The sequence below is a fragment of the Telmatherina bonti genome, assembly GCF_933228915.1.
Source record: "Telmatherina bonti genome assembly, chromosome: 1".
Taxonomy (NCBI): Eukaryota; Metazoa; Chordata; class Actinopteri; order Atheriniformes; family Telmatherinidae; genus Telmatherina; species Telmatherina bonti.
Genome location: NC_136619.1, coordinates 4,098,246 through 4,222,437, shown reverse-complemented (window position 1 = coordinate 4,222,437; position 124,192 = coordinate 4,098,246). Strand labels below are relative to the sequence as shown.

At 49.5% G+C, this 124,192-nt stretch overlaps 7 protein-coding genes across 7 annotated transcripts in view; 3 read left to right on the top strand and 4 right to left on the bottom strand.

Annotated features, from left to right (window-relative positions):
* Nucleotides 1–3,852: 3,852 nt before the first annotated feature.
* On the top strand, nt 3,853–5,372 carry LOC306758113 (hatching enzyme 1.2-like; the record flags this gene model as incomplete). The annotated part of the gene is made up of 7 exons (XM_079243323.1): nt 3,853–3,930; nt 4,159–4,204; nt 4,285–4,440; nt 4,526–4,646; nt 4,723–4,901; nt 5,084–5,165; nt 5,234–5,372. The coding sequence occupies 7 exons, from the start codon at nt 3,853–3,855 to the stop codon at nt 5,370–5,372; spliced, it is 801 nt and encodes a 266-aa protein (XP_079099449.1).
* A 781-nt stretch (nt 5,373–6,153) lies between these two features.
* Nucleotides 6,154–17,458, top strand: mtch2 (mitochondrial carrier homolog 2). Its single transcript, XM_079242195.1, has 13 exons — nt 6,154–6,266; nt 9,710–9,794; nt 10,383–10,489; nt 10,707–10,733; nt 12,360–12,416; nt 13,102–13,159; nt 13,292–13,343; nt 13,410–13,469; nt 15,163–15,256; nt 15,523–15,570; nt 15,652–15,719; nt 15,792–15,867; nt 17,026–17,458. The coding sequence occupies exons 1-13, from the start codon at nt 6,180–6,182 to the stop codon at nt 17,110–17,112; spliced, it is 906 nt and encodes a 301-aa protein (XP_079098321.1). The 5' UTR covers nt 6,154–6,179; the 3' UTR covers nt 17,113–17,458.
* Nucleotides 17,459–18,001: 543 nt separating this feature from the next.
* znf414 (zinc finger protein 414) lies at nt 18,002–21,057 on the bottom strand. The gene is made up of 5 exons (XM_079238151.1): nt 20,938–21,057; nt 20,553–20,669; nt 19,579–19,684; nt 18,984–19,507; nt 18,002–18,633 (listed from the first exon to the last, which is right to left on the bottom strand). The coding sequence occupies exons 1-5, from the start codon at nt 20,984–20,986 to the stop codon at nt 18,479–18,481; spliced, it is 951 nt and encodes a 316-aa protein (XP_079094277.1). The 5' UTR covers nt 20,987–21,057; the 3' UTR covers nt 18,002–18,478.
* A 1,427-nt stretch (nt 21,058–22,484) lies between these two features.
* ankdd1a (ankyrin repeat and death domain containing 1A) lies at nt 22,485–41,928 on the bottom strand. The gene is made up of 15 exons (XM_079245431.1): nt 41,832–41,928; nt 41,477–41,580; nt 41,265–41,363; nt 36,775–36,873; nt 36,602–36,706; nt 36,401–36,499; nt 34,930–35,028; nt 33,139–33,237; nt 32,957–33,055; nt 32,372–32,470; nt 32,194–32,292; nt 31,650–31,745; nt 30,338–30,539; nt 23,935–24,066; nt 22,485–23,865 (listed from the first exon to the last, which is right to left on the bottom strand). The coding sequence occupies exons 1-15, from the start codon at nt 41,863–41,865 to the stop codon at nt 23,804–23,806; spliced, it is 1,527 nt and encodes a 508-aa protein (XP_079101557.1). The 5' UTR covers nt 41,866–41,928; the 3' UTR covers nt 22,485–23,803.
* A 5,232-nt stretch (nt 41,929–47,160) lies between these two features.
* On the bottom strand, nt 47,161–88,271 carry plekho2 (pleckstrin homology domain containing, family O member 2). The gene is made up of 7 exons (XM_079248459.1): nt 88,096–88,271; nt 57,592–57,741; nt 57,371–57,493; nt 53,149–53,253; nt 52,978–53,076; nt 49,842–50,165; nt 47,161–49,764 (listed from the first exon to the last, which is right to left on the bottom strand). The coding sequence occupies exons 1-7, from the start codon at nt 88,102–88,104 to the stop codon at nt 48,556–48,558; spliced, it is 2,019 nt and encodes a 672-aa protein (XP_079104585.1). The 5' UTR covers nt 88,105–88,271; the 3' UTR covers nt 47,161–48,555.
* An 8,623-nt stretch (nt 88,272–96,894) lies between these two features.
* Nucleotides 96,895–99,749, top strand: rwdd3 (RWD domain containing 3). Its single transcript, XM_079241508.1, has 5 exons — nt 96,895–97,063; nt 97,604–97,836; nt 97,915–98,127; nt 98,792–98,910; nt 99,012–99,749. The coding sequence occupies exons 1-5, from the start codon at nt 96,979–96,981 to the stop codon at nt 99,121–99,123; spliced, it is 762 nt and encodes a 253-aa protein (XP_079097634.1). The 5' UTR covers nt 96,895–96,978; the 3' UTR covers nt 99,124–99,749.
* Nucleotides 99,750–116,886: 17,137 nt separating this feature from the next.
* Nucleotides 116,887–124,192, bottom strand: part of bnc1 (basonuclin zinc finger protein 1) — a gene marked incomplete at its 3' end in the record, with an annotated part of 21,807 nt that continues 14,501 nt past the window's right edge. The window contains exons 4-5 of the mRNA XM_079243313.1: nt 119,429–121,476; nt 116,887–117,694 (exon numbers count right to left, since the gene is read on the bottom strand). Of these exons, the coding sequence (XP_079099439.1) occupies nt 116,887–117,694; nt 119,429–121,476 (2,856 nt within the window). The remainder of the gene's footprint in view (nt 117,695–119,428; nt 121,477–124,192) is intronic.

Sequence of the window (124,192 nt, the reverse complement as noted above, 5' to 3'; positions counted from 1 at the left end):
ATTTGCCATCCTGTTCGGTTCGTAGTCTCATGCCACCTGTTCAGCCTCTGATATTCCCCTGCCTGCCTTACGATGTTAGCAACCTCTAATATCCTCCTGCCGGATGGTGGAGAGGGATTTCCATCTTCTTAGTGGAGAAGAAACGGCGGCTGCTTCATCCTCGTCCTCTACTTCTGCTTCTCCGTTCTCTTCTTATGGAACACTTGTGTATTGGATCCATATGCAAGATCAGTTTTTATAGAGCTCTATGTGTGCACATATTTATATTTTTTTGCTGGCCAGCAACTGCTTGACTTTCTGCTTGAAAGCAACTTACCTTTAAGATGGACAGCTGAACAATTTTTTTTGTTTGTTTGTTGTTTATGAGTTGAAAAAAGGACTCAACCTTTAACTGTGTTCACATGTGAATGACAGGACAAACTGTTTACTGCATTTAGTTATATAAGTGAAGCACACATCCACTAACCTGTGTGACTAGAAGGCAACAATCAGTTCTTTGAACCCTAGTGTTGAGATCATATTGCTCTACAAAAAGAAAAGAGAATGTCTTGGTAGCAGTTGGTGTGGAATAAACAGGACCGAGACGGATCCGTGTAGAACTTGCTGGCAGCCTTTATTACAACTCCCATACAACAGTGTTGTTCTCCCCCAGCCCTGTTGAGGGCGCTCCAGGATATAGCATGGCCAAAGCCACATAACAGAGAACTGCTCGAGTCCAGTAGAATTTTTATAGTTGGACGGGATTGTAAATAAATTCCCTCTATTGCCATGTACTGCTTCATAATTTTGTTCCTGGTTAAGAGGTATTCTGGTTACATTAGCATGTGTTAAAGTAGTTCTAATGGGATGTTTAGCATTGCTAGCAGCTGTTAGCACGCGTAAAAATTCTACATCTGGAGGTCAGAAGTTAGAACTCAAATGGCGTCATGACCGAGTTGAGTGTTCATGCTGACAATGTCGGAAAACCAACATTAGCATCATATCTTTTATTTAGTGTTTTGGACATAAACGCATTTTGTAAACTTAATCTATGTGTAGAAGTTACAAAGCACTGCCATCCTAACCGCTTAGTCCGATGGAGGGTCGCAGGAAGCTGGAGCCTGTCCCAGCAGGCTTTGGGCAGAAGGCAGGGTACATCCTGGACAACTCGCCAATCCATCGCAGTACAAAGCACTACCTTAAAATATCATTCATGTACATTTTAAACAAGTATATTCATACCTGTGTGTTGGCTCTATTAGAGCTTTCATTTCCTGTTGCTCCTTTCTGCTTTTTATTTGTAGCTCCTGCTCTTCAAAGGCATGCTTCTCCTTTAACGACGCCATGCGAGCAAGAAGTACAGCCTTTTCTTCTTTTGTGACAATTCTATCTCCTAGCTGTACGTATTGTAATCTTTTATATAATACCTACTGAACCAGATTAATAGCACACCTCTCTTTATAATAATACAAGTTAGAGACCAGGATGGAGTTCTGTTTCCCGTCAAACGTCTTCATTAGATCCATAAAAACACAACCTGCATATTGGTTTTTATCTTCTACGGCTGTAATTTATTCTACTTTTGGTCTGAAACCCAAACTGACTTTCACACAGCAAGTTTTTCTATTCAGGAAGTTTCTCACATTTCTTGGAAAACATTTTCTCAAGTAGTTATGAAAGCTGTGAATGATGACATCATTAAATTCACGTCGGTCACCTGGTTTGGAAGGACCTTTACTGTTTTCATCCTATGTGGGAAAGCACCAGAAACATATGTAAATGTACATAGCAAAGGTTTAATTAGACTATTTTTAATAACTATATCTATCACTATCAACTGATTTGTTAATCTTCATATTTATTACAATATTTCTATGTTTCATTTTCACTCACTCCTCCTAAAAACATGGTCTGCAGTACTTTCCTCCTCTTCCTAAACCTTCCGTATGCTAAAAATGAACTAAGTTAATTGGCCACTTTGAGTCTTTTGCTTTCTGATGTTCATTAGTAAAATAACCAAACACATCTTTCGGCTCCACATTATTACCTGTAACACCATTCAGAATTTTCCACGTACTTTTGATATTATTATCATTTTCCTTTAGTATTTCACTGTAATAATCTGCTTTTTTCATTAATTGTCAGCTTGTTTTTATACAACATATTGCTAAAGTCTCTGAACCAATTTGTTTTTCCTTTTGCACATATTTTGTAAAGAGGAGAGGGAGCATCCAGCTTGTTATCAGCCTGCATCTCTGATGGGATGGGGTTGCATTAGTGCCGATGGCGTGGGCAGCTTCCACATCTGGGAAGCTCCATCAATGCTGAAACATCTGCTCCCATCCAGACAACGTCTCTTTCAGGGAAGACCTTCCACCATGCTGGACCACATCCTGATGGTGGAACAGGAGAACTGGTCCAGCAGGACCACATCCTGATGGTGGAACAGGAGAACTGGTCCAGTAGGACCACGCTGAACCACATCCTGATGGTGGAACAGGAGAACTGGTCCAGCAGGACCACGCTGGACCACATCCTGATGGTGGAACAGGAGAACTGGTCCAGCAAGACCACATCCTGATGGTGGAACAGGAGAACTGGTCCAGCAGGACCACATCCTGATGGTGGAACAGGAGAACTGGTCCAGCAGGACCACATCCTGATGGTGGAACAGGAGAACTGGTCCAGCAGGACCACGCTGAACCACATCCTGATGGTGGAACAGGAGAACTGGTCCAGCAGGACCACGCTGGACCACATCCTGATGGTGGAACAGGAGAACTGGTCCAGCAGGACCACGCTGGACCACATCCTGATGGTGGAACAGGAGAACTGGTCCAGCAGGACCACGCTGGACCACATCCTGATGGTGGAACAGGAGAACTGGTCCAGCAAGACCACGCTGGACCACATCCTGATGGTGGAACAGGAGAACTGGTCCAGCAGGACCACGCTGAACCACATCCTGATGGTGGAACAGGAGAACTGGTCCAGCAGGACCACGCTGGACCACATCCTGATGGTGGAACAGGAGAACTGGTCTGCTGCAGTCCAGACCTTTCACCAGTACAAACATGTGGAGCATCATGGAGGCAGAAACCAGTAGAGCAACTGGAGTCCTGCATCAGACCAGGATGAGACGACATTCCTCTCCTGAAACTCCAGCAGCTGCTCTCCTCACTCACCAGATGTTTACAGACAGATGTCAGAAGAAGAAAGGGTGCTAACGATGCGAAACATCACTCACTTTTTGGATGCATTTGTAATTTATTTTTCTTTGACATAAAGTTGTGAAGCAGTTTGTCATCATTTGGAGCTGCAGTCTGTGCTGAAGAGCTGTGTTCTTGTGATGGGACTGAAGGTGGGCTATGAAGAGGTTTTAGATGATCTCATTTCATTTCTTTCCTGTTTTTGCTTTTAGTAACGATGTACAGCGCGTTGTGTGACGTTTCATTTTTGGTTTTACCGGAAACAGAGGCAGAGGAAGCAGCAGCTTTGCTGCTTCATGGTAGCTGAGCTGCACCTATAATTCTTTCCACGTTCCAACTCAACAAGTGTCCACTTCCCACCCTCTGCACTGATACGGAGATCTGAAACGCCGCGTTTAGGCAGGGTGCGACTGATAAGCCTGCAGTTTTGTTGATTCTCTGCTTTTTCTTGCTTCTATGACCTGTATTTGGACGGACTCGGCATATAAAAGCCCCCTGCGGGAGTCCAGCCTGCATTGATCCTCACAGGGTCCAAGGTGAGTTCTGCTGCAGCTGTTTTCAGCGTAAAGACCTACTCGGACGTCTGCACCTGGATGCAGTGAGGCGGGAGGACTTGCTCCTGTGCTCTGATTGGATAATACTCTATCCTACAGGTTTTACTGGGATGGCTCGCTGGTCTGTGTCCAGGTTGTCTGCGTTGGCTGTCCTGCTGCTGTCCGCCTGCTGCTGGGCTGACACTCAGGTAGGACCATGGAAAGCCTCTCGTGTCTAACACCTTCCAGCTACTTTATTGCTCACTTGGCTGCTTTCGTTAACGGTTGTTTTCTCCTCTGATCTGCCCCTGAAGCTGCCGGCAGGTATGACGTTGCTTCTGCTCAGCGTTTTACACACATCAGCTGTGACTGGTGTGTTGGGCTGTAAAGTGAAACTGTCTTGTTTCTGATGTCTCCCAGCAGAGGACAGCGCTGAGGATCTGTCTGTCTCTGAACTTCTGGAGAGAGCCAACAGAAATCTGAGTGAGTCCAGCTGCTGCCGTCCCACCGTGGACCCGTTTCATCCTTCACTGAAGCTGAAGTTTCTCTGTGATGTGTTTCAGTCCGTTCTGAGGACGATCCCATCCTGACCGAAGGAGACGTCGCCATCGACAGCGAGGCCGAGAGAAACGCTGACCCCTGCACCAGCCGGGGTTGCATGTGGGGCAAATGGACTGATGGGAAGGTCTACCTTCCTTATTACATCACCAACCAATTCTGTGAGTGTCACACTGAGGCTGGAGAGACTAAATATCCCCAAACACAGTCGTCTCTGATGGACTGAGTCTGCTGTCATTCCGCCAGCCTCCAGAGAGAAGGCCATCATCACCCGCGGCCTGGAGTCCTTTTCCTCCTTCTCCTGCATCCGCTTCAGGCCCAGCAGAAGCAGCGACCGCGACTGGCTGAGCATCGAGTCCCAGAACGGGTACCGGTCTGACATGAATGAGCAGCTTCAGATGAAAACTGTCGCTAAACGTCACTTTGTCTCCGCTACCGTCCAGCTGCTACTCCTACGTTGGCCGTCGTGGTGGTAAGCAGGTGGTGTCTCTGGCCAGGAGTGGATGTCTTTACCACGGCACCGTCCAGCACGAGCTGCTCCACGCTCTGGGCTTCAACCACGAGCAGACCCGCTCGGACAGAGACAGCCACATTCGAGTCCTGCTGCAGAACGTCCAGTCTGGTAGGGGAGCGATGTGCATGTGATCTATAAAACCACAGAAAAGGTTGAGTCTCCTTCCTCAGTTTCTGGACGTCTCCTGCCATCTGGTGGGACCTGAACCTGAAATCAGGCTGCAGGTGGATCCCGACTGATCAGAGGAAACTTCTGCATTTAAACAAACTCTGTCCTCTCTTCTCTCTCAGGAATGGAGCACAACTTCAGGAAGATCGACACCCTCAACCAGGGCACCTCCTACGATTACAACTCTGTCATGCAGTATCACAAGTAAGACGAACTCTCCCAGCTGTGTATGTTTTACGCCTGGCTGGGACCAACGACTCTGTCCTGTGTAGGTATGCTTTCTCCAAGAACAACCAGCCCACCATGCTCCCCATCCCTAATCCCAACGTCTCCTTTGGAAATGCTAAGGAGATGAGCCGCAACGACATCGACAGGCTCAACAGACTCTACAAGTGCTGTGAGTCCACATGAGCTGGTTGTGAGTTTCCGGTCCAGCAAAGCTTGATGACCCTTTGTCAAAGCTGATTCACTGCTCTGCTCTGTCACAGAGGATCCTGTCCAGATGAGCTGGAAGACGGATCAGAGAGAAGGCTGAATGTGCAGCAGATCTGACCCAACCACCTTTGTCCATCGCGGACCAGGACTAGAGGAAACCTCGATCCAGACCCTGCTGTATTTCAGATCCGTGTCTTGTCTTTGTTCTGATAAATAAAATCTGTCTTCCAGGCACAGAAGCGCTTTGTCTGTTTGTGTCCATGATTCATTCCTGTCAAAGAATAAGATGGGAAGACGTACAAACGATAGGCTAAGGTTTTTCTCAAAGTGACTCATAGTTTCTTAAACAACAAAACTCTGCGGAACTGCGTCTTTTCTCCCCTCTTTTAAATATGTAGCTTATTTTTAGTGGATTTATTAGAACAACAACCTCAGGAATGCTAAACATTCATTTTTTATTGTTAAAACATTTTAAAATGAATTCCATTATTGTTTCATTTACTTCATATCTTATTTGGAAATTTCATAATGATAAAACCTGTGACACGACTCCAATATTAATATTATTATTATTATTATTATTATTATTATTAATAATAATAATAATAATAATAATAATAATAATAATAATAATAATAATTTAACAGTTTATCTTTTTGGGAGTGTCCTGCCACCTGCCGCCACCAGGGGGCGGTACCGTTTAAACAGAGTTAAATTTGGCCGCTTTTATCTGGCAGCTCCAGAAGAAAGAGGACAGCTTCCTGTCTCCCTGTCTCTCTGAAGATGGCGGACACGTGTGGTCAGGTGCTGCTGGGATCGGGACTTACTGTCCTGTCTCACCCTCTCATGTACATCAAGGTCCTGATCCAGGTAAGGGGATGGCGCGCGCCGGCCTCCGGACGCGGTGATGGTCCTGCAGCGGCTGCAGACCCAGCCTGGGGGGGGAACAGGGTCCAGCTGGTGGCCTGGGGGGAAAACTGTCAGATATTCATGGAAACTAAGTTTCTGTTTGGGTTTCTGGTCAGAAATGTAGCTTCCAGTTTTCCAGCTTCCAGATTTCAGGACCAAACGTCTCCTGGGAATGTCTGGAGAAGGGCTGCAGGTTCCTCTCATGTCCCGGTGACCTTCTGTCCCACAGCGCCGTGGAGACGGGGTTTAAACCCGGTTCCTGGAGGCGTTTAAACCCGGTTCCTGGAGGCGTTTAAACCCGGTTCCTGACGGGGTTTAAACCCGGTTCCTGACGGGGTTTAAACCCGGTTCCTGGAGGCTTTCAAACCCGGTTCCTGACGGGGTTTAAACCCGGTTCCTGGAGGCTTTTAAACCCGGTTCCTGGAGGCTTTTAAACCCGGTTCCTGGAGGCTTTTAAACCCGGTTCCTGACGGGGTTTAAACCCGGTTCCTGGAGGCTTTTAAACCCGGTTCCTGGAGGCTTTTAAACCCGGTTCCTGACGGGGTTTAAACCCGGTTCCTGGAGGCTTTTAAACCCGGTTCCTGACGGGGTTTAAACCCGGTTCCTGACGGGGTTTAAACCCGGTTCCTGGAGGGGTTTAAACCCGGTTCCAGAAGGCTTTTAAACCCGGTTCCTGGAGGCTTTTAAACCCGGTTCCTGACGGGGTTTAAACCCGGTTCCTGACGGGGTTTAAACCCGGTTCCTGGAGGCGTTTAAACCCGGTTCCTGGAGGCGTTTAAACCCGGTTCCTGGAGGCGTTTAAACCCGGTTCCTGGAGGCTTTTAAACCCGGTTCCTGGAGGCTTTTAAACCCGGTTCCTGACGGGGTTTAAACCCGGTTCCTGGAGGCTTTTAAACCCGGTTCCTGGAGGCTTTTAAACCCGGTTCCTGGAGGCTTTTAAACCCGGTTCCTGACGGGGTTTAAACCCGGTTCCTGGAGGCTTTTAAACCCGGTTCCAGAAGGCGTTTAAACTGCTAACTGCTTCTTTAAACTGATGTTTACATCAGAAATCACCTTTAAAACCCTCATGTCTGACAGATTCACACTGTTTAAAGTCTATAGCAATAAAATGCTTTAAAGTTCAGGTTGGACTTCGGGTTTCAGTGATTTAATCATGTAGTCATGATTCAGAACGACTCAACAGCCAGGATCCAGGTCCCGATTCTGTTCCATTGGGCCAGTTCTATTGGGCCAGTTCTATTGGACCAGTTCCACTGGACCAGTTCCACTGGGCCAGTTCCATTGGGCCAGTTCCATTGGGCCAGTTCCACTGGACCAGTTCCACTGGACCAGTTCCACTGGACCAGTTCTATTGGGCCAGTTCTATTGGGCCAGTTCCACTGGACCAGTTCCATTGGGCCAGTTCCATTGGGCCAGTTCCATTGGGCCAGTTCCACTGGACCAGTTCTATTGGACCAGTACCTTAGCAACCCTTACCTGAGCAGCTAGCCTGAACGGCTGTCATCAGGCCGACTGTCTAACTATTAAAAAAGAGATAAAGTGTGTTGACAGACGAACAGGTGGACAGGCGGACAGACAGGTGGACGAGTGGACAGGCGGACAGACAGGTGGACGAGTGGACAAGCGGACAGACAGGTGGACGAGTGGACAGGCGGACAGACAGGTGGACGAGTGGACAGGCGGACAGACAGGTGGACGAGTGGACAGGCGGACAGACAGGTGGACGAGTGGACAGGCGGACAGACAGGCGGACGAGTGGACAGGCGGACAGTGTGTTGGAAAATTGTTATGAGTTTGATTTGTATTAGATATTAGACATATATACATTGATTTGTTGTATTTTGTAGTCCATGTAGATAAAGTTCAGACATTGTACTCATTGTGAACTGCTTTCTTTAACTCATGTATGACCTCTCAATGGAATGCGCTGGTAATGTTAGAGGCAGGAAGAGTTTCCTGCAGCGCATCTGTTTTTGTCAACTGCTTGGTTGACCAGTTGTCTAAAGGTTAGAGGTTAAAGGTAATAAAGTAATATAGTAAGTGATTGATGCTTAGTGAGTTCAGTTTAGTCTTAAATAAGAGATAATGATTGTTTCATATGGTCTGCCTAGCCACAGAGGAGGAGTTTCGGAACTATATAAGCTGCCGACTTTCTTTACTTCTCAGAGATCTCTCCATGTATGACTTACATGTATCATTTGTGTGAATAAACTAACAAAGGCAGTTTGACTCAGCATCGTTGTTTCTCATCCACAAAGATTTTTCCAGCACAACAGACAGGTGGACGAGTGGACAGGCGGACAGGTGGACAGATAGGTGGACAGGTGGACAGATAGGTGGACAGGTGGACAGATAGGTGGACAGGCGGACAGGTGGACAGATAGGTGGATGAGTGGACAGGCGGACAGACAGGTGGACAGGCGGACAGACAGGTGGACAGATAGGTGGATGAGTGGACAGGCGGACAGGTGGACAGATAGGTGGACAGGCGGACAGACAGGTGGACAGATAGGTGGATGAGTGGACAGGCGGACAGACAGGTGGACGAGTGGACAGGCGGACAAGTGGACAGATAGGTGGACAGGTGGACAGATAGGCGGACAGGTGGACAGGCGGACAGGTGGACAGACAGGTGGACGAGTGGACAGGCGGACAAGTGGACAGATAGGTGGACAGGCGGACAGACAGGTGGATGAGTGGACAGGCGGACAGACAGGTGGACGAGTGGACAGGCGGACAGACAGGTGGACAGACAGGTGGACAGATAGGTGGACAGGCGGACAGACAGGTGGACAGGCGGACAGACAGGTGGACAGATAGGTGGATGAGTGGACAGGCGGACAGACAGGTGGACAGGCGGACAGACAGGTGGACAGATAGGTGGATGAGTGGACAGGCGGACAGACAGGTGGACGAGTGGACAGGCGGACAGACAGGTGGACGAGTGGACAGGCGGACAGGTGGACAGATAGGTGGACAGGCGGACAGGTGGACAGATAGGTGGACAGGCGGACAGGTGGACAGATAGGTGGATGAGTGGACAGGCGGACAGACAGGTGGATGAGTGGACAGGCGGACGAGTGGACAGGCGGACAGGTGGACAGGCGGACAGACAGGTGGATGAGTGGACAGGCGGACAGACAGGTGGACGAGTGGACAGGCGGACAGGTGGACAGATAGGTGGACAGGCGGACAGACAGGTGGACGAGTGGACAGGCGGACAGGTGGACAGATAGGTGGACAGGCGGACAGACAGGTGGATAGGTGGACAGACGGACAGGTGGACAGACAGGTGGACGGGGCCAACATGTCAGCTGGTCGCTGTGTGGACATGAAGACTCTGAGGACGCAGGTTTGTTGACATGCCGTCTGTCGTGCTGCTGATGTGAATGTCCTGTCTTCAGGTGGGACACGAGCCGCTCCCCCCCAGCCTGGGCCGCAACCTGTTCGGCAGACAGGTCCACCAGCTGCCCGGCTTTTTTGCTTATGGTGAGTCTGACCCTGCTGTCACCGTGGAGACGGGCGTTTCCAGACTCCAGCTTTTCGTTGGGTTCGTCAGGAGAGCCAGAATGTTGTAAAACAGGTTTCATTAAAGGTTCTTTAGTGATTTAATCAGATTTAAACCACACCTGGCTGCAGGTGTGGTTTTTACTCGTCTAAAGACCCGTTAAAGTTCTGAGGAATGAAGCTCTCCATGCTCAGCTTGGGGTTCACAATGTTGGGTGATCCTGCTCGTCTTGCTGTGGGACTCCGGTGCTGCTGCAGAATGAAGTCTATCTTTTAGCTTTCATGTGATTTCTGCTGCACCGTGACAGACGTTAATCTGTGGACCTGTCCTTAGACGGTTTGCAGGTTTAGACCAATCAGACCACACGTTTCTCCTTCCATCTGCAGGGAAGGCCAAAACATTTCTGCGTGTTTATTTTCCTTAACTTGAACATAGAGAGGTCGCAGCTATTCAGGCCCCATCGTACAGAGACTCCTTCATAAATACCAATCTCTCCACAGCTTAAAAGTTTCCCTACATGTGAATTATTTTAGTTTTTTTAAGGAAAGTGTGTTTCCTTCCTTCTACAGCAAAACACATCATAAAGGTGGATGGAAAAGCCGGTCTCCTGAAAGGTCTGGTCCCGAGGCTCTGCGCCAGCTCCATCGGCACCGTCGTGCACAGCAAAGTTGTGCAGGTAGGCTGGATGACAGCAGGGACATCTGTTGCAGTCAGACCCACGGCTGAAGTATATTCTGTAACCTTGGATTCTTTGGCATATTCACGTGTTTTTCTTTAATGAGTAGCTGCAGCAGTCGGATGTCAGGTTGAACGGATTTCATGGCGTCCGCTCTGTCCGGCTGGAAGTCTGACCACATGCTGTTTCTAGTCACGTTTCCTCTCCTGTCTTACAGAAATGTCAGGAACGTGGTGCATCTCAGGTAAGACATCCAGATGTTCCGTCCCACTCAAACCTTTTCTGCTGACTGGTGAAGAATAAAGTTTGGGTGGAATCTGACGAGAATAAAAAACTGAGCTTGTGGTCCAGATCTTCCCCCGAGGTTCAGATTGAGGCCAGAAGTCGGACGTTGTGTGGGACTGAATACCGCCGTCATTAGAGACAGAAAATGGATCTTAATGTGAGTCAGAACCGGGCAAAAGCTCGTGTGAAAGCTGCAGAACTCACGCCGTCGCAGCGTAGCAGGAAGTCCTCATTCATCCTGCAGACGAAACTTTTCAGTCCCGGTTCTGGTTCTGGTTCTGGTTCGCTGGGAGCAAGAAAATACGGAAAAACACAGGAAGAAGTTGGACTGGAGCTTCCTCTGGGTTCTGGTCCCGACCCGTGGTCAGGCTGGAGGTCCGGCTCGGGGTTCAGGCCAGCCCAGGAGTCGGTCCGTCCGTTCGGCCCGGCCCGGGAGTCGGTCCGTCCGTTCGGCCCGGCCCGGGAGTCGGTCCGTTCGGGCCGGCCAGGCCGGCCCAGGAGTCGGTCCGTTCCGGCCGGCCCAGGAGTCGGTCCGTTCGGGCCGGCCCAGGAGTCGGTCGGTCCGGCCCGGCCCAGGGGTCGGTCCGTTCGGGCCGGCCCAGGAGTCGGTCGGCCCGGCCCGGCCCAGGGGTCGGTCCGTTCGGGCCGGCCCAGGAGTCGGTCGGCCCGGCCCGGCCCAGGGGTCGGTCCGTTCGGGCCGGCCCAGGAGTCGGTCGGTCCGGCCCGGCCCAGGGGTCGGTCCGTTCGGGCCGGCCAGGCCGGCCCAGGAGTCGGTCCGTTCCGGCCGGCCCAGGAGTCGGTCCGTTCGGGCCGGCCCAGGAGTCGGTCCGTTCGGGCCGGCCCAGGAGTCGGTCGGTCCGGCCCGGCCCAGGGGTCGGTCTGTTCGGGCCGGCCCAGGAGTCGGTCCGTTCCGGCCGGCCCAGGAGTCGGTCCGTCCGTTCGGCCCGGCCCGGGAGTCGGTCCGTCCGTTCGGCCCGGCCCGGGAGTCGGTCCGTTCGGGCCGGCCAGGCCGGCCCAGGAGTCGGTCCGTTCCGGCCGGCCCAGGAGTCGGTCCGTTCCGGCCGGCCCAGGAGTCGGTCGGCCCGGCCCGGCCCGGCCCAGGGGTCGGTCCGTTCGGGCCGGCCCAGGAGTCGGTCCGTTCGGGCCGGCCCAGGAGTCGGTCGGTCCGGCCCGGCCCAGGAGTCGGTCCGTTCGGGCCGGCCCAGGAGTCGGTCCGTTCCGGCCCGGCCCAGGGGTCGGTCCGTTCGGGCCGGCCCAGGGGTCGGTCCGTTCGGGCCGGCCCAGGGGTCGGTCGGTCCGGCCCGGCCCAGGGGTCGGTCCGTTCGGGCCGGCCCAGGGGTCGGTCCGTTCGGGCCGGCCCAGGGGTCGGTCGGTCCGGCCCGGCCCAGGGGTCGGTCCGTTCGGGCCGGCCCAGGAGTCGGTCGGTCCGGCCCGGCCCAGGGGTCGGTCGGTCCGGCCCGGCCCAGGGGTCGGTCCGTTCGGGCCGGCCCAGGGGTCGGTCCGTTCGGGCCGGCACCGGCCCGGTCTACAGAGGAAGGACTGTAACCGGTGTGTAATCGGATGTTTTCTCTGATCTGTGGTCCAGATCCGGAGCGGCCACCAGAAGGCTGCGGACGGCACCCTGCAGCACGTCGTCAGCGAGGTAAGACGCCGTTCCTCCGACACGCTTTCTGTAACTCGCCATATGAAGGTCGGATCCAACGGACTTTGTTAGAACAGATTCCGCGTTAAAACGCCGTTTTCCCTTCATGGTGGCGGGAAGCTTCTCCATTCATTCTGCCTTCTTATTGGACAGTCCGCTTTGTGGTTATAACCCGAGTTTCTGCACACAGATTATTATATTATTATTATTATTATTATTATTAATAATATTATTTTATATGTAAACACTTTTATTTTATTCCTATTTTTTTACTTCATTTTTATTTGATCTCTGTTTTTATGCTGAGGCAATGAATCCATGCGTTCGCTTCACTGAACATGGAGGTTGGTGTTCCTGCTGCGCCGTGGAATCGGTGTGAATGTGTCCAGATATTCCTTCCTCTCCGCGCGTAGCAGGAACCAGCCGTTGTTCCGGAACGTTTCCGGCATCGCAGCTCTCTCCGCTTGTTTCTGACGTTGGACTAAAGAGAGAAGCTGCCGGAACACCTGAAGGAGGCAGGAATGGTTTTATTCAGAAACGGAGAGACGAGTCGAAGCGAACGGAAGCGTCTGAAAGTCCCGGTGCAGCTTTTCTTCCTGAAAGTGGCTTTAAATGAAAACGCAGACGGGAGTGACGCCACTAAGTCTGACGTTTCAGACCTGATCCTTCTGCTCAACATCCTCAGACCTCCAGAGAGATGATCGCTCGCTCCTGCGCCACCATCGTCACACATCCGTTCCACGGTGAGTCTTCAGCGGATCGGAAGTTCTCTCTCTGTGTGTGTGTGTGTGTGTGTGTGTGTGTGTGTGTGTGTGTGTGTGTGTGTGTGTGTGTGTGTGTGTGTGTGTGTGTGTAACCTTGCCTCCTGTCTCCAGTGATCACTCTGCGGTGTATGGTCCAGTTCATCGGCAGGGAAACGAAGTACAGGTTAGTTTTTCCTCTTTTCTCCTCTGATGTGACTGAAGAGTGACTGACAGGTGTCTCCGTCCTCAGCGGCGTGCTGGAGTCCCTCGTCACCGTCTACAGGGAGGACGGCGTCCTCGGCTTCTTCGCGTGAGTACTTTCTCTTCTCGAGACCAGCTCTGGACCAGCGGTCCGTCACGGGACCAGCGGTCCGTCTCGGGGACCAGCGGTCCGTCTCGGGGACCAGCGGTCCATCTCGGGGACCAGCGGTCCGTCACGGGACCAGCGGTCCGTCTCGGGGACCGGCGCCAGCGGTCCGTCTCGGGGACCGGCGCCAGCGGTCCGTCACGGCACCAGCGGTCCGTCTCGGGCACCAGCGGTCCGTCTCGGGCACCAGCGGTCCGTCTCGGGGACCGGCACCAGCGGTCCGTCACGGCACCAGCGGTCCGTCTCGGGCACCAGCGGTCCGTCACGGCACCAGCGGTCCGTCTCGGGCACCAGCGGTCCGTCTCGGGCACCAGCGGTCCGTCTCGGGGACCGGCGCCAGCGGTCCGTCACGGCACCAGCGGTCCGTCTCGGGCACCAGCGGTCCGTCTCGGGCACCAGCGGTCCGTCTCGGGGACCGGCACCAGCGGTCCGTCACGGCACCAGCGGTCCGTCACGGCACCGGCGGTCCGTCACGGCACCGGCGGTCCGTCTCGGGCACCGGCGGTCCGTCACGGCACCAGCGGTCCGTCACGGCACCAGCGGTCCGTCTCGGGCACCAGCGGTCCGTCTCGGGCACCAGCGGTCCGTCTCGGGCACCAGCGGTCCGTCTCGGGGACCAGCGGTCCGTCACGGCACCAGCGGTCCGTCACGGCACCAGCGGTCCGTCTCGGGCACCAGCGGTCCGTCTCGGGCACCAGCGGTCCGTCTCGGGCACCAGCGGTCCGTCTCGGGCACCAGCGGTCCGTCTCGGGCACCAGCGGTCCGTCTCGGGGACCAGCGCCAGCGGTCCGTCTCGGGGACCAGCGGTCCGTCTCGGGGACCAGCGGTCCGTCTCGGGGACCAGCGGTCCGTCTCGGGGACCAGCGGTCCGTCACGGGGACCAGCGGTCCGTCTCGGGGACCAGCGGTCCGTCTCGGGGACCAGCGGTAGACCAGCGGTCCGTCTCGGGGACCAGCGGTCCGTCTCGGGGACCAGCGGTCCGTCACGGGGACCAGCGGTCCGTCTCGGGGACCAGCGGTAGACCAGCGGTCCGTCTCGGGGACCAGCGGTCCGTCACGGGGACCAGCGGTCCGTCTCGGGGACCAGCGGTCCGTCACGGGGACCAGCGGTCCGTCTCGGGGACCAGCGGTAGACCAGCGGTCCGTCACGGCACCAGCGGTCCGTCTCGGGCACCAGCGGTCCGTCTCGGGCACCAGCGGTCCGTCACGGGGACCAGCGGTCCGTCTCGGGGACCAGCGGTAGACCAGCGGTCCGTCACGGGGACCAGCGGTCCGTCACGGGGACCAGCGGTCCGTCTCGGGGACCAGCGGTAGACCAGCGGTCCGTCTCGGGGACCAGCGGTCCGTCTCGGGACCAGCGGTCCGTCTCGGGGACCAGCGGTAGACCAGCGGTCCGTCTCGGGACCAGCGGTCCGTCTCGGGGACCAGCGGTAGACCAGCGGTCCGTCTCGGGGACCAGCGGTCCGTCTCGGGACCAGCGGTCCGTCTCGGGGACCAGCGGTCCGTCTCGGGGACCAGCGGTCCGTCTCTGGTCCAGACTACCCCCGCCCTGCCTCATGCGTTTAGACTGAACCCAGACGTATGTTTAGCAGATGTTTCCAGATGTTTCTATGGTAACGATGACTTTCCCTCCCCAGCGGTTTAATTCCTCGCCTTCTGGGTGACATCTTGTCTCTGTGGATTTGCAACCTGCTGGCTCACGTCATCAACACCTACGCCATCGATGACGCGGTAAGTCGCCTCTTCTTCAGCTCTGGCAGAGGAATAGTGATTAGAAGGGGCGGAGCCGTCTGGATTAGAAGGGGCGGAGCTGTCTGGATTAGAAGGGGCGGAGCCGTCTGGATTAGAAGGGGCGGAGCCGTCTGGATTAGAAGGGGCGGAGCTGTCTGGATTAGAAGGGGCGGAGCCGTCTGGATTAAAACGTATGGTTGTGACGTGAATCATGGCGACTCGGCGTGGCGTCTATCCGTCTGACTGGATGCCGTTTCTCTCTGCAGATGAGTCACACGGGGGAAATAAAGAACTGCTCTCAGGCCGTGACGGGGGTGAGTCTGACGGACACCGGCGTAGCCTCACGGCGCCTTTACCTGTCTTCTCATCATGTTCTTCTTCTGCTCTTCCTCCAGTTCTTCGCCAGTATGCTCACCTACCCCTTTGTTCTGGTGTCCAATCTCATGGCCGTCAATAACTGCGGGTGAGCGTCCATTTTATCTGCAGTTGTGACGTCTTTCCTGTCGCCAGGAGACTCATGTTTCTGTCCCACCAGGCTCGCCGGGGGCCTGCCGCCATATGCAGCTGTATATCCAACCTGGGTGCACTGCTGGAGGCATCTAAGCAGAGAGGTAACCGAACCCCCCCCCCCCCACTCCCCCCCCCCCGAGGTCAGGCACTCTAACTCTGAGATGGTCATGTGACCCTCCAGCTGGTCTACGAAGGTTTTCCAGCGTTTCTATCCATCCAGGAGGTTTACAATCCAGACACAACATATAGTGTTTATTCAGAGACTCTAGATGGTAAATCCACCATTATTTATCACATCTTCATCACCATCACCACCATGTTGCTAAGAGACCTCTATTTCCACCTGGACATGATGATGAAGACACTTCCTGTCAGACTTTCCACCAATCAGAGAGCTTAAACTGACGGTAACGTCCAATCAGGAGCAGCCAAAGATCAACAAGTGATGAGAAAAGCAGGAAAATAATGATCCTCTATGGCTGGAATAAAGCCAAGAAGACGTTTGGGATGCAGCTGAGGTGGAGGTGCTGCAGTGAGGACAGCAGGTAGATAGTAGCAGGAAGAAGTGTGGAAACATGGAAACTGTGAGGTGGAGGTGCTGCAGTGAGGACAGCAGGTAGATAGTAGCAGGAAGACGTGTGGAAACATGGAAACTGTGTGAGGTGGAGGTGCTGCAGTGAGGACAGCAGGTAGATAGTAGCAGGAAGACGTGTGGAAACATGGAAACTGTGAGCTGGAGGTGCTGCAGTGAGGACAGCAGGTAGATAGTAGCAGGAAGACGTTTGGAAACATGGAAACAGTGTGAGGTGGAGGTGCTGCAGTGAGGACAGCAGGTAGATAGTAGCAGGAAGACGTGTGGAAACATGGAAACTGTGAGGTGGAGGTGCTGCAGTGAGGACAGCAGGTAGATAGTAGCAGGAAGACGTGTGGAAACATGGAAACAGTGTGAGGTGGAGGTGCTGCAGTGAGGACAGCAGGGTCTGCAGGCTGACAAGCATCACAAGCTTCGGCTTTAGATCAGTGAGGTGAAAGTCTGTCCTCGATGGCCCCAGCCCTGCAGGATTTCCATGTATCCCTGCTCCAACACACCTGGCTTCCAGTAATTGGATCCAACAGCCACTGAAGTTGACTGATGTATTAGTCAGGTGTGTTGCAGCAGGGAGACATGGAGAGCTGGGGCCGTCGTTGCTGGACGCTCCTGCTTTAGAACATAAAACAGAGTGAAACGTGGTGGTGGTTAACCTGCGTCTCTCTTTCAGGGCAACATGAGCAGAGGCAACAGCTTGTTTTTCCGGAAGCTTCCAGCGGGGAAGATGTACGCCATGGACCAGAAGAGATTTTCTTAAAGCTGGAGCAGAGCTGAACGTAGCTGTGATAATGAAACAGAACCGTGTGCGTGGCTTGATCCGGGGCTGGAAAGCTGGAGCGGATCGTTTTGTATGCACCTGTTTACAACGCAGCCCGCCTGGCCTCATGTTTCCACTTACTTTCAGCTGCTCCTCAAAGTCATCCAAACCTTGACTAACGTAGTAATTCTTTTAACGACCTGCGGGTTCGGCCGCAACTCGTACACGCATCGTGTCTTTTCTAACCTGACATGTTGAGATGGCGTCTGTCTGCATGTGGTAGCGTCTAATGATTCCTGTGTGATTGATCTGGGTGTCATGTTTGTCTTGTATGTTGGTGAAATCACCCTGCGGGGGGGTGGGGGGGTAATTTAATGAAAGCAAGGAAGGAGCTTGTTGGAGGACGTGTGGATGTACAGAACCTGATTAAAAACCGGCAGCGCTTCTATTAACTGATTGAACCAAATAAAAACACATTTTTCCACCTGGTCTCTCTTGTTCAGACGGTTTGTGTGAGATCGGATGTGAAACCGGTTCTGGTTCTCCTGATCCGTACTGTGTTTTAATTATGAAAACCTGTAAATGATCCGGAATGTTTCCTTCCTAAAGACTGAATCTCCTCTGAAGGACTTTCTTCCACATTCTGCCCTCCGCTTCTTTCTTCTCTGATCTGTTGGGGTGACTTCAGTCCACACGGAGACAAGTAGCTGAAACTTATCACCGTGGCAACAAAGACGAGGCATTTATCCATCTGCAGACTTTTATTTCAATAAAAAAACAAGTTTGAAATAATATCGTTAGAAAACATGAAACACCAAAACAAACAGAATCAACTGAACTGGGTTTGTTTCTCAGAGCCCCCCCCCCCCCGGCCAGGAGAAAACCTTCCATCCACGCAGACTTCTGCTTGGTTTATGTAACACCGGTCGTCCACGTGCAGCCGTGCACATCGACACTCTGCTCAGACATCTTTAGGAATCGTGTGCGACGCATAAATCTGCATTTGGAGTGACGAATCAGAGGAAAACTTCTTGGTTTGTGGGACAAGACCCGAATCATCTCTACCATCAGAAACACTTCACACCAAAATGGTAAAACTTGCTGAGCTGCCACGGTGGTGACGTTACCATAAACACACACACACACACACAGTTCTGCTCAGATCTATTGATGACCATCGATTCATCACGACACGCAAATCCGTCGTCTCTCGGGGAACATCAGAGTGAATAAAAGTAGGGACAAACGGCGAAGCACGTGCACGCTTGTATTTCCTTCCCATCATGCAGCAGCACGTCTTCCCCTCCGCCCGCCGAGGTTAGGCTTCTGGAACGACGTGTTTACGCTGGTCTGCTCTGGCCGAGCGCTACGAGCCGCCGCCTTCTGCAGCCTTGTTGCCGCTGTGGTGACTCTTGATGTGCTGCGTCATCCCTTTGCGGTTCGTTACCGTGTGTCCACACTGGACGCAGGTGTAGCGTCCTCTGGTGTGCTCCCAAAGGACACGCCTGTTGCACGCCATGCCTAGCACACAAAGGACACAGGTTGGCCTCAGAGAGAAGACAGAAAGCTTCAGCAGCGTTTCCACGTGTTGCTACGGACGTCTGCTGCCGACTCAGACCGTCTGGAACAGGGTGTCGAACTCCAGTCCTCCAGGCCCGGTATCCTGCAGGTTTTGTTGTTTCCCTGCTCCAACACACCTGACTCAAATCAAATGGATCCATCAGCTTGTTGTCAACCTGTTCATTTATTCTGGTCAGATGTATCGGAGTGTGGAGACAAACTCCTGCAGGACGCCGACCCTTGAGGAGTTTCACACCTCTGGAACGTCAACGACTTTTCAACAAGCAAGATCAAACCTCAGCGAAACTCACCTTGATTCTTCTTCCAGACGGCTGAAGACCCTGGAGGAGAGGAGGTCGCGGATCCCGGAGCAGGGGGGGCGGCCTCGGAACACCTGGTCTGCGTCTGGAACTGCCTCTGGACGTCAGGAACATCAGGAAATGCTTTTATAGCAGCGGGTGCATCAGCAGTTTCCATCCTGAGCAGAGGCTGAGCGGCTGCTCTGGAGAGCTGTGGAGGGGAGGGCTCCAGGACAGGCAACATGGGGGGGGCAAGGACAGGGGGCTCTGAGGAGCCTGGCTGTGGAACAGCACCAGGAAGGGATCCATTTGTGTTTGCAATCTGAAATGGGACCTGCTGGGGTGAAGACACAGATTCCAGCTGTGGGGGGGCCTGGTCCACAGACTTGGGGTTGGTTTTTGAGGTGTTAGGGGTTGTAAGGATGGGGGGTGTTGCTTCAGCTGCTTTTGGTTTGCCTCGTGGCACTTTGGAGCAGGTATGAAGGTGTCCCAGCAGGTTCCGGTAGGACCGCAGCTTGGTACGGCAGCTCTCACACCTGCAGAAACAGAAGCAACGCTTTGTGACGCGAAGAAACTGGGAGCGAAAACATGGGACAGGACTACTTACTGGAAGTAGATGTTTGGTTTGTGGTGCTGCCTCGTGTGCTCCATTAGCTTCTGCATGTTAGGGAAGGAACCGCTGCAGCCGCTGGTGGAACACCTCAACACTTTACCTGAAAGGAAGACGCAGTTCTCTGGTCAGATTCGTCCATCAGAGCACCAGAACGACAGCAAAGCTTCCTGCAACAACACATCTCTGTCCGAGTCTTAAACTGTTTGGGTGAAGAAGCAAAGGAAGACATTGAAACGGAGTCAGTGTGGAAATGATGGTTTCTCTTCGATTAAAGTGTCACTCATTCAACTGAAAAATCACCAGTTGGACCAGTGAGAAATCACCAGTTGGACCAGTGAGAAATCACCAGTTGGACCAGTGAGAAATCACCAGTTGGACCAGTGAGAAATTACCAGTTGGACCAGTGAGAAATTACCAGTTGGACCAGTGAGAAATCACCAGTTGGACCAGTGAGAAATCACCAGTTGGACCAGTGAGAAATTACCAGTTGGACCAGTGAGAAATCACCAGTTGGACCAGTGAGAAATCACCAGTTGGACCAGTGAGAAATCACCAGTTGGACCAGTGAGAAATCACCAGTTGGACCAGTGAGAAATCACCATTTGGACCAGTGAGAAATCACCAGTTGGACCAGTGAGAAATCACCATTTGGACCAGTGAGAAATCACCATTTGGACCAGTGAGAAATCACCAGTTGGACCAGTGAGAAATTACCAGTTGGACCAGTGAGAAATCACCAGTTGGACCAGTGAGAAATCACCATTTGGACCAGTGAGAAATCACCAGTTGGACCAGTGAGAAATTACCAGTTGGACCAGTAAATGGACAAACAGGTCAATAACCGGCTGCTGGGACGAAGTGAAGTGAATATTTATCTCTCCGGGCCTCCAGGGAGTAAATATGGAGCAACACTTCGCATCCCTGCTCCGTGTGAAGACAAAGGTTCCGCATGAGACCACCGGACCCACCGGGCAGGGACTCAGCTGGGATCTCATGGTCCTTCACGTGGCTCTGCAGGGCGCTGGTCTCCGTGTAGACCCGCTTACAGCCGTACATCGGACACGGGATCCGCTGGATCCCTGAAACTGGGAATAATAAAAAAAACAGTTGAACCAATATAACAGAATTATTGGCCTAACAGATTAATATAACAGAATTATTGGCCTAACAGATTAATTTAACAGAATTATTATAACAGATTAATTTAACGAGGTTAATAATTAATATAAGTAATAATTAATAATAACTCTCCTGGAGCTACTTGCTATGCTAGCATGCTAAGTGACTAGCTCGCTCCGGAATTCAACAGGAAAACTGTGCGCCATTTTGTGATTTTAAAGCACAATTGCAAACCTCCATTTCCATTTTCGGGTGTTTGTAGGACGGTGGTGCCCGCAGACATGGCTGTAGACCCGGTCCAGTTCTCAGAAACGACAATAGTGGACGCGCGAAACCGGACTGGCAGAAACGGACTACAGTACCCACAAGCCCCCGCGGTTTGCCAAGAACTTCCGGGTCGGTCTGTTCAGTCAGTTGATCCTCCAGAGTCACAAAAACATTTTACATTTGTTTTCTGACTTCAAAAGGCAGAAATCTGCTTTGTCAAGGTTTAATGTTTCTCTAGACTTCCTTTGTGCTGCCGAATCTCTTCATGTTGATAACGACACTCTTTAAAAGGTTGATAAAATACTCTTGGACTTTTTCACTAAGTTAAAAACGAGGCTGAAGTTCGCTTCCGAGGACGTTGCCCACCCCTGTCATAAACAAAGCCTAAAGGTCACAAACAAACATGAATGTTGCTTGATTTGTATTCAATACCTGATCGATACGATGATCGGTGCAGAGACGAAATGGTTAAACGTTGGATTCTGATTGGTCTGAAATAGTTTCACAGGTAACCGTGGCAACAGTTCTCTGCTCCTTTCAGTCCAACAGGCAGCTCATCCAGCAGGTTTACAGCATGAACATGTTGGGTTTCAGCTTCATTCAGATTGTTGCTGGAACTAAAAGGTCCCGGCCGTGACCTCCACCCCCCCCATGGGGTAATTCTACACGGCATGGTGGCAGAACATCCAGATGTGGTGAACATCAGTCTGAAGCACAGATCTGTTGTCATGATGGATTCCATTGATCCCAGAAACATGAGGCTACAGCAGAAAAGAAAAGACTCGTCTTCGCTACTCGGCTTTTACACTTCAGGACAAACACAAGCTTTCTGTCGGCTCTGGGAGTGTGCAAAACACACACAGTGTAAAGTGTGTGAAACGGAGCATCACTGCCTTCACACACACACAGGAAGATCCTCAGCATCAGCCAGCAGCTGATCAGTGTTTTTTGATCCTCTCTAGAAGTCGTGTTGGTAGTGGGTTTGCAGCTTTCAGGTGTGGAATGGAGGTGTGTGTGTGTTCTGTTCCCACACGCAGGACATCCAGTTCATCTCAATCTCATTAACAGGAGCATATTTCACATTATTCTGCCTTGACACATACAAAACAAGTGATAGACTGAGGAAAATAAATCTTTCCACAATAATCTCTCATCACCAGAGATGTGCAGGAGCAGGGCGTAGCGAGGTCATGTGACTTTACCCACACAGGCAACCGTTACTTCATATGAAAAACACAGATCTCCACCTTACATTTTATCATTAAGATTCTGTGAACCAGTAAAAACCATTCTGCGTTACACCCAGCAGTACTGGGATGCATAAATACAGGACAGGGTTTATAAAAAGTATAAATAAATCCTAAACACAGGTAGAAATATGACGTTAGTAAAGATTTTTTATTCGTTTTTACTTCATGCAAAAATAATCTTTATTTTAAAGCGACACCAGTAACTTTATTTATGTCTCATCTGCAGCTCATGTGGCCCGAAACAAGCAACGCTCGCATGTACTTCTCATATTTACATTCAGAACATTTTCATCACAGCTGAAGAGATAAAAATGGCTCAACATTTCTGTCCTCCACAGAATCTGGGTCAATGTTCTCTGTTTGGAGCATGTCTCTGTCTCCAGGCCCCCAGTCAGTAAAACACTCGTCATGTCCATAAAAACATGGGAGAAATGAAAGAAACTTCCCCCTGAATGATATTTAATCTGCCATTTTTACCAGATAATCACCAAACCAAAGAGGTGGAAAATCGTTCAGAAATCCGTCCAAACGTGGCGAGTCTGCTGGACAACGTCTCGGAGCTTCAGGAAGAGAAACGACTCTACGGACGTTCAGGCAGGAAAAAGCCATCCAGATGTTGGAGGGAGGAGCATCTAGAAACATTTTATCGTCATCAACATGAAGATGTCTGTATTCACCTCATCCTCACGCCGGCCGGAGTAGAGTCCTGGGAGCTTCAGGGCTCTGTGTTGTGTCCCAGCTCTGCCCTGGACTGGTTTTCCTAGGCGGGAACCTCCGATGGGGTTTCTGGGATCTGTTGCCTACTAACTAATCCAGAGTGGAGGTCGTGGTCCAGACTCCCCTCCAGACAACTTTTCAACCTTCTCCTGGTGCATCGTGAGCTTCTCCTGCTCCCTCCTTCCAGGTGTTGCTGTCTGCAGTTTGTTGAACACTAACCCTAACCACCCCCCCAAACTCAGTACAGATGTTCCTGCAAACGTCTCCATGCTGCATGCAGGCCTCAGCTTCCTGCTGGCATGTGTAGACGTTCTTCCTCATGTTCTGGGTCTTCCCCGGACAGCACGTCCAGCCTGAGCCATGTGTCTTCTGAGACTTTACCTCTAATGAATGGGATCGGTACAGATCTTTGAACTAGTTAAGCTGGAAACGTCGTGATCTTCATCTTTACAAACCGTCAGAGCGAAACAGATTCCCAGATCCTGAGGGAAGTCCGTCCCCAGAGAGGACACGAGAGACGCTATAAAAACCCTGAGAACAACCAGAGGAACGGTGGACATGCTGGTGGACGTGTTGGGACATGTGCTCGTGTCTCAGTCGTAGTCGTGTTTGATGCAGCGGTGCAGGGTTGCTAAGCAACAGGGAGTTGATCACCAGCAGACTTTTCAGAACGAGACATGAATAAAACTGATAGAAGGGACCAAGAACTGGCCTGCAGAGGTTCGGGAGTCTGCGTGGAACCAAGCTGCTGAACCGTAAAGCCTGCAGCCCCCCCCCCCCCTCCAGGTAAAAGTCTGGGTACCTGCAGCTAAACCGACTTCTCCACACTGAACGGCGGCATCCGGGCTCGACTCCCACGTCCTGGCTCACATGGCCGAGCACATTTTGGGCGCGCTGGGTTCTGTGTTTGCCTTCTGCCGGATGCTCTCTGGGAAAACAGAAGACATCAGTCCATCCACCATCCCCCCCCCACAGTCACAAACACCTCCAGATTTACCTGCCAGGTCCGTCCGGGAGATTTCCACCAGCCCCTCGTACAGACCTTTGACGGGGTTCTCCCCTGCCGTCGCCACTCCGTGAAGCCAGATCAGCAGCATGCGGTGACCATGCTCCTTGAAGCTCTTCATACCTGCAAGTTCAGGCCAGATGTGACGCATCGTCTCAGTCGCAGATAAACGGATTGTTTGCTGCCGCTAAGGCGGCTCCAGACCTGAATATTTACATCAGACGGTCACATCAACCCAGGTCAGTGTAGCCCTGCTTTAACAGATCTTGTTGCTGTTCAGCGTTTAGAAGCAAATGAACTTCTTTCCAAACACCAACATGGTGCTGGTGACCCTGCACGGCTCCTCTTCATCTAACAGACCGGATCATAACTCAAAGAGCTGAATCTCTAAAAGACGGATTTTCAGCAGCTGTTCGGTAAATCTGATGGAATCAGGAACAAGAGACGAAACTTCTGGAACGATCCGGAAGAATATTTGAACAAATCCGGATCCCCGCCTGCTTCCAGGAACGTTTGAACAGATTCTTCACTATGGGGAAGTAGTGACCATTCTGCCATCAGAACTTCCAGCTCCACAACAATCCCCACAAACATGAGCAAAAAGAAGAATTCTGTGGGCTTGGTCGAGGTCTGCGCTGTCGGAACGCCTTCCTCCCTCCTCCCTGCTGGTCAGAACGCCTTCCTCCTCCCTGCAGGTCAGAAGGTCTTCCTCCTCCCTGCAGGTCAGAACGTCTTCCTCCTCCCTGCAGGTCAGAACGTCTTCCTCCTCCCTGCAGGTCAGAACGTCTTCCTCCTCCCTGCAGGTCAGAACGTCTTCCTCCTCCCTGCAGGTCAGAACGTCTTCCTCCTCCCTGCAGGTCAGAACGTCTTCCTCCTCCCTGCAGGTCAGAACGTCTTCCTCCTCCCTGCAGGTCAGAACGCCTTCCTCCTCCCTGCAGGTCAGAACGTCTTCCTCCTCCCTGCAGGTCAGAAGGTCTTCCTCCTCCCTGCAGACCAGAACGTCTTCCTCCTCCCTGCAGGTCAGAAGGCCTTCCTCCTCCCTGCAGGTCAGAAGGCCTTCCTCCTCCCTGCAGGTCAGAACGTCTTCCTCCTCCCTGCAGGTCAGAACGTCTTCCTCCTCCCTGCAGGTCAGAACGTCTTCCTCCTCCCTGCAGGTCAGAACGTCTTCCTCCTCCCTGCAGGTCAGAAGGCCTTCCTCCTCCCTGCAGGTCAGAACGTCTTCCTCCTCCCTGCAGACCAGAACGTCTTCCTCCTCCCTGCAGGTCAGAAGGTCTTCCTCCTCCCTGCAGGTCAGAAGGCCTTCCTCCTCCCTGCAGGTCAGAACGCCTTCCTCCTCCCTGCAGGTCAGAACGTCTTCCTCCTCCCTGCAGGTCAGAACGCCTTCCTCCTCCCTGCAGGTCAGAAGGCCTTCCTCCTCCCTGCAGGTCAGAACGCCTTCCTCCTCCCTGCAGGTCAGAACGTCTTCCTCCTCCCTGCAGGTCAGAAGGCCTTCCTCCTCCCTGCAGGTCAGAAGGCCTTCCTCCTCCCTGCAGGTCAGAACGCCTTCCTCCTCCCTGCAGGTCAGAACGTCTTCCTCCTCCCTGCAGGTCAGAACGCCTTCCTCCTCCCTGCAGGTCAGAACGCCTTCCTCCTCCCTGCAGACCAGAACGTCTTCCTCCTCCCTGCAGGTCAGAACGCCTTCCTCCTCCCTGCAGGTCAGAACGTCTTCCTCCTCCCTGCAGGTCAGAACGCCTTCCTCCTCCCTGCAGGTCAGAACGCCTTCCTCCTCCCTGCAGGTCAGAACGTCTTCCTCCTCCCTGCAGGTCAGAAGGCCTTCCTCCTCCCTGCAGGTCAGAACGTCTTCCTCCTCCCTGCAGGTCAGAAGGCCTTCCTCCTCCCTGCAGGTCAGAAGGCCTTCCTCCTCCCTGCAGGTCAGAACGTCTTCCTCCTCCCTGCAGGTCAGAAGGCCTTCCTCCTCCCTGCAGGTCAGAAGGCCTTCCTCCTCCCTGCAGGTCAGAAGGCCTTCCTCCTCCCTGCAGGTCAGAACGTCTTCCTCCTCCCTGCAGGTCAGAACGTCTTCCTCCTCCCTGCAGACCAGAACGTCTTCCTCCTCCCTGCAGGTCAGAAGGTCTTCCTCCTCCCTGCAGGTCAGAACGCCTTCCTCCTCCCTGCAGGTCAGAAGGTCTTCCTCCTCCCTGCAGGTCAGAAGGTCTTCCTCCTCCCTGCAGGTCAGAACGTCTTCCTCCTCCCTGCAGACCAGAACGTCTTCCTCCTCCCTGCAGGTCAGAAGGCCTTCCTCCTCCCTGCAGGTCAGAAGGCCTTCCTCCTCCCTGCAGGTCAGAAGGCCTTCCTCCTCCCTGCAGGTCAGAACGCCTTCCTCCTCCCTGCAGGTCAGAACGCCTTCCTCCTCCCTGCAGGTCAGAACGTCTTCCTCCTCCCTGCAGACCAGAACGTCTTCCTCCTCCCTGCAGACCAGAACGTCTTCCTCCTCCCTGCAGACCAGAACGTCTTCCTCCTCCCTGCAGGTCAGAACGCCTTCCTCCTCCCTGCAGACCAGAACGTCTTCCTCCTCCCTGCAGGTCAGAAGGCCTTCCTCCTCCCTGCAGGTCAGAACGCCTTCCTCCTCCCTGCAGGTCAGAACGCCTTCCTCCTCCCTGCAGGTCAGAACGCCTTCCTCCTCCCTGCAGGTCAGAACGCCTTCCTCCTCCCTGCAGGTCAGAACGTCTTCCTCCTCCCTGCAGACCAGAACGTCTTCCTCCTCCCTGCAGGTCAGAACGCCTTCCTCCTCCCTGCAGGTCAGAACGCCTTCATGCAGACGGCAGTTTGTTTGTGTGGAAGCGACTCCAACATGGCGTCGCGAGGAGTTCCGCACGGCTCAGGTTTGGGAACATCAACACCATTATTTATAGTGTAGTGTTTCTATGAGACAAATGATGCAAATTGCGAGGGTGGACGGTCCACTGGCTGTTTTCTCTACTTGTGCTGCCCAAAGTGAAATCCAATATTGCAGTATATAATAATAACTAGAGGAGGTCTTGTTCTGGAGGCTGATGGCTGCTGGCAGGAATGATCTTCTGTATCTTTCAGTCTTACATCGGACCTGAAGAAGCCTCTCACTGAACACACTTTGTTGTTTCATCACTGTGTTGTGGAGAGGGTGTGAAGAATCCTCCATCATCTTCATCAGCTTGTGCAGCATTCTTCTTTGGACAATCAGCTCCAGCGGCTCCAGAGTTACTCCAAGCACAGAAGCAGCTTTCTGGATCAGTTTGTTGATTCTCTTCAAGTCTCTGGTTCTGATGCTACTACCCCAGCAGATGCTGCAAAGCTGACTGCACTCTCCACAACAGACTTATAGAAGATATGCAACATCTTGGTGCAGACGTTAAACCATCTCAGCTTCCTTAAGAAGTACAGTCTGCTCTGACCTTTCTTGTAGATGTAGTCAGTGTTGCATTTCCAGTCCAGTTTGTTGTCCAGCTGAACTCCAAGATACTTGTATTCCTCCACCACCTCCTCTCCCAGGATGGAAACAGTGCTTTGTTTATTCTTCTTCCTCCTGAAGTCAACAATCATCTCTTTTGTTTTGCTGCTATTTAATATGAGATGATTGTCACCGCACCATTTAACAAACTGACTGACCAGTTCTCTGTACTCTGCTTCTTGTCCATCCCTGATACACCCCACAACTGCAGAGTCATCAGAGTATTTCTGCAGATGACAGGACTCAGAGTTGTACTGGAAGTCTGAGGTGTACAGAGTGAAGAGGAATGGCCAGAGTACAGTTCCTTGTGGTGCACCAGTGCTGCTGACCTCCATCTCAGACACACAACCTTTCAGTCTCACAAACTGTGGTCTGTTTGTGAGGTAGTCATAGATCCAGGTGGTTGTGGAGGTATCCACCTGGAATTTATGGAGCTTCTCACATAACAAAGCAGGCTGAATGGTATTAAAAGCACTGAGAAATGAAAGAACATGACCCTCAGAGTGCTGCCTGAATGGTCCAGATGAGAGTGTGCTCTCTGGAGCAGGTATATGATGGCATCTTCAACCCCAAGTCCATTACGATATGCAAACTGGAATGGGTCCTGAAAGGTGTTTACTTGCTTGTTGAGGTGAGCCAGTAAGAGTCTCTCCAGGACTTTCATGATGTGAGATGTCAGGGCAACTGGTCTGTAGTCACTTGGTTCAGCTGGTTGTGTTTTTTTAGGCACTGGAACAAGGCAGGAGGTTTTCCACAGCACTGGGACTCTATTTTGTCTCAGACTGGTGTTGAAAAGGTGCTGGAGAATCGGACATAGTTGTTCTGAGCAGGTCTTGAGAACTCTGGGACTGACACCATCTGGACCTGCAGCCTTGTTCTGGTTCAGTTTCTCAAGTTGCTTCTTAACCTGATTGCAGGAGACAAACAAGGTGGAGGTCTCAGGATGTCCTGATGTGGAGGGAGATGAAGCTGTGTTCTGGTCCATGACTGAGCTGCAGGGTGACAGATTGGAGGCGTGACAGGAAAGCAGTGGGCTTATGGAGGGTGTGTGGTCTGTTGGGCTGGAGGTAGGGGGTGAACTGAACCTGTTGAAGAATATGTTCAGCTCAGTAGCTCTGTCCAGACCTCCATCAGGCTGGTCCCCCTTTAACTTGAAGCCGGTGATCTTCTTCATTCCAGACCACACATCCCTCAGGTTATTCTGCTGGAGCTGACTTTCTAACTTCTTCCTGTAGTCCTCCTTGCACTTCTTAGTTTGGGTTTTAAGTTGTTTTTGTGTTGCCCTCAATAACTCCCTGTCTCCATCCCTGAAGGCTTTCTTTTTGATGTTCAGCAGCTTTTTCAGCTCACTGGTGATCCAGGGTTTGTTATTGGGGAAGCACCTCACTGTTCTTGTTGGGACGATGCTGTCCACACAGAAGTTTATGTAATCTGTCACACACTCAGTCATGGCGTTGATGTCGTCTCCATGAGGTTCACAGAGGACGTTCCAGTCTGTAGCCTCAAAGCCTCCTCTAAGAGCATCTTCAGCTTCAGCAGACCAGATTTTGATAGTCTTTGTGATGACTGGTTGCTGCTGAACGATGGGCTTGTAGGTGGAGGTGAGAAGAACCAGATTATGGTCAGATCTTCCTAAAGGAGGCAGGGCAGAACAACTGGATCCATTATTCATATTTGCATAAAATAAGTCCAACATCTTATTTTCTCTGGTGGAGCAGCTGACAAACTGCTGGAATGTTGGTAGAGTTGCAGAGAGGGAGACGTTGTTGAAGTCTCCGGAGATCACCATGAATGAGTTTGGATGCTGTGTTTGTAGCCGAGCAACGACGGAGCTGATGACATCACAGGCTGTGTCTGGTGCGGTACCAGGTATTATATAAACCGCTACCAGAATAACACAGGTAAACTCTCTGGGTAAATAATATGGACGGAAGCTCACAGCTAACAGTTCCATGTCCCTTGTGCATATCTTCTCCTTGACAGTAACATGTCCAGGATGACACCAACGCTGGTTAACCAGCACTGCAATTCCACCACCCTTTAGCTTTCCGCTGTGTTGTCTACTGCGGTCTGCACGGACCGTTTTAAAGCCCGGTACAGACACATTACAGTCAGGGATGTGTTCATGCAGCCATGTCTCGGTGAAGCCCATAATACTGCACTCTCTGTATTCTTTCTGAGACCTTGTTAGCATCTCGAGCTCGTCCGTTTTGTTAGCTAGCGATCTCACATTACCCATGACGACGGTCGGGAGAAATGGTTTAAATCTCCATCACTTTCTTCGCTCTCTGACTCCCGCTCTGCATCCTCTCCTCTTTCTTTTCAATTCCATCGGGATTTGATGTGTTGTTTCGCTGATAATCCTGATTTGGGAGAGGTTAATCAGTTGATCCCGATTGTAAACAAGTCTTTCGTTGCCATGGAGACTCATCATAACAAGCCTTGAAAGAGCAAAAATATGCAGAAAAAAATCCTCCTTGCAGCACACCCTCCGAACCGGCATGAAATCCTCAGGAAAAAATACATAATTTGAGGGAATATCTATGTGAGAAGACTTTGTACTTTAAAAAAAAAAAATGAAGATAGCAAGTCAGAGCTACTACAATCTTCTGCCAACAGATGGCGCAATCTAGAATATCAAAAGCATCGTTTTATAATGTGAAAGAAATTATTTTAGGAAGCAGTTGTTAAAATGTGCAGCAGCTTAATGCCTCCCCCCTCCTGTAAATGATGACAGACCAGACCAATGTGAAATTAAAATGACAAATAAGGAAACTGTGCTACTTTATGTACACCTAGTAAAGGTGTCCTGAAAGGCTGGGATGGGTGTTCAGCTGCAGACCCGGACAAACGAAGAGAAGAAGGGGGTTTCTGTAACCAGACTGGACCCAGTACACAACTGGACCAGATGGAACTGGAAGCTCTGCTCACCTGTCCACTGTTGTTCTATAGCTCGGATGTGAGCGTTGCTGAAGCCCCAGTGCTGAGCCAGGATCTTCCACTCCCCACGGCACAGGTGCTTGGTGGCCAGGCTCCACAGGACAGAGCGGAGGTGCTGGGTCTCTGGCTGGTGGTCCTGTTTAAAGCTCAGAGGTCGTCCCGCCCAGCAGTCCTGCTCGCTGCCCACTTGCTCCTGAATCCAAAAAGGAAACGCCTCTTAAAAACAAAGCAAAACTACTATGTTCTACATTCTGTATACGTGGATCTTTCCCTCCCTATGAAAGAGGTCAAAACATCGACACGTCAATCTGAACAACCACTCCTCAGCAACAGCTTCTCAACCTTTACCATGTGGATCTCCCTCTCTTCTAATGTCCAACGCCAACTCCAGGAAAAGTCCGTGTAAAATGCAAATATAAACCAGATGCAGTGACCGATGAATGTCCTCAGTAGCAGGAAACCAACGAGTCAGATGAGGAAACATTTTAACATCTGATGGAAAATATGGATCTGATGCTTTAACACATCTGTAAACAGCTGGAACAGGAGCAACTAAAGTAATGGGTACAAATCCGCAACATCTGGAGGAGCATTTACCAGCTTCACCAGCAACAGGTCAGAAACATGACTACGTATGAAAGGAGCTCTCAGACTGAAAGAGCTTCACCAGTCGGAGACAAACTGGTTCTGAACATTCAGAAAATGTTCCTCAGACTCTGGAGATCCATCATTTCCAGTGAAGAATATCCTCTACAGATTCAGATCAGAATGAATCTCTGTATGCCCAGGACAGGGCTGAATGCTGGTGATCTTCTGCACTGAAAGCCGACATGAAACTGGAAACCAGTGCATGGACTCAGGAAGCTTCCAGAAACCAGTGTGAACCCAGTTCATGCAGGTTTAAGCTCCATCATATGTGAAGAGGATCCAGAAACACGCCGTCTTCTCTGGGCCAAAGCTCATTTAAAATGTTCTGAGTGGAAACCTGGATGAAGATGTGGAATAGTTTGTGGACAGCATGGACGGCGTGTCCTGCAGACTAAAGAGGAGAGGGAGCATCCAGCTTGTTATCAGCCTGCATCTCTGATGGGATGGGGTTGCATTAGTGCCGATGGCGTGGGCAGCTTCCACATCTGGGAAGGTCCATCAGCGCGGGACATGGAGGTTTTACAGCAACATCTGCTGCTATTGGAGTGCAGGATGGAACATTTTACCCTGTTCCATCAAACATGTTAAATTAAACGCGTTATTCTACTGAAAGCAGCTGATTGTTCCAGAGGAGTCTCTTTACGTCCACACTCACCTTCTCCCATTTATAAAAGCGGTCGGCTTTGATGATCATGTCAACCAGGATCACGTGGTTACCCCTCGCCGCCACCTCCAGACACGTTTTCCCCTGCTGGTTACGAAAGTGAAAGATGACATCACAACTGATCATGTGACTCTTTTTCCACTTTGTTTTCTTTCATTTTTTAACTCAAAACGAGCTTGGAGTCTCATAACTGCTGGAAAACAAGATGCAGTCGGTAACAGCCCAACACCCCGGAGAGCAGACAGGTCTGGTCCCAATCCAGGATACTTAATCCAGGCTTACTGGCCAGTCTCCTCAGGGCCAGATGTGGTCCAGATGTCAGCTGTTGGGCTGGATGTGGTTTTACAGACGGTAGGAAGTCTTCCTTAAGGTGAAGTTTTCTTTGTTGGCTACATGTGGTGGTCATGAGACTGAGTCTTGGCTAGACACATTTACTCAACATGATAAGCCTGGGCCAGACCCGGGCCACATCCGCGCCACATCCGGGCCAAACATTCCAGCTCTCTGGGATGCTCAGAGTGGAGGTGTGAGGTACCTTGTCTGTCAGGTTGAGGTTAACACCGGAGATGAGCATCATCTCAGCCAGGTCCTGCAGGCCGTGCTCTGCTGCGATGTGCAGCGCCGTCTGCAGCCTCTGTCATCCACAACATACAGCGACCTGTCAATCATTCATCGTCTGGGTTCAGCCTTCATGTTGGGGGGTTGGTACTCACACTGTCGGGGACGTCCAGGTCACACTCAGCATCTATGAGGCGCCGGACGACCTCCGAGTGGTTGTTGGACACGGCGGAGTGGAGTGCTGTGACGTGTTGCTGTTAAAACACACATGTATGACGGCTTCCATGCTTCTGTTTTTCCCAAACAAATATTAACTTTACCCCTCATTGCTTTCACTTATTTATAATTATATAAAAATAATCATAACTAAAGGAAAAAAATCAGAAATGAATTTTTAATTCCTTCCTTGTCTTTCTCGGTGCGGCCCAGCATGAAGACGTGCAAAACGGTGGACGCTGCGCCAAAATTTATTTAAATTTTTATGGGTTTTTTTATTTGAATCCAAATCTGTTGTAGTATTTATTTATTTCTATTTATTTATGGTTATTTAAGCCTTGAACTTTATTTTATTCCAGGCTCTTTCTTTACGACTTCCTGTGTTTGGTTTGTTTAGGTGGAGCTGTAAATAAATGTTAGCATTAAGGGGTGAAGTTTCCGCTGCGTATGTTTTCCAGCCTGACAAGGGAATATTTAAGTCTTTACATTTCAGGGAAGTGAGAGGAAAAAAAGATGTAACTTACATTATCTACAGCATCTATGCTGATGCCTGCATTCAGCAGCAAGCCGGCCTCTTTGTCAAAGCCACGCTGGGCCACATAATGTAGAGCGTTCATGTTCCTCTGCACATGCAGGAAAACACATCGGAAGCTTCAAATAAATGAGAATAAAAGCGTCTCCAAGCAGCTGAGGTGAGCAGACATACATTGGTTCGTGCATTGACGTCACAGCCAGATTCCAGCAGCAGTTTGACACATTCATAGTGACCTCCATCTGCAGCCATGTGCAGAGCTGTCAGCCCATCCTGAAACAGAACAAGTCCACGTCAGCCACCAGGAAGCACCAAGTAAACTTTCTTCACCCAGCAGGATACGTTCCTCAAACAGGAAACAGAAGACAGAACTTCTCTGATTCAATATCATCTAATTCATCAAATCAACTACCCAACGTCCACGGAAGCCTCTCTTGCATGTCGCCTGCTGCTTCTCATTGACAGGAATTTTTCTGGGTTGGACTCCAGGGAGCTTCTCATCCCCTGCCAAGCCAGACCCAGTAGTGAAGCACGGTGAGGGCAACATCATGATATGCACAAGGCTGCTTCTCATCAGCAGCCATGAGGACAGAATCCAAAGAAGGATGAAAGCAGCTGAATGAAAACAGTTCAGCATCACTAAGCCCTGAAACCAACAACCAAGATGATCCTGCAGAAGCGTCGGCAGCAGCCTGACACATTAATCTTTTATTCTCAACCTTTAAAACTCCTAAACAAGCTTTGTGTTCAGTGTAAATGTATACAATATGCAACACAATACTATACAGTACTATAGAAGCTAAAGCTTTAACCCCAGTCCGCATCTAGACATGATGTTTCCATGCAGACGTGATGTTTAAATGCAGACGTGATATTTTCATCATGTCTGTCAGATTCTGAGGCTAAAATGATGTAAAATGAATGTATGAATAGATAAAGAGCATCCAGAAGAAAAAACAATGGATTTATTACTAACAGAACTAGAAAAAACACACAAGATTTTTTTTCTCAAGTCTTGGATTTCAGGAAAAAATATTGGCAAATAAAACAAACACAACAGAAACTATTTACTTATTTCACTTATTGCTACAAAATATTCAGACAGTTTTTGCTAAATGGGACTTGAGCTTTCAGACAGGTTCATGTTAACACACACTGCTGTATCACAAAACCAGGAATTCGTTCACGTTAAAGAAAAAGAAGTGGGCCGAGTACAGAGCCCTGTGGGACACCTGAAAATCTGTAAACTGCATTTAGTTTAAAACCTATCTCCATTAAAATAAACACAGAACAGAATATAATTCCACATTTTACACATTTTCCTCATTCCCACTTCTTCCTGCTACTATCTACCTGCTATCTTCACTAAAGCACCTCCACCTCAGCTGCATACCAAAGGTCTTCCTGGCTTTATTACAGCCATAGAGGATCATTATTTTCCTGCTTTTCTCATCACTTGTTGATCTTTGGCTGCTCCTGATTGGACGTTACCGTCAGTTTAAGCGCTCTGATTTGTGGAAAGTCTGACAGGAAGTGTCTTCATCATCATGTCCAGGTGAAAATAGAGGTCTCTTAGCAACATGGTAGTGATGGTGATGAAGATGTGATAAATAATGGTGGATTTACCATCTAGAGTCTCTGAGCATACACTACATCAGGGCTATGTAACTTGGTCCCAGGTGTTACTGTATAAGCCAAGCTCATTCCCTTCTTAGCTCAAACTATTCATAATATGGGGGGTTCCATACACTGGTCTCCTGAAGATACAGCACTCCCATCCTGAGTCTCCTCAACCGGCTCACTACTTTGCCACCTCAGATGTCCATTCCACATCCTTCTTCCTTCAACCTCTTTAAATCAGTTAGCTAACACAACTGTAGTGTGGCGCTTGCTAGTAAATCTGCAGGTAAAACTGAGAAACTGAAACAAGCTCTAGATGTGTACAGACATGATCCAGATACTTACTATGTTCCTACCATCTATATCGACTCCAGTCTCCATGATCTTCTGCAGGATCTCCGTATGTCCTCCTTTTGCTGCGAGATGCATGGCAGTGTTTTCATCCTGTAATAACAACACATCCAGACATGACAGACATCTTCAGCTGCCTCCTCACACAGTTGTAGGGGTGTGAGGGGAATTTAGCCAGGTGAGACCACATGCTTTCATCTACCAGGAAAGAAGCCACCATCATCAGAGAAACTGTTCTGATTGATCTTCCATTAAAATCAGTTTGTTCAGGAGTTTATTGAGGAAAACACACAATTACAGAAGTTGTTACCACCACTGCCTAAAACAAAGAAGGACAAAACCTGGTTCTCTAGCCCGCGTTGGGCGCGTTTTATTTAGTTTTTAATATCTTGAACATAAGATTTCTAGTAAAATATTCATCGAGCTACCCAGCATGTTGCTCGACATCACTTCTCCCTGTGGTCCACGGGATGGTTTGTCTGCTTTCACACTGTCAGAAAACCGAACCACACTTCGTGAGATCATCCAACCTGCTCGGTACAGTGTGATTCTGTCAGCTTTTACAGTTTTCAGCTTCAGACTACGAGTTTGTAGGTTTGAGTCTCCTCAAATTTAAAGAGGAATATAATCTTATGTTTCATTTTACTGCTGGAAAAGTAACGGATAAAACTGGAGGAGCATCTACTAGTTTAGCTAGTGACAGGCCAGTAACATGACTGGGTATAAATGAAGCATTTCAGAGAGGCAGAGTTGAGCACTACCCTGGAACTACTTCTTACACATGCTAACAGCTGCTAACAATGCTAAACACCTCCCTGGAACTACTTTTTACACATGCTAACAGCTGCTAACAATGTTAAACACCACCCTGGAACTACTTTTTACACATGCCAACAGCTGCTAACAATGCTAAACATCATATTAGAACTACTTTTTACACATGCTAACAGCTGCTAACAATGCTAAACATCATATTAGAACTACTTTTTACACATGCTAACAGCTGCTAACAATGCTAAACATCATATTAGAACTACTTTTTACACATGCTAACAGCTGCTAACAATGCTAAACACCACCCTAGAATTACTTTTTACACATGCTAACAGCTGCTAACAATGCTAAACACCTCCCTGGAACTACTTTTTACACATGCTAACAGCTGCTAACAATGCTAAACACCACTCTGGAACTACTTTTTATACATGCTAACAGCTGCTAACAATGCTAAACACCACTCTGGAACTACGTTTTATACGTGTTGGTCCTTGTTTGCTTCTTGGGAAATGAGCTGCTCACCTCAGTCTGAAAACTGTAAAAGGTAAATATTTAATCTCCTGGAAGCAGCAGAATAAATAAATCTAACATCTTTACCTGTCAAACTATCTGACACGTCTGTTAGCTTTGATAGCAGTGTTGATCTGATATGCATCAGTGTCTTGGTGTGTGTGTGTTACAGCAATACCTCATCCTTCAAACCATGTGTGCAACCAAGACCAATGAGGAATTCCACCACTTGGAGCTGTCCATGTTCAGCAGCCAGGTGCAGGGCTGTCTTCCCCGACTGCTTGGAGACATGTCAGCAGGACTCATACATGTGCAAAGACGCAAATTCTCATTCTGATGGAAAAACTAAAGTTTGGATTTTTCAGATTGCATTTGTCACCTTGTCAACTGTGTCCAGACAGGTGTCCTCCAGGTCCTCCATGATGAACTCCAGAACTCGGATGTGGCCTCTCTGAGCAGCACAATGCAGCATACTCAAACCATCCTGACAGAGACGGACGGTGAGCTTTGTCTGATAAAAACCTCAGTGTGATGAGACAAAGAGGCTCTTACTTTGTTCTCACAGCTCAGCTTGGCTCCAGAGGAAACCAGGATCTGCAGGATCTTCAGGTGGCCAAACCAGGAAGCCAGAAGCAGAGCATTCATGCCAAACTGTGGATAAATATTTACAGCAAAAAAGGCGGTTAGAGAGAAGCCACGTTGGCAGCAGAACATCCTGGTTCGCCTCAGACGTGTCACGTGACCTGCTTGTATCAACATCCGTCTGACTCTACCTTCACCTGAGCTCACATCTCCGCAACGTCTCTGCTGAGCTGAAACTTTATGTTTTACATGCAAACACAGCAGATTCATCCTCCTTTCAGTTTCCCATGAACCACATGCTTCTTATGTTTATCATTAGGCTGGCAGGTTTTATTCTCCACGTTAAGAACCAAAACAACCCCTTCTGTGTGCACCCAGATCATCCCTCACTTTCATCTCCAAGCACACACTCATTTTAATAAACCCACTTGTATTCTCAGAATTTCTGAATTAATCTGTGTCTGGCAGATTCCTGAAGTTATCCAATCAGAACTCCCTCTCAGCACATTTTTCCTGGGAAAATAATCCCGACTGATTGATCCGGTTGTGAGTGGTTTTGTGTTGGTAATGCTTTAATCAGCATATTGCTTAGTGTTTTTATTGTTTAATTAATTAATTAATTAATTCTTTAAATGAGCAAATTTATTATTACCCCTATGATGACGACCAACCTGGGCATGAATGTTCCCTTGCCCGGACGCGGGTTACCGGGACCCCCCTCTGGAGCCAGGCCTGGAGGCGGGGTACGAGAGCCAGCGTCTGGTGGCCGGGCCTTCGCCCATGGGGCCCGGTCGGGCTCAGCCCGAAAGGGTTACATGGGCCCCGCCTCCCATGGGCTCACCATCTGCGGGAGGAGCCGTAGGGGTCGGGTGCAATGTGAGCTGGGCGGCAGCAAGGGGCGGGGACCCTGGCGGTCCGATCCCCGGCTGCAGAAGCTGGCTCTAGGGACGTGGAACGTCACCTCTCTGGTGGGGAAGGAGCCTGAGCTGGTGCGCGAGGTTGAGCGGTTCCGACTAGATATAGTTGGACTCACCTCGACGCATGGCTTGGGCTCTGGAACCAGTACCCTCGAGAGGGGCTGGACCTTCTTCCACTCTGGAGTTGCTCATGGTGAGAGGCGCCGAGCTGGTGTGGGCATTCTCATCAGCCCCCAGCTTGGTGCCTGCACGTTGGGGTTTACCCCGGTGGATGAAAGGGTAGTTTCCCTCCGCCTCCGGGTGGGGGGACGGGTCCTGACTGTTGTCTGTGCTTATGCGCCGAACAGCAGTTCAGAGTACCCACCCTTTCTGGAGTCCTTGGAGGGAGTGCTGGAGGGTGCTCCTTCTGGGGACTCCATTGTTCTGCTGGGGGACTTCAATGCTCACGTGGGCAATGACAGTGAGACCTGGAGGGGAGTGATTGGGAGGCATGGTCCCCCCCCTCTGAACCCAAATGGTGTTTTGTTATTGGACTTCTGTGCTCGTCATGGATTGTCTATAACGAACACCATGTTCCAGCATAAGAGTGTCCATATGTACACCTGGCATCAGGATTCCCTGGGCCGCAGTTCAATGATCGACTTTGTAGTCGTATCGTCGGACCTGCGGCCACATGCCTTGGACACTCGGGTGAAGAGGGGGGCGGAGCTGTCAACTGATCACCACCTGGTGGTGAGTTGGCTCAGATGGTGGGGGAGGAAGCCGGTCAGAGCTGGCAGGCCCAAACGTGTTGTGAGGGTCTGCTGGGAACGTCTGGCTGAGTCCCCTGTCAGAGCGAGCTTCAACTCCCACCTTCAGCAGAGCTTCGAACATGTCCCGGGTGAGGCGGGGGACATTGAGTCCGAATGGGCTGTGTTCCGTGCCTCTATTGCTGAGGCGGCCGGCCGGAGCTGTGGCTGTAAGGTAGTTGGTGCCTGTCGTGGCGGTAATCCCAGGACTCGTTGGTGGACACCAGCAGTGAGGGATGCCGTCAAGCTGAACAAGGAGTCCTATCGGGCCTTCTTGGCCTGTGGGACTCTGGAGGCAGCTGATGGGTACCGGCGGGCTAAGCGGCATGCGGCTTCGGCCGTTGCCGAGGCAAAAACTCGGGCATGGGAGGAGTTCGGCGAGGCCATGGAGAAAGACTTCCGGACGGCTTCAAGGAGATCCTGGTCCACCATCCAGCGGCTAAGGAGGGGGACGCAGTGCTCCATCAATACTGTGTACAGTGGAGATGGGGTGCTGCTGACCTCAACTCGGGACGTTGTGGGTCGGTGGAGGGAATACTTCGAAGACCTCCTCAATCCTACCAACACGTCTTCCCATGAGGGAGCAGAGCTGGTGGACTCAGGGGTGGACTCTCCTATCTCTGGGGCTGAAGTCGCTGAGGTGGTTAAAAAGCTCCTTGGCGGCAAGGCTCCGGGGGTGGATGAGATCCGCCCGGAGTTCCTTAAGGCTCTGGATGCTATGGGGCTGTCCTGGCTGACACGCCTCTGCAGCATCGCGTGGACATCGGGGGCAGTACCGCTGGATTGGCAGACTGGGGTGGTGGTCCCCCTTTTTAAGAAGGGGGACCGGAGGGTGTGTTCCAATTACAGGGGAATCACACTCCTCAGCCTCCCTGGTAAGGTCTATTCAGGGGTCCTGGAGAGGAGGGTCCGCCGGATAGTCGAATCCCGGATTGAGGAGGAGCAGTGTGGTTTTCGTCCTGGTCGCGGAACAGTGGACCAGCTCTATACCCTCTCTGGGGTCCTGGGGGGGGCATGGGAGTTTGCCCAACCAGTCTACATGTGCTTTGTGGACCTGGAGAAGGCATTCGACCGTGTCCCCCGGGGGCTCCTGTGGGGGGTACTCCGGGAGTATGGGGTACCGGACCCCCTTGTACGAGCTGTCCGGTCCCTGTACGACAGGTGTCAGAGCTTGGTCCGCATTGCCGGTAGTAAGTCGGATTCGTTTCCGGCGAGGGTTGGACTCCGCCAAGGCTGCCCTTTATCACCGATTCTGTTCATAACTTATATGGACAGAATTTCTAGGCGCAGCCGAGGGGTTGAGGGGATCCGACTTGGTGGCCTCAGGATTGGGTCCCTCCTTTTTGCGGATGACGTGGTCCTGTTGGCTTCATCTGGTCGTGATCTCCAGCTCTCGCTTGAGCGATTCGCGGCCGAGTGTGAAGCGGCTGGGATGAGAATCAGCACCTCAAAATCTGAGACCATGGTCCTCAGCCGGAATAGGGTGGATTGCCCTCTCCGGGTCGGGAGTCAGGTCCTGCCTCAAGTGGAGGAGTTTAAATATCTCGGGGTCTTGTTCACGAGTGAGGGAAGGATGGAGCGTGAGATCGACAGACGGATCGGTGCGGCGTCTGCAGTAATGCGGGCTCTGCGCCGGTCTGTCGTGGTGAAGAAGGAGCTGAGCCAGAAGGCGAAGCTCTCGATTTATCAGTCGATCTACGTTCCTACCCTCACCTATGGTCATGAGCTGTGGGTCGTGACCGAAAGAACGAGATCTCGCATACAGGCGGCTGAAATGAGTTTCCTCCGCAGGGTGGCCGGGCTCTCCCTTAGAGATAGGGTGAGGAGCTCAGTCATCCGGGAGGGGCTCAGAGTAGAGCCGCTGCTCCTTCGCATCGAGAGGAACCAGTTGAGGTGGCTCAGACATCTGGTCAGGATGCCTCCTGGACCTCCCTGGTGAGGTGTTCCAGGCACGTCCCTCTGGGAGGAGACCCCGGGGAAGACCCAGGACACACTGGAGGGATTATATCTCCCGGCTGGCCTGGGAACGCCTCGGGATCCCCCCCGCAGAGTTGGCAAATGTGGCTGGGGAGAGGGAAGTCTGGGCTTCCCTGCTTAGGCTGCTGCCCCCGCGACCCGACACCGGATAAGCGGCAGAAGATGGATGGATGGATGGATAATTAATTCTTTAAATGAGCAAATTTATTATTAAAATTTATAGCTTCTTTTCATTTGTTTCTGTTTTTCCTTCACTGGATGGAGCTGGAAGGTTTTATTTATACCTGCCAAACTTAACAGGATGTTCATTGAAAACCCTGATAATCAGATTTATACCAGAATGTGGTAAAATCATCAGTGGAGTTAAAAGTTACAAACATGTCTATAGATTTACAGGATTTACTGTAAACATCATGGAAGCGTAGATCCATCATGCTTCAGGCTGCTGGCAATGTGACCGTGTTCTGTGGACAATATCTGACATTTAAATATTAAATATAGCCTACAATATCAGCTGATGGACACCATGCCAATAATGTCTGCGTGGGGAGATCCTGAGTAGCTTCTGACATTCTCTTCATGGATGTGCAGCAACTGTGTGATGCTTCATGTCAGTAAAACGTCTCTGAGGAACCTCTCCACCTTGTTCTACCTCTGACAGCCAGAATGAACAGGAGACCCGACCCGGTTGTAGATGTCCGGATCAGGAGGACGACCCGGAACTGGAGGGGGTCCCGATCAGATGGACGGAGGGTCTGAATATGAGAAAAGTTCGTACCGTGTCTTTGTCATCCACGTCCCGGTCGTGTTCCAGGAGGAGCCTCAGAGCCGGTTCGTGTCCAGCTCCGGCAGCCCAGTGCAGCGCCTTGCGCCCCAGCTGCACGCACACACACACACACACACACACACACACACACACACAGGCGCGAGCAGGTCATCCCGAGCCATGAAACTGCAGACAGACTGGCAGCAGAAACTGGTTCAGCCTACCTTGTTCTTGGCCTGGACGTTCACCCCCCTCCTGACGAGTTCCTGCATTCTGCCCGTGTCATTTCGTTTCACGGCATCGTGGAAATCCTTCTCAGACCACAACACTGCGTGGAAAAATCACAGGACAAGTCTGCAGACACCGGGATGAACCCGACCCCACGGCGGGGGGTTAAGCCTCTCGGTGTCCTCAGACAGACACACAACATGGTGGAAGTTACAGAACTTCTCTTTAATGGCTGCTTCTCATCTTATCTCTGCTGACTACAACGACAACTGCTAAAGACAGATGGAGCAGGCAAACCCAGAGGCTGTCCGTGGACATCCAGGCTGCGGGACAGAGGAAGATGTTACTTACAGATGTCCTCCTCAGACACCAGGTCGTCCTCCATGTCTCTTCTCTCCCCCTGGCTCTCTCATCACACCTCCGATGCTTCTCTTTTACAGACATGAAGAGAAACTCTTGTAAAATTAAACACACGCCAAACCGACAGCGTTTCCTGTCTGCGCCTTCACAATAAAAGCACTCATCCAAGACTCATCCAAACTTTACTCTGAAAACTCTCCAGTAGACCCACCCTCCTTCACCAGAACCACCTCCAGTACCGGGGGTCCTCTTCCCAGAACCACCTTCTTGTAGTTGCAGTCGATCCAAGTATCACTGTGTCAATATCGAGGCCAGTATCGGTATCGTTCCATTCCAGCATGATGTTTTTCTTGCAGACGATTGACGGTGAAATAAATTGAGAACCAACCAGTCATAAGTTCTCATCATGATGAGAATCTTCCGGTCCACCTCATCACCATGAGAATCTCCCGTTCCACCTCATCATGATGAGAATCTCCCATTCCACCTCATCATGATGAGAATCTCCCGTTCCACCTCATCATGATGAGAATCTCCCGTTCCACCTCATCATGATGAGAATCTCCCATTCCACCTCATCACCATGAGAATCTCCCGTTCCATCTCATCATGATGAGAATCTCCCATTCCACCTCATCATGATGAGAATCTCCCGTTCCACCTCATCATGATGAGAATCCCCCGTTCCACCTCATCACCATGAGAATCTCCTGTTCCACCTCATCATGATGAGAATCTCCCGTTCCACCTCATCATGATGAGAATCTCCTGTTCCACCTCATCATGATGAGAATCTCCCGTTCCACCACATCACCATGAGAATCTCCCGTTCCACCTCATCATGATGAGAATCTCCCGTTCCACCTCATCACCATGAGAATCTCCCGTTCCACCTCATCATGATGAGAAGCTCCCGTTCCACCTCATCACCATGAGAATCTCCCGTTCCACCTCATCATGATGAGAATCTCCCTTTCCACCACATCACCATGAGAATCTCCCGTTCCACCTCATCATGATGAGAAGCTCCCGTTCCACCTCATCACCATGAGAATCTCCCATTCCACCTCATGATGAGAATCTCCCGTTCCACCTCATCATGATGAGAATCTCCCGTTCCACCTCATCATGATGAGAATCTCCCGTTCCACCTCATCATGATGAGAAGCTCCCGTTCCACCTCATCACCATGAGAATCTCCCGTTCCACCTCATCATGATGAGAAGCTCCCGTTCCACCTCATCATGATGAGAATCTCCCGTTCCACCTCATCATGATGAGAATCTCCCGTTCCACCACATCACCATGAGAATCTCCCGTTCCACCTCATCATGATGAGAAGCTCCCGTTCCACCTCATCACCATGAGAATCTCCCGTTCCACCTCATCATGATGAGAATCTCCCGTTCCACCTCATCATGATGAGAAGCTCCCGTTCCACCTCATCATGATGAGAAGCTCCCGTTCCACCTCATCACCATGAGAATCTCCCATTCCACCTCATGATGAGAATCTCCCGTTCCACCTCATCATGATGAGAATCTCCCGTTCCACCTCATCATGATGAGAATCTCCCGTTCCACCTCATCATGATGAGAAGCTCCCGTTCCACCTCATCACCATGAGAATCTCCCATTCCACCTCATGATGAGAATCTCCCGTTCCACCTCATCATGATGAGAATCTCCCGTTCCACCTCATCATGATGAGAAGCTCCCGTTCCACCTCATCATGATGAGAATCTCCCTTTCCACCACATCACCATGAGAATCTCCCGTTCCACCTCATCATGATGAGAATCTCCTGTTCCACCACATCATCATGAGAATCTCCCGTTCCACTTCATCATGATGAGAATCTCCCGTTCCACCTCATCATGATGAGAATCTCCCGTTCCACCTCATCATGATGAGAATCTCCCGTTCCACCTCATCACCATGACAATCTCTTATCCACCACATCATCATGAGAATCTCCCGTTCCACTTCATCATGATGAGAATCTCCCGTTCCACCTCATCATGATGAGAATCTCCCGTTCCACCTCATCATGATGAGAATCTCCCGTTCCACCTCATCATGATGAGAATCTCCCGTTCCACCTCATCATGATGAGAATCCCCCGTTCCACCTCATCATGATGAGAATCTCCCGTTCCACCTCATCACCATGAGAATCCGTTCCACTTCATCATGATGAGAATCTCCCGTTCCTCCTCATCACCATGAGAATCCGTTCCACCTCATCACCATGAGAATCCGTTCCACCTCATCACCATGAGAATCCGTTCTACCTCATCATGATGAGAATCCGTTCCACCTCATCACCATGAGAATCCGTTCCACCTCATCATGATGAGAATCCCCGTTCCACCACATCATGATGAGAATCCCCCGTTCCACCTCATCATGATGAGAATCTCCCGTTCCACCTCATCACCATGAGAATCCGTTCCACTTCATCATGATGAGAATCTCCCGTTCCTCCTCATCACCATGAGAATCCGTTCCACCTCATCACCATGAGAATCCGTTCCACCTCATCACCATGAGAATCCGTTCTACCTCATCATGATGAGAATCCGTTCCACCTCATCACCATGAGAATCCGTTCCACCTCATCATGATGAGAATCCCCCGTTCCACCACATCATGATGAGAATCCCCCGTTCCACCTCATCACCATGAGAATCTCCCATTCCACCACATCATCATGAGAATCTCCCGTTCCACTTCATCATGATGAGAATCTCCCGTTCCACCTCATCATGATGAGAATCTCCCGTTCCACCTCATCATGATGAGAATCTCCCATTCCACCTCATCACCATGACAATCTCTTATCCACCACATCATCATGAGAATCTCCCGTTCCACTTCATCATGATGAGAATCCCCCGTTCCACCTCATCACCATGAGAATCTCCCGTTCCACCTCATCATGATGAGAATCTCCCCTTCCACCTCATCATGATGAGAATCTCCCGTTCCACCTCATCATGATGAGAATCTCCCGTTCCACCTCATCACCATGACAATCTCTTATCCACCACATCATCATGAGAATCTCCCGTTCCACTTCATCATGATGAGAATCCCCCGTTCCACCTCATCACCATGAGAATCTCCCGTTCCACCTCATCATGATGAGAATCTCCCGTTCCACCTCATCATGATGAGAATCTCCCGTTCCACCACATCATGATGAGAATCCCCCGTTCCACCTCATCATGATGAGAATCTCCCGTTCCACCTCATCATGATGAGAATCTCCCGTTCCACCTCATCATGATGAGAATCCCCCGTTCCACCTCATCATGATGAGAATCTCCCTTTCCACCACATCACCATGAGAATCTCCCGTTCCACCGCATCATGATGAGAATCTCCCGTTCCACCACATCACCATGAGAATCTCCCGTTCCACCTCATCATGATGAGAAGCTCCCGTTCCACCTCATCACCATGAGAATCTCCCGTTCCACCTCATCATGATGAGAATCTCCCTTTCCACCACATCACCATGAGAATCTCCCGTTCCACCACATCATGATGAGAATCCCCCGTTCCACCTCATCATGATGAGAATCTCCCGTTCCACCTCATCATGATGAGAATCTCCCGTTCCACCTCATCATGATGAGAATCCCCCGTTCCACCTCATCATGATGAGAATCTCCCTTTCCACCACATCACCATGAGAATCTCCCGTTCCACCTCATCATGATGAGAATCTCCCTTTCCACCACATCACCATGAGAATCTCCCGTTCCACCTCATCATGATGAGAAGCTCCCGTTCCACCTCATCACCATGAGAATCTCCCATTCCACCTCATGATGAGAATCTCCCGTTCCACCTCATCATGATGAGAATCTCCCGTTCCACCTCATCATGATGAGAAGCTCCCATTCCACCTCATCATGATGAGAATCTCCCGTTCCACCTCATCACCATGAGAATCTCCCGTTCCACCTCATCATGATGAGAAGCTCCCGTTCCACCTCATCATGATGAGAATCTCCCGTTCCACCTCATCATGATGAGAATCTCCCGTTCCACCTCATCACCATGAGAATCTCCCGTTCCACCACATCACCATGAGAATCTCCCGTTCCACCACATCACCATGAGAATCTCCCGTTCCACCTCATCACCATGAGAATCTCCCGTTCCACCACATCATGATGAGAATCCCCCGTTCCACCTCATCATGATGAGAATCTCCCGTTCCACCTCATCACCATGAGAATCTCCCGTTCCACCACATCATGATGAGAATCCCCCGTTCCACCACATCATGATGAGAATCCCCCGTTCCACCTCATCACCATGAGAATCTCCCATTCCACCACATCATCATGAGAATCTCCCGTTCCACTTCATCATGATGAGAATCTCCCGTTCCACCTCATCATGATGAGAATCTCCCGTTCCACCTCATCATGATGAGAATCTCCCGTTCCACCTCATCACCATGACAATCTCTTATCCACCACATCATCATGAGAATCTCCCGTTCCACTTCATCATGATGAGAATCTCCCGTTCCACCACATCATGATGAGAATCCCCCGTTCCACCTCATCACCATGAGAATCTCCCATTCCACCACATCATCATGAGAATCTCCCGTTCCACTTCATCATGATGAGAATCCCCCGTTCCACCTCATCACCATGAGAATCTCCCGTTCCACCTCATCATGATGAGAATCTCCCGTTCCACCTCATCACCATGACAATCTCTTATCCACCACATCATCATGAGAATCTCCCGTTCCACTTCATCATGATGAGAATCTCCCATTCCACCTCATCACCATGAGAATCTCCCGTTCCACCTCATCATGATGAGAATCTCCCGTTCCACCTCATCATGATGAGAATCTCCCGTTCCACCTCATCATGATGAGAATCTCCCGTTCCACCTCATCACCATGAGAATCCGTTCCACCTCATCACCATGAGAATCCGTTCCACCTCATCACCATGAGAATCCGTTCTACCTCATCATGATGAGAATCTCCCGTTCCACCTCATCACCATGACAATCTCTTATCCACCACATCATCATGAGAATCCCCCGTTCCACCTCATCATGATGAGAATCTCCCGTTCCACCTCATCACCATGAGAATCTGTTCCACCTCATCACCATGAGAATCCGTTCTACCTCATCATGATGAGAATCTGTTCCACCTCATCACCATGAGAATCCGTTCCACCTCATCATGATGAGAATCTCCCGTTCCACCTCATCATGATGAGAATCTCCCTCCTTGGTGGAGCTAATAAGTGACAACAGGAACGTTCATGTTTTAAAAGGCTCTCCAGTTTATTTAAACTCAATACAGAATAATACAGATTTATGTTCAGTTAAACTAAAAACAAAAACAGACATTTTCCTTTTGTGTATTTCAGTCGTATCGGAGTACAAAAGCGTATTTATTGTTATAAAATATTCTTACATAGGTTGATTGATCTTATTTAACAAAACACTGGATAAAAAAGTGAAACTCTGCATGAATACATCTATGAGATAGACTGTTGGGAATGTCATCCATCAGCACATCTACATAATAAAAACAGGAATTATAAAAGTGTAAACGGGTTAGCAAGCGCTACAAGCATCCTGTTCTATCAGTATTAAAAACATCTCTGTTAAACAAGTGAAACAGGATCATTGATTTGTTTTCATCGTAGGATCATCATGAAGACAATTTTCTCATAATTACTCCTGAGCTTCATCAGCAGCAGGAAAGCTGCAGCTACATTATTACATAAAACAGTTTCAATTAAATGCTAAAAAGCCTTTTAAGTCAGATAAAAAATATTAAAATGTAAAATTTTAAGTAAATTTTAATTTTTTTTCATAATTTATTATATTATTGTTTTTATTTCCCTTTCAAGTAACTTATTTTCTGACACAAACTTGTTTCTTATAAAAACATTAAGCGTTGCTTTGCAGACAAAGTAAAATAATTGCACATAGTTGAATCTGATCACAATGTTGACATGTACCAATAAAAACCTTCATCATGTTGCTACACGGACATTTCCTCTCCACCATCATCATCATCAGTACCGTACATGAAAAACACCTTGAACTGAAAAGCCTCTCGCTTCTTCTGCCGTTTCTTTCTGCTCTTTTCAACAATCTGGATAAAAAGCCAACGTTAGGGACATCAGGAGAAAATAAAATGACTTCTTCCTGGTCACATAATGTTTTCCCGGGGCCACGCATTGTTGAGGCGTTATCCTAAAGCAGGGAACACGCAAACAAAGTCATGGCCACAAATTTATAATGAGTGAGGGCGAGACACTGTGTCCCGGATGACCAAGTCATGGGAAGGAGATAACTGTGTCATTATTGCGAAGGAACGTACTGACTTGTTGGTCAAGTTTCCCCCTGAGATGAAGCACTTTTCATCTGTTAGTTATGGGAGCAGGACTCTGTACATATCAGCTCCATCTTTAGAATAAAAGGCTCATAAAATGCTGATGCTGGTCAGATGTTGTTGTCGATGGAGAAAAGGTCTCTGTATCCTGGCTTCTAAATGCAAGAAGAGACCTAGAGGTGATTTTTCAACTCAAGCTGTGTGGGGTCAGATTCAGCCTGATGAAGACCCATGTGACGCCATCGGAAGCCCGTTTTAGGTGGTTTTATGACAGATGAAGGTTTGAAGGATCAGTCAAGTCAAAGTCCTTCCACCATTCACCAGCTCATCCTATTTCGTGCACTGTTTGCATATTTGATCTTCTTGACCTCTCTGAGGACATGGTCGGCCTTCCTCAGCTTCTCCATGGCTTTAGCCAGCAGATCTTCTGGCAGACCCTCCCCCCCCTGAGCCTGGCTCAGCAGCTTGCTGGTCGTTTTCATCTCGAGAGCCACTTCAGTCTGGAGTTTCACGACGACGTCACCAGGACCCGCTGTGCCTTCGTCTCTGCCGGGCGGTTGGATGGGAGCGCCGCACGAGGACTCGGACAGTAGGTCTCCGATGGAGGCCGACCTGGGTTTGACTGACGGCTTGGGAGGTTTGCAAAAGGGCGCCGAGAGCCGACAGGAGAGCAGTTGATGTTTGGCTGCTGGACTTAAATGAACAGAGAGCTGAACGTTGTCCTCCAAGGCGTCCAGACCTGGATGGCTGCCGCTGAGCGCGGCTGTTGAAGCTGCCAGCGTGTCTTCAGCTCCAGAGCCGTTGCTGTCATCATCCGAGTGCTGGCCGCTGTCCACGGATTTCTCCTCCGCCTTCTGCTTCTTGTCTCCAGGCTGGTGACAGAGCAGGGAACTCAGGCTGAGGCTGTCAGGGAGGGGGTCTTCAACAGAGACCACTACTGAGGGGACCTTGCTCAGGGGGGGGAGCTCCGGTGGCTGGGGAGAACTGGCTGAAACATAACCGTCCCTTCCCTCAGTGTCTGAGAGACTTTCTCTGTGCTGCAGCTCCGGCTGGGCGGGTTCTCCTGGACTCCTCTGAGGCTCTGAAGGTGATTGTGGATCAGAGTCACAGCTAACAGTCTCTTCTACAGAAGTTTCTTCTGCATCGGGACTCTCGGGTTCATCATCTCTGATTTGAGGAAGAGTATCCTCAGACACCGACTGGTCTGCCTCGTCTGTTTCCTTCCTACTGTCCTCTGTCCTCTCCATGTCCTCCTTAGCCGTGTCTTTGACTTGTTTTCCCAACTCCACGGCAGGATGAGAGGGCTTTTTCTCTTTGGATGGAGGCGTAGGAGGGAAGGCGCCCGGTGTGGACTGTGATGCCTCTGCATGGTTGCTGAGAGAACCAGCTGAGCTGGGCTTGTTCGGCGGCGTTGGAGGTGGACATGTCTTTTTCTTGGCATCAGGTTTCTGGTCCTCTGCAGCTTCTTCAGCAGGTGAGGAACAGGGTTTGACTTCTTTTGACGGAGGCATGGGCGGCTTCAGGACCTAGTAGAACATAAATCATACTTCAGAGGCCACATCACTCAAACTGAGGGCCAATATGTCTTCACCTTGATACCAACCTTATTCTCTGAAGCTTTTTCTTCATCTTGAGCGGGTTCCTCCTCAGCTGCTGAGCTGGGTTTTGCCTCTTTGGTAGGTGGCATGGGAGGTTTGATGGCCTTCTTCTGGGGACGGAGCTGTGCATCAGACTGAGACTCCTCCTCATCACTGAGCTCTGCCAGTTTCTCTGCAGCATCATCAGACTTAGGCTGAGGGCTCGGGTCTTCAGCTTGTTTGGGGGTCACGGTGCCATCAACGTTACTGTAATGGGCCCCGTTAGGCATCACTGCATCCTCAAGATCGAGATCCAACCGCAGGATACCATCAGATGACACACCTGCTACCTGAAGAAGAAAAGATACATCACATTTAAAACACGACAACTAAAGTGTTTGTGAATAAAAGTAGAAAATATAAAACCAGATGATGTAGAAAAGTAGGGTGAATATGAACGAAACCCTGCAGCTTTAACTGCAAACGATGGAAGAAGGACAAGCTCAAACAAGCTTAACCTGATCAGCGGCAAGAGATCCAGCCGACCCAGGAAGCAACGCTAACATGTAGCAATGGTAACATGTAGCAACGCTAACAGGTAGCAACGCCAACAGGTAGCAACGCCAACATGTAGCAACGCCAACATGTAGCAACGCCAACATGTAGCAATGCTAACAGGTAGCAACGCTAACACGTAGCAACGCCAACAGGTAGCAACGCTAACACGTAGCAACGCCAACAGGTAGCAACGCCAACATGTAGCAACGCCAACACGTAGCAACGCCAACATGTAGCAACGCCAACATGTAGCAACGCTAACATGTAGCAACGCTAACATGTAGCAACGCTAACAGGTAGCAATGCTAACACGTAGCAACGCCAACAGGTAGCAACGCCAACATGTAGCAACGCCAACATGTAGCAACGCCAACATGTAGCAACGCTAACACGTAGCAACGCCAACAGGTAGCAACGCCAACATGTAGCAGCGCCAACATGTAGCAGCGCCAACATGTAGCAACGCCAACATGTAGCAACACCAACATGTAGCAACGCCAACATGTAGCAACGCTAACATGTAGCAACGCTAACAGGTAACAATGCCAACATGTAGCAACGCTAACAGGTAGCAACGCTAAAATGTAGCAACGCCAACAGGTAGCAACGCTAACATGTAGCAATGCCAACATGTAGCAATGCCAACATGTAGCAATGCCAACATGTAGCAATGCCAGCAGGTAGCAGTGCCAACAGGTAGCAATGCCAACAGGTAGCAATGTTAGCATGTAGCAATGCCAATAGGTAGCAATGCCAACAGGTAGCAATGCCAACAGGTAGCAATGCCAGCAGGTAGCAATGCCAACAGGTAGCAATGTTAACATGTAGCAATGCCAATAGGTAGGAATGCCAACAGGTAGCAATGTTAACATGTAGCATTGCTAACATGTAACATTGCTAATAGGCAGCAATGCTAACAGGTAGCAATGCCAACGTGTAGCAATGCTAACATGTAGCAATTCTTACATGTAGCAATTCTTACATGTAGCAATGCCAACGTGTAGCAATGTCAACGTGTAGCAATGCTAACATATAACAATGCTAACAGACAGCAATGCTAACAGGTAGCAATGCCAACGTGTAGCAATGCAAACAGGTAGCATAGCAACATGATGAGGAGAAACTCAGATAAAACAGGGTTTTATACTGCAGTTTTCTCTCTTTTTATCATAAACCGTCTTGGATTTTACGTCTTTCTGGACCCTCATGGTGTTTCTCAAGTGAATGTGGGGTCTATCTCTGGATTCTCCTGACCTGACCATCGACAGAGGTGTTTATTATCATCTTTGGCCGATGGCTTCTCAAGATATTTACCTGGCCGTTTTCATGAAGAGTCTTACAGCTCAAAGAAGCTCCTCTTGTTTTAGAAGTCCTAAAAAAAAGACTCCTAAACTTTTCACCTAATAGTATTTCACAAACCATTTTCGAGCTAAAACTGGCTCCTAAAGCTGAAACTGGTTAGAAGCAGTCATGAGGACACCTAAACGCTCAGAGTCAACCAGAGGAAATCCTGATCATGATTGTGGTAGAACTGGTCCAGGATGCACTAACATCGCTGACGAAGAGAATTAAGGCACAAACACCAGACATCAGAGTAGTGACCACATGCCGTTACTTGGCAACTGGGAAATGCAACTTTGTGGTGCAGATGGCCCTGAAAAATCTGAGCAGTCGATCAGCAGAATTTAATTGTTAAACAATAAACGCCCCGTGCAGACCCACACCATCCCGCAGTTGTTATGTAGCCCAACGGATGTTTGTTTGAATTGAAAATTAAAAGTAAATGTTTGAAAAAATATATAAATGTGACGCTTGCAGCCTACATTTCGTTTCATATCTTTATTTGGCTGCGGTAGCACACCTCCTGCAGCAGTCCCATCTTAAGCTGATTTATTTGACCTGAAAACATGCATGGCCGACGTTGCTCGTCACTTATCTGACATAAGGTTGCGGTTCCACTCATTGCATTATTTAATCGTGCCACTTGCACGATGAATAAAGTCCAAATTTCTTCGCCCGGCTGGATCCGAGGACCGGCGGGTTACGGCTTGGTCTGAGCATCACTATGTGTCTTGAATTTACTGACAAAAGACCCAAGACAGTGATTCAGTGTCAGGAAACGTGGCAGGATCCATAGCAACGGGGTTAACTCGGCCCTTCCTCTCAGTTCCTCAGTAAAAGTGACTCTCAGAAGCTTTGTGGATCGGTTTTAAGAGGGAGATCCTAGCTAAAACCTTTCCCCCTAGAGTCCCCTTAGTGATGGAATATTGATATAGCCATTATATACAGGTACATCTCAGAAAGTCAGAATGTTATGAAAAAGTTCAATATTTTTTGTCCCTCATTTCCGAATGCGAAACCCAGATTTTATATAGATTTATTACAAATAGAGTGAAACATTTCAAACATTTATTTCTTGTATTTCTGATGATTGTGGCTTATAGATAACAAAAACCCAAAATGCTGTGTCTCAGAAAATTAGAATATTATATAAATGTGAAGATGTACTTATTTATTTTGAGGGCAGAGCAAACAGGAGGTTAAAATCTGCACCTTCTCCCCGTGCACACCGTGCACCCACCCACTAACATACAGTATACACACCTCTTTCATGTGTATCCTGGTTGGTGGTCTCCGGTTTCGGTTCCCTTTCGGCCTCGATCGGGTAACGTGTTCCAAGTTACTGCTTTCGTCCACCTTCACCTGCGTGAAACACGAACTGGTTTCAGCGTCAAAATCTCCGCAGTTCAGTCCTGAGTCCACTGAGACGTTTACCTCGTCGAAGACTTTGTTCTTTGCGCGACTGATGGCGTCACTGAGCGCTTTAATCCAAGCATCCTTCTCCTCTGCAGTCGGAACCTGGAGCTTCACATTATGGACCTGCCAGTCACATGAAGCAAAGCCGTTTATCCAACCTCTTTAAATTCAACCTTTAACACAGGCCGAGTATCTGAGCTGTGGCTCCGCAGCACATGCTTCTGCTCCCACAACGTCTGTATGGCAGCCGTTTGGTCACCCAGAGCCTAGACTGAACACGGTTACCCGGAGATGGTTGCCAAGCAGCATCCTGGTCAAACCACCCTGCCTTCATACACAACAAACAACAACCAACAGTTCAACAAATAAAAAATGGAGGCGGGTCGTTAATAAACATGTTAGAAGATTTACATGTTTTACTTTCCCTGATTAAAGATATATTCATGACTGTCTCAAGGCAGGAGCATAAGAAGGCTTGTGGACAGTTAGACACCGTTCAGACTGGTTGGGTGCTTGTCTACCAGCTGGGACCATTGTTGGATCTTCAGTCGAAGGAACATTTTACTGAAGGTTTAAATCCAGTCTGTCTCAGATTATTGAAGCTCTGTCCATCTTTCCATCTGAGAGTCTCTGCAATGCTCCTTTTATAATAATCTAGAGCTATTTATGTTGGTCATAAAAAAACTGACATCAGATTCTATAACGTTCATTGAACCATTATTCAGCCATAAAGCACCTACAGCTCAACATCAAGCTGAGGCATTTAATTAAACCTTAAACTTTAGTAAAAGCAGAAGTAACTAAAACATTTAGTTTGCTAACACCTCCACCCCACCCTCCCAGAGCAAATCACAGTGGATGTATGTCTAGATCTGATACAATCTGTTGGTTTCCGTGGCTAGGCTATCACTAGGGCGGGAAATCGAATATCGGGATGTTTTGCTCCGTCAGTACGGATTCGTTTTCAGTGCGGGTTTGACTCCACCCTCTTATTACTGATGGTGTTCATCATTTGTATGGACAGAATTTCTAAGTCGAGCCGAGATGTTGAGGAGGTCCGGTTTGGTGGCGTCGAGACGACAATGTCGTTGTGTTGGCCTCTCAGGGTCGGGAGTGAGGTCTTACTCCATGTGGAGGAGTTCAGTATCTCGGGGTCTTGTTAAGGAGTGAGGGAAGGATGGAGTGTGTGATTGACAGGGAGATCGGTAATGTGAACTCTGCGCCGGTCCGTCGTGGCGATTTACCAGCGGATCTATGTTCCTACCTCGACCATCCGGGAGGAGATCAGAGTAGAGCCGCTGCTCCTCCTCATTGAGAGGAGCCCGTTGAGGTGGCTCAGGCATCTGGTCAGGATGCTTCCTGGACCTCCCTGGTAGGGTGTTATGGACACATCCCTGCGGGAGGGGAGCCCGGGGAAGACCCCGGATACGCTGGAAGGATCATCCTGTATCTCTCAGCTGGCCTGGGAATGCTTCCGGATCCCCTAAAACAGCTGGCATCTGTGGCTGGAGATATGGAGTCTGGTTGCTCTGCTGAGGCTGTTGCCCCTGCGACCCCACCCAGCAAAACCTGGATGGTTGGATGTCTGAATTATATAAATCTAAATTCAGGTTTTATAGGTTAAACTATACTCTGATGCAGAGATCTGCAGAGCATGTCTGGATTATTTCAAGATACTTTCACAGTTTTCTAACATGAATTAACTTCATCTTCAACATCTGATCCACAGCCTGCTCAGAGAAAAGCCTCCGTGTATTTCTGTGCATAATGTCTGTTTGTTCTTTTGGCTCAGAGTTCTGGTGTAGGAAGAAAATGGACCGACTGTTTATACATTCTTACACCTGATGAGGAAGATTAAGATGATCCCTAAAGGGAGTGTGTCCTGTCCATGGCTGAGTATAAATCTGGTCTTTAACGATGAGATGATTTCATTGCTGCCTTACTGAGCTGTCACACATCTTTATTTACGACACATTATTATTATAATGTAGAGGATAGCAGAAAGCAAGTTGAGTCAGTCAGTTTTATTCCTCCACCAGTCAAAAGCGAAACAGAACCTGATTCAGGCGGATCAACAGCAACTTCCGCCTCTCAAATGGAAGTCCTTCTTGTGTGTGAGAGCTAATATTAACCACCCCACAGAACACACAAGGGCAGATAGAACAGCACCGCAAACCAAAGAAAAATAACAATAATGATACAAATAAATAAAAATACACATTTTATGGCAAAGTACAATATTACCTATCCAGTTGTGCTCATATGTATTCGTCCCCTTTATTAAAGAAAAGCTGAATTTACAACAGTCACTCAGATAACTGGAGACTTAAAAAAGGAACAATAACTAAAAATCTGCAAAAATCTATTTTATCATTTAATTGAGTTGAAAAAAAACAAACAAACAAATGTGTCCTGGACAAATGAGAGACTTTTCCGTTGAACAGTGGGACAAAATACCTGTCAACAGGTGCAGAAGTCTGACTGAGAGGAACAGAAAACACCTGACTGGAGCGGAAACATTAAAGGATTCTTCAACTAAATATTACTTTATGACTGATGGAATATGGAATAAATTATCTTATTTGTTTCCTTTTTAAATAAAATTTTTCTATTGAACCAGAATTAGAAAATAATAATTTTCATCAAATTTTTATTTATTATTACTTTAGTCAATTTCACCTTATTTTACAGGCAGCTGTTTTTTTCTTCTTTAATGAATAAATATGAGCACAGCTGTACCTCCCAGGAACCCTGCCCACCTGCCCCAACGCCGAACCGGATCAGGACAGGGGAAGGAACAGGCGGCGGCATCACCGGTGGGGCTTCAGTCAACGCGCCGGCTCCACCTCGCCATCATGCAGCATACAGCCAGGCTTCAAACTGAAACCCAGTCCTGACCAGACCCCAACCCAAGCAGAAATCTTTGCATCCAGCCTCCAGCACACGCCGTCATAAGATGGCTGCCGGGGCGAACAAAAGAAAACCGAGCCGGCATGTAGGAATGTCTGTCAGCTACCGGAGCAAAAACCCTCGCCCCCTCATGGAGAGCAGAAACATTTCAGGACCAGACCAGGGATGGACAGAAGGAACTCCCCGGGACCCTCAAAGTCTGGCCAAGCACCAACTCCGCGAGTGCAGGTCCTCTTTAGGAGCCGAGCTCAAGCCAAGCAACACCCACAGCAATCTGTCCACCAGAGACAGCCGTCCACAGCTCCGACGTGAACCGCAGGCCTCTGAGGTCAGGTCAAAAGCCACCAAACTGGGACACCCACCCAGAGACGAACGAGCGGGTTGCATCGGGTGAAGTAGTCGACCTCAGAGGAACCGCCTCCGGCCGATGCAAGGTACGATCCACCTTAGCAAGCAGGTGAGTAAAACCCTGGGAGGGAGGAAGAGGTCCATCCAGGTCCACATTAACATGGTCAAACTGTCTCTCTGGAGCCAGGGACGGTTCCGGAGCCAGGGACGGTTCCGGAGCCAGGGACGGTTCCGGAACCAGGAACGGTTCCGGAGCCAGGGACGGTTCCGGAACCAGGAACGGTTCCGGAGCCAGGAACGGTTCTGGAGCCAGGAACCGAAGCCTTAACGCCAGGTGGCGCCAGGCAGCTGGGACCACAGGACCTGGTCTCCCGGTGGAGACGTCACAAAGGGGGGTTCCCTAGGAGTCTCAGGACCTCCTCCAACCACAAACTGGAGTCAGCCGTTCCAAACGCTGGACCTCGGAGTCAACCAGCTGGTCGGCAGCCATCTCAGCAAAGTTCACACATGAGCAGCGGCGACGGGAGCACGCGACAGGCAGTCCGCTACCAGGTCCTCCTTCCCGGCCACGTGGCGAATATCAGGCGTTGCTGCTGCCGTGACGACCGCGGTTCAGAGGTTTTTAACCATGGCGAAGGCGAGCGGTTTGTGGTCCACAAAAGCGGTGAAAGCGCGGCACTCCAACAGGAACCGGAAATTAGGCGTGGCAAGAAAAAGGGCCAACAGCTCGCGCTGTAGCTCCTCTCTGAGTCCCGCAGCTTCCTACTGGAAAAGACCAGAAGCTGCCAGGACCCGGCAACCCTCTGCTCACAAACCACACCGACTGCATCGTGTGGTGAGAGCGACACGCGCAGCGGGATCTTCCATCCCACTGCAAATAAACAGATATTTATCTCTGTGATGATACAGTATTTCTGATTAAAATCTCGCCTCATTTCATGCCAGCTTTCCACAGGCTCAGCTCATCAGCGGATCAGCTCACCGTGTTTCCAGACTTGGGCGATCGTATCAGGACCAGTCTGTGCTTCTTTTTGAAAGGACTCTTTAATTCGTGACATTCATCATAGTTTTCCAGGTCGAACCTCTCCAAGCAGGTCTGCAGGTCCTGCAACACAGACGTTCAGGTACGTTTCTAGTCAGTTTCTGACCGATGCTGAACAAGTTTCAACCAGCTCAGCTGTGATTGGCTCATTCACAACTTACCTCGCTTTCATACACCACCACCTCGGTCTTCTCCACATGGACGTAGCGGTCTTTGTAGCTGGCCAAAACCCGACCGTGAGCCTTTTTCACCCAGCCCGCCTTGCTCAGGAACTTGGGCTCTTTGTGCTGGGCTGGATTTACTTCAGGACCCTACGATGAGACAGGAGCGCTGGCTGAGTACAGATTGGAGCAATACGTTAAAATCACAGTTTACTCCAACTTTGCTGAATGATTGGATGTTTCTCTTCAGACCATTAGGACCTGCAGCCGCAGGCCTGTCAGCACTGTGGATCACTGCGGCTCTGACCGTGTGATGGATGCATAACATTTCTGACAGCTCCAGAAGAGAATCTCTCTTTTTCTGAAGATATTATTTTGGATCACAATGTTGTGTTAAAAGAAAAATGGAGGTAAGCTTATCTGTGCATCACATTTCATGTGCGAGACAACTCATAGTGATTTACATAAAAGATTAAAAACATTACAGATGGTGCATCTATAATTTCATTAAAAATCAGTGAAAGGCAGCAACATATGAAAACAACAATTACACTAAACAATAACTTAAATTGAAGCTGCAAGCAGCATCGGTGGCGCTGCTTCGGCCTGACCTCCGGCGACCTCCTTGTCAAGCCCTCGCCTGCAGCCACATGTGCACTGATGTGGGGTGTGCAGCGTCATCTGTTCATCCTTTCTGCCAGTCAGCGCCGCAGTGAATGTAAACGTTATTAAAAGCTGCTCGGAGGGATATGACGTAGTGCAGTCATGTTTTTCTGAGGAATGCAGATCATCGCAGTCTTAAAATGAGTCACGTCATCAGGACACGTGGTTACGGTCAGCATGGCGGCGGACTGACTCACAATGAGATCGGGTGGTAAGAGCTAAAGACATAAACTGGTAGCAACTCATCAACACTGAGCAGGCAACAACGACCACAATGAGTGAAAAGATCTACATAAGTTTGAATCACAAAGATCGTTTGCTTGTCCTTCAGATGTTTCAGACCAATGTGATAAAATTCCTCAGACGAGTCTGATCAAATCAACAAAGCCAAAAACCGCCAAAGACTTACCCTCCAAGAGGCTGGTTGTAGGCCATGACCAGCTGTACCTGTGTACCACATTCCCTGGATGTCAGTCAATGGAAAGGGTGGGGCTAATGGCTTGAAATGTTTTATACATCACATATTTCATTTGACAGAATTCAAAGCATGGCTGTCATCATGAAAGCAAAGCTTTGCTGAAGTTAGGGCTGGAAGATATGACCTTATATATTGTCATGGACGTTAGAAATGTCCATCGTTTCATATGAGGCTCTATCCTTCACGCCACGAGAAGCTGCTTTACTGCAGTATTTTACGACAAGATGCGTTTTACGGCACGCTGCAATTCAATTAAACTTTATTTATATAGCGTCAAATCACGGCAATGCCATCTCAAGACGCTTTACAGACAGAGGGGAAAACATAATGAAGGCCAATTCACAACAGCCTATATAAGGAAACCATTGAGTCCAACTCAATCTCCCATCCTGAGCAAGCACACTGGCGACAGTGGGAAGGAAAAAACTCCCTTTTAACAGGAAGGAAACCTCCGGCAGAACCCGGCTCAGGACAGGCAGCCATCTGCCTCTGCTGTGTGGGGGGAAGAGGACAGAAAGACAACAGACAACAGGAACTGCTACTCCCGGCCAGGGAGACCTGCTGAGACAGGAGACATACATGTTAATGATGCAACACTGTTATGGGGGGGGGTAAAAGAAAGAGATAAAGAGAAAAAGAAAGAAGCTCAGTGTATCAGGAAATGTCCCTCAGCAGTCTAAACCTATAGCAGCATAACTAAGGGATGCTAACCATCCCTAGCTATAGGACTTATCAAAAAGATAAGTCTTCAGCCTAGTCTTAAAGGTGGGGAGGGTGTCTGCTTCCCTAACACTAACTGGGAGCTTATTCCATAAGAGAGGGGCCTGATAACCAAAGGCTCTGCCTCCTGCTCGGCTCTTTGAGACTCTAGGAACCACAAGTAAGCCTGCAGTCTGCGAACGAAGTACTCTGCTTGGTATATAAGGAACTATGAGGTCTTTGATATATAGTGGTGCCTGGTTGTGGAGGGCTTTATATGTAAGGAGAAGGATTTTAAATTCTATTCTAGATTCAACAGGCAGCCAATGAAGAGAGGCTAAAACTGGAGAAATATGATCTCTCATGCTGGTTCTGGTCAGGACTCTGGCTGCAGAATTCTGGATCAGCTGAAGGCTTTTCAGGGCATATTTAGGACAGCGTGAACCAGTTTTTCTGCATCACTCCGAGACAGAATGTCCCTAATTTTGGCTATATTATGTAAATGAAAGAAGGCTGTTTTAGTAACCTGCTTATCAACCAACATGGAGGAAGACGGTAGCAGACGTGTTTCAGAGGATAATTCACTAAAAGATGAGCAGCCAACCCAAACTGATGAGCTTGTTCCTAAAAGTAGGAGATTTCTGTCTGGATGCGGTTTGGATATAAAAAGAGCGACGTGGAACCGACAACAGACTAGCTCACAGTCCCAACAACGGACTCCGACACAACTAACTCATTTTATCTCCTGCAGGAATCAGGATAAACGATCCAGAGTAAAGAATAGAGTCAACCAGCAAAAGCAGCAAAAGCTGCGTCTAGTGGAGGAGAAAGCTCAGAATAAACTCCAAACGCTGCAGCAGGTATTTACCTGTGGAACGTCATACAGCCATAGTTCCCCCAGATGGATGGCGATCACTGCTGCCGTTGCCTAGCAACATCTGATACATAACTGATGGCTGACACAACATGACACAGTTTTTTATGGTTATGTGGATGTAAGAGGAGCGATATGGGGATATGAGGTTTAGGTCGTACCGCCCGGCCCTCGATGAAGTCAACATTTTATGAGGCCAGTCACAGGGACTTCCTGTTTCATGGCATCATTCGCCATGGTTACGTTTGGTTTTTATCGTGGCATCATCAAAGGTTTTGACATGTCATGCAGGTGTTTCAGGTGTTTGGGGATATTCTGGATGCTGAAGACCCTTTAGTGTGGAAAACGGGGGGCCAGCACCAGACCGTATCTGTTCGAGACCAGACCTGAATTCATCCCTCCAAGTTTGATGGATTTGTAGCGCTTCATGATGTCATTTTCACTGGGATTGTATTTATCACACCAGAGATGGCTTCTTCCCACCGCAGGATAACCAAAGAGAAGCTGTTGTTGTTGTTGTTGTTGTTGTAAACATGACGTTTGAGTCAGTCTGAGGGGAAAACGCTGACAGGAATGAGTTACAGTTTATTCTTGTTGTGCGGTCATGAATCGTCCACAGGGTCAGCGAGTAGACATATCAGCTGTTTCCAGGATAGAAATAAGATCATTAATTCATTATTTTTTCCTCTTTTTTAACATTTGTCCCTTTTAAGTCATTTCCATAAAAGAATCCACAAAATGCTTTTAAAGAATAGAACATCATAAAATATAGCGTTTCTTCTACGGTGTGAGGAAGTTAGTCGCTTTTTGTTCAACATTTTAAGCAGAAGTTGTAAAACTGCTCTGAACTTCTCCAAAGAAGTAAAAGAAAAAAAACTGTTGGTTGTTTTTGCAGATTCAGAGTAAATCTACGTTTTTAGTTTCTGAGCATCGAGGAAAACCCCAAGTTCTGCCTCTTCTGTATCACATGTGGTGTTAGAGAGCTGCTGTCTAAAATAGAGCCTCTGACCTCAGATCAGCGCGTTCTCAAGCCTTTCTCCTAAAACCTGATTCACTCACATCCAATTTAAAAAACGTGTTTTTGTTCCTTCATTACGCTCAACGCATGCCTGATATGATCCTAAAAAACAACATAAAAGCAAATCAATGTGTATAAAGCTGACCGTATTAGCATGTTAGCATCCAGTTTAACCCTCAGGTCTGTGTGAGACGCAGAAGAAGCTCCACCTCTCCACCAGCAGCGAGTCTCTGCCGAGTGCTGATTGGTCCTTTTGTGTCTGCATCTGGTAAAAACCCAGCACTTAAACACACCGTGTGTCGATGAGACGGAGGATCCTGGAGGCTGAACGCTCCCAGAACCGCTCATACATGTGTGAACTGATCTGTGTGTAAACACGGTTGTGCATCAGCGGCTCCTTCCTGTGTAATAACTGTTTTATAAACACAGAATAACGCCGTTTGTGAGGCTGGAGGTAAAAAAGTGTGTTAAATATTGATGTTTGTGCAGTTTGGAGTTAGTGTTCAAGTATTTTGAGTTCATAATGAACACATTAGTAAAAACCCAAAAGTCATATTACATCATTAACACGTCCAGTTTTCTGTTTTCTTTCCATCTTGTGTGTGACTCAGAAACACAGCTGTGCTCTGACACACTCCGCTGTCCGTCGACACGCTGGCGAGATCTGCCCACGCTGGCGAGGCCCGCCCACGCTGGCGAGGCCCGCCCACGCTGGCGAGACCCGCCCACGCTGGCGAGACCCGCCCACGCTGGCGAGATCTGCCCACGCTGGCGAGGCCCGCCCACGCTGGCGAGACCCGCCCACGCTGGCGAGACCCGCCCACGCTGGCGAGATCTGCCCACGCTGGCGAGGCCCGCCCACGCTGGCGAGACCCGCCCACGCTGGCGAGGCCCGCCCACGCTGGCGAGGCCCGCCCACGCTGGCGAGGCCCGCCCACGCTGGCGAGACCCGCCCACGCTGGCGAGGCCCGCCCACGCTGGCGAGATCTGCCTCAACTGGGGGACCCGCCCACGCTGGCGAGACCCGCCCACGTTGGCGAGACCCGCCCACGTTGGCGAGACCCGCCCACGCTGGCGAGACCCGCCCACGTTGGCGAGACCCGCCCACGCTGGCGAGATACGCCCACGCTGGCGAGATACGCCCACGCTGGCGAGACCCACCTCAACTGGGGGACCCGCCCACGCTGGCGAGATACGCCCACGTTGGCGAGACCTGCCCACGCTGGCGAGACCTGCCCACGCTGGCGAGATCCGCCCACGCTGGCGAGACCCGCCCACGCTGGCGAGACCCACCTCAACTGGGGGACCCGCCCACGCTGGCGAGATACGCCCACGTTGGCGAGACCCGCCCACGCTGGCGAGATACGCCCACGTTGGCGAGACCCGCCCACGCTGGCTAGATACGCCCACGCTGGCGACACCCACCTCAACTGGGGGACCCGCCCACGCTGGCGAGACCCGCCCACGCTGGCGAGACCCGCCCACGCTGGCGAGACCCGCCCACGCTGGCGAGACCCGCCCACGCTGGCGAGACCCACCTCAACTGGGGGACCCGCCCACGCTGGCGAGACCCGCCCACGCTGGCGAGATACGCCCACGTTGGCGAGACCCGCCCACGCTGGCTAGATACGCCCACGCTGGCGAGACCCACCTCAACTGGGGGACCCGCTCACGCTGGCGAGACCTGCCCACACTGGCTAGATACGCCCACGCTGGCGAGACCCACCTCAACTGGGGGACCCGCTCACGCTGGCGAGACCTGCCCACACTGGCGAGACCTGCCCACGCTGGCGAGACCCGCCCACGCTGGCGAGACCCGCCCACGCTGGCGAGACCCACCTCAACTGGGGGACCCGCCCACGCTGGCGAGACCCGCCCACGCTGGCGAGATACGCCCACGTTGGCGAGACCCGCCCACGCTGGCTAGATACGCCCACGCTGGCGAGACCCACCTCAACTGGGGGACCCGCCCACGCTGGCGAGACCTGCCCACACTGGCGAGACCTGCCCACGCTGGCGAGACCCGCCCACGCTGGCGAGACCCGCCCACGCTGGCGAGACCCACCTCAACTGGGGGACCCGCCCACGCTGGCGAAATACGCCCACGCTGGCGAGATACGCCCACGTTGGCGAGACCCGCCCACGCTGGCGAGATACGCCCACGTTGGCGAGACCCGCCCACGCTGGCGAGATACGCCCACGTTGGCGAGATACGCCCACGCTGGCGAGATACGCCCACGCTGGCGAGATACGCCCACGCTGGCGAGACCCACCTCAACTGGGGGACCCGCCCACGCTGGCGAGATACGCCCACGTTGGCGAGACCCGCCCACGCTGGCGAAATACGCCCACGCTGGCGAAATACGCCCACGCTGGCGAGATACGCCCACGTTGGCGAGACCCGCCCACGCTGGCGAGATACGCCCACGTTGGCGAGACCCGCCCACGCTGGCGAGATACGCCCACGTTGGCGAGACCCGCCCACGTTGGCGAGACCCGCCCACGCTGGCGAGATACGCCCACGTTGGCGAGACCCACCTCAACTGGGGGACCCGCCCACGCTGGCGAGATACGCCCACGTTGGCGAGACCCGCCGACGCTGGCGAGATCTGCCTCAATGGGTGACCACTGGTCTTATCTCGGGGACCAAACGTGCACCAAACGTGCACGCTGAGAGTTACCAAATCCTCACACTTCTTTTCTGTGACGCCTGAAGCAGCCGCCAGTGCAGGCGTCTGCAGTTCCTGCTGCTGGAACTTCCACAGGATATTCCTGTTTTTATATTCCTGCCATTAGGGCGCGGTCATCCCCCGGTTTTCTCTTTCCCTGTAGCAGCAAGGCCATGTTCGGCGGGAACCTCTGCAGAGACAGCAGGAGGAATACGCCTCACAGGAAGGAGAAAAGATTCTCCCTCTGGTTGTAAAAACACCAGTGAGATAAAAAGCTGCATGTTTGTTTTCTTTTCACACGTTGAGCAAAAAAAACTCCGTTTTGAACCAGACCTGCAGTTATAGAAAAGCAGTTACAGACCTGCAGCTACAGACCTGCAGCTACAGACCTGCAGTTACAGACCTGCAGTTACAGACCTGCAGTTACAGACCTGCAGCTACAGACCTGCAGTTACAGACCAGCAGTTACAGACCTGCAGCTACAGACCTGCAGCGACAGACCCGCAGTTACAGACCCGCAGCTACAGACCCGCAGTTACAGACCTGCAGCTACAGACCTGCAGCTACAGACCTGCAGTTACAGACCTGCAGCCACAGACCTGCAGAGACAGACCTGCAGTTACAGACCTGCAGCTACAGACCAGCAGTTACAGACCTGCAGCTACAGACCTGCAGCTACAGACCTGCAGCCACAGACCTGCAGTTAAAGACCTGCAGTTACAGACCTGCAGTTACAGACCAGCAGCTACAGACCTGCAGTTACAGACCTGCAGCTACAGACCTGCAGTTACAGACCTGCAGCTACAGACCTGCAGTTACAGACCTGCAGCTACAGACCTGCAGCCACAGACCTGCAGAGACAGACCTGCAGAGACAGACCTGCAGCTACAGACCTGCAGCTACAGACCTGCAGCCACAGACCTGCAGTGACAGACCTGCAGTTACAGACCTGCAGCCACAGACCTGCAGAGACAGACCTGCAGTTACAGACCTGCAGTTACAGACCTGCAGCGAAAGACCTGCAGCGAAAGACCTGCAGCTACAGACCTGCAGTTACAGACCTGCAGCTACAGACCTGCAGCTACAGACCTGCAGCCACAGACCTGCAGAGACAGACCTGCAGCCACAGACCTGCAGCTACAGACCTGCAGCCACAGACCTGCAGAGACAGACCTGCAGTTACAGACCTGCAGTTACAGACCTGCAGCGACAGACCTGCAGTTACAGACCTGCAGTTACAGACCTGCAGTTACAGACCTGCAGCTACAGACCTGCAGTTACAGACCTGCAGCTACAGACCTGCAGCTACAGACCTGTAGCGACAGACCTGCAGCCACAGACCTGCAGCCACAGACCTGCAGCTACAGACCTGCAGTTACAGACCAGCAGTTACAGACCTGCAGCGACAGACCTGCAGTTACAGACCTGCAGAGACAGACCTGCAGTTACAGACCTGCAGCGACAGACCTGCAGCGACAGACCTGCAGCTACAGACCTGCAGCTACAGACCTGCAGTTATAGAAAAGCAGTTACAGTGAAGCAGTTACAAAACCTGCAGTTATAGAAAAGCAGTTACAGTAAAGCAGTTACAGACCTGCAGTTACAGACCTGCAGCTACAGACCTGCAGCTATAGACCAGCAGCTACAGACCTGCAGTTACAGACCCGCAGTTACAGACCCGCAGTTACAGACCTGCACTTACAGACCCGCAGTTACAGACCCGCAGTTACAGACCTGCAGTTACAGACCTGCAGCTACAGACCTGCAGCTACAGACCAGCAGAGACAGACCTGCAGCTACAGACCTGCAGCGACAGACCTGCAGTTACAGACCTGCAGCGACAGACCTGCAGCGACAGACCTGCAGCGACAGACCTGCAGTTACAGACCTGCAGTTACAGATCTGCAGTTACAGACCTGCAGCTACAGACCTGCAGCTACAGACCTGCAGTTACAGACCTGCAGTTACAGATCTGCAGCTACAGACCTGCAGTTACAGACCTGCAGTTACAGATCTGCAGCTACAGACCTGCAGTTACAGACCTGCAGCTACAGACCTGCAGCCACAGACCTGCAGCCAAGGACCTGCAGAGACAGACCTGCAGTTACAGACCTGCAGCTACAGACCTGCAGCCACAGACCTGCAGCCACAGACCTGCAGAGACAGACCTGCAGTTACAGACCTGCAGCCACAGACCTGCAGAGACAGACCTGCAGAGACAGACTTGCAGCTACAGACCTGCAGCTACAGACCTGCAGCCACAGACCTGCAGCTACAGACCTGCAGAGACAGACCTGCAGCTACAGACCTGCAGCTACAGACCTGCAGCTACAGACCTGCAGCTATAGACCAGCAGCCACAGACCAGCAGCCACAGACCTGCAGAGACAGACCTGCAGCTACAGACCAGCAGCCACAGACCAGCAGCCACAGACCAGCAGAGACAGACCTGCAGAGACAGACCTGCAGCTACAGACCTGCAGCCACAGACCTGCAGCCACAGACCTGCAGCTACAGACCTGCAGTTACAGACCTGCAGCCACAGACCTGCAGAGACAGACCTGCAGTTACAGACCTGCAGCTACAGACCTGCAGCCACAGACCTGCAGCAACAGACCTGCAGCTACAGACCTGCAGCTACAGACCTGCAGTTACAGACCTGCAGTTACAGACCTGCAGCTACAGACCTGCAGCTACAGACCTGCAGTTACAGACCTGCAGTTACAGACCTGCAGTTATAGAAAAGCAGTTACAGTAAAGCAGTTACAGACCTGCAGTTACAGTAAAGCAGTTACAGACCTGCAGCTACAGACCTGCAGTTACAGACCTGCAGCTACAGACCTGCAGTTACAGACCTGCAGCTACAGACCTGCAGCTACAGACCTGCAGCCACAGACCTGCAGAGACACACCTGCAGAGACAGACCTGCAGCTACAGACCTGCAGCCACAGACCTGCAGAGACAGACCTGCAGTTATAGAAAAGCAGTTACAGTAAAGCAGTTACAGACCTGCAGTTACAGACCTGCAGCTACAGACCTGCAGCTACAGACCTGCAGTTACAGACCCGCAGTTACAGACCCGCAGTTACAGACCCGCAGTTACAGACCTGCACTTACAGACCCGCAGTTACAGACCCGCAGTTACAGACCTGCAGTTACAGACCTGCAGCTACAGACCAGCAGAGACAGACCAGCAGAGACAGACCTGCAGCTACAGACCTGCAGCGACAGACCTGCAGTTACAGACCTGCAGTTACAGACCTGCAGCGACAGACCTGCAGCGACAGACCTGCAGTTACAGACCTGCAGTTACAGATCTGCAGTTACAGACCTGCAGCTACAGACCTGCAGTTACAGACCTGCAGTTACAGACCTGCAGTTACAGATCTGCAGCTACAGACCTGCAGTTACAGACCTGCAGTTACAGTTCTGCAGCTACAGACCTGCAGTTACAGACCTGCAGCTACAGACCTGCAGCCACAGACCTGCAGAGACAGACCTGCAGTTACAGACCTGCAGCTACAGACCTGCAGCCACAGACCTGCAGCCACAGACCTGCAGAGACAGACCTGCAGTTACAGACCTGCAGCTACAGACCTGCAGTTACAGACCTGCAGCCACAGACCTGCAGCCACAGACCTGCAGAGACAGACTTGCAGCTACAGACCTGCAGCTACAGACCTGCAGCCACAGACCTGCAGCTACAGACCTGCAGAGACAGACCTGCAGCTAGAGACCTGCAGCTACAGACCTGCAGCTATAGACCAGCAGCCACAGACCAGCAGCCACAGACCTGCAGAGACAGACCTGCAGCTACAGACCTGCAGCTACAGACCAGCAGCCACAGACCAGCAGAGACAGACCTGCAGAGACAGACCTGCAGCCACAGACCTGCAGCCACAGACCTGCAGCTACAGACCTGCAGTTACAGACCTGCAGCCACAGACCTGCAGAGACAGACCTGCAGTTACAGACCTGCAGCTACAGACCTGCAGCTACAGACCTGCAGCCACAGACCTGCAGCTACAGACCTGCAGAGACAGACCTGCAGTTACAGACCTGCAGAGACAGACCTGCAGTTACAGACCTGCAGCTACAGACCTGCAGTTACAGACCTGCAGTTACAGACCTGCAGCTACAGACCTGCAGCTACAGACCTGCAGCTACAGACCTGCAGTTACAGACCTGCAGTTACAGACCTGCAGTTATAGAAAAGCAGTTACAGTAAAGCAGTTACAGACCTGCAGTTACAGTAAAGCAGTTACAGACCTGCAGCTACAGACCTGCAGTTACAGACCTGCAGCTACAGACCTGCAGTTACAGACCTGCAGCTACAGACCTGCAGCTACAGACCTGCAGCTACAGACCTGCAGCGACAGACCTGCAGCTACAGACCTGCAGCTACAGACCTGCAGCTACAGACCTGCAGCTACAGACCTGCAGCTACAGACCTGCAGCTATAGACCAGCAGCTACAGACCTGCAGTTACAGACCTGCAGTTACAGACCTGCAGCTAAAGACCCGCACTTACAGACCCGCAGTTATAGACCCGCAGTTACAGACCTGCAGTTACAGACCTGCAGCTACAGACCTGCAGCTACAGACCTGCATCTACAGACCTGCAGCGACAGACCTGCAGTTACAGACCTGCAGTTACAGATCTGCAGTTACAGACCAGCAGCTACAGACCTGCAGCTACAGACCTGCAGTTACAGATCTGCAGCTACAGACCTGCAGTTACAGATCTGCAGCTACAGACCCGCAGTTACAGACCCGCAGCTACAGACCCGCAGCTACAGACCTGCAGTTACAGACCTGCAGTTACAGATCAGCAGCTACAGACCTGCAGCTACAGACCTGCAGCTACAGACCTGCAGTTACAGACCTGCAGTTACAGACCCGCAGTTACAGACCTGCAGTTACAGACCTGCAGCTACAGACCTGCAGTTACAGACCTGCATCTACAGACCTGCAGCGACAGACCTGCAGTTACAGACCTGCAGTTACAGATCTGCAGTTACAGACCAGCAGCTACAGACCTGCAGCTACAGACCTGCAGTTACAGATCTGCAGCTACAGACCTGCAGTTACAGATCTGCAGCTACAGACCTGCAGTTACAGACCCGCAGTTACAGACCCGCAGCTACAGACCTGCAGTTACAGACCTGCATCTACAGACCTGCAGCGACAGACCTGCAGCGACAGACCTGCAGCGACAGACCTGCAGTTACAGATCAGCAGCTACAGACCTGCAGCTACAGACCTGCAGTTACAGACCTGCAGTTACAGATCTGCAGCTACAGACCTGCAGTTACAGATCTGCAGCTACAGACCTGCAGCAACAGACCTGCAGCTACAGACCTGCAGCCACAGACCTGCAGCCACAGACCTGCAGCTACAGACCTGCAGCCACAGACCTGCAGAGACAGACCTGCAGTTACAGACCTGCAGCTACAGACCTGCAGCTACAGACCTGCAGCCACAGATCTGCAGCCACAGACCTGCAGAGACAGACCTGCAGTTACAGACCTGCAGCTACAGACCTGCAGTTACAGACCTGCAGCCACAGACCTGCAGAGACAGACCTGCAGAGACAGACCTGCAGTTATAGAAAAGCAGTTACAGTAAAGCAGTTACAGACCTGCAGTTACAGACCAGCAGTTACAGACCTGCAGTTATAGAAAAGCAGTTACAGACCTGCAGTTATAGAAGAGCAGTTACAGACCTGCAGCTACAGACCTGCAGCTACAGACCTGCAGTTACAGACCTGCAGCTACAGACCTGCAGTTACAGACCTGCAGCTACAGACCTGCAGCTACAGACCTGCAGCTACAGACCTGCAGCTATAGACCAGCAGCTACAGACCTGCAGTTACAGACCCGCAGTTACAGACCTGCAGTTACAGACCTGCAGCTAAAGACCTGCACTTACAGACCCGCAGTTACAGACCCGCAGTTACAGACCAGCAGCTACAGACCTGCAGTTACAGACCTGCAGTTACAGACCTGCAGCGACAGACCTGCAGCGACAGACCTGCAGCTACAGACCTGCAGTTACAGACCTGCAGTTACAGACCTGCAGTTACAGACCTGCAGCTACAGACCTGCAGTTAAAGATCTGCAGCTACAGACCTGCAGTTACAGATCTGCAGCTACAGACCTGCAGTTACAGACCTGCAGTTACAGACCTGGAGTTACAGACCTGCAGCTACAGACCTGCAGTTACAGACCTGCAGTTACAGACCTGCAGCTACAGACCTGCAGCTACAGACCTGCAGCTATAGACCTGCAGCTACAGACCAGCAGCTACAGACCCGCAGTTACAGACCTGCAGTTACAGACCTGCAGCTAAAGACCTGCACTTACAGACCTGCAGTTACAGACCCGCAGCTACAGACCTGCAGCTACAGACCTGCAGCTATAGACCAGCAGCTACAGACCTGCAGTTACAGACCTGCAGTTACAGACCTGCATCTACAGACCTGCAGCGACAGACCTGCAGCGACAGACCTGCAGCTACAGACCTGCAGCTACAGACCTGCAGTTACAGACCTGCAGTTACAGACCTGCAGCTACAGATCTGCAGCTACAGACCTGCAGTTACAGATCTGCAGCTACAGACCTGCAGTTACAGACCTGCAGTTACAGACCTGCAGCGACAGACCTGCAGTTACAGACCTGCAGTTACAGATCTGCAGCTACAGACCTGCAGTTACAGACCTGCAGTTACAGACCTGCAGCTACAGACCTGCAGTTACAGACCTGCAGCTACAGACCTGCAGTTACAGACCTGCAGCTACAGACCTGAAGTTACAGACCTGCAGCTACAGACCTGCAGCTACAGACCTGCAGCCACAGACCTGCAGCCACAGACCTGCAGAGACAGACCTGCAGCTACAGACCTGCAGCTACAGACCTGCAGCCACAGACCTGCAGAGACAGACCTGCAGCCACAGACCTGCAGCCACAGACCTGCAGCCACAGACCTGCAGTTACAGACCTGCAGTTACAGACCTGCAGTTACAGACCTGCAGCGACAGACCTGCAGTTACAGACCTGCAGTTACAGACCTGCAGCTACAGACCTGCAGTTACAGACCTGCAGCGACAGACCTGCAGTTACAGACCTGCAGCGACAGACCTGCAGCGACAGACCTGCAGCGACAGACCTGCAGTTACAGACCTGCAGCTACAGACCTGCAGTTATAGAAAAGCAGTTACAGTAAAGCAGTTACAGACCTGCAGTTATAGAAAAGCAGTTACAGACCTGCAGCTACAGACCTGCAGTTACAGACCTGCAGCTACAGACCTGCAGCTACAGACCTGCAGCTACAGACCTGCAGTTACAGACCTGCAGCTACAGACCTGCAGTTACAGACCCGCAGTTACAGACCCGCAGCTACAGACCCGCAGCTACAGACCCGCAGCTACAGACCCGCATCTACAGACCTGCATCTACAGACCTGCAGCGACAGACCTGCAGCGACAGACCTGCAGTTACAGATCTGCAGTTACAGATCTGCAGTTACAGATCTGCAGTTACAGATCTGCAGAGACAGACCTGCAGCCACAGACCTGCAGAGACAGACCTGCAGTTACAGACCTGCAGCGACAGACCTGCAGCTACAGACCTGCAGCGACAGACCTGCAGAGACAGACCTGCAGTTACAGACCTCCTGCAGCTACAGACCTGCAGCCACAGACCTGCAGAGACAGACCTGCAGCCACAGACCTGCAGCCACAGACCTGCAGCCACAGACCTGCAGTTACAGACCTGCAGCTACAGACCTGCAGCTACACACCTGCAGCCACAGACCTGCAGAGACAGACCTGCAGCGACAGACCTGCAGCTACAGACCTGCAGCCACAGACCTGCAGAGACAGACCTGCAGCCACAGACCTGCAGCCACAGACCTGCAGCCACAGACCTGCAGAGACAGACCTGCAGTTACAGACCTGCAGTTACAGACCTGCAGCGACAGACCTGCAGTTACAGACCTGCAGCTACAGACCTGCAGCGACAGACCTGCAGCGACAGACCTGCAGTTACAGACCAGCAGTTACAGACCTGCAGTTATAGAAAAGCAGTTACAGTAAAGCAGTTACAGACCTGCAGTTATAGAAAAGCAGTTACAGACCTGCAGCTACAGACCCGCAGTTACAGACCTGCAGTTACAGACCTGCAGCTACAGACCTGCAGCTACAGACCCGCAGTTACAGACCCGCAGCTACAGACCCGCAGCTACAGACCCGCAGCTACAGACCTGCAGCTACAGACCTGCAGTTACAGACCTGCATCTACAGACCTGCAGCTACAGACCTGCAGCGACAGACCTGCAGTTACAGACCTGCAGTTACAGACCTGCAGTTACAGATCTGCAGTTACAGACCTGCAGCTACAGACCTGCAGTTACAGATCTGCAGCTACAGACCTGCAGCCACAGACCTGCAGCCACAGACCTGCAGAGACAGACCTGCAGTTACAGACCTGCAGCCACAGACCTGCAGCCACAGACCTGCAGCCACAGACCTGCAGTTACAGACCTGCAGCCACAGACCTGCAGAGACAGACCTGCAGCTACAGACCTGCAGCCACAGACCTGCAGCCACAGACCTGCAGAGACAGACCTGCAGTTACAGACCTGCAGCTACAGACCTGCAGTTACAGACCTGCAGCTACAGACCTGCAGTTACAGACCTGCAGCTACAGACCTGCAGCTACAGACCTGCAGCTACAGACCTGCAGTTACAGACCTGCAGTTACAGACCTGCAGTTATAGAAAAGCAGTTACAGTAAAGCAGTTACAGACCTGCAGTTACAGTAAAGCAGTTACAGACCTGCAGCTACAGACCTGCAGTTACAGACCTGCAGTTACAGACCTGCAGCTACAGACCTGCAGTTACAGACCTGCAGCTACAGACCTGCAGCGACAGACCTGCAGCTACAGACCTGCAGCTACAGACCTGCAGCAACAGACCTGCAGCTACAGACCTGCAGCTACAGACCTGCAGTTACAGACCTGCAGCTACAGACCTGCAGCTACAGACCTGCAGCTATAGACCAGCAGCTACAGACCTGCAGTTACAGACCTGCAGTTACAGACCTGCAGCTAAAGACCTGCACTTACAGACCCGCAGTTACAGACCCGCAGTTACAGACCTGCAGTTACAGACCTGCAGCTACAGACCTGCAGTTACAGACCTGCATCGACAGACCTGCAGTTACAGACCTGCAGTTACAGACCTGCAGTTACAGATCTGCAGTTACAGACCAGCAGCTACAGACCTGCAGCTACAGACCTGCAGTTACAGATCTGCAGCTACAGACCTGCAGTTACAGATCTGCAGCTACAGACCTGCAGTTACAGACCCGCAGTTACAGACCTGCAGCTACAGACCTGCAGTTACAGACCTGCATCTACAGACCTGCAGCGACAGACCTGCAGTTACAGACCTGCAGTTACAGATCAGCAGCTACAGACCTGCAGCTACAGACCTGCAGTTACAGACCTGCAGTTACAGATCTGCAGCTACAGACCTGCAGCTACAGACCTGCAGCTACAGACCTGCAGCTACAGACCTGCAGCCACAGACCTGCAGCCACAGACCTGCAGCCACAGACCTGCAGCTACAGACCTGCAGCCACAGACCTGCAGAGACAGACCTGCAGTTACAGACCTGCAGCTACAGACCTGCAGCTACAGACCTGCAGCCACAGACCTGCAGCCACAGACCTGCAGAGACAGACCTGCAGTTACAGACCTGCAGCTACAGACCTGCAGTTACAGACCTGCAGCCACAGACCTGCAGAGACAGACCTGCAGAGACAGACCTGCAGTTATAGAAAAGCAGTTACAGTAAAGCAGTTACAGACCTGCAGTTACAGACCAGCAGTTACAGACCTGCAGTTATAGAAAAGCAGTTACAGACCTGCAGTTATAGAAGAGCAGTTACAGACCTGCAGCTACAGACCTGCAGCTACAGACCTGCAGCTACAGACCTGCAGTTACAGACCTGCAGCTACAGACCTGCAGTTACAGACCTGCAGCTACAGACCTGCAGCTACAGACCTGCAGCTACAGACCAGCAGCTACAGACCTGCAGTTACAGACCCGCAGTTACAGACCTGCAGTTACAGACCTGCAGCTAAAGACCTGCACTTACAGACCCGCAGTTACAGACCCGCAGTTACAGACCAGCAGCTACAGACCAGCAGCTACAGACCTGCATCTACAGACCTGCAGCGACAGACCTGCAGCGACAGACCTGCAGCTACAGACCTGCAGTTACAGACCTGCAGTTACAGACCTGCAGCTACAGACCTGCAGTTAAAGATCTGCAGCTACAGACCTGCAGTTACAGATCTGCAGCTACAGACCTGCAGTTACAGACCTGCAGTTACAGACCTGGAGTTACAGACCTGCAGCTACAGACCTGCAGCTACAGACCTGCAGTTACAGACCTGCAGCTACAGACCTGCAGCTACAGACCTGCAGCTATAGACCTGCAGCTACAGACCAGCAGCTACAGACCCGCAGTTACAGACCTGCAGTTACAGACCTGCAGCTAAAGACCTGCACTTACAGACCTGCAGTTACAGACCCGCAGCTACAGACCTGCAGCTACAGACCCGCAGCTACAGACCTGCAGCTACAGACCTGCAGCTATAGACCAGCAGCTACAGACCTGCAGTTACAGACCCGCAGTTACAGACCCGCAGTTACAGACCTGCAGCTAAAGACCTGCAGCTAAAGACCCGCACTTACAGACCCGCAGCTACAGACCTGCAGTTACAGACCTGCATCTACAGACCTGCAGCGACAGACCTGCAGCGACAGACCTGCAGCTACAGACCTGCAGTTACAGACCTGCAGTTACAGACCTGCAGTTACAGACCTGCAGCTACAGACCTGCAGCTACAGACCTGCAGTTACAGATCTGCAGCTACAGACCTGCAGTTACAGACCTGCAGTTACAGACCTGCAGCGACAGACCTGCAGTTACAGACCTGCAGTTACAGATCTGCAGCTACAGACCTGCAGTTACAGACCTGCAGTTACAGACCTGCAGCTACAGACCTGCAGTTACAGACCTGCAGCTACAGACCTGCAGTTACAGACCTGCAGCTACAGACCTGCAGAGACAGACCTGAAGTTACAGACCTGCAGCTACAGACCTGCAGCTACAGACCTGCAGCCACAGACCTGCAGCCACAGACCTGCAGAGACAGACCTGCAGCTACAGACCTGCAGCTACAGACCTGCAGAGACAGACCTGCAGCCACAGACCTGCAGCCACAGACCTGCAGCCACAGACCTGCAGAGACAGACCTGCAGTTACAGACCTGCAGTTACAGACCTGCAGCGACAGACCTGCAGTTACAGACCTGCAGTTACAGACCTGCAGCTACAGACCTGCAGTTACAGACCTGCAGCGACAGACCTGCAGCGACAGACCTGCAGCGACAGACCTGCAGCGACAGACCTGCAGCTACAGACCTGCAGTTATAGAAAAGCAGTTACAGTAAAGCAGTTACAGACCTGCAGTTATAGAAAAGCAGTTACAGACCTGCAGCTACAGACCTGCAGTTACAGACCTGCAGCTACAGACCTGCAGCTACAGACCTGCAGTTACAGACCTGCAGTTACAGACCTGCAGCTACAGACCTGCAGTTACAGACCCGCAGTTACAGACCCGCAGCTACAGACCCGCAGCTACAGACCTGCATCTACAGACCTGCATCTACAGACCTGCAGCGACAGACCTGCAGCGACAGACCTGCAGTTACAGACCTGCAGTTACAGATCTGCAGTTACAGATCTGCAGTTACAGATCTGCAGAGACAGACCTGCAGCCACAGACCTGCAGAGACAGACCTGCAGTTACAGACCTGCAGCGACAGACCTGCAGCTACAGACCTGCAGCTACAGACCTGCAGAGACAGACCTGCAGTTACAGACCTCCTGCAGCTACAGACCTGCAGCCACAGACCTGCAGAGACAGACCTGCAGCCACAGACCTGCAGCCACAGACCTGCAGCCACAGACCTGCAGTTACAGACCTGCAGCTACAGACCTGCAGCTACACACCTGCAGCCACAGACCTGCAGAGACAGACCTGCAGCTACAGACCTGCAGCTACAGACCTGCAGCCACAGACCTGCAGAGACAGACCTGCAGCCACAGACCTGCAGCCACAGACCTGCAGAGACAGACCTGCAGCCACAGACCTGCAGCCACAGACCTGCAGAGACAGACCTGCAGTTACAGACCTGCAGTTACAGACCTGCAGCGACAGACCTGCAGTTACAGACCTGCAGCTACAGACCTGCAGCTACAGACCTGCAGCGACAGACCTGCAGCGACAGACCTGCAGTTACAGACCAGCAGTTACAGACCTGCAGTTATAGAAAAGCAGTTACAGTAAAGCAGTTACAGACCTGCAGTTATAGAAAAGCAGTTACAGACCTGCAGCTACAGACCTGCAGTTACAGACCTGCAGTTACAGACCTGCAGCTACAGACCTGCAGCTACAGACCTGCAGCTACAGACCTGCAGCTACAGACCCGCAGCTAAAGACCCGCAGCTACAGACCCGCAGCTACAGACCTGCAGTTACAGACCTGCATCTACAGACCTGCAGCTACAGACCTGCAGCGACAGACCTGCAGTTACAGACCTGCAGTTACAGACCTGCAGTTACAGACCTGCAGTTACAGATCTGCAGTTACAGACCTGCAGCTACAGACCTGCAGTTACAGATCTGCAGCTACAGACCTGCAGCCACAGACCTGCAGCCACAGACCTGCAGAGACAGACCTGCAGTTACAGACCTGCAGCCACAGACCTGCAGCCACAGACCTGCAGCCACAGACCTGCAGTTACAGACCTGCAGTTACAGACCTGCAGCTACAGACCTGCAGCCACAGACCTGCAGAGACAGACCTGCAGAGACAGACCTGCAGCTACAGACCTGCAGCCACAGACCTGCAGCCACAGACCTGCAGAGACAGACCTGCAGTTACAGACCTGCAGCGACAGACCTGCAGTTACAGACCTGCAGTTACAGACCTGCAGTTACAGACCTGCAGCGACAGACCTGCAGCGACAGACCTGCAGCGACAGACTTGCAGCGACAGACCTGCAGTTACAGACCAGCAGTTACAGACCTGCAGTTATAGAAAAGCAGTTACAGTAAAGCAGTTACAGACCTGCAGTTATAGAAAAGCAGTTACAGACCTGCAGCTACAGACCTGCAGTTACAGACCTGCAGTTACAGACCTGCAGTTACAGACCTGCAGTTACAGACCTGCAGCTACAGACCTGCAGTTACAGACCCGCAGTTACAGACCCGCAGTTACAGACCCGCAGCTACAGACCTGCAGTTACAGACCTGCATCTACAGACCTGCAGCTACAGACCTGCAGCGACAGACCTGCAGTTACAGACCTGCAGTTACAGACCTGCAGTTACAGATCTGCAGTTACAGACCTGCAGCTACAGACCTGCAGTTACAGATCTGCAGCTACAGACCTGCAGCCACAGACCTGCAGCCACAGACCTGCAGAGACAGACCTGCAGTTACAGACCTGCAGCCACAGACCTGCAGAGACAGACCTGCAGTTACAGACCTGCAGCGACAGACCTGCAGCTACAGACCTGCAGCCACAGACCTGCAGAGACAGACCTGCAGCTACAGACCTGCAGCCACAGACCTGCAGCCACAGACCTGCAGAGACAGACCTGCAGAGACAGACCTGCAGAGACAGACCTGCAGCCACAGACCTGCAGCCACAGACCTGCAGTTACAGACCTGCAGCGACAGACCTGCAGCGACAGACCTGCAGAGACAGACCTGCAGAGACAGACCTGCAGCCACAGACCTGCAGCCACAGACCTGCAGCTACAGACCTCCTGCAGAGACAGACCTGCAGCCACAGACCTGCAGAGACAGACCTGCAGTTACAGACCTGCAGCTACAGACCAGCAGCCACAGACCTGCAGAGACAGACCTGCAGCCACAGACCTGCAGCCACAGACCTGCAGCCACAGACCTGCAGTTACAGACCTGCAGTTACAGACCTGCAGTTACAGACCTGCAGCTACAGACCTGCAGTTACAGACCTGCAGTTACAGACCTGCAGCGACAGACCTGCAGCGACAGACCTGCAGCGACAGACCTGCAGTTACAGACCTGCAGCTACAGACCTGCAGTGACAGACCTGCAGTGACAGACCTGCAGTGACAGACTTGCAGTGACAGACCTGCAGCCACAGACCTGCAGCCACAGACCTGCAGCCACAGACCTGCAGCCACAGACCTGCAGCTACAGACCTGCAGCCACAGACCTGCAGCCACAGACCTGCAGCTACAGACCTGCAGCCACAGACCTGCAGTTACAGACCTGCAGCTACAGACCAGCAGTTACAGACCAGCAGTTACAGACCTGCAGTTACAGACCTGCAGCTACAGACCTGCAGCCACAGACCTGCAGTTACAGACTTGCAGTTACAGACCTGCAGCTACAGACCTGCAGTTACAGACCTGCAGCGACAGACCTGCAGCGACAGACCTGCAGCGACAGACCTGCAGCGACAGACCTGCAGTTACAGACCTGCAGAGACAGACCTGCAGAGACAGACCTGCAGTTACAGACCTGCAGCGACAGACCTGCAGCGACAGACCTGCAGCGACAGACCTGCAGCTACAGACCTGCAGCTACAGACCCGCAGCTACAGACCTGCAGCTACAGACCCGCAGCTACAGACCTGCAGCTACAGACCTGCAGCTATAGACCAGCAGCTACAGACCTGCAGTTACAGACCCGCAGTTACAGACCCGCAGTTACAGACCCGCAGCTAAAGACCTGCAGCTAAAGACCCGCACTTACAGACCCGCAGCTACAGACCTGCAGTTACAGACCTGCATCTACAGACCTGCAGCGACAGACCTGCAGCGACAGACCTGCAGCTACAGACCTGCAGTTACAGACCTGCAGTTACAGACCTGCAGTTACAGACCTGCAGCTACAGACCTGCAGCTACAGACCTGCAGTTACAGATCTGCAGCTACAGACCTGCAGTTACAGACCTGCAGTTACAGACCTGCAGCGACAGACCTGCAGTTACAGACCTGCAGTTACAGATCTGCAGCTACAGACCTGCAGTTACAGACCTGCAGTTACAGACCTGCAGCTACAGACCTGCAGCTACAGACCTGCAGTTACAGACCTGCAGCTACAGACCTGCAGTTACAGACCTGCAGCTACAGACCTGCAGAGACAGACCTGAAGTTACAGACCTGCAGCTACAGACCTGCAGCTACAGACCTGCAGCCACAGACCTGCAGCCACAGACCTGCAGAGACAGACCTGCAGCTACAGACCTGCAGCTACAGACCTGCAGCCACAGACCTGCAGAGACAGACCTGCAGCCACAGACCTGCAGCCACAGACCTGCAGCCACAGACCTGCAGAGACAGACCTGCAGTTACAGACCTGCAGTTACAGACCTGCAGCGACAGACCTGCAGTTACAGACCTGCAGTTACAGACCTGCAGCTACAGACCTGCAGTTACAGACCTGCAGCGACAGACCTGCAGCGACAGACCTGCAGCGACAGACCTGCAGCGACAGACCTGCAGCTACAGACCTGCAGTTATAGAAAAGCAGTTACAGTAAAGCAGTTACAGACCTGCAGTTATAGAAAAGCAGTTACAGACCTGCAGCTACAGACCTGCAGTTACAGACCTGCAGCTACAGACCTGCAGCTACAGACCTGCAGTTACAGACCTGCAGTTACAGACCTGCAGCTACAGACCTGCAGTTACAGACCCGCAGTTACAGACCCGCAGCTACAGACCCGCAGCTACAGACCTGCATCTACAGACCTGCATCTACAGACCTGCAGCGACAGACCTGCAGCGACAGACCTGCAGTTACAGACCTGCAGTTACAGATCTGCAGTTACAGATCTGCAGTTACAGATCTGCAGAGACAGACCTGCAGCCACAGACCTGCAGAGACAGACCTGCAGTTACAGACCTGCAGCGACAGACCTGCAGCTACAGACCTGCAGCTACAGACCTGCAGAGACAGACCTGCAGTTACAGACCTCCTGCAGCTACAGACCTGCAGCCACAGACCTGCAGAGACAGACCTGCAGCCACAGACCTGCAGCCACAGACCTGCAGCCACAGACCTGCAGTTACAGACCTGCAGCTACAGACCTGCAGCTACACACCTGCAGCCACAGACCTGCAGAGACAGACCTGCAGCTACAGACCTGCAGCTACAGACCTGCAGCCACAGACCTGCAGAGACAGACCTGCAGCCACAGACCTGCAGCCACAGACCTGCAGAGACAGACCTGCAGCCACAGACCTGCAGCCACAGACCTGCAGAGACAGACCTGCAGTTACAGACCTGCAGTTACAGACCTGCAGCGACAGACCTGCAGTTACAGACCTGCAGCTACAGACCTGCAGCTACAGACCTGCAGCGACAGACCTGCAGCGACAGACCTGCAGTTACAGACCAGCAGTTACAGACCTGCAGTTATAGAAAAGCAGTTACAGTAAAGCAGTTACAGACCTGCAGTTATAGAAAAGCAGTTACAGACCTGCAGCTACAGACCTGCAGTTACAGACCTGCAGTTACAGACCTGCAGCTACAGACCTGCAGCTACAGACCTGCAGCTACAGACCTGCAGCTACAGACCCGCAGCTACAGACCCGCAGCTACAGACCCGCAGCTACAGACCTGCAGTTACAGACCTGCATCTACAGACCTGCAGCTACAGACCTGCAGCGACAGACCTGCAGTTACAGACCTGCAGTTACAGACCTGCAGTTACAGACCTGCAGTTACAGATCTGCAGTTACAGACCTGCAGCTACAGACCTGCAGTTACAGATCTGCAGCTACAGACCTGCAGCCACAGACCTGCAGCCACAGACCTGCAGAGACAGACCTGCAGTTACAGACCTGCAGCCACAGACCTGCAGCCACAGACCTGCAGCCACAGACCTGCAGTTACAGACCTGCAGTTACAGACCTGCAGCTACAGACCTGCAGCCACAGACCTGCAGAGACAGACCTGCAGAGACAGACCTGCAGCTACAGACCTGCAGCCACAGACCTGCAGCCACAGACCTGCAGAGACAGACCTGCAGTTACAGACCTGCAGCGACAGACCTGCAGTTACAGACCTGCAGTTACAGACCTGCAGTTACAGACCTGCAGCGACAGACCTGCAGCGACAGACCTGCAGCGACAGACTTGCAGCGACAGACCTGCAGTTACAGACCAGCAGTTACAGACCTGCAGTTATAGAAAAGCAGTTACAGTAAAGCAGTTACAGACCTGCAGTTATAGAAAAGCAGTTACAGACCTGCAGCTACAGACCTGCAGTTACAGACCTGCAGTTACAGACCTGCAGTTACAGACCTGCAGTTACAGACCTGCAGCTACAGACCTGCAGTTACAGACCCGCAGTTACAGACCCGCAGTTACAGACCCGCAGCTACAGACCTGCAGTTACAGACCTGCATCTACAGACCTGCAGCTACAGACCTGCAGCGACAGACCTGCAGTTACAGACCTGCAGTTACAGACCTGCAGTTACAGATCTGCAGTTACAGACCTGCAGCTACAGACCTGCAGTTACAGATCTGCAGCTACAGACCTGCAGCCACAGACCTGCAGCCACAGACCTGCAGAGACAGACCTGCAGTTACAGACCTGCAGCCACAGACCTGCAGAGACAGACCTGCAGTTACAGACCTGCAGCGACAGACCTGCAGCTACAGACCTGCAGCCACAGACCTGCAGAGACAGACCTGCAGCTACAGACCTGCAGCCACAGACCTGCAGCCACAGACCTGCAGAGACAGACCTGCAGAGACAGACCTGCAGAGACAGACCTGCAGCCACAGACCTGCAGCCACAGACCTGCAGTTACAGACCTGCAGCGACAGACCTGCAGCGACAGACCTGCAGAGACAGACCTGCAGAGACAGACCTGCAGCCACAGACCTGCAGCCACAGACCTGCAGCTACAGACCTCCTGCAGAGACAGACCTGCAGCCACAGACCTGCAGAGACAGACCTGCAGTTACAGACCTGCAGCTACAGACCAGCAGCCACAGACCTGCAGAGACAGACCTGCAGCCACAGACCTGCAGCCACAGACCTGCAGCCACAGACCTGCAGTTACAGACCTGCAGTTACAGACCTGCAGTTACAGACCTGCAGCTACAGACCTGCAGTTACAGACCTGCAGTTACAGACCTGCAGTTACAGACCTGCAGCGACAGACCTGCAGCGACAGACCTGCAGTTACAGACCTGCAGCTACAGACCTGCAGTGACAGACCTGCAGTGACAGACCTGCAGTGACAGACTTGCAGTGACAGACCTGCAGCCACAGACCTGCAGCTACAGACCTGCAGCCACAGACCTGCAGCCACAGACCTGCAGCTACAGACCTGCAGCCACAGACCTGCAGCCACAGACCTGCAGCTACAGACCTGCAGCCACAGACCTGCAGTTACAGACCTGCAGCTACAGACCAGCAGTTACAGACCAGCAGTTACAGACCTGCAGTTACAGACCTGCAGCTACAGACCTGCAGCCACAGACCTGCAGTTACAGACTTGCAGTTACAGACCTGCAGCTACAGACCTGCAGTTACAGACCTGCAGCTACAGACCTGCAGCGACAGACCTGCAGCGACAGACCTGCAGCGACAGACCTGCAGTTACAGACCTGCAGAGACAGACCTGCAGAGACAGACCTGCAGTTACAGACCTGCAGCGACAGACCTGCAGCGACAGACCTGCAGCGACAGACCTGCAGCTACAGACCTGCAGTTACAGACCCGCAGTTACAGACCTGCAGTTACAGACCCGCACTTACAGACCCGCAGTTACAGACCCGCAGTTACAGACCCGCAGTTACAGACCCGCAGCTACAGACCTGCAGCTACAGACCTGCAGCTACAGACCTGCAGCTACAGACCTGCAGTTACAGACCTGCAGCTACAGACCTGCAGCTACAGACCTGCAGTTACAGACCTGCAGCTACAGACCTGCAGCTACAGACCTGCAGTTACAGACCTGCAGTTACAGACCTGCAGAGACAGACCTGCAGAGACAGACCTGCAGCTACAGACCTGCAGCTATAGACCTGCAGAGACAGACCTGCAGAGACAGACCTGCAGTTACAGACCTGCAGCTAAAGACCTGCACTTACAGACCCGCAGTTACAGACCTGCAGCTACAGACCTGCAGCCACAGATACCAGATGTAAGTTATGGAGCTGCACAGGAAGTCAGCTGTGCACCACAGCACTAAGAAAAGGTTTATCTGTAAACCGCACATGTTTCTGCAGGCTGCTGGCCGTGCGGGGAGAGGCGAGTCCAGATCGGCCATCGTGGGCGGGACAAAGTGTTTGGTTTGCGTGAAGTTCAAACATCACGCTAAAGACAGAGTGGAGAGACACACCTCAGCAGACATGTGCTTCTGATGAAATGTTGCCTCACAGCACATCTGGCATTCATTGCTTTTCCTCCTGACCAGCCCAGCTCGACCTCACCACCGCCTTCCTGGAGCTTCGGCCCCCGCAGGGGGAGGGGTCAGGGTGGGCGGAGTCCCACTCGGCATCCTGACCTTCAAGACGCTTCACGTAACTGTGTTGGGAACAACTTCCTTGTCACAGTGTGACAGTGAGCTGCTCGATGCAACATGAAGCCAGTAAGTAAAAAGATGCAGCGTGGCTGCAGCAGATAAACAACGAGAAACTCCACTAATGTTCCAGAAGGACGACGGAAACATCGTGTGGAAAAACAGGAAATAACTTCATAAATAACTTTATTAACACCTGAACGGAGTTTATTCCTTTATTTTCACTCCGAGTCTTTTAGTTCAGCTTTTTACTGCTGAATGGAAAAGTCTGGGAACATGGAGGCCCCCAGGAGGGCCCCTCTGCCCCGAGCCCGCCGCTTCATCCTCCTGAACAGGAGTCTCTGACCCCGCTCCGCAGGATCTACGTTTCCCTGCTGCAACGCACCTGATGCCGATTCATTACCTCAGCTTGATGCGGAGTTCTGATTACTCTGATCAAGTGTGTTGCAGCAAGGAAACATGTAGCTCCTGCGGCCCTTGAGGTCCACAGTTGGGGGCCCCTACTCTGTATCCCTCCAGGGTTTCCCAGCCTGACGGAGCAGCTGGTCCAGACGCTGCAGCGGCCTCCCGCACAAACGCTTCAGTCAAACTTACAGCCAGAAATATTCAGAAGTTGGGATCTCTTCACGGCTACATCCAACCGACTTGCCCCTGAGCCGCCTTGGCTCCGCCCACTAACACAACAACCACGCCTTTCAGCCGGAATAACGACCACAAACACCACGACAGCCAAGAGTGGAAGGTTTTATTCCATGTGGAAGTCGTGGCTGAATCAGAGGCTGGAAACGGATAAAGGTGGCGGCGGCGCTGCAGATGAAGGGAAACCGTCCATCCACCTGCATCAGGTTGAATCCTCTGATTAATTTATTTCTTCATTATTTTCCAGCCGTTTTCCTTTATTTTCTAAACACTGAGGAATGTTTTACCGTCAGGGAGACGGCAGGAAGTCCTGCAGGACCTGGTCAGGGGTTCGAACACGAGCCCAGCTCATCGTGCTCATCATGTCTGACACCGTACAGCGCCATGGGCTGGAAGACGAGTGTGTCCTGCTGGAAGACGAGTGTGTCCTGTAGACGCCAGCGAGCTGAGAGGAAAGCTGATGTGTGGAAGGTCGTCCTCCAGCCGGCGGCGTCCTGAACACGAGCTCGCAGCTCCGTCAGGATTAACGGGGTTTCCTACGGATTTAGAGGCTTAACTTCCATTATAATGACAGTTTATGAAAATATGATGCGTTAAAAAAATACTTTGAGTCTTTTATGTAAAATTAAATGATTTTCTAAAAAATAAAAATATCTAATATTTCCTCCGATTTTTCATGTAATTTTAAATCTTCGCCTTGTTTCCATCAAATTCTCCGTATTTCTCTGTGTTATTATCATATTACTACTGTTTTACAGAGTAGCAGTGACGATGTGCTGCTGCTGCAGACAGACAGGTGTGTTTTACACCTGCATCTGCAGCCAGATCCCAGCCAGAAGGACCCAGAATCCTCTGCTTCGCAGCCTGCCTGACATCAGTCTGGAGAATGTGACAAATCATTAAAAAATGTCACTTTTCACAAAGCCGAGTTTCATTTGGACAAATGAATAATATAAATAACTAGTGAGTTTATGTCAGCTATCACCTCTAGTCCAACCCAGTTCAGCCTCATGATGCGCTCCGACACTCAAACCTCCACATTCAGCTTAAAACAGGCTCTGCAGCAAGGCGTGGACGGGCCCCGGAGCTGCAGGGGGGTTCCTGGGGCCCCCGCCGTCCCTGCCACTCAGCACTATCAGACCTGAAAGCAGAGTTTCTACTCTAAATCTGTCCTAGACTCATCGAACTCTGTATAAGGTAAATGCTGCCATGCAGCCGTTTGTCACACCTCCATTACTAAAGCAGGAAATCTATTTTTGCAACGCGGCCGCAGCCTGATGAGAACATTTCTACACAGCAGCCCCCCTCTTTCTGTCCAAACCCTCATGATGAGCTCACAGTCATGCAGGTCAGGAGGAGGAGATGATTCTAACCCTAAAACCATCAGTCAGCGAGTCGGTTCCACAAACATCCAGCTCACAGATCCAAGTCTGACGTCTGGCTCCGCGGCGCTTCGGGAGAATTCACTTGAGAAATGACTCCTGTTGTTTCCAAAGAAGCCTGAATGAGTCAGAAGAGGAACTGCTGAGACCATCAGCAGTTTTATGTACACTTTGGTCACGGCGTGCACGGTATCAGCTGTCCAGTGACGTCCTGTCCTGCCGAGCAGTTCAGCACTTTTCCTGCTAAATGAAGCTTCGTTTTAGAGCCATCAGCAGCTTTTCCCCACAAAAACTCAAACAGCAACAACTCTAGAAACGTCCAGAACGAACCACCTAACGAGAGGAAGCCACACCTCAGCATGCAGCCAGAGCAGCAGCTGATTACGTGCACGCCGATGCACCAGCAGACACCTGACTGAGGTCCGGATGGGTCGGAGCAAACGGCAGGAAGGGACATCCGCCTTTCGGTCATGTTGCAGCACGGTGTGATCGCTGCGGATACGCTGCTGTTCACGGCTTCCTCCATCATCGTTTCAGTTCAGCTGCTGAGTAACCACCAACTCTCAGGGCCCTCCGCCTGGCGGGGGTTCAGGGCCCTCGGCATGGGGGGGGGTATTTCACCCTCCGCCAGCCCTTTGGGCTGAAAGTAGAAACTATCCAAACATCTTCCAGAGGAAGATTTGGCTCCTTCTCCTCAGACTGAGTCCTAACATCAGGCTTCCACAATCAGGACCTTCTTGTCTTTTCAAACAGGCGCTTCCCAGTCCGAGTGGCCCAGTAAGGGGCACCATTGTGTGGCGAGGCCCTGAGTGCAGAGCCATCAGAGAGGGGATAATTGTTTTCAGCCCAACACATAATGTGTCCGTCTGTTTCCCCCCTGCTGAAGGGGTCAGGCTGATTCGTCACGACATGAACCGTAAGTCAGAGGCGAGGATGATGCAGACATGAGATAATCGTCCTGAGGCGACGATCCCGGTGGTGGGACAGAGAAAGAAGGCATGGCTCAGTGAACCAGAAGAGGATCACACACAGTTTCAGCTCCAACACTGAAAACTCTTCTCCAAAAGGAGCTTTCTGTTCTTCAATCTGTCGCTGCTTCCCATTCAGACAGTTTCAGTTCAGTCACCGCTCAACTGGACCTCATGTTTTCACTTCACAAACTGTCCAGATGACATGGCTGCTGCTGCTTAAAGGAGACTATTCTTAAACACTAAGAAGTCTCCACGCAGACCGACCTCCATCTCAGTGTGACTGAATCCCGTTTCTCCACCACAGGAAGCCAAAAACGTAAACTCATCACCACGGTGCAGTGACTTTGGCTGAAAGTGTGAGTTATGGTCCCGTATGAACCTGGAACATGGCAGCAGAAGTGCAGCTTGCTGCTTCAGACACTGATAACTCTTTATGATGCTCGTCTGCTGCTTGGTCTGCGGGCCTTAAAGTCTGCAGTCAGGAGAAACAAACAGCATAAAGGTGATCTGCTGAAGGCCTGGTGGGAAGAAGTTAAGAACTGCTCTTGATCAGAGGAGAGAAATGTGTAGTAAGTCTGCACACAGTGGGTGAGGCATGTGGGTGCTTTACTTCCCCTTTCTTATAAAGTCGCTTCCTCAAAAAGCCTTGTTGTCATTGAGACGCGTAGTTGTTGTTTTACTCTGGTTTTTTCTGCTTCTGACCTTTAACGACTTGTGTACAAATGTGCTTGTTATTTCCAGCCTGTTTACTGGTGTCCTGCCCTGAGACAGCGCTACGCCAAACTGCGTTCAGAAATACCGCAAATTACGGTTTTCTGCCTCTAATGGAAAAAGTCAAACACACTGAGCTCTTGTCAAACCCGATTCTGATACAACTGTCTATCATATAAAACTCGGCGCCGGTATAATCTATCGACTAAGACCTGTCCGTTTCTGACGGCTTCCCCCTCCGCCTGGGACCCGCCGCCCTCCTCCTTCCCTCCGGCCAGAACAAACCCAACGCCCAGTGGTGAAATGCGGTTCACATCCGAGCTAAATGGAAAATATGATGCAGCCGAAGTCACGGCAGCACCCTGGACTCAGAGCAGGTTGGCTTTTCAGATGTAAGGGTTGCCATTTTACGGCTACACGTAGAGCTGCGCTAAAATGTACGTTTTTTCCACGGAGTTCGCAGATCTCGGAGTTTCTCCTGGAATAAAAGTTGCTGGTTTAGATTGACAGGTGAGCAGGTGCTTCGTGCCAAAGAGGCTGGTCTGCAGCTGGCAGGAGGGTCCTGCCACGAATATCAACACCAAACTAACTTTCCTTGTCACACCAACACTGGAATAAAGGCTTTTTGTGCCCCAGCGGGTCTGGTGGGGTCCAGCAGCTGCTCCCACAACCCTAACCCTCCCGAAAGCATAAAAAGCAGCTTTGTGGCCGAGGAACTACTCACATCTTCCATGGTAGAGGGCCAGGATCCGCTATGTGGCCGAGCTCCGGCGCAAAATGTCACGACGGCGCACTTTGTCACAAACTTGTTGCTGCTGCTGAGCCGCGCGCGCACGTCACGGCACGATGATCACGCGCAAACGCAGAAAAGCAGGAACTGTGGCGCGGAGGGTCGCATCGTTTCCCTCCGCTGCTTTCCTGCTCGAGTCCTTTTCACTCTCATGTCTGTCGAGGAGGAGCAGCCCGTTCACGTGTGCACCGTGCAGGGCCGCGCGCGGGCGCGCGCCCTTCCCCGTTATCAGGCTGGACTTACTGGATCAGATTGGAACTCCAGACTGGAAATGTAGGTGTGTGTCTGTGTGTGTGTGTGTAGAATTGTAGGTGTGTGTCTGTATGTGTGTGTGAGTGTGATTGCCAAGGTATGGGTGTGTGTCTATGCACCTGTGTGCATGTGCATGTCTATGTGTGTACAACGCAGTAGGGGTGAGTTGGGTTGACGTAGGGGTTGAACGACTTGAACCACGTGTGGATGGAGATGTGGATGGAGGTGGGGATGGAGGTGTGGATGGAGGTGGGGATGGAGGTGTGGATGGAGATGTGGATGGAGGTGTGGATGAAGGTGGGGATGGAGATGTGGATGGAGGTGTGGATGAAGGTGGGGATGGAGGTGTGGATGGAGGTGGGGATGGAGATGGGGATGGAGATGGGGATGGAGGTGTGGATGAAGGTGGGGATGGAGGTGTGGATGGAGGTGGGGATGGAGATGGGGATGGAGATGGGGATGGAGGTGTGGATGAAGGTGGGGATGGAGATGTGGATGGAGGTGTGGATGGAGGTGGGGATGGAAGTGGGGATGGAGGTGTGGATGGAGGTGGGGATGGAGGTGTGGATGGAGATGTGGATGGAGGTGTGGATGGAGGTGTGGATGGAGGTGGGGATGGAGGTGTGGATGGAGGTGGGCATGGAGGTGGGGATGGAGGTGGGGATGGAGATGTGGATGGAGGTGTGGATGAAGGTGGGGATGGAGGTGTGGATGGAGGTGTGGATGGAGATGGGGATGGAGATGTGGATGGAGGTGTGGATGGAGATGTGGATGGAGGTGTGGATGAAGGTGGGGATGGAGGTGTGGATGGAGGTGGGGATGGAGATGGGGATGGAGGTGTGGATGAAGGTGGGGATGGAGGTGTGGATGGAGGTGGGGATGGAGATGGGGATGGAGATGGGGATGGAGGTGTGGATGAAGGTGGGGATGGAGGTGTGGATGGAGGTGGGGATGGAGATGGGGATGGAGATGGGGATGGAGGTGTGGATGAAGGTGGGGATGGAGATGTGGATGGAGGTGGGGATGGAAGTGGGGATGGAGGTGGGGATGGAGGTGTGGATGGAGATGTGGATGGAGGTGTGGATGGAGGTGGGGATGGAGGTGTGGATGGAGGTGTGGATGGAGGTGGGCATGGAGGTGTGGATGGAGGTGTGGATGAAGGTGGGCATGGAGGTGTGGATGGAGGTGGGGATGGAGGTGTGGATGAAGGTGGGGATGGAGGTGTGGATGGAGATGTGGATGGAGGTGGGGATGGAGGTGGGCATGGAGGTGTGGATGGAGGTGGGGATGGAGGTGTGGATGGAGGTGTGGATGGAGGTGGGGATGGAGGTGTGGATGAAGGTGGGGATGGAGGTGTGGATGGAGATGGGGATGGAGATGTGGATGGAGGTGTGGATGGAGGTGTGGATGAAGGTGTGGATGGAGGTGTGGATGAGGTGGGCATGGAGGTGGGCATGGAGGTGTGGATGGAGGTGGGGATGTGGATGGAGGTGGGGATGGAGGTGTGGATGAAGGTGGGGATGGAGGTGTGGATGGAGATGTGGATGGAGGTGTGGATGGAGGTGGGCATGGAGATGTGGATGGAGGTGTGGATGGAGATGGGGATGGAGATGTGGATGGAGGTGTTGGTGGAGGTGGGGATGGAGATGTGGATGGAGATGTGGATGGAGGTGTGGATGGAGGTGGGCATGGAGATGTGGATGGAGGTGTGGATGGAGATGTTGGTGGAGGTGGGGATGGAGGTGGGGATGGAGGTGTGGATGAAGGTGGGGATGGAGGTGTGGATGGAGATGTGGATGGAGATGTGGATGGAGGTGTGGATGGAGGTGGGCATGGAGATGTGGATGGAGGTGTGGATGGAGATGGGGATGGAGATGTGGATGGAGGTGTTGGTGGAGGTGGGGATGGAGGTGGGCATGGAGATGTGGATGGAGATGTGGATGGAGGTGGGGATGGAGGTGTGGATGGAGGTGGGCATGGAGATGGGGATGGAGATGTGGATGGAGGTGTGGATGGAGGTGGGCATGGAGATGTGGATGGAGGTGTGGATGGAGGTGGGCATGGAGATGTGGATGGAGGTGTGGATGGAGATGTGGATGGAGATGGGGATGGAGATGTGGATGGAGGTGGGCATGGAGGTGGGCATGGGGATGGAGATGTGGATGGAGGTGGGCATGGAGGTGGGGATGGAGATGTGGATGGAGGTGGGCATGGAGGTGGGGATGGAGATGTGGATGGAGGTGGGCATGGAGGTGGGGATGGAGATGTGGATGGAGGTGGGCATGGAGGTGGGGATGGAGATGTGGATGGAGGTGGGCATGGAGGTGGGCATGGGGATGGAGATGTGGATGGAGGTGGGCATGGAGATGGGGATGGAGATGTGGATGGAGGTGGGCATGGAGGTGGGCATGGGGATGGAGATGTGGATGGAGGTGGGCATGGAGGTGGGGATGGAGATGTGGATGGAGGTGGGCATGGAGGTGGGCATGGGGATGGAGATGTGGATGGAGGTGGGCATGGAGGTGGGCATGGGGATGGAGATGTGGATGGAGGTGGGCATGGAGATGGGGATGGAGATGTGGATGGAGGTGGGCATGGAGATGGGGATGGAGATGTGGATGGAGGTGGGCATGGAGGTGGGCATGGAGATGTGGATGGAGGTGTGGATGGAGGTGGGCATGGAGATGGGGATGGAGATGTGGATGGAGGTGGGCATGGAGGTGGGCATGGGGATGGAGATGTGGATGGAGGTGTGGATGGAGGTGGGCATGGAGATGTGGATGGAGGTGTGGATGGAGGTGGGGATGGAGATGTGGATGGAGGTGTGGATGGAGGTGGGCATGGAGATGGGGATGGAGGTGTGGATGGAGGTGTGGATGGAGATGGGGATGGAGATGTGGATGGAGGTGTGGATGGAGGTGGGCATGGAGATGGGGATGGAGGTGTGGATGGAGGTGTGGATGGAGATGGGGATGGAGATGTGGATGGAGGTGTGGATGGAGGTGGGCATGGAGATGGGGATGGAGGTGTGGATGGAGGTGGGGATGGAGATGTGGATGGAGGTTTAATAAGCATCATTAGAAACAGGTAACTGACTTTATGTAGAATCATTATATAAAAAGTCCCTCAGCCGTCCATGTCTGCTACTCTGGTCTAAACTACCTGAATAAACCTGTTGAACCTTCCTTGCTGGAAGCCTTTCTTCCTTGCAGCCACTCCTCCTTGTGACAGTAAACCTGTAACAATGTAATGCTGTAAATTTGTCATTCAGTAATGCTGGAATTTTAATGTGCATCTGAACCGGCTTGTTTATGAGGTGACCTGTACAGGTAAGCCTGGAGACCGTCCGGCCAGCGCTGCTGCGGGGGAAGCTGGGTGGATGGACGGTTAGCTGCATGGAACCATCGACTACCTCACCAACCGGCCACAGCAAGTTCATCTGCAGCACTGTGTGTCTGAGGTGGTCTGCAGCACTGGGGCCCCTCAGGGAAGGGTGCTCTCACCGTTCCTCTTCACCCTCCACACCTCGACTTCACCTACAACACCAACAGCTGTCACCTCCAGAAGTTCTCTGGTGAACATTGTCACCATTGTGGGCTGTGTGTCTGTGGGGAACGAGCAGGAGTATTGGCCAGTCAACATGGACTTTGTGGACTGGTGTGAGTACAACCACTTGTGCTTGAACACCAGTAAGACTAAGGAGATGGTGATTGACTTCTGGAGAAGGACACCACACCTATGAACATCCAGGGGAGGACATGGAACTGGTGGACAGGTTTAAGTATCTGGGTGTTCACCTCAACAACAAACAGGACTGGTCCCACCACACAGAGGCTGTGTACAAGCAGGTCCAGAGTCGTCTCTACCTTCTGAGGAGACTAAGGTCCTTTGGCGTATGCAGGCCGGTGGTAAGGACATTCTGTGACCCTGTGGTACCTCTGCTGACCTCTACGCTGCTGTCTGCTGGGGGGGTAAGCGGCACTGACCAGGATAAGAGGAGACTGAAGAAGCTGGTCAGAAAGGCCAGCTCTGTCCTGGGATGCCCACTGGACTCTGGGGAGGAGGTGTGTGAGAGGAGGATGTTGGCCAGATTCTTTCCATGATGGACACCACCTCGCAGCCACTGCAGCCGACCATGGAGGGGCTGAGCAGCTCCTGCAGCGGCAGACTGAGACGTCTTCAGTGTAGGACGGAGCGCTACCGCAGGTCCTTCCTTCCCACCGCTGTCAGATTGTACCACCTATCTGTACAGTCATGATACCTTTCCCATTAGACACCTAAAGGATGAATACTTATATTGCTGTTTAAGAGTTTTAGTTAGACCTTTATTTATACTTACATTGGATTAGCTGTGATGCATGTTTCTCTTCCTGCCAGTCGGTGCACCTTATCCCGTATCATGACCTGCTGTAACAAGTGAATTCCTCCACTCTGAGATCAAATAAAGTCTAAGTCTTCCGCAGAAGACACAGTCATGGCTGGAAAGGTTCTGCTTCTGTATTTCATCGTCCTGATTTGGCAGCTCTTGTTCAGGACTGGTTTCATATTTTATCTTACAATTTACATTTTCCAAATTAAATGTTCTTTCTAAAGCACTTTTCATGCACAAAGTGTTTTACATTATGAACACAATTTATACTTCACACAACAGTGTATGTAATAGCAATTTGAAAACACACTTCATTTCTTTAATACAAAATCACACACACCCATATCCCATTTTCTATATAATCCCTTATAACAGTCTTTTAACTGAATGTAGTGTATAAAAGCATCAATAGAACAATTTGTTTTGTTCCTCTGTGTTAGCGTTTACTCTTTGTTTTTCGAAAGATCATGTTCTTGTTTTCTTTAGCTTCCTGTTTCGTGAGTTTGGATGCTTGTGTTAACGGTTCTGTTTACTTCCTGCTCTTCTTTTACATCAACATTTCAGGTACAGACTAAAACACCTTCTGATGTGAAGTGATGTACCTTTACAAGAATAAAATCTCACTTCAAAGACTCACTTCCTGTGTATGAAAGTACCCCAGATCCTGGACTGTGGCATACCCAGAGATGAATTGACGCCTAAATAATCCTATAATGTTGCATGGCTACAGGTAACGAGCCTGTGTAGTTCCTCTAATCTTTGTCACAGTGGTTTGTTGTGCTGTTGGCTTCATATTCTAGGTTGAACATGTACAGATGGATTAAAGATGTTCTCATGCACAAAATCATACACCCTCAGCAAAGCTCCAGGTATTTGGCTAATCAGAACTTCTTTGTCCAATGCAGAGTTGCTCAACTTTAGGATTAAACTAAATTATGACTTCCATAAGATGTCCAAAACAGGGTTGTTATGTGTTGTAAGAGCTGCCCTCCTCTCTACAGTCAGTGTGCTTAGATCTACCTGGTGCTACCTGTTCCAGAGGACCCATCCATCCATCCATCCATCCATCCATCTTCTGCCACTTATCCGGGGTCGGGTGGCAAGGCAGGTGCTGATTCCCATCCCAGCCACTTCACACTCGGCCGCAAATCGCTCAAGTGAGAGCTGGAGATCACGACCAGATGAGGCCAGCAGGACCACTTCATAGTGATGCCTCCCAATCACTCCCCTCCAGGTCTCACTCTCATTGCCCACGTGAGCATTGAAGTCCCCCAGCAGAACAATGGAGTCCCCAGAAGGAGCACCCTCCAGCACTCCCTCCAAGGACTCCAGAAAGGGTGGGTACTCTGAACTGCTGTTCGGTGCATAAGCACAGACAACAGTCAGGACCCGTCCCCCCACCCGGAGGCGGAGGGAAACTACCCTTTCATCCACCGGGGTAAACCCCAACGTGCAGGCACCAAGCTGGGGGCTGATGAGAATGCCCACACCTGCTCGGCGCCTCTCACCATGAGCAACTCCAGAGTGGAAGAAGGTCAAGCCCCTCTAGAGGGTTCTGGTTCCAGAGCCCAAGCCATGCGTCGAGGTGAGTCCAACTATATCTAGCCGGAACCCAAAACCCTGCGCACAAGATCAGGCTCCTTCCCCACCAGAGAGGTGACGTTCCACGTCCCTAGAGCCAGCTTCTGCAGCCGGGGATCGGACCGCCGGGGTCCCTGCCCCTTGCTGCCGCCCAGCTCACATTGCACCCGACCCCTACGGCTCCTCCCACAGATGGTGAGCCCGCGGGAGGTGGGGCCCATGTAACCCTTTCTGGTTGAGTCCGACCGGGCCCCATGGGCGAAGGCCCGGCCACCAGACGCTCGATGTCATGATTGGCTGCTTCAGCTCAGCAGTAGTTTGAAGTGACTAGGTTACATGGTTACAAGCTTCATTACCTCTGGAAAATGTACCACTGGATCGCCAGTGGTAATGAAGAGGTTAAAAAAATTATTTACAACTCTGATTATAAATTATTTTGATTAAAAAAATAATGAATTGAAGTATTATTGTACCACATGGCTCAGAAGGCACTAAAGAATCTTTCTTTCATGAGTAATTATTACATTTCTGCGACTGTTAAGCAATCCTAGACAGTAAGTCCCTGAGAAACAAGCAAAGCTACATGTTATTGTCTGTTTAGGCCCGCTGTTATCTTGCTTGGTGGATGCCTCTCCTGGGGGACATAGTAAGAATGCCCTGTAAGGAGAACTGTAAGGATGTCTGCTTTTGAGCATGGGTAAGAATGAATATGGGAGGCATGGAAGTGTGCATGACGCAGGAGGTGGGGGTATGCATAGATGAGTACATGGGGGGGTGTGCATGAATTTGTTGTGGTTGTGTGGGGCTCACTGCCCTGTGGCCTCCTCGGACTGCTCCTTCAGAAGCAGGGGCTGGAAGGGGGAGATGGAAGGGGAGGGCTGGGGGAGAGTAAAGCCTGTTCCATCCTCCACGAGAAGCAAGAACTGAGTTCTTTCACTTGAGGCTGCAAGAACAAGAAAAAACTTCTTTTTCGTCAGGTCCATCCATCCTCCAGGAGAAGCAGGTCTGCAGCGGGGAGGGGTCACTGCGGGGGGCGATGTCTGCTTTATGTGCAGTGAAGCCGGTTGTTACCTCCACCAGGTGATGTTTTTCCCGCCGTCTTTGTGTTCAAGATAACTTAAAAGATTACGGACAGATTTTCATAAACATGTCAAGAGTTGTTGGAAATGTGAAAATGAAGAAGTGATTAAATTCTGGTGGTGATCAGGATCCCCGTTTGGATCCAGGAATGTTTTAAAAGGATTCTTTAACATTGTGCTTGGTGGAGGTTTCCGCTCTCCGAGTTTCTAGTTTCATATTTAACGAGCAGCTTCGTCCACGGCGGGGCGGGTTGTCGACGCGGCGGGGCGGCGCACGGATAGCTCAGGGTGGGTATGGTAGGGGTATGCTTAGGGAGGTATGAGGGGTTGGGGGGTGGCAGGGGGAGAAATGGGGTTGGGCCTTCTGGGGGCATTGCGGTCTCTGGTGTGACTGGCTGGGGCAATGGGGCGGGCAGCTGTCTGGGTTGGCCCTGCTCTCCCTGGTGCTGGGACGGGCCTTCCCTGGGGTGCTGGGTGGTTCTTGGGCCCATGGAATCCTGGGCTCTGACTCATGCATGGGGGGGTCAGTGGCTGGTGGCGGGGGAGGGTGCCCTGGCGGTGGATTTTCTCTGCCTCTTCCTGCCTGGGTGGGCATGCAGTCGCCCTTGCGGTGGGTGGGCTCGGCTCTGTTCCCTGCGGTGGCTTCTGGTTTCCTGTGGCCTGGGGCCCTCCTGACCTGTCTCTGACTTTAGGAAGGGGTGGGGTTGCATTTGCATCATCACATAACATAGTTCATCCCGAATATATCGTAAACACACACCAGTGCACATGCGAGCACAGACACACCCATACAACCACACCTCTAACATACATACCTAATTACACAACTACTTCCCTCCACACATACATACACGGTAACACACACCCACATCCCTGTACATATACCGGCTGCTGCTCTGTTAGTAGTTACTTATGGATTTTACTCAGGATGTCTATTGTACTTTCTTTGAAACTAGATCCTTGATTCTCTAAAAATGTAAAAAATGTTTTTCTGTAGAGAAGTCCTGACAGTTGCTGTGGCTTGTTTTCTACTTTTTGTTCAGTTTGGGGTCTTTTTTCCTCCTTTTCTTTCTCTTCATCATTTGTCTCTTTTCTTCTATCTTTTTCCGTCATCCTTTCCCCCTATTATCTCTTTTTCTCCGGTCTGGTCCAGCAGTTTATTCATTCATTCATCATCCTAACTGCTTAATCTGGTCGCAGAGAAGCTGGAGCCTATCCCGGCAAGAAAGAAAGAAAAATGAAGAAAATAAGACATAAAAATATCTAAAAACTACCAGCAGCTTCATGAACATGTGACTTCAGCATTCCAGCCTGTCTACAGGAGTTTATGGGGTGTCGCCTCTCTCATTGCAGCTTGTTGGATGTTAACCAGATGAGGGCGGAACTGTTTTTCTCGTTCCACAGACCTACCCGGAAGATGAGACGCGGAGGACGTGCGCTGCAACGTTGCGTTGAGCAGTTTAGCATCTGGAGATAAATCTGATGTAAAGTGGGAAAAGCAGAATGAACGACATTATGTGGAGTTAAAGACAGAAAATGTCTGAAGCTGCTTTTGAGGAAGTTTCTGTTTTATCCTCCATTTACTGCAGAGAAGGAGAGTTCCGGTTGGTCCGGCAGTCCTGTGGGTTCTCACGCCTTGTTTTACCAACTTTACGTCTGTTTACGTCTAAATATGACTCAAATAAGGGTTAAAATGCACCATTCAGACTAAATATGACTAAAATAAGGGTTAAAGTCATTAATAGAAAACATAACAGCCGGCATCGGTGGCGGACTCTTGGAAAAAACATGTTATTAACATTCATAACGTTTATAAACATAAATCAAGACATAAATAACTGATGATAATCAGAGTTCACCAACCGACAGATGAGATACATCATATTTCTGTAGGAATTATGATGAATTTAGAGCACAGCCAGGTTGTTTCTGTAGTTTTTTCTGCAGTTTGAGGCTTTGTCTGGGTTTGACCTTATTTACTTTGCATTCACGGATGCCAGATCTTTAAAAAAGTTTGCATGAAGTAAAGTTACCACTGGTTATAGAAATAAATCTGCTGGATGTTTGCCAGGGACATCTGGTCTGTGCACGCCAGGGAAAAGTGAAACCCACCGTTTCTGGAGCCGACGTCAGGCCACTGATGCCTCTGTCTGCCTTGTAGCTCAGGATGGACTTTTGGTCCAGATCAGCTGCAGTGATGGAGGCGACAGAGGGCTGAATGTAGACTTGGTCTTCCATCTGCAGCCCAGCTATCCTTCCTGCCCTCCGGACATCTCCGTCTCTTCCACACATCTCTCCAGGACTCAGTGCGACAGCATCAGACAGAAGCTGCTGGAGCGAGCGGCGGGTCTGAGCCCGGAGCCCATGGTCCACCAGCTGGTCCAGTACTGCCAGGTAAGAACGACACCGACTGACCGATGAGCTCCATGTACACGTCATGAGACAGCGGTTCTCTGGATCTGTTCCCAGCAGCAGTGTATGGAGCTGACGGGAGATGAAGCGGTGGTGAAAGGCAGCGAAACGGAGGAGGACTGGACCGCGGTGCTCTTACTGGACCACATCCGATCCCTACATCGATATGTTGGGCTGGTGGAGCGCTGGAGCCAGCAGCTCCAGCTGACTGGGAGGTTGCTCTTAGGACCAACTATTCTCATCATCCTGCAGGGAGCTAAACGTGGCGTTAAGGTACATCCCTCCATGTTCCACACGCCGTGCTTCCTGCTTTCCTCAGCCAGACGGCGGAGAGGAAGCAGTGAAATAATCTTGTCTGCGTCTTGGCTGTCCAGACAGCAGCAGGCTGTTCTCTGACCCGGAACGCATAGTTTTCCCCTGAGCTGCTGCAACGGCGTGCATTTCTTCTACAAGCTGAGATCCAACAGAAGCCGCTTGGCTTCATTTACTTTGTTTGGCTCAGCTAGGAGTTGGACAGACAAGTGGAAATCTCCTTGCATGTATGTGGCAGCTGATGAAAGGGAAACGCAGTCCTGACCCCTCCATGCACACCTGGAGGCTGGTTTCTGCTGCACTCATGGCGGAGTTGCCGCGCTGCCACCGGCTGCTGAACGTGTGTAACGTGATATTCAGACTTAGATTCACCTCAGGGATACAAAGGAAAGTAAAATGATGCAGCTGTGTTTTTATGGACTGGATAAGTAAATAAAAAGTCACATATGATGACTTTAAAACAGCTTCATGTCTGCAGAAGTAAAACACTGCACGTGGAAAGTAACGTGGGACTATTTTATGTCAAAGGATCATGCAGGAAAGGGTTAAAAGCTGAGACTAGTTTATTCAGAAGCGACATCACCTTGTGTCATCGTGTCCGCTGACTGTTAAAATCTTCCTCCAGGAGTTTTGTCGCCGGTTAAAGACGACCAAGGTGGACGTGGACTCTGCAGGCAAGAAATGCAAGGAAAGGATGATGTCGGTTCTTCTGGAGGTCCCGTCTCCTTCCTCCCCCCAGGATAGGTACGCACCTGGGAGTGCACATGCAGCATGGACTGATTTAACATCCTGGGTGGGATCATGCCGAGTTCTCACCAGTTTTCATGGTTTTCTGCTGTTTTTAGGGTCCAGGGTTTTGAGGTGAAGAACTACGTCTCGTCAGCAGAGCTGGCTGCCGCCTTCCAGGAGCTGCGACTGACCGGCCTTTATGAGCAGATCCTGCCCACCTTAAAGTGACCGAACCTGGAAAAACGGACTGCTCATGTCTGCAAAATGGCAAACGCTTCCTACTTTCCAGCTGCAGCCTCCAGACATGCTCCTCCTCACTCCCTCTGGATCAGAGTATGTCCTGCAAACTGCTGTTAAAGTCTACAGATCTGCCTTAAAATGTCTTTATCCAAAGGATTTCATTCATCATCCCAGCTGCTCAGTCCGCTGAAGGGTGGCGGGGAGCTGGAGCCTATCCCTGCAGCCGCCGGGCGAAACGGGGGGTACACCCTGGCCAGCCCGCCAGCCTGCCAGTCCATCACAGGGACACACACAGACACACAACCACACACACTCACAATGCAGAGGCAGCGACCTTCTTGCCTTGAGGCCCCCGTACGAACCACTCTTCCACCGTGCCGAGGGTTGCAAGTTTCCAAATGCAAACGTGATGACAGGTTTTTTCTCACAGAGCCGTAAGTTTGTCATCAAACTGGAATTTCAGAATGAAATCATGGAGATGATTTGGTATTTGTGATGAGAGCTGAAGAAGACGGAGCAGCATGAGCCAAACGTGGAGAAATTATTATTCAGGTTATTCATTAATTATTCTTTTACAGGCAGAGTTTGTAAGTTTTCACCGTGATTCTTTCCAACATGAGGTGTGTGTGGGGGTGTAGAGGGTGGGGAGGGCACGTATAGGGGGCAGTGATAGAGTGGAGGTGGAGGGGTGGGTTGGTGTGTGTAAGTAGGGATGGGTGAGTGGTGGTGGGGTGTGTGTAAAGCGGGGAGTGTGTGAATGGAGACTGAGTAGGAGGTGCATGATGAGGGTGTGTTGAGGAGAAGTGTGTGTGTGTGCGTGTGGGGGGGGGGTTATGGGGTGTGTATATGTGTATAGGGGAGTGTGTGTGTGTGTGTGTGTGTGTGGGGGGGGTCTTGGTGCCTGGGGAGCACAGCGGGTGTGCTGGGGCGTGGCCTGGCTGCCGCTCGGTGGCGGTCTGGGCGTCCTGGCCCCCCATCGGTGGGGGCTGGGCCCCCTGCCTGTGGGGGTGGGGGTTGCCTCGGGGATTCTAACTCCTGCACAAGAGCCAGATCTGGGGATCAGCTCTACGTAGAAGATGGGGAAGAATTGAGGGGAGTGGGGAGGGGGAGGGAGGAAAATTCTGTAAATCTAGATCGCGGTAGAGAACACGTGTTCTGAAATGCTTTTTTATTAATTATATTTATTTCTAAACATACAATATACTATCATTACTTTCAACACATAAGTGGGTTTATTGTGCATTTTAGAATGTTTTGCATCGTTTTAAACTTCTGTTTGGAGACACATAAGTAACTCGCCATCAAAGAGCTGCCAGCTAATAAAACAGAACAGAACACACCTTTACATCACAATGAGGCACCAAAGCACATTTGGTGTCAGGTGTTTGTTATTTAGCAGGTCAGTTTATCACTAAGTTGTTTTGACATCACAATCTTTGCCTACAATGTATTACCATTACAAATGACAATATATTAAATGTATTTCAATAAAAGGTTCTTGCATCACAATGAGCCAAAGCCATTTGATCTTTGGTGGGTTTTTTTACCACCCAGATGACCGAGTCTCACACAGGTCCAAGTGTTATTTAACAAGTCAAGTCCTTTTGACACCACACAACTTTATGACCACAACAAATATACACTGTACTTATAAACTCCACGTATGTGCCTGTAGCATGTATAACTTCATTTTTTACCGATTAATTTAGAACACCTTGACAGGAGTATAACACAGCATATTCTATATTAGATGGCTGATAGTGACTGGAAAGAAAAAGTTCAACAAAAGTTGAGAAAATATGGATTTTTAAAAGCTCTTTTATGCAAAACATTCAATATACACAAACTGAAAACTTAAACAACGAAAAACACATTTTAAAATTTTGTACAATATTTACAATAAAACTGGCTGGTTAGCTGTAAAGACTGGAATCTAGCAGCAAAACCACACTGAGCTGCTAAAAAACAAAGGTAACACCTAAACAACACAATGTCAACCACACTTCTGTGAAATGGAACTGTCCACTTAGGAAGCAACAATCAGTTCCACTTGCTGTTGTGCAAATGGAATAGACAGCATATACATATATATATATATATATATATATATATATATATATATATATATATATATATATATATATATATATATATATATATATATATATATATATACCCGACCCCAGATAAGCGGTAGAAGATGGATGGATGTGTAATATATATGTATAAATTACACATCTCTCCAGGACCCCTGAATAGACCTTACCAGGGAGGCTGAGGAGTGTGATTCCCCTGTTATTGGAACACACTCTCCGGTCCCCCTTCTTAAAAACGGGGACCACCACCCCAGTCTGCCAATCCAGCGGTACTGTCCCCGATGTCCACGTGATGCTGCAGAGGCGTGTCAGCCAGGACAGCCCCACAGCATCCAGAGCCTTAAGGAACTCCAGGCGGATCTCATCCACCCCCGCGGCCTTGCCGCCAAGGAGCTTTTTGACCACCTCAGCGACTTCAGCCCCAGAGATAGGAGAGTCCACCCCTTTGTCCCCCAGCTCTGCTTCCTCATCGGAAGACGTGTTGGTAGGATTGAAGAGGTCTTTGAAGTATTCCCTCCACCAACCCACTACGTCCCACAGGCCAAGAAGGCCCGATAGGACTCCTTCTTCAGCTTGACGGCATCCCTCACTGCTGGTGTCCACCAACGAGTCCTGGGATTACCGCCACGACAGGCACCACAACCTTACGGCCACAGCTCCGGCCGGGCCGCCTCAACAATAGAGGCACGGAACACAGCCCATTCGGACTCAATGTCCCCCGCCTCACCCGGGACATGGTTGAAGCTCTGCTGAAGGTGGGAGTTGAAGCTCGCTCAGACGGGGGACTCAGCCAGGCGTTCCCAGCAGACCCTCACAACACGTTTGGGCCTGCCTGTTGTGGATCCTGTTCCTTGGTGGGCGTGTCAAGCATCTTGGCAATCAGAGCGACACCTGCACGTTTGACAATCAGAGACCAGCTCGGTTTGCCATTCATCGCCAGATTGTTGATTACCCAGCGGTAACAGCTGTTTGTGTCTTATCTTTGTCAGAAGATCCTGGTCTGCCTGCTTGCCTGCCTGTTTGCCCACCCGTGCGCCTGCCTTCCTTATTGCCTGCCTGCCCGCTTCCCTGTTTGTTGGTTCGCCCACCCGCTTACCTGCAAATTCACCTGTCAGTTTGTTCACTACTCTCGTCTCGGGAATCATCTGGATCTGGAGAAGCCTCTCTAACAAGGAGCTTAACGGCAAAAATTACGGCAGGTGTGTGATCCTTGAATTGACCAATAAATGTCCTGGTTCAATTAGAGCTGGTGTTTAAACAGTTGTCCTCATCATGCTGTTCACATTTTGACATCATGAGACCAAGACGACACCTAACAATGGAACAACAGTCCCTTGCCATTGCGATGCTTCAAACAGGACGTTCTCAGACAGAAGTGGCCACTGAGCTTGGAGTGTCACAGAGTGTCATCAGCAGGTTGCAACAGAGATATCGAGAGACTGGAAGAGTCACAGAAAGGCCTAGAAGTGGACGTCCTTTGGCCACATCCCGTGCTGATGACCGCTACATTGTGAACACTGCCCTGAGAAACCGGATGATGAATGCCACTCAACTCCAGGCACGTTTAAGAGAGGTGAGAGGCACCCAAGTGTCACGTCAGACCATTCCAAACCGTTTCCATCAGCGTGGTCTGCGTGCTAGACGACCTGCACGGGTACCTGACCACACCACCAGGCACAGGCATCATCGTCTTGCATGGGCCAGGGAGCATTTACGCTGGACGAGGAACCAGTGGGCCTCAGTGCTGTTCTCTGATGAAAGTCGATTCACACTGAGCAGAAATGATGGCCGGCAACGATGTTGGAGACGTCAGGGAGAGCGCTATGCATCAGCCACTGTTGTCACCAGGCCAGCTTTTGGTGGTGGCGGTGTTACAGTGTGGGCAGGGGTGTCCACTTGGTACAGAACTGCCCTACACTTTGTGAATGGTACAGTGACAAGCCCATACTACCTGAATAACATCATTAATCCAGTGGTTGTGCCCCTACATGAACAGCACAGGCCTAATTTCATCTTCATGGACGACAATGCTCCTGCTCATCGAGGCCGCATCATCAGGGAACGGCTGTTGGAGACTGGTGTACCTCAAATGTAATGGCCTGCACTCTCTCCAGACCTGAATCCCATTGAAAACCTGTGGGATCAGCTGAGCCGTCGTGTAGAGGCTCGAAACCCTGCACCCCAGAACCTCAATGACCTGAGGGCTGCCCTTCAAGAAGAGTGGGATGCCATGCCTCAGCAGGCAATAAGTTGCCTTGTGAACAGCATGAGATATTGAGACGTTCAAATTTTTTGTTGTGGTGTAACTACCATTGTTGTTACCTTTTGTGTTGAATGAATTTTTTGAGATGAGGAAATCAGTAGTTCATCCTTCTACTTAAATGTCTTACTTTTATGATATTATATCACTGTAGCATGAACATATTGCATTTTCCATAAATTTCACCTGAAAGCCAAATATCCCTAACTTTTTGTGAGTAGTGTGTATATATATATGTATATATGAGTAGTGTGTGTGTATATATATATATATATATATATATATATATATATATATATATATATATATATATATATATATATATATATATATATATGTATATGTGTATATATATATATATATATATATATATATATATATATATATATATATATATATATATATATATATATATATATATATATATATATGTATATATAGTGTGTGTATATATATATATATATATATATATATATATATATATGTATATATAGTGTATATATATATATATATATATATATATATATATATATATATATATATATATATATATATATATATATATATATATATGTATATATAGTGTGTATATATATATATATATATATATATATGTGTATATATAGTGTATATATATATATATATATATATATATATATATATATATATATATATATATATATATATATATGTATATATAGTGTGTATATATATATATATATATATATATATATATATATATATATATATATGTATATATAGTGTGTATATATATATATATATATATATATATATATATATATATATATATATATATATGTATGTATATATATATATGTATGTATATATATATATATATATATATATATGTATGTATATATATATATATATATATATATATATATATATATATGTATGTATATATATATATATATATATATATATATATATATATATATATATATATATATGTATGTATATATATATATATATATATATATATATATATATATATATATATATATGTATGTATATATATATATATATATATATATATATATATATATATATATATATATATATATATATATATATATATATGTATGTATATATATATATATATATATATATATATATATATATGTATGTATATATATATATATGCAAAGTGATTCAAAGACTGAACAGCTGGACTTCCCAGGGTGAACCAATGAAAATGACCACCTAGTCTTCTGTAAACAACTCCTTTGTCCTTTACCAACACATTTCCTCCCATCATGAAGACAACCTGAAGCAGCTGCAGACCAGAGACGCTCCTCTGCTCCATCATGGTGGAACAAACTCTGCAGGACGACCTTTCATCAAATGACAAACATACAAATGTTAACATCCAGATGTAACTACAAAGCTGCTTCACTGCTAACTTCACATGTTTACGCCGCTGGAAAAGGAAGACTTGAGGCTGCACAGGAGCTGGATGCAGTTCCTGCAGCATTCCTGAAGGTAGCAGCAGAAGACCGTTTGTGTGCATCTGTGGAACCTGAAGACTTCATCAGCAAATCTGCCTGCACTGAAAACTCATTTATAAGCACAGAAAAACACACTGGTCTGAAATAACAGATGTGATTAATCACCAAGGAATTTATATTTGTCTGAAACTGGAAACTCAGAAAGATTGAGAAATTATTTGGATTGTTTTACAGAAACTGCACACACACTGAGAAGTGCCAAGTTTGGAAATAATATCAAGAAATGATCAAAAACAAGCTCTTTGCTAAGTAATGGGGGACTGGTAATGTGAAAATAAGTAGGAAATATCCAAGGAAAATGTTAGAAAATAACTCTCCAGGTGAGATTCTGCTGAAAACCAAACGGATAAATCTGAATATTATTTCTGTTGATGCTGCTGGATGAGCCTCTTTCTGGTCCTCTCCAACCCAACCCATCCAGTTGGGGTTGGTTCCAGTCCGGATTGAGGTTTTCCTTTTTAGTGGCGGTACCGATGAAGGTTTTCATGACTCCATCATCATGTTATGGCTGATATAACTGAACTACAGTAAACTGGACTGAACTTGATCATGTAAAAGTGACTCGAGATGACTTTGTTGTGAACTGAGGCTGTATGAAAAAAGCTGAATTTGCCTTTTCTTCCTCTTCATAGAGATACTTATGATAACTAAAAAGACTTATATTAACTGTTCAAATATGCTTTTTTAATCTCAATTCATTTCATTTTAACTCTTCAGCTTTAAGGATAAGAAAACATAAAATATAAGTAAAAGTGAAAAAGGATATAAGGATATAACTTTACTGTGCCAGTCTTACATCCAGCTGGAAAAAAAGAGCATCTGGATGTTTGATCATGTAGTTTTCTGATGTTCAGCTGATGAGATTCTCTGATAAACCATGAGTAAAATCAAATCAGTTAAAACTCCATATTTCTACAACATGAGGGGGCAGTACAGGACTACAAGGAGAGAAGACTGGAACCAGTACACATATGGAATCCAGCAGAAGGGGATGCAGTGAGAGCTTCTTCTTCTGTGTTGGCAATTTGTAATGAAGATCAAATTTGGATTTTCATTTATCAGCATAAAGCTCCAGGATGCTGGAAACTATTAATAATGACAAGATTTATCTTAAGTGAATATTATATGCATTTCGCTTACTTCCTTTAGTCTCAGAGTTTTGCTTGGTTAAATAGAATAAAATGTAGATAAATGATTCATTTGTTTTATGTAGGGCAAACAAAGCTCTGATAAGTCAACATAGGAGTTTTCAGAAGAACAAATATCATCTGGTTTCCATGTGGCTGTGGTCCTACCCCCACATACTCTTCGTCTTCCCAAGCCCCCGTGGACAATCCATTCTTTCTCCTTCCACCCCCTCTGGACCTGATCCCCATCCCAGCACCGAGAAGTGGGATCCGGTGTCAGCGCCCCAGTAAGATCCGTCTCTCTCAAACATGTACTAGAGGGTGGGCAGCAGCAACAACGCTAAAAAGCTACAGTTTCACTGTTAAGGAGTATCATGCAAGCTGGCTTATTGGAAATCCAAGCTTACAGTATGAAATCAGCTGATGCACTTTTGTGGGACACATTTTTCACATTTAAAGTAAAGAAGATGAGACTCGTCAAATGTAAATAAAACCACAATTACACGATTCCCAAATCTCATGTTATTTTTTATTCTCACTAGTAAACACCATGTCAACATATCAGCATATATAAAACATGTCTACAGGGTGATGTTTAGCAGTTGTTAGCAGCTGTGAGCATGTTTAAAATGTAGTTTCAGGGTGATGTTTAGCCTTGTTAGCAGTTGTTAGCATGTTTAAAATGTAGTGTCACGGTGATCTTTAGCTTTGTTAGCAGCTGTTAGCATGTTTAAAATGTAGTTCCAGGGTGAAGTTTAGCCTTGTTAGCAGCTGTTAGCATGTTTAAAATGTAGTTCCAGGGTGAAGTTTAGCTGTGTTAGCAGCTGTTAGCATGTTTAAAATGTAGTTTCATGGTGATGTTTAGCCTTGTTAGCAGTTGTGAGCATGTTTAAAATGCAGTTTCAGGGTTATTTTTTAGCTTTGTTAGCAGCTGTTAGCATGATTAAAATGTAGTTTCAAGGTGATGTTTGGCTTTGTTAGCAGTTGTTAGCATTATTAAAATCTAGTTCCAGGGTAAGGTTGCCACTTTTTAGAAATTAAAATAAGGGACACCACCACAGCCCCAATCCAGGTGGGATACCCACAGTTCTAGTGTCTTAAAGCTGAGGTAGGTAATCTTGCTAAAACACTTTTTTTTTTTCTCTGGGTGAAGCAGCTCCTTGTCCTGATAGTAGTCTATACATTCTGTAATCCTGAACAATAAGAAATATAATTAGACCCCTCAGTTTACTGTAAATCTGTAAAAACTCTGACCACTCCAAACGTTCGAAACCAAATGGAGTTGTTCATTTCTTATACTTCATAAACTTCTTCTGCCGGCTCCCCTGCTCCCCCTCCAGCAGCAGATACCTGATAGCCACACCCTGCATATAAATAACGTGTTAGGATGAAAATACAAAGTAGTGAAGAAGAAACTCGAAAGGCAAACATGGCTGAGAAAACGCAGGAAGGATTTCCCGACTCGGCTCGGTTTATTTACCTCCTCCTGCTAAACAGCCGAGAAAGAGAAAATCTTTGGTGGAAAAAGGTGCAAATAAAAAAGGCCTTGGATCGCAAGGAGCAGAACCAGAGGGGGAGGAGCCAATGCAGGAGGAGGAGCAAGGTAGGAGGAGGAGCCAAGACAGAGGGAGGAACATAGACATGGTGCCACTTTCACATCTTGCTAGCTCATCAACATTACCTACCCCAGCTTTAAGTCAATTAGTGATTAAGTAATAATTTGATTGAAATGGGATTGAAATGCTTCATTAGCAATGAATATCTTCTTTTGTTTAGCAACATTGTTGGATATTTAGCTAATTAAGCTACATGGATACTTCATATCAGGTATTTCCAAATCCAGGTCCTCAAGGACCGGTGTCCTGCAGGTTTTCCAAGTGTCATTGCTGTACCACACCTGATTCAAATCAGTGTTTATTTAGCAGACACGTGAAGAGCTTGTCTGAGTTGGAAACATGTGAGTTCCAGTAGGGACACTTGGAAAAGAGACCGGTCCTCGAGGACCAGGGTTAGGGATCCCAAGTGCACAAAACTTAGCTTTAGTGTAATTAATTAATCTTAAAAAAGGTTACTGTGTATAGAAGGCACAACATTGAAATTGACAAAAAATAACACCCGTGTCATTTCACCTGCATGCCGTAAAAGGAGCAGGATGACAAATTCATTACATTTATACTGTAGTCACTAATAGTTAAGCATGTTAAATTACTGTCAAATCATTCCGTTTCGGGTGTTACCATATCAACGTGTTAATCAGCTGGTTCAGCTGATTTTTGACAAGCTTAATGAGAGAATCTCACTGTAGCTTGATAATGGTTGTTTAGTATAAAACTGCGTCGAAGCCAAAATAAAATAGTTACTATGTTTCAACATAGTAAACATTTGTTATAAAATCTTGACCATGTGGGACCATTGTGATGATGATGTCGTGGCGCAGACCCCACGTTGTGCTGTGAAATGTGACTCCTCATTGATTAATACTTACATATTGGACTGTATTTGTTTGCCTCCTGTCCCATGACTTGAAGGGAAGTAGCCTAATGTCACCATAACAGTTTACTGTTTTGGAAACATAAAATAATTTATTGAGTGATCACTTAACACGGATTCCTTAAAAAGTTGTCATAAAAAACACATTAAGCTCTAAACATTTTAGATTAGGAAATGCATATGTTTTAAAAACAAACATTTTCCATAGCTATATTTATTTCTGCATGTATTTTTTTAACTTTCACCCATCAAAAATATGTTTTAAATGGGCATATATGTTATTTACATAGGCTATTATAACTATAATTATGTGCCTACAGCATATAAATAAATGATCCTGCTCTCCTGATGCATGCTGTTAGATGTTGGACAGTCCATGTGTGACAGAACAGTCATTGACACGTTGTAGCTACAATTTGCCTTGTAAACATCTTGACTGATGTTGCAGCCGTGTCTCTTCCCTCTCACGTCTGTTTAGCAGCGCTTTTAAGTTTGAGACTTCAGTAAAGTTACAAAGATATTTGAAGATTCTGCTTTTCCGAATGAATAACTCATCAGCGGAACATTACTTCTACAACACCGACACAACATAATCAGAGCAAGTTCGACTGCAAGCTACAATCACATCGTCTTCAAAAAGAGCTGTCCTCCGACCTACGAGGCTTGCACTGGACTCTTTGCAGCGCCTGCTGCTGCTCGACAGTTCAGGGACCGTTTTGCAAATTGCAAAACCAAAAAAAAAAAAAGTTGAAAAGGAAATATTCAATAACTACAATATGACATGCAGAAGAGCCACTGAACTCACAGGGTAAATAAACCATCTCATCTGGATCATACTACAACTCTTACATTGACAAAATATGCTTACATGTATTTTTGGCAGTTTTTGGAATTTTGTATTAATTTAAGTAAGTATAAAATTACTAATAACTACAATATGACAACTTGTTGTGCCACCCAACTCCATTTATCCATCCATCCATCTTCTGCCTCTTATCCGGAGTCGGGTCGCGGGGCAGCAGTCTAAGCAGGGAAGCCCAGACTTTCCTCTCCCCAGCCACATTTGCCAACTCTGCGGGGGGATCCCGAGGCGTTCCCAGGCCAGCCGAGAGATATAATCCCTCCAGCGTGTCCTGGGTCTTCCCCGGGGTCTCCTCCCAGAGGGACGTGCCTGGAACACCTCACCAGGGAGGTCCAGGAGGCATCCTGACCAGATGCCCGAGCCACCTCAACTGGTTCCTCTCGATGCGGAGGAGCAGCGGCTCTACTCTGATCTCCTCCCGGATGACCGAGCTCCTCACCCTATCTCTAAGGGAGAGCCCGACCACCCTGTGGGGGAAACTCATTTCAGCCGCCTGTATACGAGATCTCCTTCTTTCGGTCACGACCCACAGCTCATGACCATAGGTGAGGGTAGGAACGTAGATCGACTGGTAAATCGAGAGCTTCGCCTACCGGCATGTCTATCTAACTTGCAGGAATTTCCAGTCATCTTCCTACTGGCTGCTCTCTATGTCGACCAAATGTCATGACAGCTGTAATTTATTACATGCTGTGGCAAAAAATCACTAAAGCCACATATTTCCTTCCTCTCATTTCCTACAATGCCGAGTGTCAATATGACAGAAAACATCTATCCAAGCTTTACTCTGATACAGGTTGAGGAATTTGTTAATGAAATGACAGCTTTAATGCGTATGACACTAGATAACATTGCTCCTCTAAAAAGGAATCAAATCAAATCAAATCAAACTTTATTTATAAAGCACTTTTCCTACAATAAAATGCAACACAAAGTGCTTTACATGATAAAAAAAAAAAAGAAAACAACAAAGAAAATCCATCAGCCCCTCCCTTCTGACATTCAGACGCATACACACTCATACACACACCAAAACAACATCAATTTCAACAGTACTCTTAAACATGATGCATGCACCTACTCAGTTATTTATTGCTGAGCACAGATGAGCCTGGTAAGGAACACCATTGCAGGAGCCATCTGCACCAGGAGTCAACCGGACAACAGTATCAGGGGCACCTTTACAGACCAAAGCATGAAAGGTGCCCCTGCAGCCATGGCCATTATGACACCCAGTGCAGAGGGCTCCCTCTGAGGAAACACCAGAAAATATCCTAAAATTGATAAAATACATAAAAATAAAAATAAAATAAAATAAAATAGTAGTAATAATAAAAACAAGAAATATTTCAATTAAAAACAATACAATAAAGATTATAAAAGCAGATAAATATTGAAAAGATGACGTGGTCCTGTTGGCTTCATCTGGTCGTGATCTCCAGCTCTCGCTTGAGCGATTCGCGGCCGAGTGTGAAGCGGCTGGGATGAGAATCAGCACCTCCAAATCTGAGACCATGGTCCTCAGCCGGAATAGGGTGGATTGCCCTCTCCGGGTCGGGAGTGAGGTCCTGCCTCAAGTGGAGGAGTTTAAATATCTCGGGGTCTTGTTCACGAGTGAGGGAAGGATGGAGCGCGAGATCGACAGACGGATCAGTGCGGCGTCTGCAGTAATGCGGACTCTGCGCTGGTCTGTCGTGGTGAAGAAGGAGCTGAGCCAGAAGGCGAAGCTCTCGATTTACCAGTCGATCTACGTTCCTACCCTCACCTATGGTCATGAGCTGTGGGTCGTGACCGAAAGAAGGAGATCTCGTATACAGGCGGCTGAAATGTGTTTCCTCCGCAGGGTGGCCGGGCTCTCCCTTAGAGATAGGGTGAGGAGCTCGGTCATCCGGGAGGAGATCAGAGTAGAGCCGCTGCTCCTCCGCATTGAGAGGAACCAGTTGAGGTGGCTCGGGCATCTGGTCAGGATGCCTCCTGGACCTCCCTGGTGAGGTGTTCCAGGCACGTCCCTCTGGGAGGAGACCCCGGGGAAGACCCAGGACACGCTGCAGAGTTTCTGGATCCTGTAACAAATGAATTCTTCTTTGCATTATGGTGATTTCTGAATCTATTACATGATATTCTACACTGTGGATGCTGGATCATTAAAGTTTGAGGAACATTCTTCTGAAATTGTTCAATGTGTAGATCCAGATTTTCTTAGATTGTTGAAGCTCAGTTTATCTTTCCATCTGTCTGGCTCTCTGAAATGCTTATTTTAAAGCCCGTCATGTTGCTGACCTGTTGAAAATTTGCCAGATTAAGTTGTAAAACTGCTTGCCCAGTTGTTTCTGGATTGTACCAGTTACATTTCCAGCCTTTTGTTGCTCCTATTCCAACCTTTTACAGATGTGTTGCTGAATCAGATCCACAGTGTTTCATTGGACAGTAGAATGTCTCAGTTTCATCACCTGATATATTGTCTTCCACTGGGAATAAAATATTTGATGAGATTGTGGTTTTGTTTAGATTTTACACCAAACTTCTTTGGGATTGGGTTTGTGGAATTATAGATTCTTTAAAACACCAAAGTAATGTTGGAGTCATTTAGAAATTACTTTTTAAATTAAATATTTAAAAAGGTCAGCAGTTAGAATAACTTCTCAGGAACAATTCAGATAAGAGTTATGTTCATTACCAGCAGAGCAAATTCTTCTTCCTGTCAGTGCAGATTGGCAGATTTCAGCTCACCTGTTAAAGTAATATTATACTGGTTTGGTAAACCTTGGTAAGCTGTGAGACTGTGGCCCTCTGCTGACAAATCCCTGATAAAATGCTAAATTTAGATTCAGAACAATGACTGCAACCTGCTAGACCCCTGAGGCGGGGAAGCAACCCAAACCAGTTTGTGTCCACCTCCAGGATGCAGAACTGCTATGACAGAACCTCCCTACAAACATGGTTATTACTACCAACAGCTGGTCCTCCACAGCCCGCAATATGATGCTTTAAATGCTTTTCATCTAGTTTAGATCATTTAAAACTTAACGACTGAAAATTTTTATTTACTGAAAGAACCCAAAAATATTCACTTTTGAACATTCTGTCTTTGATTTTTCTCCAAATAAACTGAGAAAACAGATTATTCAGGGAAAATGTTCTAAATGTAGGGTTTGTGTATTTGAAAACAACTTATCAACTTGATCTGAAATATATTTTTGTAAAACAGATTTAAAGACCAAGACACCAAAGTTCATGATGTTATATTCAGGTTTTGTTGGCTTTTACCTCCCAGACCAGGTTTATTTTATCTGTAGCTGAAAGCGGTTCCACATGCTGCTGAACAGTACCTGAAAGTGGACCGCTGCTTCTTCAAAATAGTCCTAAAGATCTAAACTGATTCAGATACAGATGCAGCTCTGAAGTTGGTCCACTTATACAGATCTGCTAGTTTCTCTGCTGCATGTTGTTGCCTACATACAGCACACAGGAGTGACTGAAATAACCCACCGTGCCCTCTCTGAGTGGTACTAGATTTCTGCAACCTGCCAGAGAAATGGATGGGGCCACTTTTTAGAACTGAGTTTTTCAGTCCCTAAGTGATGAAGAATGGCTTTGCAGGCTACTAATGTACAGTAAATGTGATGGGTGGGTTGAATTGTTGAGTTATGCAAGGCTTTCAGCCCTCTGTACTTGGGACTGTTGTGTAACAGACTGTCATGTTGACTTTTTTAACGTGGGCCCATCGATACTTCCACTGTCCCTGGTCCATTTCAATCCATGCCCTTTAACTTTTTCTCGCAGTATTGGAGCGATTAATTCACCTCTTCAGTAACTGTGAGAGGTTTTTTTTCTGTTTGGAGGGTGGAGGGGAGGTGGTGTGCAGTTGTAGAGCATACTATTTTCACATATGCATGTTTTAATCACTGCTGACTGTCACATTTTAGTGTCCTGAATAAAAACTATCCATTTATATAAACAAAATACCCTTCAGTGTGAAACCAATGGATGTTTTTTCACCCCCTAAGAGACAGTAGCTGTTGTTACCCCAGCTGCTTTTAAACATTTATTTATATGTATTTAGTGATTTTTCATCGCTAATCTTTGTATTAGGGGTGGCACTCCATTAAGAGAATAATCTGGGTGTGGGGGCAATGGGTCTGGGGTCTGGGATCTCCTCTCCACTTCTTCGCCGCCCACCCCTCCTTGGCATGTGGTTGGTGCCCTCTGAGGCAGCTGAGGCAGTTACATTCCCTGGTTATTGGAACAACTATCCCGACTTGTTCTGCTCCTTGGGGGCCACGGGGAAGAGGGGGTGCTTGCTCCTGTGCTGCCATGATTAGTGCCTCTGTGCTGTCCTTCAGTCCAGCCCTCTCCAGCCATTGATAGGACTTGTTTATATCGGCCACTTCGGTGATCTGCCGGTGGTACATCCCATGCAGTTCCCATGATGGTTCGTCCAACTCGTGTTCCTCCAGGTTCCAGTGCCTGACACACTCTCTAAGTGCTTCATCTCTTGAGGCCCTCTTCCTGATGGATTCATGGAACTTGGAAGTTTCATCTTGGATAGTAGCCCTGATTTTCACTAGTCCTCTGCCTCCCTCTTTGTGCTGACCGTATAGTTGCTGGACACAGGATTTGGGGTGGGACCCTCCATGCATGGTGTTCTGGTTATACTCTTACATAACCCTTTTTAAGAAGCACAGACGAACAATAAACTTAAAACTGCTTCTTTACTGAACGAGTCAGATCAACCAAGTTCTTTAAATCACTCCGCTGACACATCATACACCATACAGCTCAACAGTTGCACATCAGCACAACATAAAGTAGAGTGTATGACACTGAACTCAGTTTGCTGTAAACTTAGAGAAGGAATTTAACTATCATCTAAATACATAACACTTGGGTAACAGCTTCTGTACTTTAACATCTGTGCCCTGAGCTTCCTCCTTTGGCCAGCTTGTTATCCCAGCAGGGTATCGGATCACTGGCAGGGTGTAGCTGTTAATTGCCCGGATCTTGTTCTTGCCATTGAGCTGACTTCTCAGTACTTGCCTCCCTCTTTGCAGGTATTTGGCTGTGGCATCTTTTCTTGTGGCCTCTTCGCGGTTGCCATATGCTCAAGGTATGCCAAGGTACTTGTATCACTCTTCCACATCTGTTATCCTGCCTTCTGGGAGTGCAATGCCCTCCGTATGGACTACCTTCCCTCTCTTTGTTACCATTTGGCCACATTTCTCCAGTCCAAATGACATTCCGATGTTCCTGCTGTAGGTCTCACTCACTCTTCGTGTACAGCTTCATGTCAGCCATGGTGGTGTTACCCTGCCACTGGGAGTACACCATAGCTGGGTTAGTTGAGAATAGCCGATTTATTTGCCTGGCTCTATTTCTCTTGTGTATCTCCTCAGTCGTGCAGCTAATTCTTGGAGTCTTTGTTTGGCAGTTTCCAGAGCCTCAGGTATGGAGGTCTGGCTGTATCTCTTGGGTATCCCTGTCATGGTTTTACCCTTCTGTAGCGCTAACAGATGGCTGACTTCCCCTCGAGTTGCCTTGATTTTGGCTTCCAACCTTCTCTTCCATGAAGCCTTCTTCTTGCCCTTCATGTTGATGTTATGTTGGCCGAGCATCTCCAGAATCACTAAGTCACTGTTGCTGTACGTATACACACACACACACACACACACACACACACACACACACACACACACACACACACACACACGCACGCACCCTAACCCTCTCTCTCTAGACTATCATTCTGCTCACTGTACAAGGCAGATCAAGAAAAATATAAATTAATTATATAGTTTGTAATTAATTCATCTTGATCAATCAAATTTTAACTGCATAGCAATATTTGCCCTTATAAGCACTTTTTATTTATTTATTTTTTTTATTTAAATGGATTTTGGTGGATGACTAAAATAATAGCTTTTAATGTTGTAAACTCCAACCATCCATTAATGTCTGGAAATATATAATTTAATTTCTATTCAAGACAGTAGAAAAATCAAAATGCAGACATGTGTAGACCAACACATGACAGATTATTTAAGAACAGAAAGAGTCTTGGAAACATATGGCTTTTTATTGAATCCGAAATGGATATTGGAACATTAATTCAAAAGAAACATGAACACCGAGAGACAAGTATTGGATTTTGAGTCTTTTATCTTTTCTTTTCTTTAATACTAATCCGAACAAGAAACAGACTCTTAAATCTGGTCATTGGATTCAAATACAGCATGAAAAAGAAATGATATATACACAGAATACAGCGTAAGACCAGAACAGTAAACCACGGTGAATAATAGGAAATGTACAACACAGCGTTTTTATCATTTATGTTGAAAAGAGAAAAATAACAGAGAAAAAGTCTTTAGTGGTGAAGTCATTCTGTTTAATACAGTTTATATTTTCTGGTTTCTTTGAGATAACAAATTACTCTATTCACAGAATATACACTATTTTTCAATAAACATCTTGTTTACCAGTTCTTGTTTTTGAGGGATGTTCTTGTGTAGGATCACTCTCATGAACATGATTATTATTAATATTATTATTATTATTATTATTATTAATCAGTGTTTGACTCTTTCACAGTACAAGCGTCCAGCCTCCAGACATGGCATCTTTCTGCTGTTTGTTTTCAGCAACACAAGAGCAATGTCCTGATCAAGTATTATTTCCATGAGCAGATTACACCAAATCCAGACAGTTTCACCCCTTCAGTCTTTTCTTTCTGCTTACATCCATTCTGTAATACTGCTGTTAATCATAAAGTAGACTCAGTATGCCCCATAATACTGCAAATCCCTCACAAAGAACGAAGGGTTTTCTACACACCTGTGAACTGAGAAAAATCTTTGGTCAACATTAGTAGAATGTAACAAATAGAACAAGACAGGTCATAAAACACCGTACAATAACTTATCAGTCAAGTTCACAAGACGATATCTGTCCAACAAAGATTCAGATCCGTAGCTCTGATGGATGAAATGACCGATGTTGGAGGGTTTCTTTTCACAGGGAACAGCTTTACGGGGAAGATGGAGACATCCGACAACTAAAACATCACTTTCAGAAATTTCATGGTTCAACTCTCACTAGGACGACAACGGCGGAAAATTAGTCCATGAAAATAAATCATGAGATTTACAGATTCTGTCATTTGAACTTATCTGTTAACGTGGAAACGGTGACTGGAATGAAAAAAGGAATTTTCAAGTTGCATTTGATGTATTTTTAAATGCGTATTATTTTCTTTCTTTTCTTTTTTCTCCTAAAAAAAAATCAGGTAACCACAATGTGAGTTTAAAAAAGTGCTAACTAGTGAGTCTTTTCTCTGTGCTCTGAAACAAAATGCAATATAATAATAACTAGTTGGCATTTGAGAAGAATCTTACTCCGGGTCCACGGTGGTACCTGAGTTAATGGAGAGGTTCCTGTGGAGGTTGGGGTTCTGGCTGTGTCTGTTTCTGCTTCTCACCGAAGAAAAGGATGTCTCACAGCCGGGGACCTTACACTTGTGGAGCAGCCGTAGATGGACAGTCTTGTAATGAGCCCTGAAAGTGCCCTTGTTGCTGTATACCTTTTGGCAGACATGGCATGTTATTGGAGATCCACCCCCGCCTCCCTGAAGCCCGTTCGTTCCTCCATCATTGCAGCACAAGTTCCTTTCTCCCCCAAGAACCAGCTCTTCTCCCCCAGGCCTTCCCACACAGACCTCATCACAGCTTGCATCACTGTCCTCCATGTGGAGCAGCTCCTCATCCTCTTCAGCCCCCTCCCCCTCCGCACTACCAACGCCGTCTGAGTCCCAGGAGGAGGGGGCAATGCTGCTGCCATGAGGTGGTGCAGAGGCAGAGGTGCTCAAGTCCAGAACTGCCTCATCATCTTCATTTCCTCCACTTTGTCCTCCTCGTAAACCCTCCATCTGTCCGACAGGAGAGCCCTTGGCACTGCCTGCTGCAGTCGGGATCTTGCTCATTGGATACACCAGGCCCATGCGGTTGTGTCCTCGGAAGATGACAGAGCTTTGGCTGGTTGGGTCCCGGTGGGGCAGATCTCGATCCCGTTGGTCTGGACAGTAGTCCAGGCCACTAGAGTCTCTGTCTCTACAGTGGGATGTGGGGGAGTAGAGGGTGTTGGCTGGGCTGAGGGAGTCTTTGGTCAGCAGCTTGTGGTGCAGATTCAAATTTGCACTGTGTCTGCAGATCAGAGAGAATAACATCACACAGTGCACTCATGGAACCCCCAAAACCTATAAAACATAGGTAGGACCCTCAAAACCCATAAAACATAGGTAGGACCTCCAAAACCCATAAAACATAGGTAGGACCCCCAAAACCCATAAAACATAGGTAGGACCTCCAAAACCCATAAAACATAGGTAGGACCCCCAAAACCCATAAAACATAGGTAGGACCCCCAAAACCCATAAAACATAGGTAGGACCTCCAAAACCCATAAAACATAGGTAGGACCCCCAAAACCCCTAAAACATAGGTAGGACCTCCAAAACCCATAAAATATAGGTAGGACCCCCAAAACCCATAAAATATAGGCAGGACCCCCAAAACCCATAAGATATAGGTAGGACCTCCAAAACCCATAAAATATAGGCAGGACCCCCAAAACCCATAAGATATAGGTAGGACCCCCAAAACCCATAAAATATAGGCAGGACCCCCAAAACCCATAAAATATAGGTAGGACCCCCAAAACCCATAAAATATAGGCAGGACCCCCAAAACCCATAAGATATAGGTAGGACCTCCAAAACCCATAAAACATAGGTAGGACCCCCCAAAACCCATAAAACAAAGGTAGGACCCCCAAAACCCATAAAACATAGGTAGGATCTCCAAAACCCATAAAATATAGGTAGGATCCCCAAAACCCATAAAATATAGGTAGGACCCCCAAAACCCATAAAACACAGGTCGGACCTCCAAAACCCATAAAACATAGGTAGGACCTCCAAAACCCATAAAATATAGGTAGGACCTCCAAAACCCATAAAATATAGGTAGGATCTCCAAAACCCATAAAACATAGGTAGGACCTCCAAAACCCATAAAATATAGGTAGGACCTCCAAAACCCATAAAATATAGGTAGGACCCCCAAAACCCATAAAATATAGGTGGGTTTCTACTCATTTTCCAAAGAATCTCCTGTCACTACTCACCCCAAATGTCCCACCTTCCTATGGTTTGCTTTCATGCTGCACTTCACCCACACTAACCACACCACCTGGACAATGATGTGCAGCTACAATATCTGCTCTTTATGGGGAGATATTTCATCCAAACAGTCACTGGCCAACAACGAGCAGAAGAAAAGCCAGCTCACTGACTGGCCAGGAATGAATAAAATGATGCAAGTAAACAATCTGTAGTGTGGTTTCTGGTTTTATCTAGGGGTTCAAACCTGGTCTGGTTCTCACCAGAATGTATCCAGTATGAGCAGGAGAAGCAGCCAGATCCCCACCATGTTGGTTTACATCACTTCCCGTTTCTGGTCCACATGGAGAGAACTGGACCAGGGGGACATAAGTTCATTTGTTTGGTCATACCAGAATTGGAATGAGCATTCACACTGCTGCAAATGAACAGCACTATCTTTGGAAGCACAGCAGGGTTCATTTAAAGCAGAGTGAATGTGAATGCAATGCAGGTTGCGTTGTAGATGTCATGGTGTATATCTGGCTGCCTTTCCTGCTCACACTGCTCAGATTCTGGTGAAAACCAGATCAGCTAGAGTAAAGTGCAGCAAAGCCAACACAAATCCAGTCTGGTTGACTCTCCTGGCGTTAATGTACCTTAGTGTAATGTGACCACTTCCGACTGATCTCATAGGGAAGTTAACTGTCAGATCAATAAGCAACGTCTTACTTTTAAGTACATCCAAAAAACTTTATTAACAGATAGAAAAGAGCACCTGTCTCGGCTCCTGCGCGAAGGGAAAGCGGCATTGCATCCATCCACCGTGCACATGTGCATCTCCTTTAGGTGCACATTTTGGTAGTGCATCTTGACGCTGAAGGGGTTTTTGAAGGTCTTACGGCATATCTCACAGCTGTGTGGCAGGTCGGCGTCGGGGTCAAGGTGAGACAGCCCTAAGTCAGCATACTCATCCATATCAAGTTCCCGCCTCTCAATGAGCTGGACACTACCGCCGTTAATCATCTTGTTGTCACTTTCATCCCATTTGAGTTCTAAAACCTTGTCACGTGCGTGCTGGGGATTGGGATGCTCCTTGTCTGCCCTGTCTTCACCACTGTCAGGTTCAGGACCACGAAGGTTGTCACAGTGGTTCTCCACCACCCTGTTATCAAATGGGGATGATGCACAGGTGATGACCCCTACTTCAGTTTGCCTTGGGTAATCCTCCTTGTCTTCCCTTTTCACCATATCTCTGTCTACAATCTGGGCCATCAGATGACTGGTGCTATCCCCTTCCTTGTCTTTGCCATCGTAGGCCTCTGTCCCCTGCCTGTCCTCCCCAGATTGCCGCATGCACATGAGGTCTTCCACTTGGCTGCCATTGCACCTGCCCTGTAAAGGAGCCTCATCCTCGGAGCTGCTCTCCTTATCCATCTGCTCATCTTGCTCCACCATCTCCTTCTCTATTTTTATTGGCATGCTTGACTTACGAGACTTTTTCTTTGGTACTGGGTCCATCACACAGGTTTCAGGTACTGTGATGGGTTTGATGGGAACAGAAGAGGACAAAAGAGGAAGGGAAGGTAGTGTTCCTGGGGTGTTGGCGAGCTCTGCTGGGGTTACCAAGCTTCTGTAGAATGGCAGTACCGGCTGTACCGTTTTTAGGTTAGGAAAGAGAATGCCGCTCTGGCCCATACTGGGGAAAGAGCTGCTGTGGAGCTTCGGACCAGTGTCTAAGTGGCTCACCATGTAGCTCGGCACAGACTTTGGGCTTTCTGCAGAACAGATGGAAATGGGATTGCTATAGTCAGACCTTTTTTCTCCTTGAGAGCTCTCATCAGCAGACAAGCTGCCCCTCACATCTTTGTCCCGGTTGTTTCTGTTCATAGGCATGTGCAGACGGGGGTTTGGATTAGCACTGTGGCGATTGCGACTACGCAGTGAGCTGAACACCATGTTGCAGCCCTCAATAGTACACTTGTGTTTAATCTTCAGGTGCACGGCATTGTAGTGGATTTTCAATGTGCCTTTGTCATAAAACGTCTTTTCACAAGCATTGCAAAACACACGTCCCTTCTTCAGGGAGCCTCCGCCTCCTGAAATCCCTCCAGAACCATTTCCCAGAGAGCGCAGCTTGCCCTCAGGAGACATCTGTGTGACATCAGAGCTCATGGATGGAGTGCATGGTGTGGATGGTCCATCAGAGTAGTTGTCACTGGTGGAGAAGTCTTCAGCCTCAATTTTTGTGTTGGTGGAGAGATTGTCCATTGGCTTTTCCTCGCTGCGGTCTGAATCTGCTGTAAAGGAGAGAGAGCCAAGCAGGTTGCTCTCTGAAGGATGTGAAAGAGGAAGGGCATTTTCTCTTCCAAGACCTTCCCTCCCTCGATCGTCTCGTCTCTGACCCTGCTGTTCCACTGAGGCACTGCATGGCTGCTGATGTTGCCGCTGTTGGTGCGGCTGCAAGGCCCCCGATGTTGACCCCAGAAATGGTCCCGGCACGGAGCCCAACAGCTGGAATGGAAGCATGAAGGCCATGCTGTTGATAAAGTTCTCAAAGTGGTGCATGCTGCTGCCTCTCAACTTATCAACCTTTGACGAGGAGAGGTTGGCAGCAGTGCGTGGGGTGTTGCGCTCGATGAACGTGCGGATGTCTGAGCTGGTGCGGGTGCTGGGAACCAACACTGCTTGGCCTTCTTTGTCCTGTAGAACCATCAGCTCTACGATGGACTTGGTCTCACCAAAACGCAGAAACTGCTGCAGTGTGGCGATCTCCTCCTCAAAGGTCATGATAGCCCAGCGGTCCAACACCTTTCCTGCCACATCCTACAGACAGTCAGGAGGAGAGTCAGTGAGACAGTACAGGAAAGGGCAGAGGGGTGAGATTATAAAACAGATTAAGCCCCAAGGCGCTTTTATGGGATGCTGCTCTAAAATTACAACAGTTACTTTGCATTTCCAAACTGTGTGTAAACCATCTTGTATCTGTATAAACTGCTACTTATGAGAGTTCTTCACATGTGGAGGCAACATCACAGTGACATGTTCATATAACTGTGGATGGAAGATGAGAAAATATATGAAGCATTTTCTCTGTTCTGTGTTACTCCTTGAAAAATTTGCTTGAGTTGACAAAAAACTCAAACCATGAACCAACATGTGGATTTGAACTGGTTCCAGGGGTTTAAGGAAAGCGACAGCAAGGTGGTTTTCAATGAGGTCCTCTCCAGATAATGAGGAATCTGAAACACGCAACTCTGTCCTACTGTCTTTAAACTCACCTTCAACTCTACTTCTGTGGTGGAACTTTGCTTTTATGATTTTATTTAAGCAAGAAGCAGATTGAAAATGGAGCAAAAAGATGGCAAGCAGGTAGATTGCTGCATAAAAACCTAAATACTTTCTGTAAATCTGAACTGTGAGGGATAAAGCTCCTCATTAATAAATCCATATGTTGTGTTTTTATCTTTTGGCAGATTTTGTTTACCAGCTATTTTAATTGTTGCTGTTTTAACTGTGTTTAACTGAAAGGCTTTAATGAGCTTTTAGCTGAGATTTCAGTGGATTCTACGAGTACAAACCAGACGTGCTGTACACCTTGTGAAACCAGTGGTGAAAGTACGAGAGGAGAGAGCAGTTTCATCATCAGCATTAGCAGTGTTGCGGGTCATGCATATTCACTACGTGGGCTGCATGACACGCCCTATAAAACAGACTGGCAGTGTGACTAAATACATGAATCAAATGAAGTGTTAATGGGCAGAACAAAACCTTGAGATCCCTCATTAAACAGACGCACAATGTTTCATCTCAAAGGTCATTTTTGTTTATTTGAATCAAGAGGATTTTCCTGCCTGTATCAGCAGAAGGAGAAAGACCCCCCCTCCCATAGCAACCCGCCCCCTCCACACAGATTGGAACCTTTAGACACTAATATACACTGTATGCCAGATGTATGCAGAAATAAAGCCGTGCACTGCACACATGCTCGTTGGGGTGATCAGAAAGCGCCTCACATTGATCAAGCGGGTCCTCAGTAATCACATGTGAGTTTATGGGTCTTTGAAAGCCAGGAGCAGCTTCATGCCATAATCATGATGAATATTTCATCACAGTGCATTTTCTGGATGTCTGTCGAGTATTCTGACTCTACAGTCGCCATTAGACGAGCTAACATGAATTAAATGAGGCCCGGCTTGAATACTCGATGAAACGCTAATCGGGTGGGATGTTGTGCTGGCGCTGGGGCCAGCTGGGTTGGCTCTCACTGGCCTGGCTCCGGCTCCCATCCAGACCCAGACCCATCATGTGGACAAATCTGGAGTTGGAGGTCCTGCAGCAACCAACAGGCTGCATCGTCAGGAGGTTTCCTGGTCCTGGTTTGTCCTCGCACACCCTCCCTCACGCCCCTGAAACATTCTGCCAGTCTTCTCTCCCCGGTGTTTCCAGGTCCAACACACTCATGTTTAATAAAACAGACACTTCTCCGTCTGCTGATGGATGTACATGCTTACACATGTTCCACCACGGCAGTCTCTGATCAGCGGCTAAAGACACTTTTCTGGGAAAATAGTTCAGATTAAAAACTGCAACTATTTAAACTGCGGCTGTGACGATACGTCCCGATTCAATTCGGATTTTCTAGGTGCCGATTCGATTTAAATTGCGATTTTTATGATTCCTCGATATCAAAACAAAACAAAAAAATACAAAACTTATTTTTGCTCGTAATTTTTCTTGATTTCACTCAGGAAAAAACAAGCCAGTAGCCCGACCGTCATTCTGCTGCTATGAGGCCCAAAATGAAACGGAAAAAGATCAATAAGAACAACAGAAATTTTGTCATGGATTTTTTCATGTATTTGAAAAAAAAAAGATTTTTTTAACAAAAAAAAAAAAAAAGCTTTTTAAAATTGTGAAGCAAAAAATCCTGAAATGCGATTCAATTTTCCCACCTTTAATTTAACAGTTTGTGTTGCTGAGCAGATTTTATTCAGCGTTTTCATAAAACCTTAAAGGCTCTCAGATGACAAACATTATGAAATATTTCTCTGTGAGAATCGGAACCTGCACCGGAACCTCTCTGTGATGAACACGGCTTGGCTGCCTCAGGGACTTGTCTACTTGAGACATCGTCCCACCACTGAAGGTTTTTGTCTTTGCAGAGTTTATGTAAATGAAGTCCTACCAGAGGAGGAAAACGCCGGAATCTACCAACAACTAGTCGGAAAGAATAGATCATTTTCCCTTCAGGGATTAAAGAAGTCAGTTTTCATTTTCTTATTTGATTCTTTTTTTTTTTTTTCTTTTTGTCTTGTCCAGCATTTAGGCAGCAGAATGATGGTCTGGATGTTCTGCTGAGCAAATTTTCTCTTTATAGATATAATGATCCCCTTGACTTTCTGAATTTTTATTTTATTTCTATATTTATTTTGTATTGTTGTTTGAATTATAGAGTTTGTACTGCTGGACCAGAGAGGACAGATGAAAGACAGAAAGAGAAAGGAGAAGAAACACCTCATAAGAAAAGTGAAAGAGATAA

What these genes read in the sequence shown, in the direction of transcription:
- mtch2 (XM_079242195.1), top strand. Translation starts at nt 6,180, where the DNA reads ATGGCGGACACGTGTGGTCAGGTGCTGCTGGGATCGGGACTTACTGTC. An exon ending in GGCGTCCTCGGCTTCTTCGC is followed by an intron (nt 13,470 to 15,162) that starts GTGAGTACTTTC and finishes TTCCCTCCCCAG; the next exon opens with CGGTTTAATTCCTCGCCTTC. An exon ending in GCTCTCAGGCCGTGACGGGG is followed by an intron (nt 15,571 to 15,651) that starts GTGAGTCTGACG and finishes CTCTTCCTCCAG; the next exon opens with TTCTTCGCCAGTATGCTCAC.
- znf414 (XM_079238151.1), bottom strand. Translation starts at nt 20,986, where the DNA reads ATGTCTGCGGGCACCACCGTCCTACAAACACCCGAAAATGGAAATGGA. An exon ending in ACCCGAAAATGGAAATGGAG is followed by an intron (nt 20,670 to 20,937) that starts GTTTGCAATTGT and finishes TATTATTCCCAG; the next exon opens with TTTCAGGGATCCAGCGGATC. An exon ending in AAACCAAACATCTACTTCCA is followed by an intron (nt 19,508 to 19,578) that starts GTAAGTAGTCCT and finishes CTGTTTCTGCAG; the next exon opens with GTGTGAGAGCTGCCGTACCA.
- ankdd1a (XM_079245431.1), bottom strand. Translation starts at nt 41,865, where the DNA reads ATGGAGGACGACCTGGTGTCTGAGGAGGACATCT. An exon ending in AGCTGAGCTGTGAGAACAAA is followed by an intron (nt 36,707 to 36,774) that starts GTAAGAGCCTCT and finishes CGTCTCTGTCAG; the next exon opens with GATGGTTTGAGTATGCTGCA. An exon ending in ACCTCAACCTGACAGACAAG is followed by an intron (nt 31,746 to 32,193) that starts GTACCTCACACC and finishes TTTCGTAACCAG; the next exon opens with CAGGGGAAAACGTGTCTGGA.
- plekho2 (XM_079248459.1), bottom strand. An exon ending in TGGTGGTGTATGAAAGCGAG is followed by an intron (nt 57,494 to 57,591) that starts GTAAGTTGTGAA and finishes TCTGTGTTGCAG; the next exon opens with GACCTGCAGACCTGCTTGGA. An exon ending in AGAACAAAGTCTTCGACGAG is followed by an intron (nt 53,077 to 53,148) that starts GTAAACGTCTCA and finishes TGTTTCACGCAG; the next exon opens with GTGAAGGTGGACGAAAGCAG.
- rwdd3 (XM_079241508.1), top strand. Translation starts at nt 96,979, where the DNA reads ATGTCTGAAGCTGCTTTTGAGGAAGTTTCTGTTTTATCCTCCATTTAC. An exon ending in CCGGTTGGTCCGGCAGTCCT is followed by an intron (nt 97,064 to 97,603) that starts GTGGGTTCTCAC and finishes TCTGCCTTGTAG; the next exon opens with CTCAGGATGGACTTTTGGTC. An exon ending in AGCTGGTCCAGTACTGCCAG is followed by an intron (nt 97,837 to 97,914) that starts GTAAGAACGACA and finishes TGTTCCCAGCAG; the next exon opens with CAGTGTATGGAGCTGACGGG.